Source organism: Salvelinus namaycush, chromosome 42, assembly GCF_016432855.1.
Source record: "Salvelinus namaycush isolate Seneca chromosome 42, SaNama_1.0, whole genome shotgun sequence".
In the NCBI taxonomy this organism is placed as follows: domain Eukaryota; kingdom Metazoa; phylum Chordata; class Actinopteri; order Salmoniformes; family Salmonidae; genus Salvelinus; species Salvelinus namaycush.
Window position 1 is genome coordinate 16,944,876 of NC_052348.1, and position 144,179 is coordinate 17,089,054.

Here is a 144,179-nt window from a genome sequence, read left to right on the forward strand (position 1 = left end):
TTCTTCTCTGAAGCCGATGTTACAGTAGATCAGACTGGCCGACAGTTACTACGCACAGTATTAATTGGTGATCCTTCACGTCACAGAGCCCAAGGCCCATGATGTCTGGGCTTGAGCATGGTCTTCTAGATGAGTTATTATGTAACTATTACATACTTGTTGCATGGCTCTGGGTATTTCCATTAGGCACTAATACAACTGTTTAATCATCGCTGGGGCAAAGTGACTGAGAAGTTGAGAATAGACAGAGAGCAGTGGTTGGACCAGGCAGGGGTCCAGCCAGGAATTGGAAGTTGGCAGTGAGGCTACGCAGCCAGTCTGTTTGGATCACCGCTGAAGTAAGAACGGCTCTTTTCTTGGACTCGGGGCATGCGTCATTTTAGGCTGATTGAAATGATTTGACAATTTGCAAGAGAAAAAATGGATTATGTAAAAAGTATGTTGCAACAACAAGAGGTAATGGAAAATGTGAGCTTTAGGATGATAAAGCCTTCAGTCTCAGCCAATCGTAGTGACTGCCATGCCCAATGAACAGACTGCCACTTAGCTGGTGTTGAGCAAAAGATTTAGCAATTTAGCAACGGAAAATAATAACTTTAGACATTAATATAATTAATTGTCTGCACCTTTGCTATAACAATGAGTCTATCAGGCTTTTCTAAAAATACTTTATGGACAAATTACTTTTTTCCCCACCTGGAAAATGACTTGATTTTCTATGTACAAAAACAAAGACCTTAGACAGAAGACACTGTGAAAAGGTGCTTGGTGTTTGTGAGTGTCCGACCACATATTCTTTGTGGTTACTGCTGACAAGTTATGACTGGAGACTCCAAATGAACAAGTGGAGAGAGTCACCGAGAGACACTGACACATCTTTGTTTAAGCTAACAATACGCTTTTCTATACAGGCGAGCACAGAAGTGACTATGTCAGCGGTCTGTAAAGTAATGTCAGGTGTATGAACACTGACACCAACCCCGTGGTCAGACCAACACATAAAGCATACTGTAATTCTTGAAATGCACCGTACACATTTTTATCACATGACTTACTCTGTAGAAGAAGCCTGTCATATATCCATTTATTTGTGAAGTCCTACGGAAGCAGAAAGGACAGCTGTCTTTTCAAACATTACTCTTACCAACACAGACATCCAACACAGACATCCAACACAGACATCCAACACAGGCCCCAAAAAAGACGACAATATCAGGATACGAATCATTCTGTAGTATGTCATTAGTCTGCTTCTCTCCCATTACCCTCATCAGTTGTATGTGAAGAGACAGATTTCTTACCAGTCCTAAGTGCTAAAGTCGGCCTGTCTAGGCCTTGGATGCCAATACGAGTGCCAAATAAAAGCATTCTATTAATCATCAAGCGTTTCAGTCTTCTGGAACCTACAATGGCAGCACTAGAACTTTCTACGAGGACGACTCGTTTGTTCCTCTTGCTGATACATTTGGAATCTGTGTACCCAGAGACTTGACGCTGCCTCATTAATCTTGGTGGGTACCGTGGAGTCTGTGGGTGGCCCTACCACTAAGCAAAAGTTGGATATTAGCATTCAGTATCCGACTGCTCTTTCCAGGGAGACCTGAAGTCTTCACACTGTCATGGTACTCCTGGTCTCATCTTCCCTGCGTCTATATGAGTATCACACTCTGTTCGGGTGGCCTATCTCTAAAGAAAAGCTCTACTCAGTATCCAACCGTTCTTTTCCAAGGCGCCCAAAAGTCTCCATACAATCTAATGGTTCTCGTCCCTGTATCTATCTGAGTGAGTAGTATTGAGTCTGAGTAGATGACAACCACTCCAAGGAACAGCCAATATTTCAGACTAGCCTCCAGAACTCTCTCCCAACATAGGTAGGGTAGGGTCATTATTTTGTATCAGAAACACATGTGGAATAACTAAATAACGTCTGGACAGTCAGTTAACGGAGAGAAAGCATAACTTTGTTAACCGCCGTGGAGTTAAGGGCTCGTTATTCTGTAATTATGCCAGATTGTCTCTTTGTACTGTCACGAGAAGTGAGAAAATGATTTATTGCATATCTCAGCACCTGAAACGAGGTGGTTGTAAAATATCCATAAAAGTAAAAGTGTAAATTATTGAAAATAGTACTTAGTGTGCTTTACTAATTGCCTCTTCACGGTATAACAATTCTAGTCCACTTAGAATGAAACGGTCATAGCATACCAGCGCTGGCCTGGATATTGAAAATGATATAAATCTTTTCATAAAGTGCAGTTTCCATGGAATGTGGCAACAAATTATTATATATTTATTTTTGCAAAGAGAGGTGTTTATAGTTTCAAGGTCCATGGCATCTAGAGAAACTTTGGAGAAACCCTGCTTCATTACCAAGCAGCATGCCTTCAGCGGCTAGCGGTTCATCTGATTTGCTGCTCTTAAGACATTTAAGTTGGGAACATATTCAAACTAAAACTGGACAGTTTTATCTCAATCTCTTCATTCAAAGACTCAATCATGGACACTACTTCTGATAGTTGAGGCTGCTTTGTGTGATTTATTGTTGTCTCTACCTTCTTGCCCTTTGTGCTGTTGCCTGTGCCCAATAATGTTTATACCATGTTTGTGTTGCTATCATGTTGTGTTGCTACCATGTTGTTGTTATGTTGTGTTGCTACAATGCTGTGTTGTTATGTGTTGCTGCCTTGCTATGTTGTTGTCTTAGGTCTCTCTTTATGTAGTGTTGTGTTGTCTCTCTTGTTGTGATATGTGTTTTGTCCTATATTTATATTGTGTTTATTTTTTATTTTTAATCCTGGGCCCCCGTCCACGCAGGAGGCCTTTTGCCTTTTGGTAGGCCATCATTGTAAATAAGAATTTGTTCTTAACTGACTTGCCTAGTTAAATAAAGGTTAAATAAATACAATTTAAAAAAAAAAATCCAATCCAATCTAATTTTATTTGTCACATGCGCTGAGTACAACAAGTGTAGACCTTACCATGAAATGCAAGCCCTTAACCAACAATGCAGTTCAAGAAATAGAGTTAAGAAAATATTTACTACATAAACTAAAGTAAAAAGTAACACAATAAAATGACATAACAATAACGAGGCTGTATACAGGGGGTACCGGTACTGAGTCAATGTGCGGCGGTACAGGTTAGTCGAGGTAATTTGTACATGTAGGTAGGGGTAAAGTGACTACGCATTGATAATAAACAGCGAGTAGCAGCAGTGTAAAAACAAGGGTTGGGGGGGGGGGGAATTTAAATAGTTTGGGTGGCCATTTGATTAATTGTTCAGCAGTCTTATAGCTTCGGGGTAGAAGCTTGGCGGTAGCAGAGAAAACAGTCCATGACTTGGGTGACTGGAGTCTCTGACAATTTTCTGGGCCTTTCGCTGACACGCCTAGTATATAGGTCCTGGATGGCAGGAAGCTTGGCCCCAGTGATATACTGGGCCGTACGCGCTACCCTCTGTAGTGCCTTACGGTCAGATGCCGAGCAGTTGCCACACCAGGCGGTGATGCAACCAGTCAGGATGCTCTCGATGGTGCAGCTGTAGAACTTTTTGATGATCTGGGGACCCATGCCAAATCTTTTCAGTCTCCTGAGGGGGGATAGGTTTTGTCGTGCCCTCTTCCTGACTGTCTTGGTGTGTTTTACCATGATAATTTGTTGGTGATGTGGACACCAAGGAACTTGAAACTCTCAACCTGCTCCACTACAGCTCCGTCGATGTTAATGGGGGCCTGTTCGGCCCTCCTTTTCCTGTAGTCCACGATCATCTCCTTTGTCTTGCTCACATTGAGGCAGAGGTTGTTGTCCTGGCACCACACGGCCAGGTCTCTGACCTCATCCCTATTGGATGTCTCATCGTAGTCTGTGATCAGACACTACCACTGTTGTGTCGTCATCAAACTTAATGATGGTGTTGGAGTCGTGCTTGGTCATGAGTGAACAGGAAGTACAAAAGAGGACAAAACACGCACCCCTGAGGGGCCCCAGTGTCGAAGGATCAGTGTGGCGGATGTGTAGTTGCCTACCCTTACCAACTGGGGGTGGCCCGTCAGGAAGTCCAGGATCCAGTTGCATTGTGTTTAGTCCCAGGGTCCTTAGCTTAGTAATGAGCTTTTTGGGCACTATGGTGTTGAACGCTGAGCTGTAGTCAATGAACAGCATCCTCACATAGGTGTTCCTTTTGTCCAGGTGAGAAAGGGTTGTGTGGAGTGCGATTGAGATTGATGTTGTACAGCTGATTCATCATAACCCAATAAAAATTTTCATGAACATTTGCAGATTCTCCAAATTAGCAAGACTCTCCAAAGACAGTGATAAAAGGTCAACTAAAATTACCCAACTAATTGAGGATTTTCTGTACTGCTAGTCTACACACCCAGACCTGCATTGCCGACAGGGCCTCATTTTAAAAGCGCCCATAGTGTATAGTAATAATCAATTTTAATACCAATATCAGTACTGACATTTCCATTGGAATATGCCCAGTCATATTACACAATATGTTGATCTGCCAAATTGAAAAAGAACAGATTTCACTTTGGCATGGAAATAGTGAAAAACAAGCTCATTCAAACATTTTCAGGAACCTATTGATGGTTTTTCAAGGTTATTGAACATCTGTCAAACACATTTCCAACAAAAGGTCACTTTCCGAAAAGTATAATTTTAGTCTGTAAAATAGTTTAATAACTGAGGAAAAAAATATATATGTAGAAAAATGTAAGGTTTCCAAGCGTGGAATGCCACAGAAAATAAGTGATACAATTAGGAGGCTACTGTATAGCTACTTTACAGTATATATTCAATTTAGGTTCTACACAGTGTGTATCATGTTAAAAACGTAGAAACATCTCCAAGAATATAAGCCCACTGTACACTATCAATGCAAATGTCGGTCTTTGACTGTTCAATGTGGCTGTGTAATCCCAGACTTTAATGGAAAAAAATCTGAATGTGGACGATAAATCTCAATGATTTGGCTGTAGACAAAACAGGACTCAATAAAGTCATATACAACCATTGAGAACAAACTTGATGGTTTTTAGAGTGATCTTTGGAGGGGCTTTGAGTAAAGCAATGAGGGATTGTTTGGTTTGTTCCAGCCTTCCAGGCCTTGTGAAGTGCTAAGTAAGAGTAATGATCCTACTGAAAGATGTCTTTGTTTGTTTGTTTTGGTTCATTTCAAAGACAAACCGAAGATTTGACAGTCGACAATGCCAATCATGCCACTCTCAATGAGCACATTTAGGCCACAGCTTCATGGTTGTTGCAAATGAGTGAAAAATGGAAGGCCTACTTGACTTGTTGGTGTTTTGTCATATTTATAGTCTTCAAATGAGAGAGTAAGTTAGTATTTGTGCATTCACTCCCTTGATAAAGTGCCAGATGCACCATAACTCATAGTTGTTTCGCCAACTTCCCAGCTGGACATTTCAGAGTTTCCTATTACCGACAAACACATGAACGTAGCATTTCTCCTTGCGTGCAAAACACACAATAACTCAGCACGGCTTTATATTCAGCATTAGGCAATTGATTATGATAAATCGTTGACTATTAACTGTAGAAAGGAAACTGGAGGCAAAATGCCTCTTGTTTTCAGCCTCACAAACATACAATTTCATGTAGCCAATATTTCAAGAACATTTTCTTGTCTTTGGCCGCCACAGCTTGTGCCTTGTCCAATGAGAGACCCATACGAAGGTTTCCACTGTCTCGTAAGCATGAGTGGAGAATTGTCAGTGGCCAGAAGACAGTGTCCTCTTACCTAGTCCATCTAGTTCTTTATTGTTGGACTCTGAAGATATGAACATCTACTGAAATGACTGGAGTAAACTGTAGCGAACTGTTTCCCAAACCTCTCCTCGATTACCCCCAGCCAACTAATGAAGAGCCTGGTGATAAGCTGAACTAATAATAATATATGCCATAAGCAGGCAGTTTTTATCCAAAGCGACTTACAGTCATGCTTGCATATACTGTATTTTACATGTATGGGTGGTCCTGGGAATCGAACCCACTATCGCAAGTGCCATGCTCTACCAAATGAGCTACAGCGGACCACTAATGAAGGGCCTGGTGATTAGTTGGACATTTGAATCAGGTGTGCTTGTATTGTATCAAATAAGGAACCAGATGGAGGTTTGGGAAACTGCAGTAACCTATAGAAATAAAGGTTCAAAAAATGTTATTCGGCTGTCCCCATAGGAGAACCCTTTTTGGTTCCAGGTAAAACCATTTTGGGTTCCATGTAGAACCCTCTGTGGAAAGGGTTCTACATTGAACCCAAAAGAGTTCTACCTGGAACCAAAAGCATTCTACCTGCAACCAAAAAGGGTTCTTCAAAGGGTTCTCATATGAGGGCAGCCAAAGAACCCTTTTAGGTTCTAGATAGCACCTTTTTGTAGGCCTACTAAACAGTGTTCAAAGTGTTCTGGTATCAACTATTGATAATAGTAAAGTAACAAGTCGTTTGTAATACAAAATACATTCTTTATTTATTCATCCATCACTGTAAATGCACAGAAAATATCTGCTGAAAACAGTAGGACAGTGACATTTGCCTCAATGCGGTCATATTCGTGGCTTTCAGTTACTTATTTTTGGCCACCCATCCCATGAAAGTGAATGTCATTCCAGTTCATATGAATGTCATTCCAGTGCACTGCTTGCTGTGAAGTCTATCTGATGGTGTTCGCATGTTTAGGTAAAAATACCAATAATGTCCCTTTTGGAACACTGACAAGTAGAGAGCCTATAAACACCGCACAATCTGATTGGGCCCAAGCCCACCCAGGGCCACCAGTGCCTACTCGACAGACTTGAACTAACCTTGCTGCAATGTCCCCTTTAAATCATCTCACCCAATCCTTTTTGTTGTTACCTTAATATCTTTCTAATGTTTATTATTATCTGTACATGATATACATTGATTCTTAAATACAATTTCAATCGTTTCCACATTATATACAATATAAGAGCTTATTGACGTTAGAAAACTGGTGGAAATGGTGCCTGGAAAACAAATGTAAAACAAAATGGAGGTACATATTATTGCATTGACTATGTACTGTAGTGAACAACTGGTTAAGTTTAACATTGAAAATCATCTAATATGAAAAACAATGAGCAGGTAGGTACACTGTACATCCAGTAAGACGTGTAAAAAGTAAGCATTTTCCCAGACTCATGAGAAATAAAAAAGATTAAAACATTCTAGAAGGTGCAGGTCACATTTCATAGGTATTGTATAGTGAATTATATTATCATTATCAATTGAATACAGATCGCAAATGTGGGGGAAAGAGCAAAGGTTATTGGGCATATTTGCAATTACGGTAATATTTTCAGAAATTGTAAGTAGTAGTAACAGATAAAACCATGTGTTCAATATGTCCTGATTGAATTCCTGGATTCCTGGTTGTGGTCTCAGCTCCAGTCATATGGATGTCATTTGGGGACTGGAGGCACTTTGGGGTCTGCTATCAGTTCTACACCACTGACCCTCCAGTCCTGTGGTTGAACCAATCAAACTGAATCTCTTTGGATTCTAGCCTGCAATCAAACTGAATATGTTTGGATTCTAGCCTGGATTCCATCAAAATCTAGAAAACTAAACATGTTTGGATTCCAGGCTCTTAATAATAGCCTTACTATGGCATACGTCTACACTTAGACTCAACTGAGACAAATCCAGGCTAGTTCTCAACCCAAATGAACACGAATGCGAGATTCCGGAGCGGTGCCTGAGACAGCATTTTCCACCACCATCAACAAAACACCAAATGATGGAAATTCTTGTGGAAGACTCATCTCTCATCCCTCCAATAGAGTTCCAGACACTTGTCAAATCTATGCCGAGGTGCACTGAAGCTGTTCTGGATCGCGGTGCCTCAACCACCTGGTGAAACACTTTATGTTGGTGTTTCCTTTATTTTGGCAGTTACCTGTATATCTATGTTCATAATCTATACAAAACATATATGCTTTTTGTTCTTTACTAGCATGGTTGAGCCTACATGTTGGTTTGAGAGTCATTGTTATTGTAGGCGGCTATTCGTTTGGAGATTCCCACATTGGTTACACTATTGGAGTGAACGCTACAAATATAATCAGAATAGTGAGATTACAATAGCGCTTGTATCGGTTAGCTGGGGTTCCCTTAGTGTGAAAATATCCTATGTGAAATATGTGCCAAAAACAAACATAACTAGTAAACGAAGGGTGCATCACAGCAGTCTTGCCTTCATAAGGATAGATAGGAAGAGGATGATGTTTCTATGCCGTTGGTTAATGATGGCTGTAATAAAGATATGTCTTTTCTTTTCATGATGTGAAAATATATGCAACATTTTAAGGAACTTGTACATAAACCACATCCAACTTTGTGGAGAGCCTTCGACATAAAGAAGTTATTTTGCATAAAGTCCTCGAGAACCCGCTGCACAACTTAACGATGAACGCAACATTCTCAGAACCGTGTGGGAATGTTCTGAGCTGGAACACAACCAAACAGGAAGGATCATACATGGAACGGTGCCAAATGTTCTCAGAAGAACCTTCGTCTTTGCTTTAGTTTGCTGGGTATCAACCAGCCCTTAGCATCTTCCATTCTCTCTCTTAATCTCTCTTTCCAAGTCTCTCCTCTCATGTCATCTCCTGGTTCTCCTCCCCCGAAAGCAGGTCGGAGGAAGACAAAGAGAAAGGCCTCGGCAGACAGCCCTGCCTCACCCTTCAGATCCTCTGGCACATGTGAAGCCTGGACTTGGAGGAGGAGGTGGCGTCCTTCCAGACCTTGCAGGATAGGCCCTTGGCACAGTCGCAGCGCTGGAAGATCTCCAGGCCGTGGGAGCCCTTCTTCCTCTGCTTGGTGCACACCTCGCCCTGCCGCAGCACCGGCTTGCAGATCTTGGTCCAGAAGTGGCGAGCGCAGCAGTAGCCCACGGAGCAGTCCGACGAGCGCAGGCACGGGTCGCCCTCGTGTCCTGGTCAAGGGAGGGAGAGAAAGGAGTCTTAACATGGACTAGTATGAGGGAATACGTAGGGTGCACATGCAAAACATAGACCTTTTCTTACTTCTCAGCATGTATTGATATACTCGGACCCTTTACTGCATGTACTAGTATAGAATACTATATAATCTACTGTGGATTCTATTACCATTCCTTATTTAGACCAGGGATGGGCAACTGGCGGTCTGCGTGGAAGGCCCTCGGACTCAGCTATACATCAAGGTCGAATTAGAGCCCAGGGGGCCCCCATTGATGGGTGGAGAAACTGCAGCCCCTCATGATGAACTCAGATTGTTTTGTGGCCCTCACCACCATCAAAGTTGCCAATCCCTGTTCTAGACTGTGGAATGTAAAAAATGTAATCTATGTGTGGTTTGGAGCAGGGTTTTCCAAACCCTAGCACTACACAGCTGATTCAAATAACCAACTCATCATCTAGCTTTGATGATTTGAATTAGCTGTGATGTGCTAGGGCAACAACCAAAACGTGCACCCAGGGGTGGTGGCAGGACCAAGTTTGGGAAACCCTGGTTTAGAACATGGACAATTCGTGGCCATTCATCAATATGTAGAGGGTAATCATGCTCTTACATGTGAAATGTACAGTACACTCTACAGGGAAGATCCCCAACTACTAAGCCACAGGAAATGCCCATTATCTTTGTTTTGACTTCCGTAGGAAAGAGCTCAAACATACATCTAGCTTTCTTTTCATCTCAATTCAAATTACATTACAGGGCTATTATATTAGTGGACTGGAAATGTCCTTAGATTTATCAACTAAATGAACCTATTTCGGGTAGAACTTGATGTTCTTGGCAGGAGGTTTATATTACAGGTTTATATAGTCTTTCAAAGGATGTAATTAGTACGACAAATATTTATGATCCATGTTATTTAGTCATGCAAGTTTTCTGTGAAACAACCCAGTTTCCCCTGTGCCAGACGGGTTTCTCGACACACACCAGCCGTCCTGTAACTCTAACAAAACCTCCGTTTCTTGTAAGGGGTTTGTTTTTCGAAATGAAGTTCCAATCAACAGCATGAAGTTCCCACTCAGTGTTCTGCCTGAATGGAATGTTTAATATGTCGTGTTGATCTCTCGACTCTCCCTCCAAAGTCACTGCAATTGAGTTGCAGAGGCGATGCAAGATGAGAGTCAGACGCAAATGAAAAAGTGAATAGGCCTAGCGTTTACTCAAAACGACCTCAAATACTGCACCCTTTTTATACTGGCATTTTAGCATTGCGGCTATTCATTTCTCCAGAGGGCATTTACTGCACCGCCATTAAGGTGTCTCATTAGAGGTAGAACTTTATTGACAACAACACTGCTTATACGAAGTGTAGGCCTATTCACTTGTTGAGTCCGGCTAAAACGAATGCCAAAAGGGGATTCAATAATAACTCCAGTTATTAATACCACTACGAACCTCGCCAACTCGACATTCTGTGGTTTCACAAATGTATATGAGACAGCGTGGTGCTGTCAGCGAGAGTGTTTGTATGCCTGGTTTATGTAGGTGCCGTGGGGAACAGCAAGGGGCCACTGTGGTTTGGTTTCTCTCAGCCAGGCCCCCATGCTGAGCCGTGGTCTCTGAGGTTCGCAGCTGATATACGAGCCAGCGGGTAATTATAGCGGTCGTTTGCGGACTGCCGTCTCTTTAACTTCGTGTGACTACAGACAAGGAACAGAGAACCGGGACAACAGAGATTCAGCGCCGTGGACCAGGATCAGCGAGAGATATTGCGATTGCAAAATCGGAAAAGGAAACAGAGATCCCTTCATATGACTGTATATCTTCTCCCAGGCCAGGCCGAGAGGCGGTCTTCAGACCTGGGTTCAACTGGTATCGAAGATCTTTCAAATACTATAGCTGTGCTTGACTAAGCTTGCCTGGTGCAATTGAACCAATGGAGTAGTTCCAAAAGTACAAACCCCACCCATCTCTCCAGGCAATCTCAATCGAACACTCAAAGCATTTTAAGCAGATGTCAAATACTATTTAAACCCTGGTCTGTTTACAGCTGTATAAGAAGTAGGTGAAATGGCTACCTTTAATAGAGTGTTTGGCCTGCGCTGCTTTCCCACTCTTCTTCCAGTCGACAGTGCTGTCCTTGGTGGAGAGCTTGTTGTGGTCGTCCAAGGCTGAGATGTGAGGTGAGAGGACGCTCTCCGAGATAGGGACACAGATATCTACATGGATACGGCCAGCGGAGAGAGAGAAGTTAGAGGTGAGCTCAACCACCACATAATAATGATTGATTGATATCATTACAGCTAAAGACAAGCCAGGGTTTGATAGATACAGTGTCATATTCCGTCTTCTATATGCATTTCTGTTCAGGTTGGTCAACGACAGTTGTTTAACTTGTGTTATTAGGGATCATATTGTCATTACAGCTACCCGGTGACTAGTACATGTGGTTATCATTCATGTCTATTGCAGTTCATCTCTCAGAGGACACAGAGCGGAGAGAGAGGAGCATTCAGTGCTGACCTATGGGTAGAAAGCATGTGTTCAATATGGTTTAAATGTAATTGCTCCCTCATTTTTATTTAACCTTTATTTAACTAGGCAAGTCAGTTAAGAACAAATTCTTATTTACAATGACAGCCTAGGAACACTGCCTTGTTCAGGGGCAGAAAGACAGATTTCTACTTTGTCAGCTCGGGGATTCGATCTAGCAACCTAGCCCAACGCTGGCCCAACGCTCTAACCACTAGGCTACCTGCCGCCCCATTTAAATTTCCTCTGTACTAGATAGATGTCCCTCTCTGTTGCATGACACCCATCCAGTATGTCTGTTAGGAATGTTCTTGTAATATGACAGAGACGTAGTGTTCTGACAAGTGTTCACTTCACACCGACTTTAGACATGCTGACTTAAGAAGTAAGAGAGGTCCGTCAAGACAACGTACAGTTGCTGCAGCGGTTGCTGGGGCAGCACATGGCGTCTCTATGGCAACGCTTCTTCCTCCGTCGGCAGGTGAGACAGCGGGAGGGTGCTTGCTGAGGGCTGTGGCAGTAGCTTCCTACAGTGCACTCCTTATCGCTGCTGCATGGGTACACCTGTAGATGTCAAAACAGACACATTCAGAATCATGAATAATGATCACATGTATGTATCAATTAGTGTCTTGTTAGCCCAATAAATCAACTCATAATATTGGTGGTTTATTAGGGTGGTGACCCCCGACCGGGACTCGAACCCTGGTCCCTGCATGTGACTGCTAGTCACACATCTAAGCGGTTATGCCAAGAGGTCTGAAACCTCTGGACGAGGTCACTAGGTATTGGACTAAGGTCACTAATACGGTTACGTACAGTCATTAGTTAGGGAACAGTGACACTGCGGTTCAACTCAGGCTAACTAGCAACAAACCTGTCACCAATAACGTTGCCCTTTTTTATAATTGCATCATAAAAAACATAATGTTTTGTCGGTAATGGTTACCAGACATGACGGAAAACGGTTTTGGTTCCACTTACAGTCATATAAACCCCACTCCTAGACTCCATTACTTCTCCTAACCGTCACTAATTTCCCTGTCTCCCATGGCATTTTTATGTGACGGCTTTAAAAAGTCCAACAGAAATTGCTCAAGACAGTAAGCAGATTAGCAGAGTGGGTTCTGTATGAATTCCTTCTGAAGAACCAGACCTTTTTCCAACGGTGGAAAACAGTCCGTAGACTAGAGAGAGAGAGAAGGGGGACTGCTGCCTCTCGCTCAGCTTCTACGTGCCAACCTACGGCCAGGAATATCTTCAGATATTTCAAACAATGGAGCCATGACCGGATCCCCACCCAAGAAAAACACAAGTCATGGTTCACTCTATATCGAGATGGCTTTTAGAAGCCTAAATAGTTCAATGAAGCAGTCATTGGATAATAGAAACACTTAGCTATGGAGTTAGTCCGTTCTGCGACCAACCATTTTTCTAATTGGGTACCTGGGGATTTGAAAAGCAAGTATTTGGCATCCGTGGTTCTTTTCTTACTTTTCCATCTCATAATTCCACCGATTGATTCTCTAAGATCACTGAGGGTACGTCTGAAATGGCACCCGGTCAAAAGTGTACTATTTAGGCAATAGGATGCCATTTCAGACAGTGCCTGAGACATAGGCCGTAGTCTGGAGAAGCTATGGCGACATGATAACAATTCAATGTGATTTCCTTCAGTCCTCAGCCACCAACCGGGTCTGCTGAACACATTGATTTAGGTGAGCCGAGATGACCGAGGTAGAACCGCAGTGTGTCCATAAACATAGCAACCATTCAACCACAGTCCACAGGGCAGCCATAATGAAAGGGCCCGGCTCACTTTTTCCACCACAAGTGCACACAGCAATGCACACAACCACGGGATTGTACTTTTTTTTTTTACACATGGCGTACCGTCTGGTAGCCCCCAGCGTCGCACGAGTATGAGGGCAAACGAGTTCAACTGAAATAATATCATAGTCAGATGATATAGTGTTGTGAGAGTATTTTGAACATGTCGAGTGAGAGGGGACACTGTACTGTACACAAGCAACTCCTCCTTGGACAAGGTCCAGAGTCGGTCGATGAGGCTGTTTCAGTCTTTTGCTGAGGTCTGGCCACTCCAACATCAGCCACCAGGCAACAGCCACCAGGCACCAGCCACCAGGCACCAGGCAACATGCCACCAGCCAGCATGCCACCAGGCACCAGGCACCAGCCACCAGGCACCAGCTACCAGGCACCAGCCACCAGGCACCAGCCACCAGGCACCAGCCACCAGGCACCAGGCAGCATGCCACCAGCTACCAGGCACCAGCCACCAGGCACCAGCCACCAGCCACCAGGCAACATGCCACCAGCCACCAGGCACCAGCCACCAGGCACCAGCCACCAGGCAACATGCCACCAGCCAGCATGCCACCAGCCAGCATGCCACCAGGCACCAGCCACCAGGCAACATGCCACCAGGCAACAGCCACCAGGCAACATGCCACCAGCCACCAGGCACTAGCTACCAGGCACCAGCCACCAGGCACCAGCCACCAGGCAACATGCCACCAGGCACAAGCCACCAGGCACCAGCCACCAGGCAACATGCCACCAGGCACAAGCCACCAGGCACCAGCCACCAGGCAACATGCCACCAGGCACAAGCCACCAGGCAACAGCCACCAGGCAACATGCCACCAGCTACCAGGCACCAGCCACCAGGCACCAGCCACCAGGCAACATGCCACCAGGCACAAGCCACCAGGCACCAGCCACCAGGCAACATGCCACCAGCCACTAGCTACCAGGCAACATGCCACCAGCCACCAGCCACCAGGCAACATGCCACCAGCTACCAGGCACCAGCCACCAGGCACCAGCCACCAGGCACCAGCCACCAGGCACCAGGTAGCATGCCACCAGCTACCAGGCACCAGCCACCAGGCACCAGCCACCAGGCACCAGCCACCAGCCACCAGGCAACATACCACCAGCCACCAGGCACCAGCCACCAGGCACCAGCCACCAGGCACCAGCCACCAGCCACCAGGCAACATACCACCAGCCACCAGGCAGCATGCCACAAGCCACCAGCCAGCATGCCACCAGGTAGCATGCCACCAGCCACCAGGCAACATGCCACCAGCCACCAGGCAACATGCCACCAGCCACCAGGCAACATGCCACCAGCCACCAGGCAACATGCCACCAGCCACCAGGCAGCATTCCACCAGCCACCAGCCACCAGCCACCAGGCAGCATGCCACCAGCCACCAGGCAACATGCCACCAGCCACCAGGCAGCATTCTACCAGCCACCAGCCACCAGCCACCAGGTAGCATGCCACCAGCCACCAGGCAACATGCCACCAGCCACCAGCCACCAGGCAACATGCCACAAGCCACCAGCCACCAGGCAACATGCCACCAGCCACCAGGCAACATGTCACCAGCCACCAGGCAAAATGCCACCAGCCACCAGGCAACATGCCAACAGCCACCAGGCAACATGCCACCAGGCAACATGCCAACAGCCACCAGGCAGCATGCCAACAGCCACCAGCCACCAGGCAGCATGCCACCAGCCACCAGGCAAAATGCCAACAGCCACCAGGCAACATGTCAACAGCCACCAGGCAACATGCCACCAGGCAACATGCCACCAAGCAACATGCCAACAGCCACCAGGCAGCATGCCAACAGCCACCAGCCACCAGGCACCAGCCACCAGGCAACATGCCACCAGCCACCAGGCAGCATGCCAACAGCCACCAGCCACCAGGCAACATGCCAACAGCCACCAGGCAGCATGCCACCAGCCACCAGGCAACATGCCACCAGCCACCAGGCAGCATGCCACCAGCCACTAGGTAGCATGCCACCAGCCACCAGGCAACATGCCACCAGCCACCAGGCAACCTGCCACAAGCCACCAGCCACCAGGCAACATGCCAACAGCCACCAGGCAACATGCCAACAGCCACCAGGCAGCATGCCAACAGCCACCAGCCATCAGGCAGCATGCCACCAGCCACCAGGCAACATGCCACCAGCCACCAGGCAGCATGCCACCAGCCACCAGCCACCAGCCACCAGGCAACATGCCACCAGCCACCAGCCACCAGGCAACCTGCCACAAGCCACCAGCCACCAGGCAACCTGCAACATGCCACCAGCCACCAGGCAACATGCCACCAGCCACCAGGCAACATGCCAACAGCCACCAGGCAACATGCCAACAGCCACCAGGCAACATGCCACCAGGCAACATGCCAACAGCCACCAGCCACCAGGCGGCATGCCACCAGCCACCAGGCGGCATGCCACCAGCCACCAGGCAACATGCCACCAGCCACCAGGCAGCATGCCAACAGCCACCAGCCACCAGGCAACATGCCACCAGCCACCAGGCAACATGCCACCAGCCACCAGGCAACATGCCACCAGCCACCAGGCAACATGCCACCAGGCAGCATGCCACTAGCTACCAGGCAACATGCCACAAGCCACCAGGCAGCATGCCACCAGCCACCAGGCAACATGCCACCAGCCACCAGTACCAGGCAACATGCCACCAGGCAGCATGCCACTAGCTACCAGGCACCATGCCACCAGCCACCAGCCACCAGGCAACATGCCACTAGCCACCGGCCACCAGGCACCATGCCACCAGCCACCAGCCACTAGCCACCAGCCACCAGCCACCAGCCACCAGCCACCAGCCACCAGCCACCAGCCACCAGCCACCAGCCACTAGCCACCAGCCACCAGCCACCAGCCACCAGCCACTAGGCACTAGGCACCAGGCACCCATCAACATGCATTAGTGTCCACTTTGTATGAGCTACACAATACCAACCCCAAAAATGCACAACAATGACAACAGACATTGCTACAAACAGCCTATTTAGGATTTCTCCGTCCAATGTTAGATTGAAGTAATAGCAACATGTTTGGGCTGCTCTACGTCGAGCTGGTGCTGTACTGACAGATCTGCATCAGAACTGACCACCATTGCAAAGCATTGAATAATAAACATGTGAATACTAGAACAGAAAATCATTACAGTCACGATAATGAACGTGGATTAGGATTCAGAAGGGTTACGTCACCATAAAAGGCCTTGTTGCTAAATCAAAATGTACACCACATGTTCGAGCGGGCTCTCAAAAACCGAATATCTCAATATCTTCAGATCAGATGTTATTTAATATCCATGTGCTTAAATAAACTGAACAGGCTTAGAGGTATTTGGACCTTGTGTGAGCAATGTCGAGTTTCTCACATTGAAAACACATGGAGGAACTAATAAACGTCCGTCCAGTAATACAATGAAAATAAGAGCAAACAGAAAAAGAATAAGTTGCAGTACGGTGATATCCTAAATGGTGCCACAGTTGTTATTGAAGCTCAGGTCAACCTTTTATGTTTGGAAGGACTTGCTTTTCCAAGACTTATCAAGACATTTCCAAGAAGGTATTATTGATTAATAACCATTAAGAAAAAATACGTTCTTGGAAGTGAAACCATTAAGCAATAATAATAATAATAATTGGAAATGTTTTGATAAGTCTTGAAAAAGCAAGTCCTTCCAAACATAAAAGGTTGACCTTAGCTTCATGTTTCTGAACTGGGCTTGTGCCCAAATTCTCCTGCAGTGAAGCGAGGCGAATGTAATGTAGAGCTAACAGGGTATTTTACATGCTAGCCTATGTCCACAATGACATCATCAGAGCCAAGAGTTTCAGATCATGTTCGTGTTCTCAAGTTCAATGGTATCAACTGAGGCCTGTGGCCGCCCATAACCTAATGTAGCAGGCATAAAAGAAAACGCCTGAGCAGAGTTCCCACATCGGGTCTTCAGCGGAAAAGGAAGCTAGGTTGTATCCCTATATCTATATATACCTATATCTATCCTACCCTGTCTTTCTAAGGTCTTCAAAAGCCAAGTTAACAGATTACCGACCATTTCGAATCCCACCGTACATTCTCCGCTATGCAATCTGGTTTCAGAGCTGGTCATGGGTGCATCTCAGCCACGCTCAAGGTCCTAAACGACATCATAACCGCTATCGATAAGAGACATTACTGTGCAGCCATATTCATCGACCTGGCTAAGGCTTTCGACTCTGTCAATCACCACATTCTTATTGGCAGACTCGACAGCCTTGGTTTCTCAAATGATTGCCTCGCCTGGTTTACCAACTACTTAGATAGAGTTCAGTGTGTCAAATCGGAGGGCCTGTTGTCCGGACCTCTGGCAGTCTCTATGGGGGTGCCACAGGGTTCAATCCTCGGGCCGACTCTCTTCTCTGTATACATCAATGATGTTGCTCTTGCTGCTGGTGATTCTCTGATACACCTCTACGCAGACGACACCATTCTGTATACTTCTGGCCCCTCTTTGGACACTGTGTTAACTAACCTCCAGACGAGCTTCAATGCCATACAACTCTCCTTCCGTGGCCTCCAACTGCTCTTAAACGCAAGTAAAACTAAATGCATGCTATTCAACCGTTCGCTGCCCGCACCTGCTCGCCCGTCCAGCATCACTACTCTGGATGGCTCTGACTTAGAATACGTGGACAACTACAAATACCTAGGTGTCTGGTTAGACTGTAAAGTCTCCTTCCAGACTCACATTAAGCATCTCCAATCTAAAATTAAATCTAGAATCGGCTTCCTATATCGCAACAAAGCATCCTTCACTCATGCTGCCAAACATACCCTCGTAAAACTGACCATCCTACCGATCCTCGACTTCGGTGATGTCATCTATAAAATAGCCTCCAACACTCTACTCAACAAACTTTATGCAGTCTATCACAGTGCCATCCATTTTGTTACCAAAGCCCCATACACTACCCACCATTGCGACCTGTACGCTCTCGTTGGTTGGCCCTCGCTTCATACTCGTCGCCAAACCCACTGGCTACAGGTCATCTACAAGTCTCTGCTAGGTAAAGCCCCGCCTTATCTCAGCTCACTGGTCACCATAGCAGCACCCACTCGTAGCACGCGCTCCAGCAGGTATATCTCACTGGTCATCCCCAAAGCCAATTCCTCCTTTGGTCATCTTTCCTTCCAGTTCTCTGCTGCCAATGACTGGAACAAACTGCAAACATCTCTGAAGCTGGAGACTCATATCTCCCTCAGTAGCTTTAAGCACCAGCTGTCAGAGCAGCTCACAGATCACTGCACCTGTACATAGCCCATCTGTAAACAGCCCATCTATCTACCTACCTCATCCCCATACTGTATTTATTTATTTATCTTGCTCCTTTGCACTCCAGTATCTCTACTTGCACATTCATCTTCTGCACATCTATCACTCCAGTGTTTAATTGCTATATTGTAATTACTTCGCCACCATGGCCTATTTTATTGCCTTACCTCCCTTATCTTACCTCATTTGCACTCACTGTATATAGACTTTTTGTTTTCTTTTGTTCTACTGTATTATTGACTGTATGTTTTGTTTATTCCATGTGTAACTCTGTGTTGTTGTATGTGTCGAATTGCTATGCTTTATCTTGGCCAGGTCACAGTTGCAAATGAGAACGTGTTCTCAACTAGCCTACCTGGTTAAATAAAGGTGAAATTAAAAAAAATTATAAAAAATAAATCCCTGAAAACTGGATGCATCCAGTCATTGGCAACTCTGCTGCCCATGAACAATTAACTAGAACTAAGAGAAGAAAAATAAGACTTGGTTAACCCCACAATGCTCTGAAGCATTGACCAATGAGATCAACACCACAGGAAAGTGTGTAGCTATGTTCTGATGTTGAAAAATAGCCTTTAATCTTGAAATGTGAAGATAGATATCTTGGCCCTACAGTACCCTATACTGTCTCTCAGATTTTTAGCAGGTGGTTCCTGGCTAAGCAGTCTAGGATTGATTACAGTGGAGCTGTACTGTACTCTGTTGTAGGAAGGGCCTCCTCCCTTCCCGCCCTCCCCTCACTATCCTCCCCTTCCTCCCTCACCTCTTCCATCAAGCCTCCATCATTTCACAGGAGCCCTTTGAAATCCAATGACCGATAATCTCACTTTATCTTGCCATGTTTCAAAACACCTCATTGACGCCACGGTCCTCTGAGGGGAGGCGGCGGTTTCGTTTGGATGCGTCTCATTTGATCACGACTCCACTAGCTCACTTTATTGGCCACTTTTTCTTTGCCGCCGCCACTCCCGATCCCCTATTTTCCCTACACGCACCATATCACATGAAAGCAAGAAGCTATCCCTGTTAGAGGAAGTGGGCTGTGTACCTCTCTGGGCATGCAGGCTAGACCATAAAGAGGGAGACAGACGCGGAGCGATGAGGGAAGGCCCCTGGCTCCCCAGTCCTGTCTCGTGCTGCTCTCGTGGTGTTATAAGTGGCCTGGGCTTTGAAGGTAAAGGGAGGGAGGGAGGGAGGGAGGGAGGGAGGGAGGGAGGGAGGGAGGGAGGGAGGGAGCATACACCAGTTTTACTCCAGGATACATGAGTCTTTGAACCTGTCCCTTACTCTGTATTTGCCCGTATTTACCCAGCATCAGTCATTCCTAAGGACTGATATCATAATATGATAGGAGTGTAACACATGTTCATAACACCACAACACAAAGTTAGTGGAGTGTTATTTACCTCAAGTCTAGTCACGGCAGATGAGGCAGCTACTGTACTTCAGGGCAACTGTGACACATAAGATTCCGTCATTTAGCCAACTGTCAAAATGTATATTCAAACCGTTCAAACATCAAAAGTCTGGTTAGAAAAGGCGAGCTGTGCTCACTATTCACTTAAGAAGATTAAAAGAATGGCGTTATAACAGTAATATACACACACACACACACACACACACACACACACACACACACACACACACACACACACACACACACACACACACACACACACACACACACACACACACACACACACACACACACACACACAGAGCCACACACAGAGCCACACACACTGTTAAGAGAACTTGGAGGGCAATTGAACTTGACCTTGGACAATCAAGCATGGAAACCTGAAACTGTGATTGGTAATCATGGTCAGCAGCACCGAGCCTCACTGAGTCTAATAAACTATGTCACCAAGTAAACAAACGTCCTCTGCCCTCTAAGGAGAGACGGTCTCACAGTATCAGATAACAAAGAGACAGCATCAAACACATACGCGTCATAAGAACCTTAAGAATACAACTTTGGCTCTTTCATCACTCAAAACACAGGTCTTTGATGGGTTAACTCCTGGATTGTATCGGTCTGTGACTCTGGTGACAGAGTCTCCGTATAGGCTACACCATGTGCTGAATGTGCTGAATTTAGAGAGTTGGGTCAACTTGGAACATGTTCTATCTTGTTCTAATTCCAGACATTCAGTTACATAAATGTGTTTAAATATTCCCCATGTAATGTTAATGGAGAGCGAACATGGCTGCCATACACTGACTATACAAAACATTAGGAACACCTTCTGCCTCAATTAGTCAGGGCATGGACTCTACAAGGTGTTGAAAGTGTTCCACAGGGATGCTGGCCCATGTTGACTCCAATGCTTCCCAAAGTTGTGTCAAGTTGGCTGGATGTCCATTGGGTGGTGGACCATTCTTGACACACACGGGAAACTGTTCTACATTAAAAACCCAGCAGCGTCACTGTTTTTGACTGAAACCGGCGCGCCTGGCACCTACTACTGTACCATACACCGTTCAAAGGCACTTCAATCTTTTATCTTCCCATTCACCCTCTGAACGCCACACATTCACAATCCATGTCTCAATTGTCTCAATGATTAAAAATCCTTCAAGAACCTGTCTCCTCCCCTTCATCTACACTGGTTGAAGTAGATTTAACAAGTGACATCAATAAGGGATCAAAGCTTCCACCTGGATTCACCTGGTCATGAAAAGAGCAGGTGTTCTTAATGTTTTGTACACTCAGCGTAGAATGTTAAAGTGTCATGGAAACGTATCATAATGTAGAAACCTCAATGTCCTAACTCTTTAAATACACTCAGAACCATATTGGCCCTACACCAGCGATCAAAAGAAGGGCACATGACTGAGCCGGAAACCCCAGTCAGAGCTGGGTGTAGCTCAGTGAGGTGTTAGCCTGTGGATAGAGAAGGGCTCTGTGTCTCCTGACTCTCATTAACAGGTCTAAGTACAGAGGTAAGTGAAATGAATTCCCCTCAGGATACTCTGCTGGCCTGCTAGGGCCCCTGATATCCATTATGGCCCATCTGGGGCCCACACTCGCCCCCCAGGGCCTGCTGACTGGAGGGGTGAGAGACAGCCAGGAGACCCGCTGGGCCCCCCTGACTGGAGGGGTGAGAGACAGCCAGGAGACCCGCTGGACCCCTGAGACGGAGGAGACGGAGCCTTGACGGCGGCTAGCCTAGCGCTAACAAGCACTCACACCTCGGCCTGCTTTGTTTCCCCCTCTCAGATCGTTAAGATCACTAAACAGTTACTTAACCCTGGAGGGGGTAGGGAGGGGTGCTGGCGGGGCAAGAGGGGGGAAGAGAGGGGAGAGAGGGGACCTAGCGCTCAACTTTTACTGGGGGAGCCTAAGCGATTCGGTCCTGGCTTGTTAAAATAATCTCTGTGTTGAATTAAATACAGTTTTAAGACTACTTAAAACTGTATGGATGTCCAGGCACTGGTAGGAACAGCCAACCACTGTTACTGTACGCATGACTCCACTTCCCCTTGTGGGTTCAGAGGTTAGGGTGGTGAACGTTCCCTGCCCATACCATCCATCTGTACTGGTTCTCTAACTTACTGGGAACCAGTGGCCACCCAGGAGCATCGGGTCTGAACATCTCCCAGTCAAGAGGGCCTTTTACTTTGCGTTACTTCGGTTTGGTTTCACGCAAGTCAATTCAATGTGAGGGGGAATAGGGGATGAAGCCACACACTCATGCAGCTTGTCTTAATTGTAATGATTGAATCACTTGGGACTGTCACAACCTGACCTTGAGGTTGCAGCGCAAAGTGATTCATGTGACATTTATAGTCAGCGAGAGCGGAGAGCGGCAAAGTCAGTGCAAAACTTTGTCAACCGCCGAGGGAAACAAAAACAAATGAGTCTGTCATGGTACTTCCTATATAGATCCACCAATAGCTTTGACATGTTGGATAGAGCCCAACTTTACTAATCTGACAATTTAAACACCAAATTACACCGCGGTTTCCTGCAGGCTTCTCTGGGTGGCCGCGGTGCTCCCCTCCCCGACTCCCCGTCTCTAATTTGTGACTTTTGAAAGTGAGCCAGTGGGGGTGATTTATTGAGAGCTTATGTTGCAATCCTTCGCATATCCTTTCATGTCGGAGAATTGGAGGCCCTGAAGGAATACATTTCAACAGCTTGAATAATGCTGTATAAAAATGAACACCCTTATTTTGAGGAGGTCTGCTGTTGAAGGAATCTGAGGGAGAAATGTGGGAAAGTGACTAAATGGATGTGATGGTGAATTATGGCGATAGTCTCTCAAACTGTGAAGTTTAGAAGTGTTATAAGCGGACTATCACTCATGTCCTGATCCACTGCCTCTATGAAGGAAGGTGTAATATTCTGCCAACGCTTCATCACGAATTATAACAACCTCAACATTACGCCAACGTCTTCATAAATCTACAGGGTAGAGAAGGCCAAGGTTCAGCCAGAAGAGATTGGTTCTAATATTTGAGGTTTCACAACACCGCTTTCCACTGATGCCCCCACGCAGCTCTAACCCATCGCATGTCTCTGACCCGCCGCATGTCTCTGACCCACCGCATGTCTCTGACCCACCGCATGTCTCTGCCCCACCGCATGTCTCTGACCCACCGCATGTCTCTGACCCATCGCATGTCTCTGACCCGCCGCATGTCTCTGACCCACCGCATATCTCTGACCCACTGCATGTCTCTGCCCCACCGCATGTCTCTGACCCACCGCATGTCTCTGACCCACCGCATGTCTCTGACCCACCGCATGTCTCTGCCCCACCGCATGTCTCTGACCCACCGCATGTCTCTGCCCCACCGCATGTCTCTGCCCCACCGCATGTCTCTGCCCCACCGCATGTCTCTGACCCACCGCATGTCTCTGACCCACCCCATGTCTCTGACCCACCCCATGTCTCTGACCCACCGCATGTCTCTGACCCACCGCATGTCTCTGACCCACCGCATGTCTCTGACCCACCCCATGTCTCTGACCCACCGCATGTCTCTGACCCACCGCATGTCTCTGACCCACCGCATGTCTCTGCCCCACCGCATGTCTCTGACCCACCGCATGTCTCTGACCCACCGCATGTCTCTGACCCACCCCATGTCTCTGACCCACCCCATGTCTCTGACCCACCGCATGTCTCTGACCCGCCGCATGTCTCTGACCCACCGCATGTCTCTGACCCACCGCATGTCTCTGATCCACCGCATGTCTCTGACCCACTGCATGTCTCTGATCCACCGCATGTCTCTGACCCACCCCATGTCTCTGATCCACCGCATGTCTCTGACCCACCGCATGTCTCTGCCCCACTGCATGTCTCTGACCCACCGCATGTCTCTGCCCCACCGCATGTCTCTGACCCGCAGCATGTCTCTGACCCACCGCATGTCTCTGCCCCACCGCATGTCTCTGCCCCACTGCATGTCTCTGACCCACCGCATGTCTCTGCCCCACCGCATGTCTCTGACCCGCAGCATGTCTCTGACCCACCGCATGTCTCTGACCCACCGCATGTCTCTGCCCCACTGCATGTCTCTGACCCACCGCATGTCTCTGCCCCACTGCATGTCTCTGACCCACTGCATGTCTCTGACCCGCAGCATGTCTCTGCCCCACTGCATGTCTCTGCCCCACCGCATGTCTCTGCCCGGCAGGCACCCTGATCACCGGACAAGTGTTGGTGCAAATCAAAAAAATCGAGGCAGGTTCACTTCAGAGTCAGGCCATTCTCTATAGAGTCAATTGTTCATTATGAGTATATAATCTAACATAAAAAGCTAGTGAGGACCTTTAGTCGCAAAAAAAGCAATCACCATGACCCACTATTTGCATGGTTGACTGCTCAGTATCATCCACACTATAACAAAAGCTCCTATAAGCCATCACAAATTGATGCCACACGTTGCCAATTAAAAGCCCGTGAAGACTTCAAGGTTCGTTATCTTTGATTTACATCATAAACAACCACTTCAGATGCCACACAGCAGGTCAATAGAGTTTGCCTGTGGCCCGTGATTCATGTCTGGCTGTTGTTGAGTGCTGGCTGTAACATTACAAGGCTGGAAACCATTCTAGCAGACAGGAGAGACGGGGAGACACACCACCTCCCATTGAAACCATTAGCCATCTAAATGTGCCGTGGCGTTTCACTCTTATAACAGTACGGTGGTGGTCTCCACACATACACACACTCATCCCCAGTGGTCCATTCTATCCAAACCACTCCAGTTTATTGCAATGGCAAAGTTGTAAGCAGACATTTAAACAGAGGTCTGGCACAGCTCTGGTGGCTGGAACGGTTCCCACTACACAGAAGAGACTGAAGCTAGTCCCTTTAATCCTCACTCATCTGAGTGGTAGGATCTCAGAACAGTGCTCTCAGCAGTAGGGAGCAGCTCCCACACTACAGTGTCCACACACACACACGCACGCACGCACACACACACACACACACACACACACACACACACACACACACACACACACACACACACACACACACACACACACACACACACACACACACACACACACACACACACACACACACAGGCTACAGACAGGCATATCCCCTTCATCCACTGGTATCATTACAAGTGACATTCTGGAGACCTGTATAAGCCTACAGCAGACACTAGTCCAAGCCAAAGCTAAACTGCAGCCAACCAGTAGTTACACTGGTATAAACACTTTGATTGTAAAAGACAAAGAGAATCAACTGTTTCTTCTCTGTTGAGTTGAAATTATGATTTTTTTTAAATGTGAAACGCTGGCTTAAATGTATAGCAGGGGAAAACAGAAATGTGGCGCCATCTACTGTTCAAGAAGATGCCAGAAATCACGTAAACAGTGTTGCCTTTTACATTTGATAACAAAGAAAAAAAAGAAAAGAAAAAAGATCTAAACTAATTTTGTCAACTTTCATATTAATTTACTTTAGGAAAAACTCCCTAGAAAGGCCAGAACATAGGAAGAAACCTAGAGAGGAACCACACCTCTTCTGGCTGTGCCAAGTGGAGATTATAAGAGTACATGGCCATTAAGGCCAGGTCGTTCTTCAAGATTTTCAAACGTTCAAAGATGACCAGCAGGGTCAAATAATAATCACAGTGGTTGTAGAGGGTGCAACAGGTCAGCACCTCAGGAGTAAATGTCAGTTGGCTTTTCATAGCCGAGCATTCAGAGGTCGAGACAGCAGGTGGGGTACAGAGGGAGGGAGGGAGGGAGGGAGGGAGGGAGGGAGGGAGGGAGGGAGGGAGGGAGGGAGGGAGGGAGGGAGGGAGGGAGGGAGGGAGGGAGGGAGGGAGGGAACTATTTATATATGTATCCTATTTTTTTTAACTTCACCTACAAAATATGAACACATTATATACCTAAACATACAGTATGAACACATTATATACCTAAACATACAGTATGAACACATTATATACCTATACATACGGTATGAACACATTATATACCTAAACATACAGTATGAACACATTATATACCTAAACATAAAGTATGAACACATTATATACCTAAACATACAGTATGAACACATTATATACCTAAACATACAGTATGAACACATTATATACCTAAACATACAGTATGAACACATTATATACCTAAACATACAGTATGAACACATTATATACCTAAACATACGGTATGAACACATTATATACCTAAACATACAGTATGAACACATTATATACCTAAACATACAGTATGAACACATTAAATACCTAAACATACAGTATGAACACATTATATACCTAAACATACAGTATGAACACATTATATACCTAAACATACAGTATGAACACATTATATACCTAAACATACAGTATGAACACATTAAATACCTAAACATACAGTATGAACACATTATATACCTAAACATACAGTATGAACACATTATATACCTAAACATACAGTATGAACACATTATATACCTATACATACGGTATGAACACATTATATACCTAAACATACAGTATGAATACATTATATACCTAAACATACAGTATGAACACATTATATACCTAAACATACAGTATGAACACATTATATACCTAAACATACAGTATGAACACATTATATACCTAAACATACAGTACGGCACCTGAGATCCAGTTTCAATAAAACAATTGGAGAACTAATTAGGTAGAATGCTTTTTTACAATTCACACATGAACCAAACTATAGCGTAGCTCCAGTGGTATAAAGTACTAAAGTAAAAATACTTTAAAGTACTATATAAGTATTTTTGGGGATATCTGTACGTTACTATTTATATTTTTGACAACTTTTATTTCACTACATTCCTAAAGAAAATAATGTACTTTGTACTCCATACCTTTTCTCGTTACATTTTGAATGCTTAGCAGGATAGGAAAATGATCCAATTCACGGACTTATCAAGAGAACATCCCTGGTCATCCCTATTGCCGCTGATCTGGCGGGCTCACTAAGCTCACATATGCTTACTTTGTAAATTATGTTGGGGTATTGGGATGTGCCCCTTGTTATCCATACTTTAAAAACATTTAAGTGGCACCGTCTGGTTTGCTTAATATAAGGAATTTGAAATGATTTATACTTGTACTTAAGCATATTTTTGCAATTACATTTACTTTTGATACTTAATTATATTTAAATTGAAATACTTTTAGACTTTTGCTCAAGTAGTATTTTACTGGGTGACTTTCACTTTTACTTTAGTCCTTTTCTATTAAGGTATCCTGACTTTTAGTCAAGTATGACAATTGGTTACTTTTTCCACCACTGTGTAGCTCTTTACCCCGAGGCACTAGGCCTATGCAGACAGCCAGGCTAATTCCCCACTGTGTTGAAACAGCAGGAACTGATAACACTTGGAGTGCATATTAAGTGGTCGGTAAGAGTATCCTTCACACTCAGCCCACAGTTCCGTCTAATAATTCCAGAACGCGTCTGGAGCGGTTTAATGACATTAAGAACCAGACAGAAAATAATCCCCGGTGTTAACTTACTTTCTCTCACATTTCTACTGATCATGTTAATGATTTGCCTTGGAAGCGTGTTGGACCCGACAGTGGCGTCAAGGTCTGAGATGCAATTAAGGTTTATGAGGGGTCCAATCCCTGTAATTTCCAATAACGATTCACACATGAGAGAAGTTTTCATGGTATAGGGGCTGATACCGCTATTTTAGTTCTCGTCAAAAAACTTCCATGGGCAGTTGGGCACCACGCGCAATGTTTGGGGGCTTGCGTAAAGCAAAAACGCATGTATTGGAACAGTTGTAACCAGCCATTTAAATGCAAAACGGAGACATCTAAAATACTTATACCAATACGATTATTCAAAACATGAAAAGGGATGTCAAAACAGTAAATTATTACCAATGTCCTCGCCAAAAGTTGTTACAATCAAATCATAACTACAGTAATATGTGTGTAAATCAAAAGAGAACGATGAGATTACCTGCGCAAGGATGTTGCCTTTCTTGGTGATCCCGGGTTGGAGGGTGGCTGAACGGTTCGTGGCCGGAGTGGGCTCTCCCATCAGAGCCGCTTTGATGGAGTTTGGCTTGGAGCGCTCTGCTCTCTGCGACTCTCCCATCCTCAAGGCCGCGACAAGCAGCGCGAAAACACACCAGAATCTATTCCGAGTCAGGCCGAGCATCCTTGGGAAACAATTGTTTAGAAATGTTGCCCAAAAAATAAAAACGGATTCGAATAGGATAAAGCGGGCGACCCGGACCTAGCCAATTACGCATAAAGATATCACAGAAACGCGCGCTCTGTTACACTGTGTCCATGTGTTAAGTTGACCACTTGCGAATAAAGTCAATAACGGTAAGTGTTCTCTTTTTAACGAATCAGAAAAGGAAACGGGTTATTGCCATCGACAGAAATGCCACTTTTATGACAACACCAATAGCTCAATCTAAAAATCAAATCAAAATGATGAGCCTCAATGAATAAAAAACCGCTGACGCTCACAAGGTCAGGGTGAAACTTGACAAGCGACTTCCAGTCTGTCTCTCTGGCAGTAAGTGAATGCTTAGTGCGGCAGCCTGATATTTTATGATCTCGGATACTTTCTTTTTATAGGATTCTAATGGGTTTACTTCCTCCGCCCCCATTCAGAACTGACAAAGACTGAAACCGATCTGTACGTGCGCGCTGCGCATTGTCGTCTCGAGCCCCCGTCCCAGACTGGTCCCAGACGCCTGCACCAGAAGCCCTGTTGGGGAAAAACCTATACAATTATACACTGTATATTTTAACTGTGTGTGCTGACCTTTTTTATAACGAGACGGTTGGGGGCAAAGGAAATGAAAGAGAGGGGTGAATACAACTTCAGATAGTTTGTCACTATTTTTCTTGGTCTATAACCGCCATCACACCTTCATGAAATATCTAAGTATCTAATTATTATTTAAAAAATAAAAACACAACAAAACACATTTATTTTCAATAGGCCTATAGTCATAATGTGCTTATGTACTTGTATTGAGGTATGACATTGGAATTTTAATCTAGGGTATGTGGATCTGGTTGGAATAAAAATGTTGCCTTCTATGACATGGTTCATGAGGTTCAGGTTGGCATACTAACTTATCTTTCCCACCTTAATTATATGGGGTGATGTGGCTTGGACTCATTGACACCACCAATTTAAATCGGTATTCACAAAAATAGCTTGTATAAGACAATCAGATAACCATTGTTTTGGCCGATGGGAAAGGCTTCCCTCATGATGCGAGGAATGTTCTCAGTGATATGGTTAGTGATATACCTAACATATAGAGACTCCTTTGTTCGATATCTGGGTGTATGGTCCCTGCATCAGAATAAGTTATGTTCATGATGGTTCGATAACATCACAACAGTATAATACCTTCTTGAAGTGGTAAGGTAAGGTGCCTATATGATTTTGGAGTGCTAAGGCACATTGTACTGTGGTGAAGGCCATCGGGAATACAAACTTATCTAGAATTATGCAATCGAGATTTGTGAGATCTGTAGAATGAAGAATCATTGTGCTGATCTAGCATCAGTTTTGCATTTTAGATGACAATTAATAGGATTATATTGACAGGGGAGACCTGATCCTAGATCAGCACTCCTACTCTGAGATGCTTTGTGAATACGGGCCCAGAAACCAAATATTCATAATCATTCCTGATAAGGGAATTTGTAGAAATCAGTCAAACGTCATCAACCAGACACTCCTATATCTATCAGTGACCTGGATGTTTTTCTGGCACTAAAGATAATTAATGGAACATAATATTCACCAGCAGAAACCATGTTAATCAAGAACTCCAGCTGCCTTATCAACATAAACGATGAAGAGCCTGTTACCGAAACCAGCATGCTGCACCCACAAAGTCTCTGACTCTATGGTGTGTGTAATGCTCTAGTACACACACACACACACACACACACACACACACACACACACACACACACACACACACACACACACACACACACACACACACACACACACACACACACACACACACACACACACACACACAGACTTCTGACCTTAAAAGTGATCCCTCACACGCCTCAAACCAGTGTGCCAACCTCTTTTGTTTGGGCAAGCAGCCAATCAGGGAAGTGTATTGTATTGTGCTTCTATTATGTATTACAATAGTGAATACTTCCTGTGATGGGCCTGTACTCTAGTTTGATTGAATGAACAAATGCATTTTTGTACACGCCTATCATAACAGTGACATTGAGGCCCTTGAATGGTGTGATGGTTACAGCACTATTCACAACTCTCTTTATACTCAGGGAAGTTGTAAAAGAAAAAGACATTGTTTGACAAGAGGCGTCAATACCATCAGCTTTTAATAGAGAACAGGAAGGGGAACCAACCAGAACGTAGACTTTTGCACTTTGAAGTAACACTATCCCTGCAGTGTAGATTTTATGAAGTTATTTTTGTGGTTTGAATTAAAGGCAGATCACACTCAAACATCCAAGTGAAGAACACAAAGCTTCACAACATCAACTGTCTGTAATACCAATATGATTTATCCCATAAATCCAAAGCACTGCTCAGCTGGAATCTGTCAGTTTCTCTAGGCTTTTGTTTTAAAAGCCCCAGCAATGTTTTGCATTGAAACAGTTTAAAAAGCTCCCGGGGACGAGAGACAAGTGGCCCAGAGCACCAGGAGGATTTCAATCACAAACATCACCATGAATGAATGACATACAGTGCATTTGAAAAGTATTCAGACCGCTTGACATGTTGTTCCATTACAGCCTTATTCTAAAATTGATAAAATCGTTTTTTCCCCCTCATCAATCTGCACACAATACTCCATAATGAGAAAGCCAAAACAGGTTTTTAGAAATGTTTGCAAACTTATTACAAATAAAAACCGGAAATTTCACATGAGTATTCAGACCCGTTACTCAGTACTTTTGTAGGGATTACAGCCTTGAGTCTTCTTGGGTATAACGGTATAAGCTTGGTACACCTGTATTTGGGGAGTTTCTCCCATTCTTCTCTGCAGATCCTCTCAAGCTCTGTCAGGTTGGATGGGGAGCATCGCTGCACAGCTATTTTCAGGACTCTCCAGAGATGATTGATCGGGTTCAAGTCCGGGCTCTGGCTGGGCCACTCAAGGACATGCAGAGACTTGTCCCGAAGCCACTCCTGTGTTGTCTTGGCTGTGTGCTTAGAGTTATTGTCCTATTCAAAGGTGAACCTTCACCTCAGTCAGAGGTCCTGAGCGCTCTGGAGCAGGTTTTCATCAAAGATCTCTCTGTACTTTGCTCCGTTCATCTTTCCCTCGATCTTGACTAGTCTCCCAGTCCCTACTGCTAAAAAAAATCGCCACAGCATAATGCTGCCACCACCATGCTTCACCATAGGGATGGTGCCAGGTTTCCTCCAGATGTGATGCTTCGCATTCAGGCCAAAGAGTTCAATCTTGGTTTCATCAGACCAAAAAATCTTGTTTCTCATGGTCTGCATCCTTTTAGGTGCCTTTTGGCAAACTTCCAGCTCTAGGGAGAGTCTTGGTGGTTCCAAACTTCTTCCATTTAAGAATGATGGAGCCCACCGTGTTCTTGGGGACCTTCAATGCTGCAGATATTTTTCGGGACCCTTTCCCAGATCTGTGCTTCGACACAATCCTGTCTCTGAGCTCTACGGACAATTCCTTCGACCTCATGGCTTGGTTTTTGCTCTGACATGCACTGTGGGACCTTATATAGACAGGTGTGTGCCTTTCCAAATCATGCCCAATCAATTGAATTTACCACAGTTGTAGAAACATCTCAAGGATGATCAATGGAAACAGGATGCACCTGAGCTCAATTTCAAGTATCATAGCAAAGCGTTGACAAATAAAACAAAAAATACCTTATTTACATAAATGTGCTAAAATTTCTAAAAACCTGTTTTTTTCTTTGGAGAGGGCTATCTGGAGGTTATTTAGAGGTTTTGGACAGGGCTATCTGGAGGTTATTTAGAGGTTTTGGAGAGGGCTATCTGGAGGTTATTTAGATGTTTTGGACAGGGCTATCTGGAGGTTATTTAGATGTTTTGGACAGGGCTATCTGGAGGTTATTTAGAGGTTTTGGACAGGGCTATCTGGAGGTTATTTAGAGGTTTTGGAGAGGGCTATCTGGAGGATATTTAGAGGTTTTGGAGAGGGCTATCTGGAGGTTATTTAGCGGTTTTGGACAGGGCTATCTGGAGGTTATTTAGAGGTTTTGGAGAGGGCTATCTGGAGGTTATTTAGCGGTTTTGGACAGGGCTATCTGGAGGTTATTTAGATGTTTTGGACAGGGCTATCTGGAGGTTATTTAGATGTTTTGGAGAGGGCTATCTGGAGGTTATTTAGAGGTTTTGGAGAGGGCTATCTGGAGGTTATTTAGAGGTTTTGGACAGGGCTATCTGGAGGTTATTTAGAGGTTTTGGACAGGGCTATCTGGAGGTTATTTAGATGTTTTGGACAGGTCTATCTGGAGATAATTTAGAGGTTTTGGACAGGGCTATCTGGAGGTTATTTAGAGGTTTTGGAGAGGGCTATCTGGAGGTTATTTAGATGTTTTGGACAGGGCTATCTGGAGGTTATTTAGAGGTTTTGGACAGGGCTATCTGGAGGTTATTTAGATGTTTTGGACAGGGCTATCTGGAGGTTATTTAGATGTTTTGGAGAGGGCTATCTGGAGGTTATTTAGAGGTTTTGGACAGGGCTATCTGGAGGTTATTTAGAGGTTTTGGAGAGGGCTATCTGGAGGTTATTTATAGGTTTTGGACAGGGCTATCTGGAGGATATTTAGATGTTTTGGAGAGGGCTATCTGGAGGTTATTTAGATGTTTTGGACAGGGCTATCTGGAGGTTATTTAGAGGTTTTGGACAGGGCTATCTGGAGGTTATTTAGAGGTTTTGGAGAGGGCTATCTGGAGGTTATTTAGAGGTTTTGGACAGGGCCACCTGGAGGTTATTTAGATGTTTTGGACAGGGCTATCTGGAGGTTATTTAGATGTTTTGGAGAGGGCTATCTGGAGGTTATTTAGATGTTTTGGACAGGGCTATCTGGAGGTTATTTAGATGTTTTGGACAGGTCTATCTGGAGGTTATTTAGAGGTTTTGGACAGGGCTATCTGGAGGTTATTTAGAGGTTTTGGACAGGGCTATCTGGAGGTTATTTAGAGGTTTTGGACAGGGCTATCTGGAGGTTATTTAGAGGTTTTGGAGGGGGCTATCTGGAGGTTATTTAGAGGTTTTGGACAGGGCTATCTGGAGGTTATTTAGAGGTTTTGGAGGGGGCTATCTGGAGGTTATTTATAGGATTTTGACAGAGCTATCTGGAGGTTATTTAGATGTTTTGGAGAGGGCCATCTGGAGGTTATTTAGAGGTTTTGGACAGGGCCACCTGGAGGTTATTTAGAGGTTTTGGACAGGGCTATCTGGAGGTTATTTAGAGGTTTTGGAGAGGGCTATCTGGAGGTTATTTAGATGTTTTGGAGAGGGCTATCTGGGGGTTATTTAGAGGTTTTGGACAGGGCTATCTGGAGGTTATTTAGAGGTTTGGGACAGGGATATCTGGAGGTTATTTAGAGGTTTTGGACAAGGCTATCTGGAGGATATTTAGATGTTTTGGAGAGGGCTATCTGGAGGTTATTTAGAGGTTTTGGACAGGGCTATCTGGAGTTATTTAGAGGTTTTGGAGAGGGCTATCTGGAGGTTATTTAGAGGTTTTGGACAGGGCTATCTGGAGGTTATTTAGAGGTTTTGGAGAGGGCTATCTGGAGGTTATTTAGAGGTTTTGGACAGGGCTATCTGGAGGCTATTTAGAGGTTTTGGACAGGGCTATCTGGAGGTTATTTAGAGGTTTTGGACAGGGCTATCTGGAGGTTATTTAGAGGTTTTGGACAAGGCTATCTGAAGGTTATTTGTAGGTTTTGGACAGGGCTATCTGGAGGTTATTTAGAGGTTTTGGAGAGGGCTATCTGGAGGTTATTTAGAGGTTTTGGACAGGGCTATCTGGAGGCTATTTAGAGGTTTTGGACAGGGCTATCTGGAGGTTATTTAGAGGTTTTGGACAAGGCTATCTGGAGGATATTTAGATGTTTTGGAGAGGGCTATCTGGAGGTTATTTAGATGTTTTGGACAGGGCTATCTGGAGGTTATTTAGAGGTTTTGGAGAGGGCTATCTGGAGGCTATTTAGAGGTTTTGGACAGGGCTATCTGGAGGTTATTTAGAGGTTTTGGACAGGGCTATCTGGAGGTTATTTAGAGGTTTTGGACAAGGCTATCTGGAGGATATTTAGATGTTTTGGAGAGGGCTATCTGGAGATTATTTAGAGGTTTTGGAGAGGGCTATCTGGAGATAATTTAGAGGTTTTGGACAGGGCTATCTGGAGATTATTTAGAGGTTTTGGAGAGGGCTATCTGGAGGTTATTTAGAGGTTTTGGACAGGGCTATCTGGAGGTTATTTAGATGTTTTGGACAGGGCTATCTGGAGGATATTTAGATGTTTTGGAGAGGGCTATCTGGAGGTTATTTAGATGTTTTGGACAGGGCTATCTGGAGGTTATTTAGAGGTTTTGGAGAGGGCTATCTGGAGGTTATTTAGAGGTTTTGGACAGGGCTATCTGGAGGTTATTTAGAGGTTTTGGAGAGGGCTATCTGGAGGTTATTTAGAGGTTTTGGACAGGGCTATCTGGAGGCTATTTAGATGTTTTGGACAGGGCTATCTGGAGGCTATTTAGAGGTTTTGGACAGGGCTATCTGGAGGTTATTTAGATGTTTTGGAGATAGCTGTGAGGTTGATCTGGTGCCCTGGCTCCTCTTCGACGCAATGCTGGGCAAGTCCCTAGGGAAAAAAAGATTTCATGAAGATTTCATGCCCCCAAAAATGGTATTTTAAGGAAACAGCAGGTTTGGGAGTGCTTCACAGCAGCGACGATTGACGAGTATGCAGTGTAAAAGCAGTTGGCCGGTGCTAACCGGGGTAATTGTTTTCTTGGCCTGTTGATTTGGCCAGACGGAATGTTTGGACCAGTGTTGGTGTTCTGAGATTCTATCATCACCCCAGCGATCATAAGGTCATTGAGTTTTGACCACCATGTTTATACTCTCACATAACGAAAAGTTATTTAGTCCTGGCGATTTATCGATTGAACAGCTTCAAACCATCTGTAAAACGATATGTGGAGACAAATTGACAACAGAGAAGGCAGGCCTCGTTGTTTTTGATTACAATTTGGAAGTCAAAGATTGAAGGAAGAATCCAATACCAGGTAGAGAGTCCCTCTCTCTCTATGCCAGACCATAACTGGACCAGCTCCAGCCCAATGGAGTCATGGCAACATGAGAAACATCGGCCTTACAGTCCATGACCAAGGTGGTCATATCTGCCAATTAATGAGGCAGGTGCAAACTTTCCCTCGGGGGTCACTAACAGTACAAATCACTTCTCTCAGCATTATTTTCCATCCTCATTTGAATCTGTCTGCTGAAGTCACAGGCTATACAGTAAAATCCATATATATTCCAAACAACAACATAAGGGTACGTACATAATGTATACCCAGAGACTGCCGGCCGGTGTGTTGACTTACAGAATTTACAGCAGGCTGCCTCTTCTCGTTCACAGCTGGTTGTCAGTCTGTGGTTCTAAACAAACAATATGTCTCCAATCTGTAATCATCATATGGAAATAAGCGTTACCATGTATGGGTGGGGGGAGGGGTTGAGGAAATGAATGACATGATGCTTTTATGTTTGCTTTTAAAGCATTCCACTGACTGGGAGATTCAAATACTGGGAACTTGGTTAAGTAATTGTGGTTAAGGTCTTGGATGCAATCCATGTTGTTGTAAACCTTCTCGACCCAGGACATCGGAACTGGTTCTTATTAATGGATCACACAGCATGTATTGCCTTGGGTTGGGTTGGGTTGGGTTTCGCCTCCCCCACCCTCCACGTCGGACACAATCACCCACGTATCAATCCCAAAAACGTCAGGGGGCAAGGGCAGGTCGACTGGCCCAGTATGCTGCCTGGAGTCCACCCTGACTATCTCTGACTTGGATTGAGGGGAGTTGAATCAGAAGGCTTGTGACCTGTGCAGTTGTAAAAGCAGCGTTCCCCATCCCCACAGTTGGGTCCAGACGAGACGTCTATAAATCAGGCGTGGTGACGCTGGGGTTGGTCGCTGGTGTGGTCAAAGTCAAACCCAGAGAAAATGTAGCTCTCTTTTTGATGTATGACTTTGATGTGAGTCATTGAGTTTCCTGCAGATGGGCTGGCCACACCCAGGCCAGCTAGACGATAAACAAATGATCCAAACGGTCTGTCTGTCTCCTGTAGTGTATACACCACCACCTCTGTGGTCCAAGCAGACGGGATGATGATGACGCGGTTTGAACCGTTTGATGGCCGAGTCGTTTCAGCAGGTGGCTAAACATTTGTAGCACAGTTGGCCATTAAAGGAAGGACAAACATGTTTGATTCCGGAACGTGAACCATAATGAGATCCTGGAAGAAGAAAGCCATTATCCCATGTAATTCCAATAGAGAATATTTTCTTAAGTTTAATTGCGGATAAAAATGTTGTTTTTTGTATTTCTATGAGTGGAGTCAAATCACTTATTCCGTTGTTGACGGCCTGTCTGGAAATGTCTTTCCATAAAAAGTAGGAAAAACCAAGCATGTGGTTTCCAGTATTATTTGACTGAGTTATTCATTTTTCTTGTGAAATCCAGATAAGAACTACATGATGTGAAATGGGTTTTGTTTCAACTCCTGCCAAATGAAAAACAATAAGCAACAACTACGTGCGTCAGCTGCAACATACATCCCTTACTAAATGTAGCCTATCAGGACCACAGAATAAGAAAAATTATTAATGAATCATTGAAATTGGCAATATTAAGAGGGGAAAGTCAAGTCCTCCGTTTTCTTCGCTAACCGGAGAAAAGGAGAGTGGGCAGATGGCAGTTACAGATGTAGGATCTTAAATTTGAGCCAGTTTTCTACAGCAGGAAAATAATCCTGTAGCGACAGTAAATGGGAACTATTATGTGGATTATAATTCATGGAGATTGTTGTAGAGGACAAAACATTTTCGGTAAGGGAAAAACAAGAGGAGATTACAAACTTCCGAAACCTTTTTAAACCTCTAATACACTACAAGTTTAAAGTGTCCTGTATTACAGGAAAGTTATCCTGCAACAGGGTGATCAAATTAAGATCCTACATCTGTAGTGAAGACGACATCCTGGAGAGAGCATCAAAAGGGTCTTGTTCATACTTGACTATTATCACCAAGAAGACAAAGACGTAGACGGATTAGACAGAAACACATTGTGTTTTTGGAGAGGCACCACCACTTCCTACTACATCTGCCAGCCATCTTGTTAAGGCTTGGCACTCAATTCCATTTAAAGCCCACAAGGACTGATAAACCATGACTCAAATGCTTTCTATTTCTAAGTGAATACTGTCTGTTTATCCATAGGCTACGTGGACGCTGCTACTGTACATGTGCTGCATGTTAGGCTAAGAAAGCTGTTATCTCATGCACTTCCAACGGAAAATTGTGTTTTGTTTAATTGTGGAAGATAGTGCTGTTATTTTTTGTATTTCTATGGCTGGTAACTGATATCATGTCCTATATGTTAGCCTATCCATAGGCTACGTGTTTACAGTAGCTGTACGTTCTAAGGCGATTGAGCATCTCAGTGGAACTACAGTACAATTCATTCAAACGGGTCATTGTTCCAGCCTCTGCATGGCTGTAACCCAGACTACATACATGTCCTGCCGCTCCTCTGATTTGCATCGTTAGCCTCCTCCACTCTAATCAAAAACCGGGCGACTTCTTGCGCAAGCTCCGACTTCTCACATTGTGGAGCACATTCCAGGAAGTTCAATTGGAGGCATTTTGAAAAGGAGTGTGTGTGTGTGTGTGGCTCTGTTTAAAGAGATGCTGCTGCCTACCTATCGGGGCTAATTCCTCTGATTTGCCAGGAAGATGGATTAGGTCTATTTGCGAAGAGTCAAGCCTTTCGGAAACAAGAATGCCGCCCTGTTTCTCCCGTTAAATGCCTCAGATTATTGAATTGATAACAGTGACCCCTCTTTAGCGAGAACGCTGACCACATGAAAGCTGGGCTCTGATAATCAAGTGTCCCGAAAGGCCGTCCCCTGACTCTAAATCAAACGGCTGTCTGATGATGCCCTCTCCTCTGCCTTGCCTGGGGCTGTGCAGACACACTGACATACCACCATTGTGGTCAGCAGTGTGACAGTAGTGAGTCGCAGGTCTCTGAAGAACACACCCCACTGCGCACAGACGTCAGTTCAACTTCTAGTTTTCATTTACATTTGGTTAAAATGATAACGTGAATTCAACAATGTTAGGTTAAAAGTTGGGTGAAAAAAAAGACGGAATGCCCTTATGTTGACTTTTTGCAAATCCAATCTGTTTCCACGTTGATTTTGCCTCAGTGGGAAAGATCTCCTCTTACTGATACACTCCTACAGACAATTGATATGAGAGATTAAAAGACGTTTGGAGACTGGTAGTATTCCATGATGATGTCTCATGCGTTAGATGAACAGTAAAGCCTTACAAGGACATGAAACCTAAAGCCTCATGGTATCTGTCTACAGATGGAGTATAGAGAGCAATGATAAATAGAGATACTAGTAAGACTTTTGTTCATCTCCACAACCAAAATAAGTCATACTGTTCCGCACCGTGGCTGTCTGACATATCTAAGCAGAGCATTTATGCACGCCTGTCTATTGACTACACTAGAGCGTGACTGAAAAGCGCTTGTAGCCAGGTATGTATAGTATTCCAAAATCCCAGCATGCATTGGGGGGGGGCAACGCTTTGGGAGAGATTTACGAAGTTCTTGACCAAAATAGCGTATAAATACCATGTTCTCATGGTAAACTGTGATTTTCCAAATATTCCATTGAATCAATGGTCAACCTCGAAAATGTGACAATACCGTGCTGTGGTATTGTTAATGGAAGACTTACAGGCAGGCAGTGTGTGGACAGCTGCAGATCAATGTAAGGGTAATTATTGTTGTGAAGAGTGTTGATTGGGTAAGAAAAAAATCGATCTATCTATCTGTGTGTGAGTGGGTGAGCGTGCATGCATGTGCGTGCATGCATGTGCGTGTATGCATGTACAGTATGTATGCATGTATGCACACATGGTGGTATAGTATAGATGCTGGTCCTGTGTTATTATACACACTCACAACCCTTTACTGTAGAGGGCTTCGGTAAAAATGTCCACAACAATTACCAAGGCATGCATTTTGTTACTCCCTGTAGGAGAAAATGTACAACTACTTCGTTTCCATCTGAGTCCAGAGACATTTTTCAAATCAGCAGGCAGAAATAATGCAGTATTTGTGCCATGAAACAAAACAAATAAACCATGAAGTAAATGATCGGCCTCTTTACAGTAAGCTTACTGAGGGACAGTAAAGATAGAGTACTCTGGGAGTGGTACTGTACATCAGAGGAGGCTGGTGGGAGGTGTTATAGGAGGACAGGCTCATTGTAATGGCTGGAATGGAATAAATGGAATGGAGTCAAACATGTGGTTTCCATATGTTTGATGTTTTTGATATCGTTATATAATATTCCATTCAAGCCATTACAATGAGCCTGTCCTCCTATAGCTCCTCCCACCAGCCTCCTCTGCTGTGCATGTCACATTGAGATACTAAATAAGCAGATGTCATCCCTCAGCTCAGAAGTATGTAAACTAAAGTCATTCTGGAGCATCTTGACATGAGGCGGCGAGGGGTCAAACCCCAGAAAGAGTCAACAAAATATCTTTGCCACTCCGTCACTCTAGAGGAGAAGTTGGAGTCCCTTATTGCTGTGTACGTTATTAGGGTTTCTTCCTAGTGATCCATACAGCTTTAATCTGACCACAGATCAGATTGTCTTTACTGTAGGTAGGTCTTTCTTCTTCCCAGTGATCTCTGGCTTTAATCTGACCACAGATCAGATTTGCCATGTCTTAAGTTAGGTAGGTCTTTGTTTTTCCCGAAGGCAGCCGCGGTGACATCATTTTTATGCCATCACTCAGTGTCAATGTTACGGCATGGCAGCGCTGGGATTGAATGACGACCACACAATGTGCCATTGTCCCCAAACCTGTGATGTTGACAGCAGACAGGAAAGTCACAGAGCGGGACCCATATACTGATTTCAAGTGTCGGTTTCGATAAGCTAAATTCCCCTTTAGATCTTCCCCCAACACATTAGTGACCCCTTAGCGTTACTTAAGTACTGTAGGTACACTATATGAAATAGTTGGCATTCTATGGCTGATTTTCAAAGAGGTGACTAAGTAGTACCATCACAATAAATCCATTAGTTATTTTAGACAGGTCTAAAGAAATATGATATGAAGAAAATGTAGTTTATTTCAGAAGAACAGAATAGCATACTCTGAGTTGTCCTTATGTTAGGCCCTGATGTCTGTGGGCTACACTAGTTCATTTAGCAGACAAGATTTGCTTAGAATTCCGTGACATTATTTTATATTATTTTATAGTATGAAGAATACAATTGAACAAAGATGAATCAAATAGAAAGGATATTTTCTCCAAACGATTTGAGGGAGTGCGCACATGGGGCGATTCTGTGTTGAGCGGTTAACAAAGAAGCAGGTCCAACTATATGCCTAATTTAGAGCTATTTATCCAACTTTAGTTGTGATACAAATGTTGGACTATATGTTTGGATTTTTAATACATTCTAAGGCTGCATGATGCAACTCTAATGATGATTTGAAAAAAGCTGCATGAAAGGGATGAGGTCTGGTCGTACAATGAGTCAATGCTTAACTTCATGATCACCCACTACTGAGAACATTAGCCTACATTATATCCACCAAAAGCGATTTACTGTCACGCATACATTTAGGGTGGTCCTGGGAATCGAACCCACATTCCTGGAATTGCAATCCCCATGCTCTACCAACCGAGCTACAGAGGTAATAATCATTCATTTCAATTAAGTAACATTCTCTCAATGAGTGAATGTTTGTACCCTAGCCTAACCGCCACTCAATGCCTGAAGCCAGGACAGTTAATATGGCAGAAGAAGCGACTGTGGGTTTATTGAGAGTCTTTCTTTGAGAGTGCTGACACTTTGTTGAGGCGACAATTGACTCCAGAAGACCTTCAGGGTGTCAGGGGAAGAATTGTGAGACACATTTCAAATGAAATATACCCACAATTCACTCGCTACCGCAAGAATCCGTGTGTGACTGTGAATACCCCCTCTGTTACTTCAATGTGTATTTTGATCCAGTTCAGTCATGGGTCACCGAAATATGTGAGTCGGTGTTGGGATATTTTGAGGTTTGGACAAAAAAATGTGAAAAACTTATACTTGGGGAAAAATGTCCTAGAAGATATGGACAATGATATATCTTGGTGAAGGGGAGGGGGAACAGTCAACTATGAGTAAGCATGCAATCAACACAGACCACCATTTAGCCAAAAGAGGAATTCCACACCCCATTTTGAGGCTTTGGCCACAGCCTCCTTAGGACCGAAGTCATACTGTTATCTCCAACACGCACACAAGACGGTCGTATCCCATGATGCACGCTATAGCCAGGCCAGAGAAGATAGATACCACTGCCTACCAAAGTCATTGAGGTCAGTTACAGACACTAGATACAGGAAGTGATGCGGTCGGGCGACTGGGAAAATGTGAGTCTTTGGGTGTGACCATGGTTAGGGACATACAGGAAACAGATGCAGCGGTAAACAACACATTTCAGCCACCTGTGACCACACACACACACACACACACACACACACACACACACACACACACACACACACACACACACACACACACACACACACACACACACACACACACACACACACACACACACACACACACACTAAAGACAAAAACATGTTGAGGAGGTACTGTAAAAGGTAGTGTGTTGGTGAGCTGAATCTCCTCACTGTGATTAATTAATATAGGCTGCAGTGCGTACAGGTAACTGCCAAAATAATGGAACACTTGAATAAATGAGGGATACAAAGTATATTGAAAGCAGGTGCTTCCACACAGGTGTGGTCCCTGAGTTAATTAAGCAATTAACATCCCATCATGCTGGGCAGGCCATTATTTTGGCTACCATGGCGATGCCCCCATAGGATGATAATGCCCCCATCCACAGGGCACGAGTGGTGACGTAATGGTTTGATGAGCATGAAAACGATGTAAACTATATGCCCTGGCCATCTCAGCCACCAGATCTCAAAACAATTAAACACTTATGGGAGATTCTGGAGCGGAGCCTGAGACAGCATTTTCCACCACCATCAACAAAATACCAAATGATGGAATTTCTCATGGAAGAATGGTGTTGCATCCCTCCAGTAGAGTTCCAGACACTTGTAGAATCTATGCCAAGATGCATTGAAGCTGTTCTAGATCGTGGTGCCCAACACCTTATTAAGAGTTTACGTTGCTGTTTCCTTTATTTTGGCTCTTACCTGTGTCTATATAATCATTTGAAGACGGCATCTAGTATGTCTAGTAGGAAAACATCCATACAAAGAGAAGTATACTGACACAAATGGACACTTCACTCTTCAAAAAAAAAAAAAAAAACACCTTTCAGTGAAATGCCCACTCTTACTGTTCGTTCTCTATTTTGTCTATATTCCATGGGTCACACACACACACACACACACACACACACACACACACACACACACACACACACACACACACACACACACACACACACACACACACACACACACACACACACACACACACACACACACACACTAATCCTCCTAACAGAGAGGTGGGATGTTTTTTACTACAGTCAGACTATAATCCCTCGTGGGCCTTGATGTTTTTATTGGTTGGATATGCTCTCTGTCCAGATGGTTCAAGGTGTTAACTTTGACCTGCGAACGCCTGTTATGTCTTCTCCCCTCGAAAGCCCACATTAAAAAGGAAGGAGGAACTTAAAAAGAAAGAGAGCGGCGTGCCCAGCGACTAGAGGTATGTTTCCAATTTCACCATCGTGAAGCCGAAACCTACGCAATTCTATGCTAACGGTGGTAATGGAAGATGAGGTAAAACTGGATGGTCTTTCAGAGGAGACTATTCCAAAAGATAACTTCCTGTTATGTGTCTTTGGTCCAACATCCATTACTGTACACAGAGACATCAAAGAAGTTTCCGGAACAAACGAGAGACTAAAGAAAGAGCAGTCCTTTCAGTTCTAAGCCCTTCCGTTCAATTAGCAAAGACTTTATCTTGGCCACAGCATGAGCTCATCTCAATCTTCTCTTCTTTACCATTGTGTGGTGACTGGTGAGGTAGTCTACGCCTCTCTCTCTCTCTCTCTCTATCACTCTCTCTCTCCCCTTCTCTCTCCCTCTCTCTCTCTCCCCTTCTCTCTCTCCCCTTCTCTCTCTCTCTCTCTCTCTCTCTCTCTCTCTCGCTCTTGCTCTCCCTCTCCCTCTCCCTATCCCCCGCTCTCTCTCTCCCCCTCTCTCTTTCTTTCACGCCACTTACATCTAATCAGTGGCTTCTTTGTGTCTCAACTGACCAATGATGCTGCTTGGGATGATTAACATTATAAATCACTCATCCTTTTCCCTCCGCTTTATGTATCATCCATCCATCCAATCTCCATCATCCATCCATCCATCCATCCATCCATCCATCCATCCATCCATCCATCCATCCATCCATCCATCCATCCATCCATCCATCCATCCATCCATCCATCCATCCATCCATCCATCCATCCATCCATCCATCCATCCATCCTCTGCAGCTCTGCAGAGTGATCACTAGCTGGAACAGGTTTCAAGTCATAAAATATTATGTTAAACCTAACCTTAACCACACTGCTAACCCTAATGCCTAACCTTAACCTTAAATGAAGACCTGAAAAGCACATTTTTGTTTTCATTAATATTTACAATATTTTGACTTTGCAACTGGGCCATCTAGTGAAAATCGCTCAGTTCTGCCTCCAGGCCAAGATTCAGGACAATAAACATCAACCTGTAAGCAATGCAGACACAGAAGCACAGTGGCTAGGAGAAACTCCCTAGAAGCCAGGAACCTATGAAGAAACCTATGACATCCAATGACAAGATAATCCACAGCATGAGGGCAGATATTGTCTTCGCTAAATCATTCAACTACAGTATGACTGCAGATTCTGCCTTTAATATTGTTTGAGGTAAACTTGGCATCGACCATCAACTGATTTATTTCTGACTTCCAACCTGAAATAATTGGCCTGAGATTGGGAGCTTCAGGACAGTAGAAAACTAAAACACGCCTCAGGAACAGGTAGAGGCTGAATATATTAGTTATAAAAGGGGATATACAAAGCACACGTGTTATTTTGCTGTTGTTCTTGTCTCTTGTTGTGGTGGAATTATGCTCCATATTGGTACAGTGATTCAAATACACTCACTCTCTAGAAAAGAGAAGAAGAACCCTCTCACTCTCTAGAAAAGAGAAGAAGAACCCTCTCACTCTCTAGAAAAGTGAAGAAGAACCCTCTCACTCTCTAGAAAAGAGAAGAACCCTCTCACTCTCTAGAAAATAGAAGAACCCTCTCACTCTCTAGAAAATTGAAGAACAAGAACCCTCTCACTCTCTAGAAAAAGAAGAACCCTCTCACTCTCTAGAAGAGAGAAGAAGAACCCTATCCATCTCTAGAAGAGAGAAGAAGAACCTGTTCACTCTCTAGAAGAGAGAAGAAGAAGAACCCTCTCGCACTCTAGAAAGAGAAGAACCCTCTCACTCTCTAGAAAAGAGAAGAAGAATCCTCTCACTCTCTAGAAAAGAGAAGAAGAACCCTCTCACTCTCTAGAAAAGAGAAGAAGAATCATCTCACTCTCTAGAAAAGAGAAGAAGAATTCTCTCACTCTAGAAAAGAGAAGAAGAACCCTCTCACTCTCTAGAAAGAGAAGAAGAACCCTCTCACTCTCTAGAACAGAGAAGAAGAACCCTCTCACTCTCTAGAAAAGAGAAGAAGAATCCTCTCACTCTCTAGGAAAGAGAATAAGATGAACCCTATCCATCTCTAGAAGAGAGAAGAAGATCCTGTTCACTCTCTAGAAAAGAGAAGAAGAACCCTCTCACTCTCTAGAAAAGAGAAGAATCCTCTCACTCGCTAGAAAAGAGAAGAAGAACCCTCTCACTCTCTAGAACAGAGAAGAAGAACCCTCTCACTCTCTAGAACAGAGAAGAAGAACCCTCCCTGAGAAACACACCAATCCCATATGGAGGTAAGATGTTTAGGTCAGTTGGCACCTACAGTATAGCCTACTTTTTCGGTCGTTTATTTGAACTAGATCCATCTCAGCACAGCAGCCATGCACATGCAGCGAGGTGTCTGTTTTTCTTGGTCTGACAGACACGGACAAAGTATTCATCAGCACCAACAACGGCACTGGTTTGGAGCGATGTGTCACTGACAACGAGACTGAAAATTATTCATAAGGAGATACAACTAGAGGGCCCTGTTGGCTCCAGCTTTACAAATAGGATCCATGTGCAAGCAGAGATCCCACTGTCACTCTGACAGGGTTATTTAACCACACACTGTGTCTACCTACGCTATAATAGTGTGTGTGTGTGTGTGTGTGTGTGTGTGTGTGTGTGTGTGTGTGTGTGTGTGTGTGTGTGTGTGTGTGTGTGTGTGTGTGTGTGTGTGTGTGTGTGTGTGTGTGTGTGTGTGTGTGTGTGTGTGTGTGTACTGTGCATGCATGTGTGTGTATGCAAGCATTTGGGTGTGTGTATGCAAGCGTATGTAAGCCAATGTTATAATGCATGCCAGCTGGGAAGTCCTGGGTATAACCCTCCACTATGAAGACTGATTAGGTGTGAAAGACTTGAGCTGTAGTAAATCTCTTAGTCCACTTGTACAAATGAGAGGCTATACTGATGGAGGATGGGCTGATGGTGTATTGACATATGGTTGGCTAGATACTGTGTGAGAGAAGATGGTTATCAGTGTTTCCCAAACTCTGTCCTCTGGGGTTCACACTTAATATTTTTCCGTAACACTACACAGCTGATTCAAATGATCAAAGCTTGATGATTAGTTGATTATCTCAATCAGCTGTGTAGTGCTAGGGCAAACACCAAAACGTGCCCCTCTTGGGGTCCCGAGGACCGAGTTTGGGAAACCCTGGGTTTAGGTGACTGAATGAGATGGCACCGATGAAGGGTGAGTGATGAGAAATGTAGGCCTGTATGGGACAAGTGTATTTGCATAACAGACTCCAATCCATTTAGTTTGCTGACAAGTACCTTGGTTCACGCACTTGCATAACTATTTCAACATTCACAAAGTAATCTAACGTTAACTATGTGAGACTAGAACAGTACCAGGTGCTAACATAGCTAGCTTTCAATGTCACTAGATGACTAGCTAACTAGATACTAAGAATGGCTAGCCAGCTCCACCACTAGTCTAGTTTTCAGACGGTCCTTGCTATCCGGGATCCTTTGGACGTCCCTACTCCATTTAGACTTCATGGAGGTCTATTGGTCTGTCAGCACACCCACGCTTAATGAACTCCAGTAGGTTAACCCGAATAAAAGTGGCAACAATCGGAGAGTCGTTTATTTAAGTGTAAGCCAAAGCCAAATCAGGATATGTCAATTCTAATTTAACAGAACGTAGAAGGCTCATGATGTCCTTCACAATTGCACTTCAAGTCTCCAGCCGCAATATTTAGTTGGAAATTGCAGTCTGAGGCCTAATTGTGGTACAGAGAAACACATTTGTTATGGCGTTTTGGGCTACACTCACAAGTTGAGAAGCTAAGACCAGGTCTGGAGAACGTCATCTCCAACTGACTCGCCAACATGCCGTCCCCATGGGAGTTGTTGGGGGCAGATGTGATGCATATTGGGCATGTTTTGATGCTCAGTCACTATGCGGAGGAGGCCTTGGCCGCTGGGCCTGGAATTCCGCCTTGAGAAAGTGAGCAAAGTGTCTGTGGTCAACGGGGGGAAACCACCGAAAACCATTGTACTGAGCCGCCACAAAGAGAAAACCATCTCCCCAAGCGACGGCGAAGAACAAAATGTCCCCTCCTTCCCATGTAAAGTGCAGCTCTAAATATTTCCCAGAAATGTTGACTCTGAAGAACATAAGAGCTACGGGCCATGTTAAAAACAAATCTGTGCACCTATAACATGGGAGTCCGACTAACAACAAATGGGCACGGAAATTGTTTTAATGAACTGTTACACAAGGGGAATATGAGATAAACAGGCAATCTAAGACAGTTTGATATTGACTTGAACAAACAGTCTCCGATTGAGTACACTGATACCGTTACAATACAGGCTGAAGCATGTCCTTTTACATAACCGTCTCCCACCAGGGGCGCAACTTTGGTTTTAGAAGTGGGGGGACATAATAATTTTTGTTCGTTTTTTTGTTATCCAGTCGGATAAATACTCCAAACAGCGTACCCGACCGCTCGGAGGCGTCCGCATGGTCCTAAAAACACACTGTTGTCTGGTTTTGTATCACATTCCAATGATAAAACTGGGGGGGACAAAAATGCAATTTCAGAATGTGGGACATGCCCCCCCCAGTGAAAGTTGCGCCCTTGACTTGAACAATATTGACTTGAATTGATACCGTTACAATACATGCTGAAGCATGTCGTCTTACATCGCCGTCCCCAAACAGTCCCATCGTGTTATCTGGTGTGGTTTCATCTAGTCAACAGACCCAACACACCCACATGTTACCTGAGCTTACCAAAGCCAACCAGCAGCAAGCAGATTATAGTGTTAACATAATTAAGCAACAACCTTTTCTCGATGACAGTAATTACACTTGTGTGGAGACGATGATGATCCGTCAGTGTTTTGAGAAAGAAGACCAGCTTCAGATCTCATGACGGTTCCAATGTACAGGTGTGCATTGTCACAGGAAGCCTGATCCTAGATCAGCGTACTACTAAATCCTTTAATTTAACCTAACTCCTGAGAAAGGTTGAGTTTCTGTACACCAGCCAGGGCTTTAGGCAGTCAGACTGTCTGCTTCGCTGTGATCGACAGTAGAAAAATCTCAGAGAAAGCTGGGAGCTGCAGCCAGACAATCGAACAGATAAACAGCTAAAGCAGACAGACAGGAGGAACAGGGTTCAGTAAGGATGAGCGGCAGATATAGAGGTTAATTAACAAGTTTAAAACGTACCATAAATCTTCCTATCTCAGCACTTTACGCTATTACAAGTACATTTGATTTGACTAATCGAAGGAGCTATTGCCTTTATATATGTCCGTTAGATACAATTTCTGATTATTGTTCATGGCCAACCAGTTGCATTTGATTATTCAAAATGTTTACAGTTAGCCTATCATTTCAAAGATAATTGTAGTGTCCAATTCCACCACAAAATTATGAAAATTCTCAGAGCTTTATGGTGGTGCTTTTGAGTTTCGTTGTATCAAATGTTTGTCTTCATGTGGTTTGGATTAAGATTATTTTTTAAATTGTCGTATGCCAATAAAAATACTTTTTACCCTCTTTATTTTTAAAATCATTATTCAAATAAATGTTTGTTATTGCAACATAAAAAGGTGAAAATACATAATAAAAGTCTGGAAATAAATGATTGTGGCTCTTTATGAGTCGCTTTAAAGTATTGCATCTAGGCAGAAAACAATAGTCATTATACTGTTGGGTTTTATATTTGACAGCTTAATAGCACAGGGAGCCAAAGGCTGAATTATACTGTACCCAGCTAGTCTCTTGGCAGTATGGTGTATTTCAGCAGTGTTGGAGGGAACGAAGCTGTTTGCACTTGTATTTCTCACTTTGGTGCCTCTCAACGCTGCAATTTTTCAAGAGTGGGAAAAAGTGGAGTAACACTACTCTAGCTAATGTTAGCACCATGTTGCCACAGGGGAGACAAACACCGCAGACCTGTCACATGCCAGATGACAGGTCACATGTAGGTTGGTGGCTGGACGTTTGTTGGCAAAAGTGGGTGTAAGGCAGTGTGTCTGTAAACAGCTTTTGGTATCCCAATCAACCTTTTACATAGTAAAAATAACAAATAACTTACGTATATGGGAGAGTGGGGTATATTGAACAATTCTTTACATTCAGCCTTATTATGTCAAGGAAAATATAGTATTCTTTCTAACAAAGATATCTACATATATTTCAATATGTTCTGTATCCCTGGAAATAATCTGAATAAATGTAAACATTACAGCTTTGAAACTTAGCTTGTCCAAAAAAAGGGTAATGGGGTAAATTTTGCTCATCCTTGAAATGTTTCTACAACTTGACTGGAGTCCCTGTGTTAAATTATATTGATTGGACATGATTTGGAAAGGCACACACCTGTCTATATAAGGTCCCACAGTTGACAGTGCATGTCAGAGCAAAAATTAAGCCATGAGGTGAAAGGAATTGTTCGTAGAGCTCTGAGACAGGATTGTGTCGAGGCACAGATCTGGGAAAGGGTCCCGAAACATTTCTGCAGCATTGTTGGTCCCCAATAATACACAGGCCGAACCACCAAGACTCTTCCTAGAGCTGGCCGCCCGGCCAAACTGAGCAATCAGGGGAGACGGGCCTTGGTCAGGGAGGTGACCAAGAACCCGATGGTCACTCTGACAGAGCTCCACAGTTCCTCTGTGGAAATATGAGAACCTTCCAGAAGGACAACCATATCTGCAGCACTCCACCAATCAGGTCTTTATGGTAGAGTGGCCACACAGAAGCCAATCCTCTGTAAAAGGCACATGACAGCCCACTTGGAGTTTGCCAAAAGGCACTTTAAGGACTCAGACCATGAGAAAAAAGATTCTCTGGTCTGATGAAACCAAGATTGAACTCTTTGGCCTGAATACCAAGCGTCACGTCTGGAGGAAACATGGCACCATCCCTACAGTGAAGCATAGTGGAGGCAGCATTATGCTGTGGGGATGTTTTTCAGTAGCAGGGACTGGAAGACTAGTCAGGATCGAGGGAAAGATGAACAGAGCAAAGTACAGAGAAATCCTTGATGAAAACCTGCTCCAGAGCGCTCAGGACCTCAGACTGGGGCGACCATAAGCACACAGCCAAGACAACACAGGAGTGGCTTCAGGACAAGTCTCTGAATGTCCTTGAGTGGCACAGCCAGAGGCCAGACTTAAACCTGATCAAACATCTCTTGAAAAACCTGAAAATAGCTGTGCAGCGACGCTCCCCATCCAACCTGAGAGAGCTTGAGAGGATCTGCAGAGAAGAATGGGAGAAACTCCCCAAATACAGGTGTGCCACGCTTGTAACGTCATACCCAAGAAGACTCAAGGCTGTAATCACTGCCAAAGGTGCTTCAACAAAGTACTGAGTAAAGGGTCTGAATACTTATGTAAATGTTATATTTTGGTTTTTATTTTGAATACATTTGCAAAAATGTCTAGAGACCTGTTTTGGCTTTGTCATTAAGGGGTATTGTGTGTAGATTGATGAGGGGAATAAGGTTGTAACGTAATAATAGAATAAGGCTGTAACGTAATAAAATGTGTAAAAAGTCACAGGGTCTGAATACTTTCCGAATGCACTGTACATGGTTTCCATTCAGTTCGCTTCAGCCATTATTATGAGCCGTCCTGCCCTCAGAAGCCTCCTGTGATATGTACCTAAAGCAAAGGGTTGACTGACTGACACAAGGCACCCAAGGAAGCGTCTTTGAGACTGGTGAATCGTTTGTGGATGGCATCTCATTCTGAACATACCACATCATAAAGTAATGACCTCCCGGAGGATGTACATCTGATACTGTTGACGGGTCTTTATTTTCATTACTGTTACCAAGACGATTCCCAAAAATAAATGTCACGGTAAAGAAACTGGAACCATGTTATTTAGCAATATGCACAATGTTCAAACTCCAAGACAGGGCATTCTACAAAGTAAAGAAACCAGCTGTTGCATTTCATAATTGTTGTGGGCGCCGAGGTCCCTTTTGAAATTACAGAAAGTCAGGTTTTCAATTAATATCAGTTATTTTTTGGACAAACTACTAGAGAACTTTCGTCCCCGGCAACCAGAATGCATTTTCAGAGAATTCTGCTTTTGTAAAAACGTATGAATCATTGTGCTGTGAAGTAAGGATGAATATTCTGCAGGCCTACAGGCCAGAAAAAAGCTGTTTCGTATTAGTCTTGGATATGAGAGATCATCCCTTCTGTTATTTTACTACCATATATCAAGAGAGGTCATACATTTGGACAAAAAAGTACAACTTCCTTTAATCCTATCCAACACATTCAACTGATGATAACTCTTACCATCTCAACATAATTACAGGCCCAGTCCAAGTCATATTTTTATACGAGATCAGGGCATGTCTCATAATATTGCCTTTTTCGGTAAGTGGCTGAGAATGAAAAGACTGAGAGAAAAATAATGTTGGAGATCAATTTGAGCCTGGGCCAGTGTTCCGTTCCAAACTGTGATTTTCACGTTCTTGTTGTCTATGTGCCACGCCACGTCTCTCCTTTTCTCAGATAGTCATCGGCGGTTTAAATCCTGCGGATCCAAATTGAATTGGCTTTTACACTTAACCTTGAAAATTGGCTTACGTTAACGGTGTTATAGGGCAAACAATGATTAGGTTTCAGAATTTCAGCTCAGCTCGGCTCGTCTGTGGGCTCCAGGCCTCGATGGAGACGAGTGATTAACTAACTGTGATGTGAGGATGAGGGAGTTTCTGGACAATGGAAACGAAAACATGCGTAACCCTTTGGAACGCGAAGGAGAAGCAGTATTCGGTTTCTCCTCTTAATTCTGACGGAAGTTATATGCGTTGATAGAGCCGAGAGACGTAGCCTGTGTATTGCTAAAGAGGAGGACGATGGTATAGGACTTTTGTTGATGATCAGTAATCAGCCAGTCAAGACAGCTAGGCTACTTCAGGAGCTGCTCAGACAGTCATTCAACCTGCAGCCACGAGTTCCAGTGGGGAGCAATCAGAATGGCTATACCACAGGGAGGCTACATGCACTGTCTCTCCAAGGAACAGTGAAAAGGGAATCCCATAATAATTCTCACAGCAATAAAATGTTTTATGGGCAAAAATAGAGAATCACTGAAAAATCATCAATTTTTCTCTCCATATTTCTGGATAACCACACTGACTGAACAGACCAAGTCTGAGTGCTTTAACGACTAGAAAACAATGACCAGAATAAGCCAGTAAGTGGTCTGCAATAAATGTCTGACAGAAATAAATGACTGTCTAATTGGGAAAATGTTTCAGCGACATGCAAATTATGAACATATCACTGATACTGTGAATTCTTACATGTTTGTTGCATTTAATAACAAGTTAAGAAAGGGTAACGCATCGTGCCAAACAACAGCTCTTCGCTGTGGTACATTCAGAATATACCATGCCCCCTTTGGGTCTCATTGCTTACATGTTTTTTACATTTTTATTTCACCTTTATTTAACCAGGTAGGCTAGTTGAGAACAAGTTCTCATTTACAACTGTGACCTGGCCAAGATAATGCAAAGCAGTGTGACGAAAACAACAACACAGAGTTACACATTAACAAACGTACAGCCAATAACACAATAGAAAAATCTATGTACAGTGTGTGCAAATGTAGAAGAGTAGGTAGGTAAGGCAATAAATAGGCCATGGAGGCGAAATAATGACAGTATAGCAATTAAACACTGGAGTGATAGATGGATGTTTGCATTGTGTACAGGTAGTGATAGGGGGAAAAGTTGCTACAGTTTCATAGTGTATTTTGGATGATATGAGCCTGAGGGGGCTGAAAGGGGGGCCGAAACTGTGGACATGTTTTAAAGAGATCTTAAAACACATATTTTTAGCGTTGCTTTTCCTCAGGGTGCTTTTTAGTGTTCGGTTTGTGTAATTCTTTTGTTTTTTATCTTTTGTTTGTCGTGTAGTAAATATTTCAGCTTTAATTTTCATTTTTTCCCCCTGTAAAGCACATTGCATTGCATTCCATGTCTGAAATGTGATGTATAAATAAAGCTTGATTTGACAATTTGACAATATTATTTTTACACAAGTTGGCTGTACCTGCAAACTCCAGTATTTTTCCTTCATAGCTTGTTCTCCATCTTCTTTTTAAATAAGGAGCCAATTTGTTTTCAGCACTTTTATTTCCATGACTGATCAAAACTTGATTTCTCATGGCCCTCTATTGTCCCTCTGCAATAGACATATGGTGAGCAATATGTTTGGAGCATCGAATCGCAGTAACATTTCAGTATCAAACCATAATACATATAGAATCGTGAGAATCGCAATACCTATCGTATCGGGACCAAAGTATCGTGATAATATCATGTCGTGAGGTCCTTGGCAATTCCCAGCCATATATACAAGAGGGTATAAGAAAGACAAGCAACACAGTAGCCTATGTGATTACGGTAAGGTGTGGGCTGTGGGCACTCTAGGGTTAAGTGTGTGTGTCACTATTAAAAGCCAAATGAGTCAGTCAAACACCCCCTGTTTAAGTCCTGATTTCTCCTGTTCTCCGGAACCCGCAAATGAACAATTCCCCGCATTCACCTCTCAGGTTCTCTTCATTTATTTATTTGTGTTTTGGAGATGAAAGAAAAATAGAAGGAGGATGGAGGGAGGGAGGAGGTGGAGAAAGAAAAGCTGGTTCAATTTCACCCTCGGTTCGTTTACACATCCGGACTCACTCGTGAAGAGCCTGAGAGACGAAGATGCACAATAGCAGCAGCAGCGAGAGCTGCAAAGTGCATTGCTGATGAAAAACATAAAAGACGCATTTAATTGGGCCCATTTATCCAGTCAGGTAGGCCACTCCCCTTTACCCCGCTGTGCTTGTGTACTGTACAACTACCACAGCACCGGCTTCTCCTGTTCCATGAATTGGGTTTCTTACGGGAAGTAGGCTGTAAAGTATAGGCCACCAGAATAATTACGGCAATTTATGATCAAAGCTAGAACAATGTCCAAGACAAGTACAAGGTGACATCGGATAGCAGCACATCTGATGATACGCGGGGAATCTGAGATTGCCAAAAGGTGCCCTGCCAAGGTAGAGGCTGCTGAGAGCTGAAACCGCATCACTACACTTTATTACTGAACAACAAGCGTCTGGAAGTCACTCACACAGGTACTAATGATCCCTTACGACGTGAGTTTTACCTTGTGAACTTGGAGTGAACTCAGGTGCCTGTGTTGTGTGATCTATGTCGCACAGGATATGATATGGGGTCAACACACAGATGTTGTATAGGGAGCTATTGTATAGCGGCTGTATGGCGGTAAAGTGGATTATTAAAAGCAGTAAAAACATGTGGTCGGGTTTGATTTATTTCCAGGTGCAAAGACGTAGTAGAGATCATGTCAAGAGACACACGTGTTATCTCAATACGGATAGATTGGATTGACATTCATTCATTATACTATAGCTTGATCACGTGACCTAGGCCTATACTTCAACATTCTTTCCCCCATATTCTATGCATCAAAATGACCCAGTCACTCTGTCTCTCTCCAAACCTTTTTCAACTTTGAGACATAACAGGCTGACTGCTGTAGCAACCCTATCTCTCCTGTACCCCTCAGGCATACGTATCTCCACTCTCTACAGTCTGACTACAGTTCTGAGATTGGTTTAGGAAAGATATATGTTCAGATCCTACACTGCTTATGCATTGGCTGTGGTTTCTTGAGAGAGAATAAGGAAGATATATATATACACACACATACATACAGTTGAAGTCGGAAGTTTACATACACTTAGGTTGGAGTCATTAAAACTCGTTTTTCAACCACTCCACAAATTTCTTGTTAACAAACTATTGTTTTAGCAAGTCGGTTAGGACATCTACTTTGTGCATGACAAGTAATTTTTCCAACAATTGTTTACAGACAGATTATTTCACTGTATCACAATTCCAGTGGGTCAGAAGTTTACATACACTAAGTTGACTGTGCCTTTAAACACCTTGGAAAATTCCAGAAAATTATGTCATGGCTTTAGAAGCTTCTAATAGGCTAATTGACATCATTTGAGTCAATTGGAGGTGTACCTGTGGATGTATTTCAAGGCCTACCTTCAAACTCAGTGTCTCTTTGCTTGACATCATGGGAAAATCAAAAGAAATCAGCCAAGACCTCAGAAAAAGAATTGTAGACCTCCACAAGTCTGATTCACGCTTGGGAGCAGTATCTATATCCACAGTATCTGTATCCACAGTAAAATGAGTCCTATGTTGACATAACCTGAAAGGCCGCTCAGCAAGGAAGAAGCCACTGCTCCAAAACCGCCATAAAAAAAAGCCAGACTACAGTTTGCAACTGCACATGGGGACAAAGATCGTACTTTTAGGAGAAATGTCCTCTGGTCTGATGAAACAAAAATAGATCTGTTAGGCCTTAATGACCATTGTTATGTTTGGAGGAAAAGGGAGGAGGCTTGCAAGCCGAAGAACACCATCCCAACCGTGAAGCACGGGGTCGGCAGCATCATGTTGTGGGGGTGCTTTGCTGCAGGAGGGACTGGTGCACTTCACAAAATAGATGGCATCATGAGGGAGGAAGATTATGTGGATATATTGAAGCAACATCTCACGACATCAGTCAGGAAGTTAAAGCTTGGTCGCAAATGGGTCTTCCAAATAGACAATGACCACAAGCAAACTTCCAAAGTTGTGGCAAAATGGCTTAAGGACAACAAAGTCAAGGTATTGGAGTCACAAAGCCCTGACCTCAATCCTATAGAAAATGTGTGGGCAGAACTGAAAAAGCGTGTGCGAGCAAAGAGGCCTACAAACCTGACTCAGTTACACCAGCTCTGTCAGGAGGAATGGGCCAAAATTCATCCAACTTATTGTGGGAAGCTTGTGGAAGGCTATCCGAAACGTTTGACCCAAGTTAAACAATTTAAAGGCAAGGCTACCAAATACTAATTGAGTGTATGTTAACTTCTGACCCACTGGGAATGTGATGAAAGAAATAAAAGCTGAAATAAATAATTCTCTCTACTATTATTCTGACATTTCACATTCTTAAAATAAAGTGGTGATCCTAACTGACCTAAGACAGGGCATTTTTACTAGGATTAAATGTCAGGAATTGTGAAAAACGGAGTTTAAATGTATTTGGCTAAGGGGTGTGTAAACTTCCGACTTCAACTTCAATATATATATATATAGAAAGTATGAGAAAGATAGGATAGAGATAGAGCATGAGACAGAGATGAGAGACAGAGAAAGAGAGACTAACTCTTCTTGGCATGTGGACAACAGTAGAGTAGTACACTACGTGTCAAGGTGTGAAGTTTTGGGGAACCCCAGCAGACAGGAGATATCATGCAGACAGAGGCACTGTGCAAGGGGGAACAATCCATGTGTTGTCGTCCTCATGTGTGTCCAGGTGCTTTAAGTCTATTCATTCATGCCATTCAAATGCACCTGCAAACAGTACAGTGGGTTGAATGGTTCTCTTGTTGGGGCTTGTTGTGTCGTTTCAGAGGCGTGGTACTATGGTGCAGGTGTGAAATATGCAGGAGGTCATTGGACATGGGCCTAGACTAGAGGCAAAGCTAAATTCTTCGATATTGAGAGCTAGGAGCCAATGACAATAGTTAGCAGTCACAGCTAGCCAAGTTTGCTTACTATTGAGCACGATAAACTATAGTTTTAAACATTCAGGTTTCTATTCTATTTCATTAGGATACTCACCTTTCAAAAGTCCTCTGTTGCTCGCCTTAGTAACATCCCTCCGTTGCACAACTTACAAGTATCAATAGTAACAGTAGTGAAATCAAGTTTACAACTCCAAGCCTTCATGAACAAATATACAGGTAAGTGCCAAAATAAAGGAAACGCCAACATAAAGTGTTTTAATAAGGTGTTGGGCACCACGATCTAGAACAGCTTCAATGCATCTTGACATAGATTCTACAAGTGTCTGGAATTCTACTGGAGGGATGCAACACCATTCTTACATGAGAAATTCCATCATTTGGTGTTTTGTTGATGGTGGAGGAAAACGCTGTCTCAGGCGCCGCTCCAGAATCTCCCATAAGTCTTCAATTTGGTTGATGTCTGGTGACTGAGACACACAGACACACACACACCCTTTAAACCCCCTATGGTCCTTTGAGACCCCTTTCAAAGTCACTGAGATCTCTTCTTCTAGACATGGTAGCCAAAAGAATGGGCCACTGGGCATTTTATACATGACCCTCAGCATGATGGGATGTTAAATGCTTATATAACATTTGTGCTTAACCTTTCAATATACTTTGTTTCCCTTATTTACTGAGGCCTTTCCTTTATTCTGGCGGTTACATGTAGTTTGTTGTTCAACATGAGGCGTGTGGGGAGATTGATAGAGATTATGAGCGCGAATTCTTCACAATGACTACCGGTGTGCCAGCCTATCACTTGAATGTCACGGTCATCCCCTCTGTGTGGCAGTGGCATAAACAGTGTCATGCTATCAAAGGCTACTATCAACGATTCATTCATCATATTTGAGTGTTTGTTAGTAGGCAGTTGACAACTTGCATTCAGCAAGGCTCATTGAAAACCTGGCATTATAAACAACCATGTGTGGCTGTCTTTGACAATTCCATAATGATGCCTGCAGTTGTTCTAGAGAGAGAGAGAGGGGGGGGGGGCTGACTGGTCTGGTGGAATTCGCAAATAAAACAAAGAAACATTTAGATATTATTGCCATGGCAATGTTGTTAGAACTAGGCCCAGCTTCTCCCACCTTGTTGTCCCCATATCATACGGTCTATGACATCACATGCTTGGGGACTGCACCCAGCAGTGACATCATGAAAATCCCTTGTCTCTTTCCTCCATGTAGGTGGTAGGCAGGCATACCAGGCAGGTGGAATGTTTCCATTGTCAGACAGCTAGTGCTCTGTAGGTGGGACTGTAGGGGGAAGGCGATGGGCTGGGTAGATACAGCGGGCTGGGCTGGACCTGGGCTGGAGCTAGGCTGGTCTCAAAGCCCACCTCAGTACGTGCCTGTCAGGCAGCTTACCCCTGTGTGGTAATTCACAAATAAAACAAAGAAACATTTAGATATTATTGCCATGGCAATGTTGTTAGAACTAGGCCCAGCTTCTCCCACCTTGTTGTCCCCATATCATACGGTCTATGACATCACATGCTTGGGGACTGCACCCAGCAGTGACATCATGAAAATCCCTTGTCTCTTTCCTCCAGGTAGGTGGTAGGCAGGCATACCAGGCAGGTGGAATATTTCCATTGTCAGACAGCTAGTGCTCTGTAGGTGGGACTGTAGGGGGAAGGCGATGGGCTGGGTAGATACAGCGGGCTGGGCTGGACCTGGGCTGGAGCTAGGCTGGTCTCAAAGCCCACCTCAGTACGTGCCTGTCAGGCAGCTTACCCCTGTGTGGTAATTCACAAATAAAACAAAGAAACATTTAGATATTATTGCCATGGCAATGTTGTTAGAACTAGTAGCCTGGAAGAATTCCTCCTTGGTCCTCCCCTCTCCCCTGCCTGAAACAGATGCTTAGCCGTTTGATGTGCGGCGGGCCAGAGCAGGATCATTTGATGAATGCTATCCTCCTCTTCATATGTTCTAGTCTTCCCCGTCTACTGAGGTAATGGTCTCCCGGCCTGTCCCGTCTCACTCTGACACGACGAACAGACAGGATAACATAATAATCCTTCATAGATTTATCCCAGCTGAGATGTTGTAGTAATAACATGTCTTCAGTATCATATATCAACAGCGAGTAGAAGAAGTAGCAAGGCTACACGATGTGTGTTTACGTGACAGCGGCCAATCATTTGTCATTAACCCCCAGGCTGATGTTATCAAGTCTTTTCATAGAGATTTATGTCCACTTTGGATGACATCACTACACTAATTCATGACGGGAGCCAAAAAAAGTCATAGGATCACATAGCTACAGTGTAAACACCGTGGTGACGATACTCCGATAAAGAGAAACGATCATTACGCAGCTACAGCTGTCTCCACAACACCCCTTAATGGTACGCCAAGCTCCAAGACTTAGTATACTGTATTTAGCCTGGTTCCTGATCGTTGTCATGCAAATGACCATAGGAGTTGGCTATACAGCAGGAACAGATCTGGAACCAGGCTAGCCTACTGGACTATGCTGTTATTATATAGTCATCTCTCAAGACTATGTGACCAGGATGCTATGGAGTCAGTATGGACTTGATCTGGGAAAAGAGACATAAGGATGGCAATCCCCCTGTCCTATTTATGACAGGTTGGAGTTGCCTTTGCTTTGATTCATCTGTCCAGAGTCCCCAGACATCCTGATGTATATACCATTGTATTGCATTTTGCAGAGAAGAAGAAGAAGAAGCCTGTTTTTATAATGGCTGGCTTTGAATGGGAACTAGAACCAGATGGGGGGAAATTGAAGTTAAATGCAGCTGGAATCCATGTAAGCGGCAGAACCTTTTGGCGATGGAGAGGGGGTGTGATGTCATCATATGTGCCACGCATGGGTCACTGTGCATCTCTATGGACTGGAGAATCTCTGGGATAGCAGAGATATTGGTGGATGTGCTAGAGGAGGAACAGAGCATGTCTCTTTTAACATCAATCACAAATGGCATTACAGTACATTAAGCTTGCTGTACTATGGCATCTTGTTGCATTGCCAATGAACACCTAGTTGATCCGCTGGCCACTGGTTATATGGAAGTCCTTAGATGTTACTTGATTTGCTTCTTTGCTTATTGCATTTGCCTCCATTCTAGTATATGCAATGCCATTTTCTAAACTGCTTTCAAAGTAGATATACCACAGTATAGCACCTCCAGTCAAGTCTAGCAATCTCAAACTGTACTGTACATAAAACTGTCTGGAAACAGTTTCAGCAAAGTTGTTCTACAGTTTTAGCCAAGATCACAAAAAGTAAATGGTGAGACTAATTCAAGTCAATATGAAAAAGTGATATAGGTGAGGTGAGTAGACAGACAGGTACATGGCACAGTAACATTAGTAGAAGCATTAACATCTTTCTAGTAGTATATTTTGGGCTGGCAGCCAGCCATGTTGTAAAGGAATACTCTTTGGCAAATTTGATGAAATCAGAGATGACAAAAGTTCAAAGTCACATCTGATTAAAGGTAGAGCCATCTGAAAAATTGTCTCGATTCTTCATACAGATGAAAAGGAGTGATAGATGGTATAATCACTTCTTTTACAATGTGTGTGATCCATCTAAAACATCACAAGGGTTGAAGGGAATCTGCAGTATAACTCTGCACACCTGAATCGCCCCCCCCCCAAAAGAGAACTACACCCCCTCATTCCCTCAGAGAAAGTTAAAAGGACAACCGAAATGTAAGGCAAGCTTCCCAATCCCTACAGCATTCCTTCTTTTACAGCTAAAAAAACAACAGCACTCCCTTTGAAGAGGTATCGAGGTCCGAGCTTGATTACCATTTGAGATTGAACAAGGTCTGGCAACGCGGTATAGAAAAATGACTGCTGGCAGGCAGGTCTTTTGGTTACGGAGGTCTCCATGAGGTGGATTAGATGGAATATCCAGGGTCCTCCTGTCTGAGAGGGGCGACTTAAGGCCATGCATTAACCCTGTGTGTTCCACTTTCACAGGGCCCACACATCTGGGCCACAGCTGGGAGCTGGGACGGCGTGTGTGACAGAAACAGAGAGAGGGAGAGACAGAAGGAGAGAGATGGAGCATGAGGGGGTTCTTTACCGTGATTGAGTAGTGAGCACAATGTACCGGGTCTGAGAATATTAAAAACGAATGGAAATTCCTATTTAAAACGTGTGGACGTGAGGCACTGAGACGTACAACAGGACCAGTTGAAACATTACAGGTTGTCACACATACGTCAGCACTATATGTGCCTGATGGGAGATGGCAGGGTATTTTAACGGTATACATTGGGAATGAGATCACCTACTCTGGTTTAAGTCAGTAAAAGCTCATCAATGGTAGTTCTTTTTTAAGCAAATTAGATTTTGTTCTGAGTTAAACATGAATTCTTTGATGACACAGTATATTTGAGAGTCTGGAACCATTTTATTTATATGTAGCTATCGTGGCCTGTGGCTAACCAATAAAAAATGAAAATACAAAATGTATCCATTTGCTAAAAATGGTTTATTGGAGAACATGGACAATAATATATAAACCGATATCTTTTCTTCCGGCCATACTGGCAGAGCAGACCCATGTTTGTACAGTAGTAACCAAATGGAAAATATTATAACTCAGTACAAAGAATATTAAAACTAGCAAACAAACTAAAAAATATATAGTGACAGACCACAGGGGGCTGCTGAGGGGAGGACAGCTCATAATAATGGCTGGAACAGAACAAATGGAATACCATTCCACCTATCCTGCTCCAGTCACTACCACCAGCCTGTCCTCCCCAAGTAAGATGCCACCAACCTCCTGTGTGATAAACATCAACTAAAAGCATAAATACAGATAGTTCCCTAAAACAGTCATAGGTGGTAAACACTTCACTACATGCTACATCAAAATAAAAAGATAACACATCATTTATCAGTATGGAGAAATAAAGCTGATGGTAAAACAGGAAGTATTTCTAAAGGTTTAGTCATTAGTTCCGGTCTCATCTGCTTTGCAGATCGGTTCCTGGATCTATTGGACCGCTTTAACCTAACAGAGGCAAGTGGGAGAATGAACAGGTGTGTGTGTGTGTGTGTGGGAATGCAATGTCTCTGTGTGAGAACGATTGACAAAGACAAGGCACTCAACTTGACCTCAAACTCCAATTCAAACCACAGTTCCAGGTCAACAACCTCAGATGACAGTGAACCCACATACTGCAGCTACACAGCGATGGCTTGTTTTAAGATCACTAAATTAGTCTAAGCTTTCCAGTAACTTATGTGAAGTGTGCATGGGGACAAAGGGACAAAGCCCAACTCAAAATAATCAATATGATCACGTTAGCCATGGACACGTCAGAGTGCTAGGAAACATCACCAAGAGGGGCATTGACTTCCTACATGTATTCATCCTCAACTAAACCACATCTTGTTACATAATGAGGAACCGTTTTGCATCATTCTCTAAAAAAGACAATCTTTGCCTCTTCACACCTTTTAAAATGAACATTTGAACCCACTTCCAGTTTAAAACACATTTAAAAATACTGATAGTTGCACAATTAGAGAAACCAATTTCTAATGGTGAGTTTAAATAAAGTACATACTCAGTGTGGTAAGACTGAAGCCCCGTGGCAGTAGCAGCAGAACGAGAGAGGAGAGGAGAGAGGAAAGTAGAGGAGAGAATACAGGAGAAGGGGAGAATAGAGGAGAGAATACAGGAGAAGGGGAGAATAGAGGAGAGGAGAGAGGAGAGGTGTGTGCGTTGGAGGTTGGAGAGGGACATCTGGAGACGAGCCACAGCGCAGGGAAGGAACGATAGCTATAGCTGTTGAGTGGTCCTCGTATTAATCTTTTAACTGTTTTAGAGGAGATAGCTGTGTCGTATTCATTAGGCACCAAACAGAGGGAAACAGACTGAAGCAGGGAGGGACTATCTGGACTTGTCCAATGACAACCGCTTGTTTTTGTTTTTCTTGGTGAGAAACTTTTGAAAAAGTTTTGCTATGGTGTCCCCTAATGAATACGACCCTGATGTTCCCCATTTTGGCCTTTGACCACATTTGACCTTAGGTAGCCTTCTCCAGGGACTGATAGTACTCCACCAGTACAGCCCAGGCTTTGGGGGCCATGAAGCCTTCCGGCGGGTTCTGTCCTTCGCGAGCCATCTTACGCATCCGTGTCCCTGAGATGAAGTCATAGTCTTGATGGCTGAAACAAAATGAAGGAAAACAAATGTAGAAGGTACCGTCTCATTTCAACAGCCTGACCCTGAAATGTTTTTTTGGTAAGTGAGGAACGATCTTCTAACTTAATGGCATGACCAACTAAATTCAAGGACACTTTAGGAAGAGTTCTTTGAGGGAACTTCACAAAATGCACTTCATATGCTTGAAAAAAAGGCCATGTATTTCAGTAATTGAAGTAAACACGCACTCGAGCCCCCTTACGCTAAGGGGCTTGGTATATCATAAGAGCCTCAGACACATGAAACAGCAGTACATAGAGAAGTTGCTTCAAGCCAACCTAAACGTCAGACCTTCACCATCAAATTCAAACCGTCTGTTAGACTTCTCAGTTTAAACAACTGGTTCAAAAATAAACACGGGCAAAAAAAATGTCTAAACACAGCTAATTAGTCTCAAATCAAAATGAGAAAATTCCTGTAAAAAACAGACTAGTCTAAATACAATCTTCCATGACTCCGCCACACACAAGTAGGAGCTAAATTACATTTGTCAATGATTAGATTCATTAGATACTACTGTAGATTCCTTCATTTAGACAAAGGGGGTAACATTCAAGCACATTCCTTCTCTCGCCACCGTTACAATGCACTTTCCTCATAATAATCACATTTGTCAAATGTGGTTTCGTTTCTCAGCGGTTTGCGGTCGTGTGGACTGATGTGCGCAGCGGAGCGTCTTGTACGGATTTGTACTGTTAGCGCCGCAGCAAGAGCCACGACGTTCCCACACATTAAACCTTATCATGGATTCCTGACCAGCAGAGTCCTAGTAGGATGTAAACTCCAGTTCCACATGTTCTGCAGTGTCCTCTCCCATCTACCTCACTCTATATACTCGTCTACCTCACTCCTGAAACTATATATTGAAGCCCGCAGACAATTATGGGTTGGTTTGGGGTTCTTTTTCATTCAGAAAATTTTACTTTTTACCCTCCATTCTTGAATTGGACTTTAAATTAGTCAATGAATCTCATTTTTTTATTTCACCTTTATTTAACCAGGTAAGCTAGTTGAGAACAAGTTCTCATTTACAACTGCGACCTGGCCAAGATAAAGCAAAGCAGTGCGACAGAAACAACAACAGAGTTACACATGGAATAAACAAGCGTACAGTCAATAACACAATAGAAAAAAAAGAAAGTCTATATACAGTGTGTGCAAATGGCATGAGGTGGTATGGCAATAAATAGGCCATAGTAGCAAAGTAATTACAATTTAGCAGATTAACACTGGAGTGATAGATGAGCAGATGATGATGAGCAGATGATGGTGTGTAAGTAGTGATACTGGTGTGCAAAAGAGCAGCAAAGTAAATAAAAACAATATGGGGATGAGGTAGGTAGATTGGGTGGGCTATTTACAGATGGACTATGTACAGCTGCAGCATTCTTAAGGACTCTGTGGGTTCTGGGTTATCTATTCATTGAACCCACTTGCAGATGTAAATCAGCTGTTTGCTAAATCTGGTACAATGTATCATTTCTCAAGTGTCCTGGTGTGTTTTTGTAGTACATGGTCCCTGTTCAAATCAACTGAATAGATCAATTAAATAAACTCCCTAATTCCTCCCCTAGTACTGCTGAGTTATCCTCATGTTATTGTCCTCTGCCCAACAGTGAGTCCTGAGCCTGCAGTACAATGCAGACCAGACTGACAGCCAGGGGGCAGTACCCAGATCGTGTATGTCTGACACTCCAGGTGTGCCAACGAGTCAGCTCCCGTTTCTCCATAGGCAGTAATGGGATCACCTTCCTGCTGACCTCCGTAATGCAAACCCACTGTTGAACACATCTACTACTGTATTCTCCCCATAAATTACTGTATTCTCCCCATACATTAGTGACTTTTGTACTGGATAATCACACCTTTTTATCGGATTGTCCTATTTTCTAATCAGATTTATAGCTCGGGCCATGGGGCTAACACTTGCAGTCTGGCTGGGAAGAAATAAACATTCTAGAATTGCCATCCAGTGAACCTGTTCTACTGTATACTACGCTCAATGTGTTCTGGTCCTAAAACTTTGATGAACTCTGATAGTGGAGGACTTGTATTCATTACAATAGGTGGAAATGACAGGGCAGAGAGAGAGAGACACACACACAGAGAGAGAGAGAGAGACACAGAGAAAGAGCGAGGGGGGGGAGAGAAAGAGCACAAACTCCAAACTCGGAGGAACACTTAATATGCGGTTAAATGAGAAACAGCTTGCGCTGATTTTAGCCATTACACTATAGAGGCAGACTTTAAGGGCGATCGTTGGCAATTAGGCCTAGCATCTATATTCCTCTCACATTTGGCAGCGCCGGCCGGCACAATGTGCACAAGGAGTGGTCGAGAACAGACGGAATGCCATAAATTTCAGAAGGCGCCAACCAGAGCCTTTGAAATTGTGATTTAGCGTTTACCCTCTTTCTCTCAGCTCTCCCTAGCTGCTAGCCTAGCACTGATACGGTCAGAAAGAGCTAGTCAGCGCGGCTTTGAAATTTTCTGGCGTAGCTCTTTTCGGGTCTTCAGGTTTCATATTAATAAAAACAACACAATTGAGCTGAAATGAAGTCGCCTGTTATATAATGTTATTATGACAGTCAGAAAACGGACAATTACTTTGCTGGAAGGAGTAGAATATAACGGGGTGAAGTTTCTTGACAAGCCAGACTGCTGACTCGGCAGTTCTTAAGGGGGCTTGTTGAGAAGGACACAAGGGGAATTCTAGTAGTGGTGACATAGTCACCACTATAGACCTTTGTCCCATTACTCTTACATTTCCACTGAGTCACACTGCAGAATTATCTCACGCTTTAGCAGGAAGATTTAGTGCTATCCAAACGGTCTTATCCAACTGTAAAACTAGTCCAAAAACACCGGGTAATGGATAGTTCAGCCACTCGAAGTAGAAGACAAGTTGATAGAGAAATACTCATTGATTGTTCCTTTATGACATACCAAATGGTTTTGGAGTGAGCCTTTATCAACATACTTGACTACTGGTATGGAAATCCAGATTATACATAGAATATAAACAGCCTTGTCAGTTGTGGCTCTTATTGTCAAGCAATTCTCCTGCTTTCAATCCAGGAAGGAAAACTCTGTGCTCCATTTCTGAATCCCATGCCTAGGTGAAACCTAACTAGGTGTGGGGTAATATTTCCTTTCAGACTAGTTCTCCTGGCGATTGTGGTATTCCCCCGCCGATATACAAATACTATATTTATCTTGTCAACTCAATTTATTCTGATATCAAAACATGCGCCATGGAAAAAAGGGTGTACTCCACCTTCTGATCAATCAGTTCCTACTTTTTAAGTAATCATATTCCTTTAATCAGTCAGATCAGTTTTCAGTCATGACATTCTAAGCCAAACATGGCTATAAAGTGATAGCGTGGACGGTATTAAAGCCCATAGCACACAGAGATTGCACGATCTGTGTTAGTCATCGGCTGCAGTATCCGTATACAGACTTTTTACAGACTTTAATTAATAGCAGTTCTCGGTGATTTCCGAGCGACTTCAAAAGCTCTGAGAAAGCCACAAAACTTTGTAAAGAGCATAAGAAAGCAAAGAAGTTCCTGTTATTCTTGGCTTTGCCATTTGCCGTAGATAAGGAAGAAAAACACATGGGAGGTTTCAGTGGAGAAGCTTAATGAATGATCAATTTGGGTTATTGGAGTTAGGCATGATAATGTTTACAGGCTGTGGAACAACATTCCTGCCACCGATGAAAAAAAAAAAAACGCTCATTTGTTTTCCGTTGCAAAACGTTTTTATGTTGTATGTCCTCATGAACACACCCTGCTTACCCACGTCCAGACTGTATGGCAGAATATACACGTTGCTAGTATTTTGATATCTAGGTAAAAGTGTGACTGAATGTTGACTAATTCTGATTGGTTGAGAAAGGTCACCATGACCTGTATGACCAGGACTCATCATCATGATGCTGACTTAGAAACATCTTAAAACCTCCAAGAAAGTAACATTTGGACTTCATTACATCCGTTGTTGAAGAACACTGGTATTACGAGTGACATCCACCGATTACATTCTTCGAACCTTAAGAATAGAGATTTGTTTATAAAGACACTCATTATGGGGCAGCAGGTAGCCTAGTGGTCAGAGCGTTGGGCCAGTAACCGAAAGGTTGCTAGAACCAATCCCTGAGCTGACAAGGTAAAACTCTATCGTTCTGCCCTTGAACAAGGCAGTTAACCCACTGTTTTTAGGCCGTCATTGTAAATAAGAATTTGTTCTTAACTGACTCCGCTAGTTCAGGTTAAATACAAAAATTCCACTGGGATTAATCATCCTGTCCTTCACGCAAACACAAAATGGCAGACAGTGTATCTATCTCCTTATTGTGTGTTGTCTTTCTACAATATAAAGCTGATCTACCCCCCCTAAAAAAAATACAATAAAGAGATAGGACGGAGACTGAAAAACAAACGATGAGTGACAGGGCTTACTTCTTGGGGTCGTAGAAGTCCATGGCCCTCTTGGCTTTGTTGTAGGCGGCCACCTTGAAGGGTACAATTTCCAGGGTGATGAGTCCAGGCGCCATGGTGAGGACTTTAGCCCCATGGGTTGGCTCGTACAGGTCCTTGCCCGTGGCTGGGTGGGGCATGCCCGCCGGGTCGCGACCCACGATGTAGAAGTTGGCGCCGGCCACCATTCGTGCTCGGCAGTGCCACTGCACCTGTGGTTTTATGGTAAAAAAAATAATAATTGCTTTAGTTACTCAAAACTAAATGTCAACGCTAAATGTTGGCATTTCCAATGGAAAAAAATACTAGCAGGTAATTCTAATTTAGCGCCAAATCTACCTGTTAGCATTTACAATGGGAAACCCCCCTCTGGTCACTCAGAGAATGAGAACGTTTAGAATGTTTTACTGGGAAGCCAGGAGAAGGGGGAGTGGTTGGGCAGCTCTTTCAGTGGGTTGGAGAAACAAGGAAGCCAGGAGAAGGGGGAGTGGTTGGGCAGCTCTTTCAGTGGGTTGGAGAAACAAGGAAGCCAGGAGAAGGGGGAGTGGTTGGGCAGCTCTTTCAGTGGGTTGGAGAAACAAGGAAGCCAGGAGAAGGGGGAGTGGTTGGGCAGCTCTTTCAGTGGGTTGGAGAAACAAGGAAGCCAGGAGAAGGGGGAGTGGTTGGGCAGCTCTTTCAGTGGGTTGGAGAAACAAGGAAGCCAGGAGAAGGGGGAGTGGTTGGGCAGCTCTTTCAGTGGGTTGGAGAAACAAGGAAGCCAGGAGAAGGGGGAGTGGTTGGGCAGCTCTTTCAGTGGGTTGGAGAAACAAGGAAGCCAGGAGAAGGGGGAGTGGTTGGGCAGCTCTTTCAGTGGGTTGGAGAAACAAGGAAGCCAGGAGAAGGGGGAGTGGTTGGGCAGCTCTTTCAGTGGGTTGGAGAAACAAGGAAGCCAGGAGAAGGGGGAGTGGTTGGGCAGCTCTTTCAGTGGGTTGGAGAAACAAGGAAGCCAGGAGAAGGGGAAGTGGTTGGGCAGCTCTTTCAGTGGGTTGGAGAAACAAGGAAGCCATGGCACAACAAGCACGTTGTGGTGAGACCGATGGGAAAAACAGCACTTGATTACCTTGACTGATTCGTAATCACGTACGGTGGAGCACAATTACCCTAAATACGAGTGGACATTGCTCTCGCTGCTACCGCCGATGGACATGTAATGTAATTATAGGGGGCTTGCTTCCAAAGCACTTTCTTCAATAATAAACAGCCAATTACGGTAATGACGTTTGGACAGGACTGCTCAAATCCCCCCGAACGGAGCGCCCACCGCCGACATGCGAGAATCCGGTTTTACAACACATTACAGAAACAACAATAAACTGAGCTCTTGAGTGGAAGTTTCAAATGACTAAAGAAAACAAGACTTCATTCTTTTGGCCTATCCTACTATTTAACCACCCATACGCTCCCATCCTACTTTTAAAGTTGGAAGTCTTCAACCTTAAAACGCTAGTCTTAAACTAAAAGGCCTTGATGAGAGAACAAAGGCAGTTAGGAGAAGAAAAAAAGGAAAGTTAAACTCTGTAGGCAGTCTGGAGAGGGAGGGATGGAGCGCATTGTTTTGTTAGCTGGTTGCCAGGTTGGAAGCGAGTCTTAAGATGGACACTCAGGGCCATGTGAACCCACTCCCTCCAACCTGGCAGCTATTCTATTTTTATGCCCCTCCCCGGCACATGTGTACATATCCTACTGTGCCTTCCCTGTATTTATATTCCTGCTAAATGTACTAAACGTTTTATTTTGTATTATTCTTAACTTGCTTCCTCTTAACCTCATCATGTGGCATCGTGGATAGGGAACCTGTAAGTACGCATGTCATTGTACTGCGTACCGTGTGTATCCTGTGCATTAAGTGCCTTCAGAAAGTATTCACACCCCTTGACTTTTTCCACATTTTGTTGTTATAACCTGAATTTAAAATGTATTAAATAGAGATTGTGTCACTGGCCTACACACAATAACCCATAATATCAAAGTCGAAATGTGTTTTTTTATTTTACTAACTAAAATGAAAAGCTGAAATGTCTTAGGTCAATAAGTATTCAACCCCTTTGTTACGGCAAGCCTAAATACGTTCAGGAGTGAAAATGTCACATAAGTTGCATAGACTCACTGTGTGAAAGTGTTTAACATGATTTTTAATGACTCATCTCTGTACCCCACACATAGAGATAATTGTAATGTCCCTGAGTCGAGCAGTGAATTTCAAACACAGATTCAACCACAAAGATCAGGGAGGTTTTTCAATGCCTCGCAAAGAAGGGCACCAATTGGTAGATGGGTAAAAATAGAAAAAGCAGACATTGAATATCCCTTTGAGCATGGTGAAGATATTAATGACACTTTGAATGGTGTATCAATACACTCAGTCACTACAAAGATAGAGGCGTCCTTCATAGCTCAGGAACCGCTCAGGGATTTCACCATGAGGCCAATGGGGACTCAGAGTTTAATGGCTGTGATAGAAGACTGAGGATGGTTCAACAACATTGTAGTTACTACACAATACTAACCTAATTGACAGTGAAAAGGAAGCTGTACAGAATAAAAATATTCCAAAACATGCATCCTGTTTGCAACAAGGCACTAAAGTAATACTGCAAAAAATGTGGCAAAGCAAATCATTTGTCCTGAATATGTTTGGAGCACATCCAAGACAACACATCGAGTGCCACACTCCATATTTTCAAGCATAGTAGTAGCTGCATCATGTTATGGTTACGCTTGTAATCGTTAAGGACTGGGGATAAACCTAATGGATCTAACTACAGAGGAAAACCTGGTTCAGTCTGCTTTCCACCAGACACTGGCTGATTAATTACCTTTCAGCAGGACAATAACCTAAAACACAAGGCCAAATCTACACTGGACTTGCTTACCAAGAAGACAGTGAATGTTCCGGAGTGGCCGAGTTACAGTTTTGAATTTAATCTGCTTGAAAATCTGTGGGAAGACTTGAAAACGGTTGTCAAGCAATGATCAACAACCAATTTGACAGAGCTTGAAGAATTTTGAACAAAATAAAATGGGCAAATATTGTACAATCCAGATGTGTAAAGCTCTTAGAGAATTACCCAGACTCACAGCTTTAATCACTGCCAAAGGTGATTCTAACATGTATTGACTCAGGGGTGCGAATACTTATGTTAATGAGGTATTTCTGCATTTAATTAATACATTTGCAAAAATGTCAAAAAACACGTTTTCGCTTTGTCATCATGGAGTATTGTGTGTAGATTGGTGAGAAAAAAATCTATTTAATCCATTTTGAATTCAGGCTGGAACATAAACATTTGGAATAAGTCAAGAGGTATGAAGACTTTCTGAAGGCCCTGTATGACAAATAAACTTGACTTATGATGGATGGGAATATAGCATATGTAGTCAAACGCACATAACATTTCATAGGGTGTTAGATGAGGCCGGAAAATCATTCATCTTCTCCTAAAATGTATGGACCTGGACTGATCTTAAGCCTGTTGTATTATTTCAGGGTGAAGAAGTATTTGATTATTTTATGGGTGAAGTCCATCTGAAGAGAAGGGATCACTACCTCGCTATCCAACAAAGGTGCAGAAATGACAGAGAACAAGCAGCAACTCTTGGAGGACAATGGAATTACATTAAAACCTTTATTCTCAGAAGGCTCCAAAAAAGCAGAAACGGGTTGGTTCTACTTTTAACAATGAGGATGCTTTTGTGGTGCATTTGATGTCAGGCTGTAAGATCACACAGACAGATGATGGGCCTTTTCAGGCTGCATCGTGTTCCCCAGAACAGAACAGAGCTCAGTCTGGTCCCAATGATCGTCTCCCCATAACCCTGACGACATGATTAAAGGACAGCAGGAGACTTCAAACAGCTAGACAGGCATCAAGTACAAAGTGACAGAGAGTATATTGAACTTTCTAATTCTGAACGTAAATTGCCATCCATGTTAGATTAAGCTGATTTCATAAGTCACGTGTGGACCGTCCCATCATATTACATCACAGTGACAGTCAGGCAATTTAAGTAGCTTCCAGTTCTTGAAGTGTACTCATTACTTTGCCTTGTGTTACAGACTTTGTCAGGTCCATAGAAATAGAATCCATAGAACGGACTTGGCTGCCAGTCCTCCCATTATTTCAACCATTGACTTGAATAGGGAAGCCCGTTCTATGGGTTCTATGGTCAGGTTACCGCTAAGCTTACCTCAGTGGGGCCGGCGTACATCATGGGCGACGGGAAGATGGCCACGATGGTGTTTTCGGGTTTCAGCACGCCCTCGTCCAGCACGGCGGCGTGCTGCTTCATGCGCCACTCCAACGGCACGTCGTCGTCCTTGGTCCAGCCGCCCAGCGGGTGCAGCAGTAGGACGGGCCGGCGGTAGCCCCGTTCGATCAGACGCTTGTGGGTGTCCTGCATGAGGAGGGCGTGGCCGTTGTGCACCGGGTTACGCAGCTGGAAGGCAAACACCGCGTCTGGAGGGAGAAAGAGGTCAGAGAAACACTGATTTAGATGCTGCATCTTTATTGAGACATCCTGGTTTTCTTAAACAGAGAGCGAGAAAGAGAGATGTAACTCTCTCTACCGTTACCTGCATTCATCTCCTTGAACTTGTGTTTGAGCTCAGTGGGGGTGAGTCTGTACTGGTCCAGGCCGTCGTTCCAGCTGATCTTGTCCAGGACCTGCAGGTCTCCTCCTACCAGCCAGTCTCCACTCTCCATTACCATCTGGACCAGACAGAGAGACAACACTCTGACTATTAGCATCATACAATACTGCACCCACTTCACCGTGACCCATATATTTTCCAGGGTTCCCACTTTTCTAAAAATATTTTCCCAGGACATTTCAATGACCTTTTTACCAGAACTTATTTCAACCCGGGTATTGTGCAGATCTGAAAAGACTGGATAGGTGTAAGCAATATGGTGAACATTTCAGCCTATCAAAGAAGAGAGAGGTGCAGTAATGACCATATTGTTTATAACTCTCCAATCCTGTCAGAGGTACATGAAGAGCCTGTGGCTATGGATTCATTTGAAATTGATGCTAAACAAGTGGCTTCTCTAACTCCTCTACCATGTTCATACTGCAGTTATGACAGCCATCAAGGACTGTTTCAAACAGTAAACCTCCCCAATCTGGCAACCGCTGAAAGAGGGGCGGGATTATGGATAAATCAGTAACAGCCCCCAGACAACTTTAAATACAACATCTAAAAAAGTTGACTCCTACAAATTGGAACCCAGTAAGAATGAAGAGTCCCCTTTATGCCTTTGACCACATCTCTCTCGACTTTAGCGAAAACAACACAAAATATGACGTGTAATGTAATCCACAATGAGACACCATCCATGATGAGCTCATGGACCGCATTGAAGCCATTTTTCCCCTTACAAGGTTGTTCTAATGTCCCCAAAGTACTGCTAAACCCAGGCACAGCCAGCTTTGTTTCAGGCTATAACTCTTGGTCTGCCTTTCTGGGCATTTACTACTGGTGCCTGTGCTGTAACCACTGGGCTCTTTATGGAGTACACTCTGCAGCGGAGGTACTAAAGCCATTAAAGCATCAGGACTATGGATAGACTATGGCAGGACCAGGGGGTCCAGAAGCATATACACTAATGTGTCTTATGGAGATGGCTATTCAATATTACTCAAGGAGTTGAAGTTAGAAAACAATAGCAGCCTACTAGTGAGCAGTTCTGATGTCCCATGTACCAATGGTCACAGTAGCATGTAATGGTTTGGATTTAAAGGGGGTGGGTTCCTATGGGTGTAACTATGGGGGTTGAGTCTTAGATTTCACAGACTATAATTTATATTCTGAGGAGGATTCCACAGTAGCACTGACTGTTTGACAGACGTTGGTGGTGCATTTGGCCCAAGTCTTTGTAAGTTGTAGTGGGACGTCTTTCACAACAGAGATGGAGTATGTATTATCCACAAGATTATATACACTGAACATATATCTTCAGTGTTCAATAAAACACAGAGAGAACCGAAGCTGCTAAAACTCTGCCCTCGTGTTGTTATCATCAATAAGCCAGAGAGGAAGGATGGATGGAGTTCAGTGTCACGGTGTGAAGAGGTGCCTTTCACTCCACTTGATCCAACTAGTCTGATCTACTGGCTCCAGATCAGTGGCAGACGAATAACCCTCACTTTGGAGGCATGAGACATGAAAGACCTATCTGAGGAAAACGGCTTCAATTCAAATCCCAAACACACAGTAGATCTTTTAAACATTAAGATGGAAAATGATAGTAGAATGCTAGCTCAGGGGTAACCCAAAGCTGCATTTACACGATAATACACACACTGTGTTTTAGATATAAGGGGACTCCTGCTAAATGAAACAATTCAGCATGCTGTAGTTTCCGTCTCCCTGGCGGCCCGGCCAGGAGTAAACAGGAAACGTGGATTGACCGCGACGTAATACGGAGCAGCTTATCCCTAGTCTCAGAGAGACGGAGACGGGATGAGGGGCTGCCGCCTGCGAGGGGTGTGTTGACGGATCGGCTACAGCGCAGGGAGTTAAAGTGTGTGTGTGTGTTAAACGAGTGACACCTTAATCATAGCAAGCTGGACACACACATAGCAGAGACAGGATAGCACCGCTGGAGAAACAGAGTGAGTGACAGGTCTGGGAGAACCCACTACCCAGCATGCATTGCCTGCAGCAGGGCCAGAGCCGCCAGACACAGACGCACTAGAGGATTATGGGTAGCTGATGGCCAGCCAACCACGCTGCTTTCTTGGTAAACTGACAGTGCCTACAACTGAACACCAACCCAGAATGGATAACAGAGACGCTGAAGATAGTGTTGACTGTTCAACGTTGTTGAATTGAAGGGCATTTTGAGTGAAACAGGAGATGCAAATTTCACAGCATCTCACCCAGCCAATGACTCAACAGGGCAGGGCTTTAGAATGAGCCACCGTGGTGTTAGTGTGTCTGTTCAGTGGCTTTAGAATGAGCCACCGTGGTGTTAGTGTGTCTGTTCAGTGGGTTTAAAATGAGCCACCGTGGTGTTAGTGTGTCTGTTCAGTGGCTTTAGAATGAGCCACCGTGGTGTTAGTGTGTCTGTTCAGTGGCTTTAGAATGAGCCACCGTGGTGTTAGTGTGTCTGTTCAGTGGGTTTAGAATGAGCCACCGTGGTGTTAGTGTGTCTGTTCAGTGGGTTTAGAATGAGCCACCGTGGTGTTAGTGTGTCTGTTCAGTGGGTTTAGAATGAGCCACCGTGGTGTTAGTGTGTCTGTTCAGTGGGTTTCGAATGAGCCACCGTGGTGTTAGTGTGTCTGTTCAGTGGGTTTAAAATGAGCCACCGTGGTGTTAGTGTGTCTGTTCAGTGGGTTTAAAATGAGCCACCGTGGTGTTAGTGTGTCTGTTCAGTGGGTTTCGAATGAGCCACCGTGGTGTTAGTGTGTCTGTTCAGTGGGTTTAGAATGAGCCACCGTGGTGTTAGTGTGTCTGTTCAGTGGGTTTAAAATGAGCCACCGTGGTGTTAGTGTGTCTGTTCAGTGGGTTTAAAATGAGCCACCGTGGTGTTAGTGTGTCTGTTCAGTGGGTTTAAAATGAGCCACCGTGGTGTTAGTGTGTCTGTTCAGTGGGTTTAAAATGAGCCACCGTGGTGTTAGTGTGTCTGTTCAGTGGGTTTAGAATGAGCCACCGTGGTGTTAGTGTGTCTGTTCAGTGGGTTTAAAATGAGCCACCGTGGTGTTAGTGTGTCTGTTCAGTGGGTTTAGAATGAGCCACCGTGGTGTTAGTGTGTCTGTTCAGTGGCTTTAGAATGAGCCACCGTGGTGTTAGTGTGTCTGTTCAGTGGGTTTAGAATGAGCCACCGTGGTGTTAGTGTGTCTGTTCAGTGGCTTTAAAATCATCAGACTGAGTTGGGCTGCAGACAGTATGGCACTACTCCAGCTCCCTGTGTGTGTGTGTGTGTGTGTGTGTGTGTGTGTGTGTAAACCCACACTAATCCATAATAACAATGGGTGCCCAAATTGTCCAGGGACAGAAAGCAAAAATAACCCTAGCCTGGCTCCTGCCACCATCAGTCTTGAAGATAGGGTTTCAAAAATGCAATTTCACAATTGTCCTCCCCAGTTATAGATCTCCAGTCCTGTGACGGCGTGTGTGTGACTGCACTTGTGTGTGCGATACAGCTTTCCCAGGTCTGAACTCTCGCCACGGCTGGCTGGCGCCTGTAGTTTTTTTAAAGCAGGGGGGTGGGATCATTTCAGGACGCCATGAAGTCTACCTGAGCGCCCACTGATATAATAACAGTCCAGATCAGACAGAAACCATTGTTGCCATCTTTGCTCAGGTATATTTGGAATGGATGAGGTGGGTGGCTGCTGGCGAGGGGTAACGTGTTCAGCAGGGCCAGCTCCAAGTCCAGGACAGCTTTACTAAAAGCCCTGTGTAAATAAAAGGCAGTTTGAAGGGGCCAGATGGAGAGAGGGGGCCGAGAGAGACTGCGCTCCAAATAAAACACATGTGCCAATTGAGGGCGGTCCGAGGGCGATGGAGCGATTACACAAGCACTTCTGACAGGGGAAGGAGAGCAGCAGCTCCTTCCTTTACAACACTACTCCACCTTATTGTCCTTCCATAAGCAGCACTGAGGAAAAGGGTCACCTAGGATCTGTCTTCTATTAGAACGAATGTGTGTGTGTGTGTGTGTGTGTGTGTGTGTGCAAGGCCAAGGGGAGAGTTGGTTGGATATGGGAAGGGTGTTTATCAAACAGCACGTTAAGGGTAACCATCTCAGGGGCCATGCCTGCATTGTTCAGCATTATCACCAGGGTTCCATTTCATCATAACTATCAGTGGGACATTCTAAACAGCTCTGGAGACTGTGTAGCCGTAACAGAAGGTATGGGTGTATGATAATAAACGTGGTGGAGGGAGGTGTGAGAACTCCAAGGCTCCTTCCTCCCTGTCACATCACATAAACTGTCACCTGAAGCCGTCACGAGCACCGGTTTGAGCCAAACAAAGATAAGAAACACTCATAGGAAAACAAACATCGTCGTTTTGACATGTTACATGACAGTTAAATAGTGTCAGTTTTCGTCGGATAGTCAAGACACCCCTTGCTGCGCAGTGTAACGGTCCGTAGCCCCCCTGCTCGTTTATGTGATAGGGTCTCTGGAACTAACCACTGACCTTGATGTAGGAGTGTTACGCAACAGTTTTCAACGTTGAGAGCTTTTGCGGGCACAACACCCCTCGCGGTGCAGTGGACCGGACCGTGGCTGCCCTGCCTGTCTATGTGGTAGGGGTCTCTGGAACTAACCACTGACCTTGATGTAGGGGTGGTCCTTGCAGGTAGTGCCCCACTGGCGGGCGCAGCGCTCCTCCTTGCGGTGCTCGTAGAACTCGGGGTTGCGGAGGATGGCCACACGGCGGCCCTCGTACACCAGGGCCATGGCCGTGACGCCGTCCAGACGCTCCTTGTCCGCCCCCGACACCGGCAACACCACCGGCACAGACAGGTTGATGACGCCACCTAGGGGACGGGAGGGGAACAGGTGGGTTCATTGAGGGGGTCAGAGGTTGAATAAAGGAAAGGAGAAATGGAAGGTGGCCATGTTAGTGCTTTGAGACACAGAATAAGTCAACGTCAGACTGCTGACAGAGGAAGTTGATAAGTCAGAAACCAGACAGCCCCATCAGCAAAACTGCAGCGTCACTTTAACGGTCTCTCTTACGATAACTTCAAGTACAGCCTATCTACTGCATACTATGCCAGGGAATATTTAGACATTTAAGATATACGAGGTGATTAGGGAACAAACACCATCCAGTCTTGTGCATTCAGGTGGTTTCTGACCCTCGCAGAAAGAAAGAAAAGAAAAAAAAGAGAAAAAGAAATGGAGAGAGAAAAGAGAGAGGCCCTGTGTTGACATGATGTTGGCAGATTCATTCAGCCCTACACCTTGATTAAACCAACATGACCAGCACGCTTTCACATCCTATTGGATCAGATGGTGTGTTGCTGGATGGGATGCCATTGCTGCCAACCACCCCGCCACCACTCCTTCGTCCTCTGTCACAGAGTTAGCACACACAGCTGCTTTCAATAAGACACGTGAACACACACATGCCTGCTGTCCCAGCCTGGCCCATGCCAAACAAGGAGCTGGCACAAACACATAACACAGTCATCTACCAGGGAAATGCTGGTGTCCTTGTCAATCCTACTAACTGGGACTCCAAATCAGGGACGGATTACAATGAAGTGAGTAGTGTTGCAAAATTCCGGTAACTTCCTCAAAATTCCCTGGTTTACCAGAAATCCTGGTTGGAGGATTCCCATATTTCCTGCTTATTTCCTCGTAATTCCAGGAATCTTCCCACCAGAATTTCTGGAAAACCAGGGAGTTTTGGGAAAGTTAGCAGAATTTTGCAACCTTAAGTGAAAGTGAGGGTAAAATGATCATTTAACTACAAAAGTTCTGTTATTTAAATGAACAAATGATCTGAATTCAAATCCAGTCACGTTTGGTTCAGTTGCGATTGTGTGGAACAGAAGCTCCTCCAGCTCTGCAAGGGTCATCCACTATAAAATCCCTAGAAGGAACTGGAAATAGACAAATTATAGTTTGTGGAGGCAATCAATATTGAGGCTTCATCCTTTTCCTCCGCTCACATTTCCCTCGCTAGGACAAACAAGAGAAACCCGAGTGAGGGCACATGGTAGAGAACGCTGAATGACGTGTCCAAGTACACAGGCCCAGTTCCGTTTATTTGCCGCAGCATAGAGTCACCATTAGCTCTGGTTCAAAACATATTGGAATTATATCTAAAAAAAAAAAAAAAAAACAAGACCTGATCCAAAAATGACTCGTTGGTGCTGTGAAGAAGAGAGAGTTGTTGCTGTAAGGAACACCTGTGATATCAGACAGCTAATGAAACACTGGCTTGGTTATCATTTCTGTTGTTTAACACATTTTTATGCTGCGCGTGTGTGTGTGTGTGTGTGTGTGTGTGTGTGTGTGTGTGTGCCAGTATGTATTGGCAACACATCACACACGTCGCCTTAAGGGTCAGTGTTATGTCGGCAATAAAAGCAAATTGACTCTTTTTTGGAAATTCAAACGCTGTGTAGGAAATTGGTGTAATTACACAATTTCACCAATACCAAGACTGGGCCCCGCAGCGTTCCTTCAGCCCAACTCAAAAGGTACCGGTTCTATTTGTTTCCAGAGAATTAAAAGTCTTGAGCCTGAAGTGTAGAAGGATCACGATGACTCAACACAATAGCATGGTAAGATTATCCCTCTGATTCTTTCATCTAAAAATCAGACTTTTGATGAACTATAATAACTCATATATTCGATCATGTTGAGGTAATGATGAGCTAATCAAGACCACTTGTAAAGTTCCAACTACCTGCATGTACATATTACCTCAATCACCTCGACACCGGTGCCCCCGCACATTGACTCTGTACCAGTACCCCCTGTATAAAGCCTCGCTACTGTTATTTTACTGCTGCTCTTTAACTATTTGTTATTTTTAACTTAACACTTATTTTTCTTAAAACTGCATTGTTGGTTAAGGGCTTGTAAGTCATTTCACTGTTGTATTCGGCCATGTGACAAATAACATTTGATTTGATCTGAACATGTCCTTTTGAGAGCTTTCCTCTCCCTCTAGTGGTCATTATAGAGCATAACATCCATCAATTTATTTGACCTCACAGAGAAATACACCTGTATTTATCACTGCACCTCCTTCTCAAAATGTCAGTGGGAAGTGAGGAGAGGATTAAGGCAGGCAGACATTTTGAGGAGAGGACAAGAGGAAAACATCAGGGATCAAGGAAAGATTATTGAGAAAGGGCCATGATGCCGCCTTACCGTCCAGCAGACAGTCAAAGTGGAGACACTGCAGGAACTCCCTCTCCCTCATGAAGCCGTTCAGAGGGGTGGCCCAGCCCTCAGCAAGCACCTGAACCCACTGCATGTCCACCTGTGGTCAAACAGCGGTCAATCAGCACGCAAATAACGATTCAACAGCATTCAAAGTGTGGTCGAACATGGATCACACTTTCAGAAATGTTCCCTTATCACTTTCACATAGGCCTTGAATCTATCCAACCCCCGTAGACTCTCAGAAAATACCAGTAGGTATTTGATGAGAACGGTTACCTTTCCAATCTGCACAGCAGGTAGTGTTTCAGCATCCGTCTTGGCCAGGTCCAACTTGTTCTCCACTACGTACAGCTCCTTCACTTCATAGGAAGCATCCACCGGCACTATATCCTACAAATATTCATTCATTATACCAGTGAAAATGCACAAAACATTATGGCAAAACGAGACCATCCAAGAGGTTGATCGCGTTGGATAAGAATTCAGGGGTGTGAAAGTGGGGGTTATACAGCTGTGAGGCGTTAGTATTTTGGAAATGTGAATCCCAATCTGAAAGTGTGACGACACTGCCCTCTAGTGGTGGAAATTAAATGTGACAGCATGATTCCATGTTACAGGTTTCAATTAATCTGTTTATATCAAACGTCATCAATGGATGGATGAATGGATGGATGAAAGAGGAGGTTGTTTCTCTCACCTTCTCATGTAGCAGGTCAATGAGCTGCTGTATAGACTCGTTGACACTGCAGGTGTCAGTCTTCAGCACCAGCTCTGGGGCCTCTGGTTTCTCATACTCCGAGTCTATCCCAGTGAAACCTGACACATGGAGAAAACAGTCACAATTCATTCATAGAATAGCTAAATCAGTCCCTCAATTGGCACGAATAACAATAGCTGAATATGAAACAATATGTAATTTGCAGAAAGGTTGTGACTTCATTAAAGTTGCAGGGAAGGTAATATCTATCCACTGAGTCAGTGGCTCACAAACGTTATCAGTTATTGTACCACCAACTTAATTGTGCTCTTCCCAGAGTACCCCTGAGAGTCTTCTCAAGTACCCCTATGGATAGACCAAGTAACCCCAGGGGCCCCAGTACCTCCGGTTGGAACCACTGCACAAGTCACACAAATTAACTGAAATCTAGACAGGCTTTTTTAAAACATGGTTCACACAGCTTATTATCCAGCTTGGCGTGACTTGAAGAGACAAGATTCTAAATATTGTGGTCTGAGGACACACTGGAACAGGGCTGAATCACACCCCATCCCCCCATTCAATTAGTCACTCTACTACCTGACATATGACACCTGGTAGATCATGTCTTGACCAGTTGGACAGCTTAACTAGGCTTCACAGTATATCGTCTCATGCCTACAGCTCAGAGCTTAGCATGAAGGAACCTGCAAGTAAGCATTTCATTGGACTGTGCACACCATGTGGATGATACTGTGCACACCCCATGTGGATGATACTGTGCACACCCCATGTGGATGATACTGTGCACACCCCATGTGGATGATACTGTGCACACCCCATGTGGATGATACTGTGCACACCCCATGTGGATGATACTGTGCACACCCCATGTGGATGATACTGTGCACACCCCATGTGGATGATACTGTGCACACACCATGTGGATGATACTGTGCACACACCATGTGGATGATACTGTGCACACACCATGTGGATGATACTGTGCACACACCATGTGGATGATACTGTGCACACACCATGTGGATGATACTGTGCACACACCATGTGGATGATACTGTGCATATGACAAATGAACTTGAACTCCGAGCTCAGCATGGTGCACTAGACTAGATGAAGATCTTGTCCCAGCAGCTTCCTTAGCTTGTGACTCACTATTTCACTAAGCGATAAACGACACAGCACTTCCTCTGGTAACAACAGCCAAAGACATGAGATCTCATGTTCCTGCTGGTCAAAACCAATACACTTCACATACTTTCTCTAGAGACTTCTCTCTTCTACTTTTTCATACTTACTAATGCTATAAGAGTTATGGTAAAATGCCTATATGTATAAGCATGTGTTATTTATCTTGCCTTACCTCTGATCTCTCCAGCCCTGGCTCTCTTGTAGAGGCCCTTGACGTCTCTCTGTTCACACACGTCAAGCGGCGCGTCCACAAACACCTCGAAGAAGGGCAAGCCTGCAGCCTCGTGGATCTTCCTGGCGTTCACACGATCCTGGACGATGGGGAGACAAACAACGGGATAGTTAACTCCTGACAATGGTATGATGATGATAGTGTATTTGAAATCGTCAACTGGGAATTACAGGCAAAACACAAGTAGCAGCATATTAACTCTCTCCATCTTTCTTTTTGCTCTCTTTCATCTTCCCTTTCTCATGGCTTGTCACCTCTTCCCCTCTGTCTTCCTCTATCCCCTTCTATTCTGTCTCTACCTTCCTCTTTTTCTCATGACTTGTCACCTCTTCCCCCGTCTTCCTATATCCCCTTCTATTCTGTCTCTTCCTCCCTCTCCTCTTTCTCTCACTTGTTCCCCCCATCCCCCCTCACTCACCCGTCCGTAGGGAGAGATGAAGCTGGCGATGCAAACGAGCCCTGCGTCGGCGAACAGGCGGGCCACCTCGGCTATACGCCTGACGTTCTCCTCGCGGTCCTCAGGGCTGAAGCCCAGGTTCTTGTTTAAGCCCTGGCGGATGTTGTCTCCATCCAGCGAGTAGCAGGGGATGCCGTGGCACACCAGGTACTCCTCCAGGGCCATGCTCACCGTGGTCTTCCCAGCCCCAGACAGACCTGGGTGGGAGAGAGTGGCAAGGAATAGGTGTTGATGGTGGTTGGTCAATATTAGTATTGAGTGTAGCCAACTAGCTATACCCCATTTTAGCATTGCGTCAATATTAGCATTGAATGAATGAGAAATGGTGGCCGTCAATATTAGCTTTGAAGCCATGATAACAAATGGTGTTTGACAATATTAGAATTGAAGGCAGAGCGTGGATGAATGTGATGCATTCTTTAGAAACGCTACTGTTGATTGAATGCTAATACTGTCTTTTGGTAGTACTTAAAACCTAAATACATCAGTAAATCTTGTTCAATGGTGAGTGAATATAAAGTGACTGAAAGAAAGGCTTAATAAAACATTTGTATTTCTTTGAAGACTGTAACTGACGATAGCCTGGTCCCAGATCTGTTTGTGTGGTCTTGCCAACTCCTATGGTCAGTCTCACAACAACCAATGACCCTAGGAGTTGACAACACAGCCCAAACAGATCTGGGACCAGGCGAACTGAACTTTAGTTCTTCTGTATACCTGTGAGCCAGACAGTGCATCCACGGAAGCCCCCTCTCGTCCCCACCACCTGACCACGCTTGTTCCTGCTGACATGGTGAGCCTGGTAGGTCACATTAGTCGCCCTCTGCATTCCCTGCAATCACAATATTCTTCTGTCCTTTAGTTTCATATCAAATTACACTGACTTAGTCCCATTTGTATTTGCAGCTAACACTGACTGTGACTTTGCAACATACAGAAGTCACACTGACTTGCACAGAGTCCAGGACAGGCACATTTCTTACTCATGAAGCAAAAGGTCATCAGCAATATTATGACAAAAACGTTGAAGGACTGGTTTGCACCTAATGTACAGTAAGGTGACATAGGCCTACATTCCAATGCATGTGCTCGGTCACTAGGCTCCTGCTGAGTAGATTAGCAAGAAACATTTTGAGTCACACAAAAATGTACATCAAGGGACACGGGTCATCATGATGACGACAGATCATTTTGCAGCAGATACAGGATCTTATAGTTAGCTAGCTAACTGCAGTTACTATATAGGCAGAACAGCTTGCTCCTGGAATGTCGTGCAAGCTATAGCTTGCTACAAATGGCTGTCTGTCTGGCATTTGGTGGCAAGACTAAGAAGCTAACTAGTTGCATTTCTCCAATCATAGGAACACGGCCACTCCGCGCAGCTAAGAAAGTATTGCATCATTTAATTATAGCAGTAAATGTTTTACTGGGAACAGAAATTGCAGTAACAAGAGACAACATTGATAGTTCAGCAGCATATTGTTGACGTGGCAGCGGTCGTCGGGGTAGGAATGTATACAACAACCCACCCAATTCTCGCTGGACGCGTTGCTCAGCTTCGGTTTCTTGTGAGAGTTTCCGGAAGTCTCCATAACGGTCTATAATGAAAGCTTTCGTCACCGGTTACGGTATATGCGACCTACTAAATCAATTACTAACGCCTTATCTTTTTACGGACAGTTATCTCTTTGAATGGAGGAACCTCAAACAGGAACCGAGGAGGACGACCAGCGTCATCAGAATCGGAAGTGATGTATATCGGCTGGTGAACTGTCTGTTCTTTGAAAACTGATTTGGAATCAGTTTTATCCGCGCAAGTCTCAAACGACACCGTGATGACATCTATGGATGACATAGCTAGATTACATAACATATCCTGGACCAGTTATTAATTACCTGTGGTGTGCATCGCGGAGATAAATACGGAATGCACATTGGATAAAACACATATTCATATTAGACATTTTAGTTTGTTGGCTCCAGTTCGATTTTTTCCCAATTCAATTATATGATTGGAAATAACTTATTTAAATAACTATATCACGTACTGTGGCAAATCCTACTCATGAAAAAATACATACAAAATATTATCCAACATTTAAAACAATTATCGTAAAGACAGACTTGATTACAAAACATTAAAAGCAATCTATGAAGAATTGCACTGTAATCTAAAACTTGTAGCCGACTAAATGTTGCATATGGTTGGAACTGTAGTTTGCTTTTTTGGAAGACGCCTAACCCCACATCAAATAAAAAAGTGTGATGATAGGCTATGTACTTATCCAATGTCTTCATTACAGGACAGGCCTGGGAATAAATAGCCTATTTTTCTTAATCATCATGTAGGCCTAGTTGGCTAAGACTAGGCTTTACCTCTTTTGAAGCGTGAACCACCTGGCTTAAATAGAGCATGTTTATTTTGTAGATGTTTTGTATGAGAGTTAAAAATATTTATTTATTTATTTATTTTTTAAATTGCAATCAAATATCAAATATCTTTTCCCCCCCTAATTCATTATTGAAAGTTAGAAAAAGATTGAAATATCTTGCATATCTTGCATTTCAAAATGCTATGCAAGATATCTTTGAATGGGTGGGTATTGGAAGGTTGCTTTATCATGTCTATTACCTCTGGTCAGGGGAAACTATTAAATAATCTTTCTACAAAGGAGTGGGCAGGTACGTAAATAAGTGATGTTTTTGGCGACAGTTTCTGCAACTGACTGTAGGCTAGGCTGTACAGTAATAAAGAGAGGGGGGTTGGACCACTGTATGTTTGCGTATGGGAGGAGCGCACGCTCAAAGGCAGAGTTCATTCCAGCCATGTAAACATTAGGAGTTTGAACGCTGAAAGAACAAGGCGCACAACTGGAGAGGATCCCAAGCAAGACAGGTAGGTTGATAAACGATTTGCTCTATATAAAATGAATTATAACCAAATGCACGTATGCTAGGCTACTAAATAGCCTAGAGTGAATTGCATTATATGGAATGAATATTACAACCTGTGAAGATAATTATTGTGATCTAGGTTGGTATCGCCAATTTATGTTATGTTGCCAGTAGGTCACGTCATTGTAGTTCGACAACAAAATACGTTTTTCTTTCATTCACTGTGTAGCCTATAGTCATGGACAGTTCCAAATAGCCTAGTTTCCAAATTCAAACATGATCTTTCCCAATATTAAATAAGCAAGCAAAGATGCCTCAGTGGGGAAAGAATACTAGCCTAATATTGTGCACGAAATGATGATGTCATGTGAAGATACTTTATTAGGGCCAAGAGAACAGGTTCGTTATCATTCATTGGCAGCATGACGTGGGACAGGAAATACTGTAGATAAGGCACACTTCTACAGGTGATATGTTCTTTTTGAACGTCTAAACTATGCTAACTATACAGTATTTGAATAGAATACGTGTAATGTACAAGCCAATGATGTAGGCTACAGTAGATGTTCAAATGTTTCTTCGTCTAATTACATTACATGAATCCAATACCGGCCCATTTCCAATTGCAGCAGGTCTATGAAAGTCTGGAAATGGCCTTCCATTGAGTTACATTAGACAGAACAGCTCATGGAACCCTTAAAATTAAAATTACTATTTCCATGGCAGAACCCTCACCTCACCCTGGTGCCCCTTTTAGAACATGGTGGTAAATGAAGGTGGGGGGGAGGGGGCTGTGTCCTACTAACTACCCAGGGCTGTTCCTGAAAAGTAATGTTAAATGTGGAGACCTGCTACTCAGCACACAGACACACCCCCGCCGCGGCGCCCGCCCTGTAATCCTGGAGCCCAGGCAGTCTCCATACCCTGAAATTATCCACCAGGCACCCACCCATGTGTGGCTAAGCCACCAGGGTGTAACAGAGTGGTTTCAGCCGACCAGAGACCTGCCCATGTTGGTCTTCTAAAGGTTAAAGTTACTGCTATGTGCTGTTGGTGAATTATTTTTCCATGTAAAAGAGTAGGAACATGCACATGTTATTTGGTCCTATGTCTTGATGGAAGACAGGCTTGAACTTGTTTACAATGCTAATCAAATCAAACTTTATTTGTCACATGCGCCGAATACAGCGTAGACCTTACCATGAAATGCTTCCTTACAAGCCCTTAACTGACAGTGCAGTTGAAGAAGAGTTAAGAAAATATTTACCAAATAGACTAAAGTAAATAATCATAATAAAAAGTAACACAATAACAATAACGAGGCTATATACAGGTGGTACCGGTTAGTTGAAGTAATTTGTACATGTAGGTAGGGGTGAAGTGACTATGCATAGATAATAAACAACGAGTTGCAGCAGTGTACAGAGGGGTGGTCAATAAAAATAGTCTGGTGGCCATTTTAATAATTGTTCAGCAGTCTTATGGCTTGGGGGTAGAAGCTGTTGAGGACCCTTTTGGACCTAGACTTGGCACTCCGGTACAGCTTGCTGTGCGGTAACAGAGAAAACAGTCTAACTTTGGTGACTGGAGTCTCTGACAATTTTATGGGCTTTCCTCTGACACCGCCTAGTATATAGGTCCTGGACAGTAGGAATCTTGGCTCCAGTGATGTACTGGGCCGTATGCATTACCCTCTGTAGCGCCTTACGTTCAGATAACGAGCAGTTGCCATACCAGACGGTGATGCAACCGGTCAGGATGCTCTCGATGGTGCAGCTGTAGAACCTTTAGAGGATCTGGGGACCCATGCCAAATCTTTTCTGTCTCCTGAGGGCGAAAAGGTTTTGTCGTGCCCTCTTCACGACTGTCTTGGTATGTTTGGACCATGATAGTTCGTTGGTGATGTGGACACCAAGGAACTTGAAACTCTCGACCTGCTCCACTTCTGCCCCGTCAATATTAATGGGGGCCTGTTCGGCCCGCCTTTTCCTGTAGTCCACGATCAGCTCCTTTGTTTTGCTCACATTGAGGGAGAGGTTGTTGTCCTGGCACCACACTGCCAGTTCTCTGACGTCCTCCCTATAGGCCGTCTCATCATTGTCTGTGATCAGGCCTACCGCTGTTGTGTCGTCAGCAAACTTAATGGTGTTGGAGTTGTGTTTGGCCATGCAGTCACGGGTAAACAGGGAGTACAGAAGGGGACTAAGTACACACCCCTGAGGGGCCCCAGTCTTAAGGATCAGCGTGGCATGCGTGTTGTTACCTACTCTTACCACCCAGGGGCGGCCCATCAGGAAGTCCAGGATCCAGTTGCAAAGGGAGGTGTTTAGTCCCAGAGTCCTTAGCTTAGTGATGAACTTCATGGGAACTATGGTGTTGAACGCTGAGATGTAGTCGATGAACCGCATTCTCACGTAGGTGTTCCTTTTGTCCAGGTGGGAAAGGGCAGTGTGGAGTGCAATTGAGATTGCATCATCTGTGGATCTGTTGGGGCGGTATGCGAATTGGAGTGGGTCTAGGGTGCCCGTGAGGATGCTGTTGATGTGAGCCATGATCAGCCTTTCAAAGCACTTCATGGCTACGGACGTGATTGCCACGGGGAGGTAATCATTTAGGCAGGTTACCTTTGCTCCCTTGGGCACAGGGACTATGGTGGTCTGCTTAAAACATGTTTGGTTTTCTTATGTACAGTCACTGTGGGAACAACGTTATCAATGGACGTATTGATGAAGCCGATGACTGAGGTGGGGAACTCCTCAATGCCATTGGATGAATCCTGGAACATATTCCAGTCTGTGCTAGCAAAACAGTCCTGTAGTGTAGCATCCTCGTCATCTGACCCTTTCCGTATTGAGTGAGTCACTGGTATTTCCTGCTTTAGTTTTTGCCGGTAAGCAGGAATCATAAGGATAGAATTATGGTAAGATTTGCCAAATGGAGGGCGGGGGAGAGCTTTGCATGCGTCTCTATTTGTGGAGTAAAGGTGGTCTAGGATTTGTTTCCTCTGGTTGCACATGTGACATGCTGGTAAAAATTTGGTAAACGGATTTAAATCGGCCGACCTTCCAATGCTGTTGCCCCTCTTGTTGAGTGAGAAGGAGAGGTATCGGAGAAAGAGAGCGATCACTGCAATAAGAAGAAGACTCAAAGATAAAGAGCTAAAATCTAAGAAATTTGAAGAAAGCAAAGTAAATGTGCCTCTAAAAAGGTCTTATTAGCAGACAACGATATGTCAATATTCCTCTGTTAGGCAGTACCTCATATTGATTACTGTGCGTTTATCTATTCACTGACTGAACTTTATTTAAATCAACTGCATTGATTGGACAGTGGGAAAGGACATACACTGAATCCTGACCTATGTGATGGGACTTGCCATCATTCATTCCACCAGTGTGTGCTGTGCCATAAAGCCTTCACAGTGTATGTAAACCACTGTCTAAAAATGCATAATTAACTGCTCTCACATAAACATACATCCATATTTTCAAAGCTGCATTTAGCATCATAGTCCACTTAGGGCTCCCCATAAAATGTCTCCTCAAATATGATGTGATTGCTTTCCAAACATTTCTAAACTAAACTGCAAAGCTCTTGAATAGTGTATGTTTTTTCTCTGTGGGAGCAGAAGCAGTAGCTGTGTGTGTGTGTGTGTTTAACTATCCTCAAGTCGAGACATTTTGCCACTCCCCACAAGGAAAAATGCTATTTTAGGGGTGGTTAGGGTTACAATTAGGGTTAGAATTAAGGTTAGTGTTCAAATCAAATGTTATTTGTCACATACACATGGTGTTAGGGGTTACGTTGAGGGTTAGGTATAGTTTTAGGGTTAAGGTTAGGGGTTAAGGTTAGGGAAAATAGGATTTTGGATGAGCTCTGATCGCCACAGGGCTGAGTCACTTCTGGTAGTGACTCTGCTTTATTTTTAACCCTCCCTTTGATGGTGAATCTGACAAAATAACTGGACAGCTATCATGTAACATGTCATTATGTGGGGCCCAAAATGGTGGCCGCAGTTTCACGACTCCTCTAGAGTAAAATACAGCTTTCATGGCAACTGGGGTGACTCCTCTAGAAATAGCTAGTATAGCTAACACAGGGAGAGTGGAGTGCCATCCATTACTCAGTCTGTGAGCATGTGGGATAGGTTTGGCTGCCAGTTTTCCCATCACCACCCATCCCTGTAGACTCAGAGAGAGAACTGGGTGCAGAAGTAGGGACTGGTGGAAAAACAGGCTGTGCTGTGCACACAGCTGGGAGGACCAGTGGAACACTAGCCTGGTGGAGAGGCTATCTGTTGAGCTGCAGGTCATTACACAGTACAGTCATGCGGAGGACACCATTGGAAATAAATATCTCCAATCTCATCTGAAAAATATTAGTTACAGTAAATACGAATAGAAAGAAATTATAGACTTAAATTATCCACACCTTTACTTACTCATAGAAGCCCTGTAGCATATTTTAGCCCGTATGATGCTCTCTGCACTGTCTGTAACCTTGAGAGAGCATTGAGGGACCTGCCATTGATTGATAGCCTTGAGTGAAGCATCAAAACATTGAGTGTTGGCCTCAGCGCTACAGAAGGAGAGGAGACAGAGAAGGCTTCTTGATAAGGACATGTTGCCTTTGATGTGCTTGCTTGTCTAAATAATTTACTGATATAGTTCCTAATAGAGCTTTGTTCAGAGAGCAACAGTCAGGACCGTAGTTATTGGTTTACAGACATCCTCTCAGAAGTTTGTTACATAAGAGAAAGCGAAACATCTGTGAGTCAGGAAGGTGGTGTTCCATCCGAAACGAGCTGATTGTGGTGACCCGTGGAATGTCGTCCTACTCCTCGTCAATGGCTGTGCGAAGTTGCTGGATATTGGCAGGAAGTGGAACACGTTGTCGTACACGTCAATCCAGAGCATCCCAAACATGCTCAATGGGTGACATGTCTGGTGAGTAGACAGGCCATGGAAGAACAGGGACATTTTCGGCTTCCAGGAATTGTGTACAGATTCTTGCGACATGGGGCCATGCATTATCATGCTGAAACGTGAGGTGATGGCGGCGGATGAATGGCACGACAATGGGCCTCAGGATCTCGTCACGGTATCTCTGTGCATTCAAATTGCCATCTATAAAACACAATTGTGTTCGTTGTCCGTAGCTTATGCCTGTCCATACCGTAACCCCACCGCCACTTTGTTCACAATGTTGACATCAGCAAACTGCTCGCCTATACGACGCCATACACATGGTCTGTGGTTGTGAGGCCGGTTGGACATACTGCCAAATTCTCTAAAATGGCATTGGAGGCGGCGACTTATGGTACAGAAATGAACATTAAATTATCTGGCAACAGCTCTGGTAGACATTCTTGCAGTCAGCATGCCAATTGCACACTCCCTCAAACCTTGATACATGTGTTGTGTGACAAAACTGCACATTTTAGAGTGACATTGTATTGTCCCCAGCACAAGGTGCACCTGTGTAATGTTTAATCAGCTTTATGATATGCCACACCTGTCAGGTGGATGGATTATCTTTGCAAATAAGAAATGCTCACTAAGAACAGGGTTGAAATACAAATTTGTAGAAACATTTTTGAGAGAAGTAAGCTTTTTGTGCGCATGGAACATTTCTGGGATCTCGGGGCGACAGGTAGCCTAGTAGTTAGAGCATTGGACTAGTAATCGAAAGGTTGCAAGATCAAATCCCTGAGCTGACAAGGTAAAAATCTGTTGTTCTGCTCCTGAACAAGGCAGTTAACCCACTGTTCCCCGGTAGGCTGTCATTGAAAATAAGAATTTGATCTTAACTGACTTGACTAGTTAAATAAAGGTTCAAAATAATTCTGCTCAACACTTCACGTGTTGCATTTATATTTTTGTTCAGTATAAGATGCATTTTGGAAGCTGGAGATGCACTTGCACCTTTTAAAAGGCGGCAGAAGCTTTTGAAGTGCAGGAGAATAGAAAAAGGCCATTCCTGAAGTGCCCTCACATCATTAACTGAAGAGAGGTAGAGAGCAAGAACAGGCAGAGATTAGCCCCATTTAAAGTGCATTTTACTGGCATCCTTTTTGGTTCATGTCTCCTGTATTGGAATAGTGGAATACTATACCATGCTGTGTTGTGTTCTCTTTCTTTTTACTATACCACTCTGTGTTGCGTCGTGCCTAAGAACAGCTCTTAGCCGTGGTATATTGCTCATATACCACTCCCCCCTCGGGCCTTATTACTTAATTATTTTCTCCTTCAGTGTTGCTGTTGGGGTGATTTTCCCCAGTGAATGAAACCATGTTTTGTACTGTTGGGTCAATCTGCTTAAGGCAAAATTTTGACACCACCGTACAGTTGTTTAAACAGTACACTAGAAAACCAGGATGCACCCTATTTTAGGTCAGGTGCAAAGTACTCTACTTTGCTATTCAAATTCCGTGAGTAGCCCTCTCTTCTGAGGGACCTGTTCATATCAGTTTGGAAATTGTATCTAGGGTGGGTAGATAGGCAGCATGTGGACTGTGTTGGCCTAACCATTTGGTATTTTATTAGGATCCCCATTAGCCATTGCAAAAGTATCAGCTACTCTTCGTGGGGTACACATGAAACATGACATAATACAGAACATTTAATAGACAAGAACAGTTCAAGGACAGAAATAGTGAAATAGTGCAGTGCTTCCACCTAGTGGGTAAAATACCTCTAAGAATATGGTCCACCTAAGGAAATATAACATGCCTCCACAGTATCTGAAACAACACAATCTATTCCTTTAATTTAAGAATAAACACAAGGTAAAGTTCTGAATTATTATTCCTCTATTTCCTGTATCTCCTAACATCCATGCAAGGTGGACGACACAAGCCAAGTGACATGGTGTACAGTGAGCAGCTTCTACACTGTAACTACTTGAGGCAGTATTGCAGAACATATAGTCTATACATGTGAAGCCTGCATTTAAATTCAGTTTTAACATGTAGTCTATACAGGTGAAGCCTGCATTTAAATTCAGTTTTAACATGTAGTCTATACAGGTGAAGCCTGCATTTAAATTCAGTTTTAACATATAGTCTATACATGTGAAGCCTGCATTTAAATTCAGTTTCAACATGTAGTCTATACAGGTGAAGCCTGCATTTAAATTCAGTTTCAACATGTAGTCTATACATGTGAAGCCTGCATTTAAATTCAGTTTTAACATGTAGTCTATACATGTGAAGCCTGCATTTAAATTCAGTTTCAACATGTAGTCTATACATGTGAAGCCTGCATTTAAATTCAGTTTTAACATGTAGTCTATACAGGTGAAGCCTGCATTTAAATTCAGTTTGAACATATAGTCTATACATGTGAAGCCTGCATTTAAATTCAGTTTTAACATGTAGTCTATACATGTGAAGCCTGCATTTAAATTCAGTTTCAACATGTAGTCTATACATGTGAAGCCTGCATTTAAATTCAGTTTTAACATGTAGTCTATACATGTGAAGCCTGCATTTAAATTCAGTTTTAACATGTAGTCTATACATGTGAAGCCTGCATTTAAATTCAGTTTTAACATGTAGTCTATACATGTGAAGCCTGCATTTAAATTCAGTTTTAACATGTAGTCTATACATGTGAAGCCTGCATTTAAATTCAGTTTTAACATGTAGTCTATACATGTGAAGCCTGCATTTAAATTCAGTTTTAACATGTAGTCTATACATGTGAAGCCTGCATTTAAATTCAGTTTCAACATGTAGTCTATACATGTGAAGCCTGCATTTAAATTCAGTTTCAACATGTAGTATATACATGTGAAGCCTGCATTTAAATTCAGTTTCAACATGTAGTCTATACATGTGAAGCCTGCATTTAAATTCAGTTTCAACATGTAGTCTATACATGTGAAGCCTGCATTTAAATTCAGTTTCAACATGTAGTCTATACATGTGAAGCCTGCATTTAAATTCAGTTTCAACATGTAGTCTATACATGTGAAGCCTGCATTTAAATTCAGTTTCAACATGTAGTCTATACATGTGAAGCCTGCATTTAAATTCAGTTTCAACATGTAGTCTATACATGTGAAGCCTGCATTTAAATTCAGTTTCAACATGTAGTCTATACATGTGAAGCCTGCATTTAAATTCAGTTTCAATAAACAACTCAACTTGGAAACATGTTATAAACCAACCATTATAATCACCCCATTTGAGTCACTAAATCAATCCCAGGTATATACACACTAGTTAGTAAGGACCTGGCACCAGGGTTTAACTCCTCAAACCTCATGTCCCCTTCAACACAAAACAAACAAGAGAAAAGGCTCAGTCCCAAATAAACTCATGGTCCTGTGTCCAAGAATCTGTGCTTTATTCTGGCGCGCTAATGGAAACCGCTAGTCAACGGACCTGTGGCTTTAGGTAAGTCATGGTCCTTTGTTTTGGCTAGTTTGTCCACCTCTGGAAAGTTGACAGTAAACTATCTATTACTCCCACATCAAATGAACAATTCTTTATTTTTGTAGCTACAGTTGTTCACTTTTTGAGAGTTTAAGCATGTGGTTGCAATAACACTTTCTCTAATAATTAAAGACAACAGAGAAAAATGTACTTTGAATTTCAGAAGGCGACCCCTTGCTCTCAGTGTGTGTGTGTTTGTGCACCTGGAGGAATGTGACGCAGGAGAGGTGTGTCTGTCGACAGGTTTCAGTCAGTCTCAGGTTACACACACACACACACACTTTGCTCTTTGGCCGTGTGAATCTCGCCGGTACACTGGAGCCTCCCTATACTAAGACTGTCATCTGTATCTGTGATAGAGGATACCAACTCTGTGGTCTCAGTCATCCATCCACCCCCTGGCTGAAGATTTCATTTGTAGTAGGCCTTGGAGTCAGAGGTTATACTTAGCTTAGGACTCTTCAATCAAGCCAGATGCCCTCGCTTTGAAAGCTGGGTAAGCAATGGGCTGGGCTCTCTTTTCTTAGCTCAAAGAAACCTCAAAGTACAGTGCAGTCGGTGTAATGTGTCTATGCATTGTGTGTGTTTGAACATGTGTGCATGCATGGTGTAGAGTGTGTGTGTGTCTTTTACCTGGATTGGCAGCTGGTACAATGGGATTGTGTGTTCTTGTGTATCGGGACAAAGCCCCTCTGATTGGTGTCCTCCCTTTATGAGAGAGTCCATAGGTTCTACGGCATTCCACAGACACCCCTCTCTCTCTCTCTCTCTCTCTCTCTCTCCTCCCATCTGTCTACCTCTCTCTACCTATTCTCTTTCCCTCTCTCTCTCTACCCATCTATGTCTACCTCCCTCTGTCTCTCCTTCCCTCTTCTCTCTCTTTGTTTACCTCCTCCTCCTCTCTACCTATTATCTCTCTCTACCTCTCCTCTCTTGCTCTTTTTTCCCTCTTCCTCTCTAATTCTTCCCTCTATCTCTCTCGCTCTACCTATTCTCTCTCTCTCTCTCTCTGCTCTCTCAAGTCTCAGACCTAGCCTACAGTACAGTGACAGTCTGTCCAGCCAGCACACTTCATACAGCAACTACATACAGATGTACTACATGCATCTCCCAAACAATCGCCATTTCCTGTATCTCCTAACATCCATGCAAGGTGGACGACACAAGCCAAGTGACATGGTGTACAGTGAGCAGCTTCTACACTGTAACTACTTGAGGAAGTCTTGCAGAACATATAGTCTATACATGTGAAGCCTGCATTTGGACCGCCCCTGGCGGCTGGGGATATAGAGAGGAGAGGAGGCTGGGGATATAGAGAGGAGAGGAGGCTGGGGATATAGAGAGGAGAGGAGGCTGGGGATATAATCTCAGGCAGGGGAGGACAGAAAGAGAAAGAAAGCTGTCTGGTGCAATTGTCAGAGTCCCCAAAATAAGAGCCTTCAAAGAGTAAATGAGCCAGTGCTTCTGGGAAATATCCAACTGCAAAAGGTTCAAATAAACACTCCCGTCAACACCCTAGAGTAGCCTGCAGTTGTAAACACCACAAAGAGCATTTTGATCAAAGGAACATTTAAGCTGATACAGCCAGGAATGACTAGTACAGTAAACTCTATCTCCTTCATTTGCTAATCCTAAATATAAAGAGTAGTGGAATCAAAGTCACCATCTTGAAGTTTCCACCACCTCCCTGCTCATCATCATCCCAATCCTAAATATAAAGAGTAGTGGAATTAAAGTCACCATCTTGAAGTTTCCACCACCTCCCTGCTCATCATCATCCTAATCCTAAATCATCATTATGGAGCCATGGCTTTTCATGTGTTCTGTTGCATTAAAGCAAACCAGCAGCCTTGCTTAGGCTACATTCCCGAAACTTTTGGGGAAGTGATTACTATTTTGGTTCTGGCATCATCCCTGGACTATTTTGAGAAACGACAATTCGTTTTTTTTTGCCTGGAAGGTTGGCAGGTTTTTTGGGCAAGAAATTTGGTATTTAAATCACAGGACAGGAGCTGATAGTTGAAGAGTTAGCAATGAAAGGAACATACAGATATAGGATTTGATATTTTATTTTATTTCATCTTTATTTAACCAGGTAGGCTAGTTGAGAACAAGTTCTCATTTACAACTGCGACCTGGCCAAGATAAAGCAAAGCAGTGCGACAGAAACAACAACACAGAGTTACACATGGAATAAACAAGTGTGCAGTCAATAACACAATAGAAAAAAAAGAAAGTCTATATACAGTGTGTGCAAATGGCATGAGGAGGTATGGCAATAAATAGGCCATGGTAGCAAAGTAATTACAATTTAGCAGATTAACACTGGAGTGATAGATGAGCAGATGATGGTGTGTAAGTAGTGATACTGGTGTGCAAAAGAGCAGCAAAGTAAATAAAAACAATATGGGGATGAGGTAGGTAGATTGGGTGGGTGGGCTATTTACAGATGGACTATGTACAGCTGCAGCGATCGGTTAGCTGCTCAGATAGCTGATGTTTAAAGTTAGTGAGGGAAATGTAAGTCTCCAGCTTCAGCGATTTTTGCAATTCGTTCCAGTCACTGGCAGCAGAGAACTGGAAGGAAAGGCGGCCAAAAGAGGTGTTGGCTTTGGGGATGACCAGTGAGATATACCTGCTGGAGCGCGTGCTACGGGTGGGTGTTGTTATCGTGACCAGTGAGCTGAGATAAGGCGGAGCTTAACCTAGCATAGACTTGTAGATGACCTGGAGCCAGTGGGTCTGGCGACGAATATGTATCGAGGTCCAGCCGACTAGAGCATACAGGTCGCAGTGGTGGGTGGTATACAGGTCGCAGTGGTAAACGGATGGCACTGTGATAGACTGCATCCAGAGTAGAGTATTGGAAGCTGTTTTGTAGATGACATCGCCGAAGTCGAGGATTGGTAGGATAGTCAGTTTTACTAGGGTAAGTTTGGCGGCGTGAGTGAAGGAGGCTTTGTTGCGAAATTGAAAGCCGATTTTGGATTGGTGATGTTTAATATGAGTCTGGAAGGAGAGTTTACAGTCTAGCCAGACACCTAGGTATTTGTAGTTGTCCACGTATTCTAGGTCAGAACCGTCCAGAGTAGTGATGCTAGTCGGGTGGGTGGGTGCGGGCAGCGAACGGTTGAAGCATGCATTTGGTTTTGCTAGCGTTTAAGAGCAGTTGGAGGTCACGGAAGGAGTGTTGTATGGCATTGAAGCTCGTTTGGAGGTTATTTAACAGTGTCCAAAGAAGGGTCAGATGTATACAGAATGGTGTCGTCTGCGTAGAGGTGGATCAGGGAGTCACCAGCAGCAAGAGCGACATCGTTGATATATACAGAGTAAAGAGTCGGCCCGAGAATTGAACCCTGTGGTACCCCCATAGAGACTGCCAGAGGTCCGGACAACAGTCCCTCTGATTTTACACACTTAACTCTATCTGCGAAGTAGTTGGTGAACCAGGTGAGGCAGTCATTTGAGAAGCCACGGCTATTGAGTCTGCCAATAAGAATACGGTGATTGACAGAGTCGAAATCCTTGGCCAGGTCGATGAAGACGGCTGCACAGTACTGTCTTTTATCGATGGCTGTTATGATATCGTTTAGTACCTTGAGCGTGGCTGAGGTGCACCCGTGACCAGCTCGGAAACCGGATTGCACAACGGAGAAGGTACGGTGGGATTCGAAATGGTCAGTGATCTGTTTATTAACTTGGCTTTCAAAGACTTTGGAAAGGCAGGGCAGGATGGATGTAGATCTGTAACAGTTTGGGTCTAGAGTGTCACCCCCTGTGAAGAGGGGGATGACCGCGGCAGCTTTCCAATCTTTAGGGATCTCGGACGAAATGAGAGGTTGAACAGACTGGTAATAGGGGTTGCAACAATGGCGGCGGATAGTTTTAGAAAGAGAGGGTCCAGATTGTCTAGCCCAGCTGATTTGTACGGGTCCAGGTTTTGCAGCTATTTCAGAACATCTGCGATTTGGGTGAAGGAGAAGCTGGGGAGGCTCGGGCAAGTAGCTGCGAGGCGTGCGGAGCTGTTGGTCTGTTCTTAGTTCTACATTTTTTGAAAGGGGCATGCTTATTTAAGATGGCGAGGAAATTACTTTTAATATATAGCAGGATATAGCAGGAAGATAATCCTGCACCAACAGGAAATTTGAATTATTATGTGGATTATATTTAATGGAAATGTTTGTAGGTTTTGATACATTTTTTTGATGGGGAGAATCAAGTCTGAAATTTCAAATGGGAAATTACAAATTTCAGAAGCCATTTTAAACCTCAAATACACTACACATTTTAAATGTCCTGCATTGCAGGAACGTTCTCCTGCAACAGAGTGATCAGATTAAGATCCTACATCTGTAGCCTACTAGCATTTCGCAATGATGACTTCCTTGACATCTGGTATTATTAATTAGTATCTCAGTTTACAACTGTTCTTTTGCTAATGTAATGGTGGTGGATATTAGTTTACTGTACGGCATCTTGTTAACTGAAGAATGAGAAGAGGTTGTCATGAGTTTCCAACAGACATGTCTGTCTCCAGCCAAATTGAAGACAATGAGGGAACATTAGCCAGTGATTACCCACAGATAGGCATTCCATCCTTCCATTACGGCTCAAGTCTCTCCAGTGTCTCCTTTCTGCTTTCTCCTGCAGGAAACAAGCACACAGTAAACACCTTTTGAACCAAAATGAAACTGAAATCCTAACCTCTTGTTCTTCTTCAGGGGGAAGACATCTTTGCCTCAGTCAAACCAAATACAGTAGGCCCAACAACAAGGACTAATTCCTATTTATCCAGGGCCCTCAGAGGCACTAGCTGACTTTGGGTGAACCAGAGAGCTCTTCATTGGTGTGTGGACAGTAGACAGTGTTGGACCATGGCGCTCGTGGACCCGACTGCATCCCATCTGGACCCGGGCATGGATGGTGAGAGCGGGGTCCTCGCCAGTGTCTTTGGGGCCCTCCCCAACGCCAACTGCCCCAAACACGGGCAAAACACTCCGGAGGACACGAAACGATGCCTACGCAAGGTCATCGGGCACCACAGGGACTACGTCAAAATCTCGCTGCCTGACGCCAAGGGCAACCGGTTGCCCACGGAGTGGTGGAAGACAGCCATCGCGTTCTTCTACGCCATCTTCAACCTGGTCCTGACCACCGTGGTCATCACGGTCGTCCACGAGAGGGTCCCGGAGAAGGAGAACAGCCCGCCACTGCCCGATAAGTTCTTTGACTACATCGACCGGGTGAAGTGGGCGTTCACGGTCACCGAGATCAACGGCATGCTCCTGGTGGGAATCTGGGTTATACAGTGGCTTTTCCTCAGATACAAGTAAGAGAACGGTTATCTTGGGATATCTGTGTCAAAGGCTATCCCCATGTATGTGAAATTCTAACCAGACTATACAACATTCAGGTTTAACAGTATAAGACCGTGATTGTAGGCTATATGAAGTGCTACGGTATGCTGAACATGACATTTTCATTATTATTATGTCACAGGAGGTTGGTGGCACGTTAATTGGGGAGGACGGGCTCGTGGTAATGGCTGGAGCGGAATAGGTGGAATGGTATCATATACATCGAACACATGGTTGGAAGCCATTCCATTGGCTCCGTTCCAGACATTATTATGAGCCGTCCTCCCCTCAGCAGCCTCCACTGTTCTATGTCCAAGAGAAATGTTCCACAGCCCTTTTAACAGTGGCCTGTTTGATGACATCATTTATTTTCCCTTTGTGTGTTTGTTTCCAGGTCGATTGCAGGTCGGAGGTTCTTCTTCCTGATTGGCACCCTCTACCTGTACCGCTGCGTCACCATGTACATCACAACCCTTCCTGTACCCGGCAATCACTTCACTTGTGCCCCCAAGGTGTGTGTGTGTGTGTGTGTGTGTGTGTCAGCTGTGGCATGTGAACCACGTCCTGCAGTGTTCTCATCCTGGCTCCCTCCAGAACTCATATCGATCTGCCAGCCATGCTCAATAGCTGCTCATAAAAAAGCCATTTTGGATTCGAACCCTGGAGACATAAACGTTATCGCATCCGGTCTTGAGTTCGATCGGAAATATATGCCCCAGGGAATCGAGGTTTTCTGGGTATTGTGGTACAGTGATCTGATGGGAGAAAGATGACGACACTGGCGAGTTTAAATGCAATTTCATTGGATAGGTACAATTCTATCCATTAACACAGGCTCATATTAACACTTCCAAACATTTACAATTGAAGTCGGAAGTTTACATACACCTTAGCCAAATACATTTAAACTCAGTTTTTCACAATTCCTGACATTTAATCCTAATAACAATTCCCTGTCTTAGGTTAGTTAGGATAACCACTTTATTTTAAGAATGTGAAATGTCAGAATAATAGTAGAGAGAATGATTTATTTCAGCTTTTATTTCTTTCATCACATTCCCAGTGGGTCAGAAGTTTACATACACTCAATTAGTATTTGATAGCATTGCCTTTTAAATTGTTTAACTTGGGTCAAACATTTCGGGTAGCCTTCCACAAGCTTCCCACAATAAGTTGGGTGAATTTTGACCCATTCCTCCTGACAGAGCTGGTGTAACTGAGTCAGGTTTGTAGGCCTCCTTGCTCGCACACGCTTTTTCAGTTCTGCCCACACATTTTCTATAGGATTGAGGTCAGGGCTTTGTGATGGCCACTACAATATCTTGACTTTGTTGTCCTTAAGCGATTTTGCCACAACTTTGGAAGTTTGCTTGTGATCATTGTCCATTTGGAATACCCATTTGCAACCAAGTTTTAACTTCCTGACTGATGTCTTGAGATGTTGCTTCAATATATCCACATAATTTTCCTCCCTCATGATGCCATCTATTTTGTGAAGTGCACCAGTCCCTCCTGCAGCAAAGCACCCCCACAACATGATGCTGCCACCCCCATGCTTTAACATTGGGATGGTGTTCTTCGGCTTGCAAGCATCCCCCTTTTCCCTCCAAACATAACGATGGTCAATATGGCCAAACAGTTCTATTTTTGTTTCATCAGACCAGAGGACATTTCTCCATAAAGTACGATCTTTGTCCCTATGTGCAGTTGCAAACCGCAGTCTGGCTTTTTTTACGGCAGTTTTGGAGCAGTTGCTTCCTCCTTGCTGAGCGGCCTTTCAGGTTATGTCGATATAGGACTGGTTTTACTGTGGATATAGATACTTTTGTACTGGTGTCCTCCAGCATCTTCACAAGGTCCTTTGCTGTTGTTCTGGGATTGATTTGCACTTTTCACACAAAAGTACGTTCATCTTTAGGAGACAGAACACGTCTCCTTCATGAACGGTATGACAGCTGCGTGATCCCATGGTGTTTAAACTTGCGTACTATTGTTTGTACAGATGAACGTGGTACCTTGAGGCGTTTGGAAATTTCTCCCAAGGATTAACCAGACTTGTGGAGGTCTACCATTTTTTTCTGAGGTCTTGGCTGATTTCTTTTGACTTTCGCATGATGTCAAGCAAAAAGGCACTGAGTTCGAAGGTAGGCCTTGAAATACATCCACAGGTACACCTCCAATTGACTCAAATTATGTCAATTAGCCTATCAGACTCTTCTAAAGCCATGACATCATTTTCTGGAATTTTCCAAGCTGTTTAAAGTAGATGTTCTAACTGTTTTAATGACAAACCTAAGTGTATGTAAACTTCCGACTTCAACTGTACGTAATTTAGCAGATGCACTTGTCCAGAGCGATTTACGGTAGCGAGTTCATACTGTTTAATATTTTGTTTGTACTGGTCCCCCGTGGGAATCAAACCCACAACCCTGGCATTGCAAGTGCCATGCTCTACCAACTGAGCCACACGGGAACATTGTTTGTGTTACAATGACGTTTTGTATAATGTTCTTTATTCCTGTAACTGAAGCTGCTTGTATTGTCTGTCAAGCTAATCTCTCTCTCCTACCTCTTTCTCTCTCACCCCCCCTCTTTCTCTCTCTCTCCCTCCTATCTCTCCCTCCATCTCTCTCTCAGCTGTATGGAGACTCTCACGCTAAGATGCAGCGTGTGCTGACGTTGATCTCCGGCGGCGGTCTGTCCATCACCGGCTCCCACCTCATGTGTGGTGACTTCCTCTACAGCGGACACACCGTCATGCTCACCCTCACCTACCTGTTTATTAAAGAGTGTGAGTACTGGATAAAATATCACACACACATCTAAATACTGTTAATTATTGATAACTAACAAGTATATCATATTCTCATCTAGGTTAGATTATCTGTTAGGTCAAACAAGGTCCCATAGCTACGGCATCATGATCTCTGAACATTTCCTGGATTATGTAGTAATGTTACCGGGCAGATATACATCTTGTTGATGGAGGGACATTTTCCAGGTGTGGCCTGATCCTCTATTACAGTGTTTCCCAAACCCTGCCCTGCCCCCCCCCCCCCCCCCCCCCTTCAATAACCAACTCATCATCAAGCTTAGATCATTTGAACCAGCTGTGTAGTGCTAGGGAAAAAAACAAAACGGTCCCCCAAGCGGGGCCCAGGACCGAGTTTGGGAAACCCTGCACTATTACACGTGTCAAACTCATTCTAAGGGGCTGTCTGTGGGTTTTCACTTCTCTCTTGTCACTAATTAGTAAGGAACACCCCCCTCACCTGGTTGTCTAGGTCTTAATTGGAAGAAGGCCCTCCATGGAATGAGTTTGACAGCCCTGATCTATTACCTTCCCTCCTGTGTGGGACTTGTTCAAGAGGATGCAACGTCTGACCTTACTGACGACATACACAACCCCCTGTGTGTGTCTGTCTCCCCCCCCCCCCCCCCCCTCTCCTCCAGACTCATATGTTTATATTGCCATCCACTTAACATTGACCATTTAACATTGACCAGGTTAATGAAATGAAAGAACCTCCTGTGTGTGTTTTGTCTCGTCCAGACTCCCCGCGGACGTTCTGGTGGTACCACCTGATGTGCTGGCTGCTGGCTGCTGTGGGAGTGGTGTGTATTCTGGTGGCCCACGAACACTACAGTGTGGATGTGGTGGTAGCCTACTTCATCACCTCACGCCTCTTCTGGTGGTACCACACCATGGCCAACGTCCAGGTGACATGCTGATACTGTACAATCTACAATGATGCTGATACTAGATATAGTACTGGGGTTGCAGGTAGCCTAGGGGTTAAGAGGGGTTGGCCGGTAACTGAAAGGTTGCTGGTTGGAATAGCCAATGTGAAAATCTGTCTGTGTCCTTAAACAAGCCATTTAACCCTAATTTGCTCCAGTGGCGCTGTACTACTTTGGCTGACCCTGTAAAACAACACATTTCACTGCACCTATCTGGTGTGTATGACCATGAAACATCTTCAAAATAAATGACACGTCCTCTTCTGGTCATCCAGGTGAGATATTGATCAGTGGAGGCTGCTGAGGGGAGGACGGCTCATAATAATGGCTGGAACGGAACAAATGGAATCCCCTATTCTAGATCACCTATTCCGCTAAAGCCATTACCACGAGCCCGTCCTCCCCAATTAAGGTGCCACCGACCTCTGTGATCTAGATAGAGTAATCGTTTCTGTTCTGGTGGTACCACACCATGGCCAACATCCAGGTGACATGATACTGTCATGTAGTAGAAGCAGATAGATAATACAGCAGATGGACAGAGATGATAAAGTAGATTCTTGATGATACTGCAGATGGACTGATACTATCCAGCAGAAACTGCTTACCAGTCTTCAGAACCTTCAAACTCAACTGGACCTCAAAGCCAGCTCCACTGCATTTTTTTCATTGTTCCCCAAAAATCAGGGGCTGATTTAGACCTGGGACACCGGGTGTGTGCAATTAATTATCAGGTGGAACAGAAAACCAGCAGGCTCTGGATCTCGTCAGGTCAGAGCAGAAAACTGCTGCTTTAGAATCTTCTTTACAAGATGAATTGAATTACACCCACCAGTGAGAATGAGACAAAGTACAAAAAGTGTCCCTTTTTGACAAGCAGCTTGTTCAATCTCTCCTGCTTTCTCTGCAACCTCTTGGTGGATGTGCAAGAACATACTGACAATACAGCAGTTTAAAAGGCCCAGTGCAGTCTCAAACTTGATTTATCTGTGTTTTAAATATATTGTGCCACAGAGGTTGGAATAATATGTGAAATTATGATAATGCCATTGTAATGTAAGAGCTGTTTGAAAAGGCAGGCTGAAATTGTTGTGGGGTGTAGTTTTGGCCTGCCTGGTGCAATCACCAGGTGGTAAATTAGTTAATAGACCGATAAGAAATAGTTACAAACCAAAAGTCCTCACAAGAATAGTAAAAAACAATAATTTGACCAACTGGGGACATGTTGTTAGTCCCCACGAGGTCAAATGCTATTTCTAGGGGGTTTAGGGTTAAGGTTTGAATTAGTGTTAGGGTTAGAATTTCATTAAGGGTTTGGGTTAGGAGCTAGGGTAGTTTTAGGGTTATGAGCTAGGTTTAGGGTAAGAGTACGGGTTAGGGAAAATAGGATTTCGAATGGGACTGAATTGTGTGTCCCCACAAGGTTAGCTGTACGTGTGTTTGTGTGTGCGCGTGCAATGCCAGAAGCACTCACACACTCTTCTGAACCACCTACCACAGTGTTTACACGAATCAGAGTACACCCTCATCCTCATCCATTAGGCCTGGCTAGGATCATGATGATAGATGGCTCTACCCACCCTGTGAGATTCACCTCAAAAGACGACCGCTTTCTGCATGTTTACATAATGATTAACCTAATGTTAACGTAATGACCTTAATGTTTCAGGGAAATGTTGTGTAAACCTCCCATAGTTCTGTGAATTACAAGTGTGAACGTTTGTTTGATAGCAGTGTCATCACAATGTAGAGGTTATAGAAGTGCTATAATGTGTTGGCATGGTGTTCCTCCCTCTGCTGGACAAAACTAAGACTGACATCATAATAGGGCCTGACATTTACTATTACAGCTCCTTCCCTTGTAGTTGTGTCAATTGCGTGACTGTCTACAATTTCATTGATTATTGAATTGCACAAAATGAGATGTTCTACATATCCATATTACTACTATTGATAGATGTTTATGCAAAAGTTTACAATTGTTTTTGGCTGGGTAGTACCCTAGCGGTTAAGAGGTTGGGCCAGTAACTGAAAGGTTGGTGGTTCCATTCCCTAGCTGACTAGGTGAAATCTGTTGATGTGCCCTTTGTGCAAGGCACTTAACCCTAAATGCTCCTGTAAGTCGCTCTTGATAAGAGCATCTGCTAAAAGACAAAAAAATTAAAAAGAGGACTATTTATTCTTCAGTAAGGCTCTTCCTTGTCTTTGTTTGTTGTGCTAATGCTCCCGAGTGGTGCAGCGGTCTAAGGCACTGCATTTCAGTGCAAGAGGCGGCACTACAGTCCCTGGTTCGATTCCAGGCTGTATCACATCCGGCCGTGATTTGGAGTCCCATAGGGCGGCGCACAATTGGCCCAACATCGTCTGGGTTTAGCTGGGGTAGGCCGTCATAGTAAATAAGAATTTGTTCTTAACTGACCACCACAGTCAACCTCTGCACCTCCAGGATGGTGGCCTCCGTGAACGGCAGGCTGCCTTTATCAGTGAGAGACGGAACCCTGTCTGGGCCCACCACTGCATTGATCTCCAACTGCACCCTCTCTGTGGTGTGAACGGGTACAAATGACATGGAAAACATTATTACAAAGCAACGAGCATTGGGAAACAGGACACTGGATATGTTACACATAGCATTATGATTGGGTACTGTACTACATCATGCTACAACAAGGAGTTCTCTTTAGGTTCCATTGAACTGGTCCTCCACACTCCTCTTCCTGATGTAGTACCTTGGATATCTGGACACACGACCATGTGTTGGTGGTGGTATCAGTACCAGCGATGAAGAGGACTTCTATGATGTAATGCTCACGTTTAAGTTGTCTGTTGTTTTTGTTGACAGGCCCTGCGGTGCTCGCCCAACAACTACCTCACCAACACCTGGTGGAACCCCGTGTTCAACTTCTTTGAGAGGAACGTGCAGACCCAGGTGCCCTGCTCCTTCTGCTGGCCAATCACCTGGCCCCCTGCCTGCCTTAAGAATTCCTGTAAGAAGTACAGTGCAGTGCAGAGCCTGCGGGAGGAGTAGAGAGTAGGGGCTCCACCCCAGTTCAGGATCTTGTTCACCAGGCATTCACCACCAGTGTTGCTTTGAACACCCCAACCTATTTTGTATTCATGCAGTATTTATGGTCTATTATGTGATTTTAAAGTATTATGTGAAGGATAGTTGAAGTTTGTGAGGAAATGGTCATATAGGGAAAGTATGTGAGAAGAATAACATAATCCACATACATTGGGTCCTTGTGTACTTCACCACTACAATGTATCTTATTTATGAGGTCAGTTTATTTGAAAATGTTCTTTATTCTTGTGAATGTTACTGTAACAAACTCAACTGAAGTCAACATGTTGCGATGTCATGCAGCGCTTTGCCACTGGCTTGCAGCTTTACACAAAACTCCAATAGAAAAATTGCATTTTATAGAGCTATACCTTATTACGTTTACATCAATTTGATTTAATGAATATTAAGTACTTTAAAAATATATATTTTCCAAAATGTGCCTTTAAATACAAATGCATGCAATTTTAAATTGCAAACTTGAAGATGTTTGTTTTCAATGTTTTATATTAATTTGCATTCAATGTGCATTTAGTCTTTAGTCTCATATGATTGTGTGTCCTAATGTACCATAATTTATACCTTCATAATAAAAAAAGAACACGTTGACTTCAGTTTTGTCCAATCAAAGTGCAGATACAACCCCTTTGCCGTCGTCATCTATCAACGCACCAATCACACCACCCGTTCTCTCACCCACCAATAGGAAGCTAGGAATCACCATGCGTCGTTTGCTTACACAAATAACATGGCAGACCCTTCTGAAAACCATCTTTAAACTTATACTTAGAATATTTTGACGAGTCTAAATATTCAACTCGTTTCCAAGGATTACGAGGTGTTTTTTTGTGCTTTGCAGCCGATATAAACCCCATGGTTATGGAATTATGGCACGAGCTCCTGGGCACTTCTGCGCTGTCCCATGTCTGCATTCTGGCCTTGACAGTATTCGTGGCCGTCTATTATCTAATGCACACATTTCGCAAACACCAGGATTTCTCCAATATTCCTCCTGGTCCTAAACCATGGCCAATAGTTGGAAATTTTGGCGGGTTTCTGGTTCCCAATTTCATCTGGAGGAGGTTTGGAGGCTGGGGAGGGAAGGACGTTCCAAAGTCAAAGACACGAGCTCTAATTTCGCCTCAAGTTATTATCACGGAACAAGCTAAAGTTTACGGTAACATCTACAGCATGTGGGTAGGGAGTCAGCTGGTAGTAGTACTGAACGGATATGAAGTGGTCAGGGATGCCCTCTCAAACCGGGCAGATGTGTTCTCCGACAGACCAGAGATTCCCACCGTTACCATCATGACAAAGCGGAAAGGTAAGTGCTGCTTCTAGACTCAACCTGTGCGTAATAACGCATGAAAGCACAATAGTCAATAGATTTTTGCTGAGGTCGATTTTACTCATCGTATGAGCGGTCTTGGATGAGCGTTTTGCCCGGTGAATATTGTATTGTTCTATAAAACAAAAATAAGTTGATGCTGGATAGTAAACAATGCCAGAAAAGCCTTTGTGCAAACGAGTAATCAAGGCACTCTCATGTAACAGAAAAATGTAAACGCCTTCGTTGTGGCTTACACCGACGTGTTGCGGCTATATCAGCCTTCATCAGGGTGACAAAGAATAGTGGTGTACACACAGGTGTATATCCCAACTCTCACAGGAAGTGACTCACTTTATTACCATATGTAATTGATAAAGTAAAAAAAAAATGGGTGGGAAAAACACATTCAAGATACAAAGATGAACAAAATAAACATGGCATAACAAGAGAAAGAAATGCAATATCATAAAAGTAAAAAACGAACTGTGTACACATGAGCTCATGTTACCAAACTTAAGAATGGAGAACCAAAAAATAAACCCCATCTTTTACAGGAAAGGAGAATAATCCATTTCCTCATTTAGACCTGGCAATACAGTGGCCTTTAGTTTAAAAATCCAGAGCGTTTCGCATTTTAGGAGGTGTTTGAGACGATCGCCCCCACCTGCGAGAAATGGGAACCACTTCAATGGCCATGGCTTTAAGATAGTTTGGGCTGGCATGGCCAATCTGTCTGTAATGTTTAGCCAAAGGATACTTGTCGTTAGCAGTCCTTATAGCATAGGCATGTTCAGACACCCTGTCCTTGAGCCTTCTCTTAGTACGTCCTATGTAAAAGCACCCACCTGGGCAGCCTGTACACCACATAGGCAGCCCAAACACTCTGAAAGCCATTGCCATTGAAGAGGTCCCCAGTACTCGCAGGGGTCTCAAACACCTACAACGCAAAACGTTCTGGATGTTTAAACTAAAGGCCACTGTATTGCCAGGTCTAAATGAGGAAATGGATTATTCTCCTTTCCTGTAAAATACGTGGTTTATTTTTTGGTTCTCCATTCTTAAGTTTGGTAAATGAGGTCACGTGTACATAGTTAGTTTTTTCCTTTTATGATATTGCATTTCTTTTGTGGTGTTGCATTCTTGTTATTCCATGTTCATTTTGTTCATCTTCATATCTTGAATGTGTTTTCTTTCTCCAAGTTTCTTTACTTCATCAATTACATACAGTATGGTAATGAAGTGAGTCACTTCCTGTGAGAGTTGGAATATTCACCTGTTTGTTCACCACTATTATTTGTCACCTTGATAAAGGCTGTAGCCACAACACGTCTGTTTAAAAAAAATAATCTTGCCACGCATAAGCTGTAAAACATAAATGCTTTAAAAAGATTCCACTACATGAGAGTGCCTTGATTGGAAGTTTGTTTGAACAAAGGCTGTTCTGGCATTGTTTACTATCCAGCATCAACTTCTTTTTGTTTTATAGTATTTCATCCCATGATCAAAGAGCACCTCATGGATTAACTATAAACCAAAGAAGCCCTCCTCTCCTTTGTCTCTATTCTATTGTTATATTATATTATTGTATTCAATTGTTCTATTCGATTGGTATGTTATATTAGATTGTTCTGTTATTCTATTGTTCTGTTCCATTCTAGTGTTATATTCTATTGTTCTATTATATCGGTCTGTTCTCTTCTATTGCTCTATTCTATTGTTCTATTCTATTGTTATATTCTATTGTTATATTATATCGGTCTGTTCTCTTCTATTGCTCTATTCTATTGTTCTATGCTATTGGTCTATTATATTGTTCTATTCTATTGTTCTATTCTATTGTTCTATTCTATTGTTCTATTCTATTGGTCTATTCTATTGTTCTATTATATTGTTCTATTCTATTGTTCTATTCTATTGCTCTATTCTATTGTTCTATTATATTGTTATATTCTATTGGTCTATTCTATTGCTCTATTCTATTGTTCTATTATATTGCTCTATTCTATTGGCCGGTTCTATTCTATTGCTCTATTCTATTGGTCTATTCTATTGGCCGGTTCTATTCTATTGCTCTATTATATTGTTCTATTCTATTGCTCTATTATATTATATTGCTCTATTCTATTGCTCTATTATATTATATTGCTCTATTCTATTGCTCTATTATATTATATTGCTCTATTCTATTGCTCTATTCTATTCTATTCTATTGCTCTATTCTATTATATTGCTCTATTATATTGTTCTATTCTATTGCTCTATTATATTCTATTGCTCTATTCTATTGCTCTATTATATTGTTCTATTCTATTGCTCTATTATATTATATTGCTCTATTCTATTGGTCTATTCTTTTGGCCTGTTCTCTTCTATTGCTCTATTCTCTTGCTCTATTATATTCTCTTACATCGGTCTGTTCTCTTCTATTGGTCTATTCTATTGTTCTATTCTATTGCTCTATTCTATTGGTCTATTCTATTATATTGCTCTATTCTATTGGTCTATTCTATTGTTCTATTCTATTGCTCTATTCTATTGGTCTATTATATTGCTCTATTCTATTGGTCTATTCTATTGTTCTATTCTATTGCTCTATTCTATTGGTCTATTCTATTCTATTGCTCTATTCTATTGGTCTATTCTATTGTTCTATTCTATTGCTCTATTCTATTGGTCTATTCTATTATATTGCTCTATTCTATTGGTCTATTCTATTGTTCTATTCTATTGCTCTATTCTATTGGTCTATTCTATTGTCCTATTCTATTGCTCTATTCTATTGGTCTGTTCTCTTCTATTGGTCTATTCTATTGCTCTATTCTATTGGTCTATTCTATTGCTCTATTCTATTGTTCTATGCTATTGGTCTGTTCTCTTCTATTGCTCTATTCTATTGGTCTGTTCTCTTCTATTGCTCTATTCTATTGGTCTATTCTATTGCACTATTCTATTGCTCTATTCTATTGCTCTATTCTCTTCTATTGCTCTATTCTATTGCTCTATTCTATTGCTCTATTCTATTGCTCTATTCTATTGGTCTATTCTATTGGTCTGTTCTATTGGTCTATTCTATTGGTCTATTCTATTGGTCTATTCTATTGCTCTATTCTATTGGTCTGTTCTATTGCTCTATTCTATTGGTCTATTCTATTGCACTATTCTATTGGTCTATTCTATTGCTCTATTCTATTGGTCTATTCTATTGGTCTGTTCTATTGGTCTATTCTATTGTTCTATTCTATTGCACTATTCTATTGGTCTATTCTATTGGTCTATTCTATTGGTATATTCTATTGTTCTATTCTATTGGTCTATTCTATTGGTCTATTCTATTGGTCTATTCTATTGTTCTATTCTATTGCACTATTCTATTGGTCTATTCTATTGGTCTATTCTATTGTTCTATTCTATTGGTCTATTCTATTGTTCTATTATATTGGTCTATTCTATTGGTCTATTCTATTGCTCTATTCTATTGCTCTATGCTATTGTTCTATTATATTGCTATATTCTATTACTCTATTATATTGTTCTATTCTATTATTCTATTCTATTGGTCTATTCTATTGTTCTATTATATTGTTCTATTATATTGCTATATTCTATTGCTCTATTCTGTTGTTCTATTCTATTATTCTATTCTATCCGTCTGTTCTCTTCTATTGCTCTATTGTATTGTTCTATTCTATTATTCTATTCTATCGGTCTGTTCTCTTCTATTGCTCTATTCTATTGCTCTATTCTATTGTTATATTCTATTATTCTATTCTATCGGTCTGTTCTCTTCTATTGCTCTATTCTATTGCTCTATTCTATTGTTATATTCTATTATTCTATTCTATCGGTCTGTTCTCTTCTATTGCTCTATTCTATTGTTATATTCTATTATTCTATTCTATCGGTCTGTTCTCTTCTATTGTTCTATTCTATTGTTATATTCTATTGTTCTATTATATTGCTCCATTCTATTGTTCTGTTCTATCGGTTTGTTCTCTTCTATTGGTCTATTCTATTGGTCTATTATATTGGTCTGTTCTCTTCTATTGCTCTATTCTATTGGTCTATTATATTGGTCTGTTCGCTTCTATTGCTCTATTCTATTGGTCTATTATATTGGTCTGTTCTCTTCTATTGCTCTATTCTATTGGTATATTATATTGTTCTATTCTATTGCTCTATTCTAGTGGTCTATTCTATTGGTCTATTCTATTGTTCTATTATATCGGTCTGTTATCTTCTATTGGTCTGTTCTATTCTATTGTTCTATTATATTGGTGTGTTCTATTCTATTGTTATATTGTTCTGTTATATTGTTCTATTCTATTGGTCTGTTATATTCTATTGTTCTATTATTTTGGTCTGTTCTATTCTATTATTCTATTCTATTCTATTGTTATATTATATTGGTCTGTTCTATTGTTATATTATATTATTCTCATCAAAAGTCTTCCAAGCAGAAAAGGAAAGAGAAATGTAATTTTGCTCTTTAAATAATGACATATGTGTACTAGTGCATAGTGACAGCACTATTAACCGCCCTCGCCTCTTATCATTTCTCTGAACCTTAGGCATAGTTTTTGCACCTTATGGACCAGTATGGAGAAGGCAGCGCAAGTTCTGCCACACCACGCTGCGGAACTTTGGCCTGGGCAAGTTGAGCCTGGAGCCCTGTATCCTTGAGGGACTGGCTGTGGTCAAATCTGAGCTTCTGCGTCTCAGCGAGGAAGATACTGAGGGTTCAGGAGTGGACCTGACCCCTCTGATAACTAACTCTGTGTCCAACGTAATCTCCTACATCGCCCTGGGCCAGCGCTTCCACCACGCTGACCGGGAGTTTGGCGCCCTGCTGGACCTGATGGCCCGCGGCCTAGAGATCATCGCCAACAGGTAGCCTAGAGGTTAGAGATGTGGATCAGTAGCCGGAAGGTTGACTAGTTCAAAGACGTGGGAACTGAACTGGTAACTGGAGGGCTGCTGGTCTCTGATCTCAAGTAGAATTTCCTGCTGTGTGCCCTTAAGCGCTTAACACATTTCAGTTTCTCCCAGAAAACAGGCAGTAACGTATCTATTCTACTCTATTCTATTCTAACAGCGCGGCGGTCCTCATCAATGTCTTCCCCCTACTCTACTACCTGCCCTTCGGTGTCTTCAGAGAGGTACGGCAAGTGGAAAGGGACATCACTGCCTTCCTGAAGCAGATCATCACCAGACATAGGGAGACGTTAGACCCAGCCAACCCCAGAGATCTCATAGACATGTACCTGGTAGAGATGCTGGCCCAGGAGGCCGCTGGGGAGACGGACAGTAGCTTCTCAGAGGACTATCTATTCTACATCATAGGAGACCTCTTCATCGCTGGTACTGATACCACCACCAACACAGTGCTGTGGATGATGCTCTACATGGTCGTGTATCCAGATATCCAAGGTACTACATCAGGAAGAGGGGTGTAGAGGACCAGTTCAATGTAACGGAAAGAGAACTCCTTGTTGTAGCATGATGTAGTACAGTACCCAATCATAATGCTATGTGTAACATATCCAGTGTCCTGTTTCCCAATGCTCGTTGCTTTGTAATAATGTTTTCCATGTCATTTGTACCCGTTCACACCACAGAGAGGGTGCAGGCGGAGATCGATGCAGTGGTGGGCCCAGACAGGGTCCCGTCTCTCACTGATAAAGGCAGCCTGCCGTTCACGGAGGCCACCATCATGGAGGTGCAGAGGATGACTGTGGTGGTCCCCCTGGCTATCCCTCACATGGCCTCAGAGACCACAGGTGAGGAGAGAGAAACCCATACTAGTCATTCTAATTCTATGGTAGAACCTGACTCTTCCGTTATGCACAGTCAGATCAATAAAGTTGTATTGAATTGCTTTCTCAACAACTTGGTCAGTCAGTTCCACCAGACCAACACTACAACAGGGACTAGGCTGCTGCAGCAGAAACAGGAAAGTACAACCCTTTCGCTATGGTTCGTCTGTTGTTGTCTTGCAGAGTTCCGTGGCTATACGATCCCTAAGGGCACAGTGATCATCCCCAACCTGTGGTCTGTCCATAGGGATCCCACTGTGTGGGAGGAGCCAGACGACTTCAACCCCTCTCGTTTCCTAGACGACCAGGGGAATCTCCTGAGGAAAGAGTGCTTCATACCGTTTGGAATAGGTAGGTCGTAAGGCAGTCTCTCTCGACAGACGTATGTGTGTGTCCCATTAGCGACTTGCTCTACGATTGGCAAACGGGAGTGTAGTCACACGGTATACACTGAGAATGAAGCCTTTCTACTGTGGACATTTACAGTTAGGCTCCTGTAAAATCCACTGAAACTAGGTTCAAAAGGTTAGTTCACAATCTCACTGGATTGTTAAAGTCCCATAGTATCCCTACATGAGTAGGAAGCAGTTAGGCCACGACTGAACATTTCAATCATTTGATTTCACAGTCTTACTGGATTATTATTATTATTATTGGAATGCACTTAGTATGACCATGACTTAATGTGCATCTTTACAGTGTTCTCTCCCTCTCTTTCCCAGGACGCAGGGTGTGTATGGGCGAGCAGCTGGCTAAGATGGAGCTGTTCCTGATGTTCACCAGCCTGCTGCAGGCCTTCAGTTTCAGACTGCCCGAGGGGCTGGCCCCTCCTCCCATGCACGGGCGCTTTGGCCTCACCCTGGCCCCCTGCTCATACACTGTGACTGTGAGGCCCCGGCGGTGAGGCCACCAGACGAACAACAACCGCTGACACCGTAATTAAGCCATAAGGCACAAGAGGAAGTGGTGTATCATGAATACAGTCATAGGTAAACGGCGTTAGTTGGCCTGATGCGACAGCAGAGGGCCAGTCAACCCATTTGTCTGTGACTGTATTCATGATACTGCCTCGTGCCTTATTGCTTTTATAAAACTGTTACTAAAATAACAATGAATTACATATTTTAATTAAAACATTATTTTGATAAGTCAATTCATACTATTTAATTCTTCCACCAGAAGATATAGTCCAGACAAAAATCAGGTTTTTAGTTATTTTTGTCATGATGCTACCGACGCCACCCAGTCTTAAATATTTTTTGCATAGTTGCTATGCAAAAGTACAGGGAGTCCATTCTAAACAAAATGGGTGCAATGCAGGGGGACCATGTCTGTTCCCAGGGCCCTATGTTCCCTCGGCCCATGTTCCCAGGGCCCTATGTTCCCTCAGCCTATGTTCCCAGGGCCCTATGTTCCCTCAGCCTATGTTCCCTCAGCCTATGTTCCCAGGGCCCTATGTTCCCTCGGCCCATGTTCCCAGGGCCCTATGTTCCCTCGGCCCATGTTCCCAGGGCCCTATGTTCCCTCAGCCTATGTTCCCAGGGCCCTATGTTCCCTCAGCCTATGTTCCCAGGGCCCTATGTTCCCTCAGCCTATGTTCCCAGGGCCCTATGTTCCCTCAACCAGTTTTTTCCTTCAGCTCTATCTTCTAAACAAGGCAACAGTAAATATTAAAGACAAAAACCTTCTGTTATGTGATCAAATATTTTACATAGCTTATATTTTTCAAACCCTTTGGTATTTTGGTGCGTTAATCCACTGTTACTGATGGCCAGTATTCTGTTACATGTTTTTGAAATATGTATTTCAATTACTTGAGTATTTTGTAATTTGTATTTCACTGGACTGAAATAAGTTTAAAAATCAAAAGTTATTTTGATTGTCTATTGCATTATGGCAATAAAATAAATCAAATGATGATCTTGATGTGCTTTAATGCAACTGTTGCACACACTATTCTTGTCTTGTCAGTAGAAAGTGCTATTGCATCCTATCAAACTACAATGGTATACTGTTGTTCATATTTTGCTGTGTTCTAGTGTACTATGGAATATATTGCTTTCTTATTCTTGACACTTCTCCCAGTCATATTTAAGGTTAGAACTACCTTTCTAAGTGTCCTGATACTTCTAGCTTGGAGTTGTATTTTTATGATAACATAGCTACAGTATTTCACTTTTTAATGTGTATAGTATTGCTTACTATGTGTGTCCAATCAATTTTTTAACCACTCCCTCTTCTAATTGGGGCTAATTGGAAAAGCTGTTCAAAAGAGGACATTGTATTATTTTTTTGTACTCCCCGACGAAGGCCATGCAGCCGAAACGCGTCGGATTTTTAAAACGTTGTTTCTATTGAACATGCCATACTAATAAAGGCATTTTAATTAATTACATGAAGAGTGCCTTGGTCCTCCTTTCTTCTTGATGACCAATTTACCCCTTTTACCAAAGAGCACCTTCTATCTACCAAAATGTTACTATTGTGTACCTTAGTAGCGCTTCCCTTCCTCCTCTTTCTACAATGGTTTTATTGACTCATTCCTATATAAGAGCAATAGTAGGAATCTAATAAAACACACCACATCAGAACATGTGTGAAAGGTCATGGAACGGGCTAAAAAGTCACGTGACCACTGCCACACAACGACCTTCCTACTTTCCATGGTGTCTGAGTGTCAGTCTGCCTGTACGTTCAGCCACAGCCAGCTCCTTCATTCTGGTGCGGTCCTCTCCGCCTTGCAAACCATGGCTTTCTTCACTCACCAAGTCATCAGAGGTCTCTCCTCTTCTGCAGTCCGAAATGCAGCGATCAAACACGTTACGATCATCGGGGGTGGTCAGATGGGTGCAGGTATCGCACAGGTAACGTTAACTGTTAATGACAGAAGTTTGTTTGCTGACATTAGCGTGCTAGCTAGCTTGCTACAGAGGCTGGCTAGCTATCTTGTAAGCTAACCAGCTGTGTAGTTAACGCTGCAAGACAAGCTAACAAGCCAGTTAAATATAGCAATGAAGTGCACGAACTTACCGAATACTGTTGGTTAGTTAACCGCTAGCTTGCTATTAGCTAGCTTGTTAGATACCCACTTGAGAAGCCAACCAAGGCAATTCCCCTGATGCAGGGGATGAGTTTTGCAGGCTAATCAGTAACACAACTCTGTATTATAAGCAATGGTTGTTCATCTCTGGGTAAGAAGTACAGTATGCCTCACAAGCTGTCTCAGGTTGATCAGTGCAAAACACAGATGGTGAAGATAGCTGCATGAGGTGGCCTTTGACCTATATCTACTTTAGCTAGCTAGTTATATACGGGGTTTTGTTACCTACCTGAAATGTCCTTCATTTCAGGAGTTATATTACTAAAGTTACTTTTTGACAGTCAAACCTGGTGAACACCTGTCCCACCCACTCACGACTTGCACTTGTGTTCCCCCTTTCTAATAGGTTGCTGCTACAACGGGCCATTCGGTGGTGCTAGTTGACACAAATGAGGAAATCCTGAAGAAATCCGCCAAGGGAATAGAAGGCAGTCTAAAGAGGGTGGTCAAGAAGAAGTTTGCTGACAAGCCAGATGTTGGTCACTAATATGTTAATGTTGCTGTTTCCAATGAGGAAATGTTGGCAGAACTTCATTTTATTAACACCATTGAGTCAAACAGGGGTTTGACAGTCATCATGTATGTTACAGGCAGGAGCAGAGTTTATTGCCAAGGTGATGGCCAACGTGTCGATATCGACAGACGCAGCGTCTGTGGTGGGGAGTACAGACTTGGTGCTGGAGGCCATTGTGGAGAACCTCAAGATCAAACAGGGCCTCTTTGGTGCTCTGGACAAAGTGGCACCAGCGTAAGTATGACCGACTAGGGCTTGAACCTGTGTCTCCTACACCACAAGACTGTCTTATCCCACTGAGCTGAATTCTAGGCATTAGCTTGTGGGTCCAACCCATGTCTTTGGTCTGAAGGTTACTCGCCAAGCGAGTGTGAATCCAAACCACATAAGCACTGTCCTGTCTCCGCTGCCTGCGACTTTGTCAATAACCATAGGAGTTAGCTATCGATGATCAGTGTTGAAATGAACATCAAGCCAGAACAAGTGCTGTTTGATTAGAAAACATTTTTTGTTGCCATTTTGAATGTGTAGCCTAAATATCAAAATTCCTTTATCTGCATTTGAGCTTTTTTTCTAATCTTACTATAAAGCTATGCTGGTATCCTTGAAATGTGCTTAAAATAGACTATTTTAAAACTATTCTAATTAATATAAAATATTTCAAAAGGAAAGGCATTGTGTGTCCCACATAATTGATGTTACTAATTGGGATGTACCTCATGGGGGTTGCTTGCTGCTTGTTGCCTGATGTTTTTGCTTCCTCTATTTTAAGACACACCATTTTCGCCAGCAACACATCCTCTCTGCCCATCACCGACATAGCCAGCTCCACCAGCAGGCTGGACAGATTTGGAGGGCTGCATTTCTTCAACCCCGTCCCCATGATGAAGCTGGTAGAGGTAAGGATCAATAGTGCGGCGTACATTTTAGGACATCTCTCCCTATGATAAGTCTCTATATAGTCTCCCGCAGAGCAGTTATTTTTTATGTCATGATGGCGATGTTTAAATTAGAAACATGTGTAAGTTGCTTTAAATATGACACTGGGCTTCCTCTCCTTATCAACAAGATTCAATTGAAAGATGTTAAGATGTTTACGTGTCCTCTTCAGGTGATTGGAACATCAGCCACAAGCCAGGAGACCTTCGATTCCCTCCTCACTTTCAGCAAAGCACTGGGAAAGACGCCAGTGTCCTGCAAAGTAAGACCCTCGCTTATTTTAACAAATATAAAGTATTTCGCTGGTATTGTACACCTTTAAAGATAATGCAGTGACATACCATATTACACCATACATTATCTTCATCATATGCAGTTCAGATACATTATAAACGGTTCACTAACATCAGTACGTTATGTTCATCTTCAGGACACTCCTGGGTTCATTGTGAACCGCCTGCTGGTGCCCTACATGATGGAAGCCATCAGGCTACATGAGAGAGGTACACCACCCCTGCATGACTGAAAGATAGTCAAACGTTTTGCCTGTATATGAATGAAAATAGCATCCGAGTCAAGAGGGATGTGACAAATGGTTGTGTATAAACATCTATGGTTAACAAAACATAGTTGTCTGTATACGAAACCGTTGTCACCCTTCATTCAAAGTCAATGGCTGCGTGTGTGTGTGCTCTTTTCGTCAGGCCACGGGTCAAAGGAGGACATTGATATTGCCATGAAGCTGGGCGCTGGGTATCCCATGGGGCCCTTTGAGCTGCTGGACTACGTAGGACTGGACACGGCTAAGTTCATCATGGACGGTGAGTGTTGGGCTGCTTCACAAGTGTGTTCCTATTACAGAGTGATTTCAGTACCAGTTAAGAGGTCTATATTAGCAGCTAGGAACAGGCCCAATAGCTGCATGTCATATGGCACAGGGGAGGAGCACTGTTTTGGTTATAGAATGGTGAGATGGACGAGAGGTGCCGGGGGTCTTTTGAAAATGGGGATGAATATTTGAAGAAGCAAAAACATGAAATGAAGTAGGTGCAGGCAGTGTAAAACCAATGCAGAAGCAGTTAGTTAAAATGAACCGTTTGTGTTGATGACTTGATTCCAGGCTGGGTTGAGAAGGATCCTGACAACCCACTGATGCAGCCCAGTGAGATGCTCAACAAGCTGGTGGCCGAGGGCAAGTTCGGCAAGAAGACCGGAGAGGGCTTCTACAAGTACAAGTAACCCCGCCCCAGCATCAACACTAGCTGGAGCCTGTTCATTAAGGCACATCGTGACAAAACGGAAAATGAAAATAAGCGCTTCCGATTGGACAAGATCATGTAGTCCCTCCCAGTACTGATAAGGGCATGAATGTGGGTAATAATAATAATAGAAAAAACCGTCTGGTTAATTTTGACAACGGTAGAACAGAGATGCAGCCGGTACGACCCTCAGTGCCTTCCTGAAGAATGGTAGACCGGTGTTATCAATTCAAATCTGTCTTTTGACTGTATATTCTGAACGTCATCTTTGTGTGGTTTGTAAGTAACTGAGTTTGTGGCATTAAACGGACTTTTCCAAATGCTCCCCATAGATTGTTCTGAGATTTCTATTCATCCAGTTCTTTTCTAGGGATGGATTTGCCTCTGGACCTTTGAGCCAACACACCCTGCCATTAATGATACCCAGTGATACAGTGCGTTCGGAAAGTATTCAGACCCCTTGACTTTTTCCACATTTTGTTACATTACAGCCTTATTCTAAAATGTATTAGATTGTTTTTTTTGTCCTCATCAATCTACACACAATACCCAATAACGACAAAGCAAACACAGGTTTTTATACATTTTTGCAAATGTATTAAATAAATGAAAATATCACATTTAAATAAGTATTCAGACCCTTTACTCAGTACTGTAAGCACCTTTGGCAGCGATTACAGCCGATGTATTCTTTGGCATCATGCTACAAGCTTGGCACACCTGTGAGTTTCACCCATTCTTCTCTGCAGATCCTCAAGCTCTGTCAGGTTGGATGGGGAGCATCGCTGCACAGCTATTTTCAGGTCTCTCCAGAGATGTTAGATCGGGTTCAAGTCCAGGTTTTGCTGGGCCAAACAAGGACATTCAGGGACTTGTCCTGAAGCCACTCCTGTGTTGTCTTGGCTGTGTGCTTAGGGTCATTGTCCTGTTGGAAGGTAAACCATGGCTACAGTCTGAGGTCCTGAGCACTCTGGAGCAGGTTTTCATCAAGGATCTCTCTGTTTCTCATGGCCTGAGAGTCCTTTAGGTGCCTTTTAGCAAACGCCAAGCGGGCTGTCATGTCATCTCCTGTCATGCCTTTTACTAAGGAGTGGCTTCCGTCGGGCCACTCTACCATAAATGCCTGATTGGGGGAGTGCTGCAGAGATGGTTGTCCTTCCTCCACAGAGGAACTCTAAAGCTCTGTCTGAGTGACCATCGGGTTCTTGGTCACCTCCCTGACCAGGGCACTTCTACCCTGATTGCTCAGTTTGGCCAGGCAGCCAGCTCTTGGAAGAGTCTTGGTTGTTCCAAACTTCTTCCATTTAAGAGTGATGGAGGCCACTGTGTTCTTGGGGACCTTTAATGCTGCAGAAATGTTTTGGTAACCTTCCCCAGATCTGTGCCTCGGCACAATCCTGTCTCGGAGCTCTACGGACAAATCCTTCAACGTTTTGGCTTGGTTTTTGCTCTGACATGCAGTCAACTGTGGGACCTTATATAGACAGGTGTGTGCCTTTCCAAATCATGTCCAATCAATTGAATTTACCACAGGTGGACTCCAAGTTGTCCAAACATCTCAAGGATGATCAATGGAAACAGGATGCACCTGAGCTCAATTTCGATTATCATAGCAAAGGGTCTGAATACTTATGTAAATAATGTGTTATATATATATTTTTTAAATCAAAAATGTATAACCTGTTTTCGCTTTATCATGGGGTATTGTGTGTAGATCGATTAGGGATATTTTTTTAAATCCATTTTAGAATAAGGCTGTAATGTAACAATGTGGAAAAAGGGAAGGGGTCTGAGTACTTTCCGAATGCACTGTATGTCAACAACCCCTGCGTGTTCAACCCCACTGTTCATTTCCAATATTGTTTCAAGAGTTCCTTTGACTACTCAATTTGAAAATCAAAAATATTACCCTCTTTATATCCCGGCATTAAATTGATCATCTTGGATACATGAGACATCACATCTCACCTTTTTCCATGGATTTCACAGTTTAAGAGCAGCTTCATTACTCAAGATGTAGATTTTCCCATTTGTCAGCATAGCTGTAGGACTGTATGAAAGTAACCTCAGTCTCGGCATGCTGTTGGAGTTTTAATTGGTCGGTTTTAGAGCCTTTTGAAGTTTCCCCTCGAGATTTGAATGATTTATAGTCAATAATTCCGCTTGGTAGTTCTATTTAAGACCACTAAGTGGCAGTGTTGTCAAATGCAGAATTTCTGGATATGAATCATATGATGGGCCTACTAATGATCACAAACTACAAGATTATTGGGCTGGTTTCCTGGACATAGATTTAGGCCTAGACTAAAATCAATGCTCAAAGAAGAATCCCCATTTAAATAGGTTTTTAGACTAGACTAAGACTAGGCTTAATCTCTGTCCCGGAAACCAGCCCTGTAAGTAAGGTATACCTTCTATCGCATAAATCTGGTCGGGAGATCAAATGAGCCAATGCCTTTTTATTTTTCTTTAAAAAAACAAAACATGTTGAAAGTGTTAAAATGTGACCACTTGGGAAGCAAAGTGCTTATACCAAGATGACAGTGATTCAAAATACGACAATGAATAAAAAAAATGCGTCAAGTAATACTAAAAATAGAGCATAAAATCAATAAAATGTTACAGAAATGCATGAAATAAACAACATGGGCAAAAAGACCACAGTTACCAGATAGAGAAGAGAAAAGTCCATCGCAATCAAGCTTGGTGTCAATTCAGGAAGTACACTGAAATTCCAACTCCAACTTCTCTTCAATGCTTTCCAATGAGGAAAATGTCGAATTGCAAATGGAATTTGGTTAACTTTCTGAATTTACTGGAATTGACCCCAACCCTGATCGCAATAAAACGAACACTGCCAAGTGCTGGGGTAAATATATATCTGCTTCATTTGTCAGTTTAGAACAATAAAATATAGGCCTCTGAGCAACCACTTGCCTTTGTCCTAACGTTGCCTGCAAAAATACCAAGAAAAGTGACATATCCTGACAGTTTCTTTAAAAAGTACACATACTGAGCTTTATTTTACATCTGAGCAAGACTCGAGTCAAGGTCACTATTTGTTACAAATAGTATCAAAAGAAGCCTTAATTTTCATTTTTCTGCAAGACGCTTTAACAAGAAAACAAATGGCTTTCCTGTGTTCAAAGCTTATTTTCATATATACCAGTATATATATTCTAAAAAAAGAACAAAACAAAAAATTCACTGAAAATATACACCGAGAAATTTAAACCAAGTTCAAAATACAAAAAAGCATTCAATTAATTCCAACTCAAAGGTAAAAGCTATAATCATAAAACGTTGATATTTTTTGCACCAACTGGCCGTTAATAAAAACAAAATGGAGGATAGGAGCCTTGAGAGGATGTTTCCTTGACAACATGTGATTGACATCCCTCCATCTTCCTTGTGATAGTGCAGTCAGTCTAAAGAGGTCAGGCCGCAACCCAAACACGTGGTCTGAAATCCAGTGAGAGAGGGGACAGGGGAGTGTTGAGGGTCGAACATAGTGGGCTGTACAAAGGAAAGGAACGGAGGTGGCAAATAACTTAGGAATAACTTAGAAACAGGTGTTGGGGTATGTGTGGGGAGGTGTTAATTGTGTTTGACAAAGTGAAATCGCTGAACTGTTTTCAGTGCAGTGCCTTGGATTGAGATAGAGCTGCTTGTAAGGAGAAAAAAAGGCGTGAGGGGGCTGGTGAGTGAGGGGGCTGGGGAGTTGCATGCGGTTGGATGATGGTCTTTAGTAGTGATTGTCTTGTTCAGTTCAGAGTTTCTACAGCAGATAGGAGAGTCACTGCAGGAGAGGAGTATAAAGTCAAGTTCGGGGGGTGTATTCCTCTGAGAACGGGAGTTGAGGCTTGGGGGTCGGAGATAAGGTGGAGGAGGGTTCATGGAATCTAGCAGGCCTCCATCTCTAACAGAGGGGCCATAGCTGCTGCCTTCGCTTTGCACGACGTGGAGAAAGCGTTCCGTTTTCCTCCTGAAGTAGAGAGAGAGAAACATTGTCAGTTCAATCGGCAACAACAGAGGGCCTAAACGTGTCCATAGTGATTGCTGTCTTAGGTCATTTGCGAGTGCTGGCTGTCTTTCATACTGGTCAGAAACAGAGATGCAATGCACTTTTAACCCGTTCAGTCTGAGGGAAAATCCCTCACTAACTAAAAAGGAGCTCAAACACATGAAACCATAACAACACATTGCTGTCAACGTCGTCTGAAACCAGACAGTCTCACGCATCCCACATACAGTGAATGAGTGCTGCATCCTCACAATGCTACACACACACACACACACACACTACAGAGGACCTGGGCGAGTGAAGGAGCTCTACAGTTCTGCCGTCTTCAGAGAGCAGTAATGGCGTTGCCGACTGAACATTAGGTCGTAGGTTAGTGACAGGATGTGGCTTGGCATTAGCTTTGATCTCGCTCTGACATCAGGTCACTGTGACCCAAGCTGGCTCCATCTGCTCTGCCCCCTCTCTTACTGACACCCTGATGTCATCTACCTACTGCTACCGCTCTCTCTCTCTGAACGCAACCAGCCATCTAGTTAGGATACAGCCTCTTGTTGACATTTATGCTGCCACCGCTGTGTGTGGGCTGTGGGGAGGTAGAGAGAGTCTCCTCAAGCTGGGAAGGCACTTTACAGGGCCTTCAAAAAAGCCCCGCCGGCCACCATCCACCCATCCATGCAAGGGAAATTGTTTGTCAAACCACAAAAGTGGTTTTGCTCAAAATACTGGTCTGTGGCGAACGTAGCTAAAAGAGTTAGCTTCAGTTATTGACGGACGGGCGGTGTTGGTTATTTTCCAGCATCAAATAGAATCAGTGATCAAAGAGAGAGGGGGAAGAGATTCAGAGGTAGATGTCTGACCGGGTAGGGAGTGAAAGATGTGAGGAGAGAAAAGAGAGAGAAGGTGTATTAGTGGAAGGACCACTCCCTTGTGGTGAGGTCAGAGAAGAAGTGTGTTTTTGTGGGTTGAGAAGTCAGCTGAGCCCTGCAACTCCACCCTGGCACCACACACACACACACACACACACACACACACACACACACACACACACACACACACACACACACACACACACACACACACACACACACACACACACACACACACACACACACACACACACACTCTCCCCTCCCTCCAGATTGCTATACCACATGTGGATGAAAGGGAGTGGGACGGAGGCCGCCTTTCCCAGGGATGGCTGACCCTGAGCCTCCCGGGCGAAGGAGAGGAGGTACTGTTGTGAGGGCCGCAGAGAGAGACAGAGCCTCTGTCGCTGTTTATTTACCTCCACTGCCCCCTTTTTATCCCAGGATCTGAGAGCCCAGCCCTCAGCCCCAGCGCCCCCTTCCCGTCCTGGGGAGCTTTTTCCTTCCCTCCCGGCCACAAGATGAAAAGCCCTGGCTTAGTCCTTCCTGTCTTGGGAAAAAGGCTGGGGGGTGGAGGGGGCGATGGAGGGGTGTGGTGGTGGTGGGTCAGGAGGGGGCATCAGGCCAGGGCTTCACAGTAGACCCACCCGACACCAACACACAAACGCCGGGATTCAGGAGCAACTTGACCCCTTCCCTGCCCCCTCTCCCTCTGCCCACCTCCCCTCCCCTCAGTTAGCACTCAGGAATGCCGGCTGGACTTCTTTGCAGGAAATGAAACGCTCCTCTGTTCCAGTGGAGGCCGGGTCCTGGCTCTGGCTCTCTCTCTCCTTGGCCCAGGGAGGGGATGGGAGGTGGGGGGAGCGATTGAGACCAACGGGGCCCAGCCTCTGGGTCTTTGAAGCGTGGGAGGTTAAGATAACTGGCACGGCCCCGCGTCTCTCAATCGCCGCCTCCACCTTCCCGGGGCAAATCAAAGAGCCCGCAGCTGGGCCCGTCCCGCCTGCCTTCCACTACTCCTCCCCTTCTCCTTTCCCCCCTCCCTCCCCCCTCCTTCCCTTCGCTGCAGCGGCGCTCTGGGATTTCTTTTGGTTCCATGAAAAAGGAAAACACAACCGACAAATTACTGAAAATAAGCCAAATGGAGCGAGGTGCCTCCAACACAGGCAGGAGTGTAGACTTTACCAAGGCAGAGGGAGAGAGGGAGGAGGAGGAGGAGGAAAAAGAGAAAGAGAAAGGAAGAGTTCTGGGAGAGAAAGGAGAGGAGGAAATGCCAAATCAGCTGACTGTTTGTTGCCATGTCTGTCTCGACCACAAAGTCAGCAACCTAGACAGACAATGTTCTTATTTTATGAAATATGGGTTCAGAGATCAACTCCAAATCACAGAAACCCAGGAATTTGTACATCTCGACTGAAATTTACTCCAAGATGGCATTCAAATCTGGAAATAAACCTGATTCTTGTAATTTTCTCTGCCAAGTTTTCTAAATGGTCAGAATCAGGTTTTAACACAGCATTGGCTAGATGGAAAGGTAAATGGTGGCTATTCATATCCAACCAGTGATTGAGACAACGCATTAAGTTCAGGAAACAAAGTCAGACGACCAGAAAAAAACGGAGATGGCCAAACTTTGCACTGACTGTGCTCCGTCTTGCAGAGATAATCACCCTGCTGTGAAGAGTTTAAACTATGCTTTTGTTTAGCGACTCCCTCTCGGCTCAGGAAGTCTCACTTTCTCTATTAAATTGTGACACTGCCACAACCGGCAACCATCAGCTTGAGAAGGAAGAGGTAAAACGGAAGAAGAAAACTGATGTTATTAACAACTGGCTTCGTCCTGTCAGCACTTTCTCTGGCCGGGAGACAGAACATTAAAAGGAAAACCTAGAATAGCTCTGTCTGTCATTTCTAACCTCCAACCAAAAGTCAGGGTGGTTTGGTGGGAGAAACGTTGTTGTTCTTGTCTGGGCTGGGAACACCGACAATGGTATTGTTGATAACGGTGGGATGTTTCGGGGGGGTTCAGTTAAAACAGAACGAGGGAGAGGGGGATGAGAAGAAAAGAGAAAGGGAAGTGGATAAAGGAGGTTTCTGTCTATACGAGGCTAGAGGAAGGGAGAGGGGAGGGTTTTTGATTGTGGGGAGAGGAACGGTAGGGGGTAAGGCTCCCGCCCACCGAGCCACCAAAAGCCCAAACCTCAGGCATGTGCTGGTGAGACTGAGGTAGAGTTGGGGGTCTGGGGGTAGGAGCCCTGTCTCCTTACCCCTCTACCCACATCTGATGCGCCGTCGCTGGGGGCCTGAGCTGCTGAAGTCTGGCCAAGCGCGGCGTAGTGTGGTGTGCCCCCGCAGTACTGCACAGCTACAAAGCTGGAGCTGGGGGCTGGAGGCCAGGGCGGCACTATCAAAGGGCTCGTACAATGACTGCTCCCTCTGCTGCGGCGCACTTCAAAGGAGCCCCACCGCCACTCAGACTCACCATCGGATGGGAGGGAGGGAGGGAAAAGAGGGGAGAACGGGGAGGAAAGACGGGACAGAGAGAGAAAGAGAGTAGGAGGAAAGAGAGGGAGAGAAACCCCCCTACAATAGGAGCCACATTTTGTTCAGCAGAAGTAGAAACTCAGCCACATCTCAAAACAGAGTTTCGTGTTTATAAAGAATTAAATAGAGAAAGAAAAAAACATCTTCCTGCGACCCCTCTCCCCTTCCCATCTCTCCCCTCTGTTACCTGCGGGCCTTTTATGATCCAGAGATAACGACTCAGAAGGGGGGACGTTTTACAAGGCAGCACACCCCCACCACCCCCTCAATCTGCAGAGTCTCAAGGAGCCACCGGGGAGAGACAGAGAAGGGGGGAGGGAAGGAGAAGGAGAGGAAGTAGAGAAGACATGACAAAACCCAGCAGGGAGGGAGAGGCTCTACCCTCATACGGTCACTCCCTGCAGCTGGCCAGACATCGGCACAATAGGCCAGTGACTCAACCAAAACAAACCCACAGACCCAGTCTAAACAGAAAGCCCCACTTTAGGTGATTCGCTGTGTCCTAAATGGCACCCATCCCAAATGGCACCCTATTCCCTTTATAGTGCACTACTTTTGGCCAGGACCCATAGGGCTCTGGTCAAAAGTAGTGCACTATAAAGGGAATAGGGTGCTATTGGGGATGCACAACTCAGTCGCACACATGTAAACTAGAGGTCCCCAAGTGCCCCTAAGAAGTATCAAAGAGAGCCCTTTTCTCTGAAGGAGGAGAGGCAAGAGATTAAGTCCAGGGTTTGATTAAAACCTGCGCGATAGACTCGGGCGGGCACACCTGCATAGTTTAGACATTCCACTACAGCTGCTACACCCCTGGAAGGCCACAAGTGCTGAGGTTGTCTTTTTCTCCTTCACAGGGCTCTGCTGTGTGTGTGTGTGTGTGTGTGTGTGTGTGTGTGTGTGTGTGTGTGTGTGTGTGTGTGTGTGTGTGTGTGTGTGTGTGTGTGTGTGTGTGTGTGTGTGTGTGCGAGCGAGCGAGCGCGAGAGGGGACATTTCCGTTTCTACTTCCTAACCCACAGTAACATTAGCCGGTGGCTGTCGCCCTGATTTATGCCAAGGCCACTCTTTTTTTTCCTTCTTTGTGAAGTCTAGTTTTAAAGAGGAGGCAGGAGATCCCTCTCCTCTACTCTGCTGAGCTGAGACGCTCAGAGCAAGACCCTGAGTGTTTCACAGCCCCCCGAAACCATTCCAATTATCCCAGGTCACTAATAACGCTGTGGTGGTGGGGTGTGTGTGTCCTCCACTGTGGCCTTAAGGCAACCAGCACCAAATCAAACCAGCTCTGGAACTGAAGGTAAGACTCTGAACCCTGCCTGACTGCAGCCGGAGAGTGCGGCTGGCTGTTTGAGAGAGGGGGTGAAAGTGAGGAGAGAGAGGGGGAGAAAGTGAGGAGAGAGAGGGGGAGAAAGGGAGGAGAGAGAGGGATGAGGGGCAGAGAGAGAGTGGAATGACAGTTGGGAGAAGGAGAACTCTCGAGCACAAGAGGAATTTTATTTTTTGCCCTCTCCCTCCCTCCCCCTTGCTCCCCCCCCACACCCTCCCACCCCCACCCCTTGCTCATCAAAGCCTGACAGCTGACTTCTGCCTCCACACATCACAGGCAAACACACGGGGCTAGAGAGAGAGAGAGAGAGAGAGAGAGAGAGAGAGAGAGAGAGACCACTACAGTCAACGCTCTGTACCGCACTAGTTCACCAGCTACCGACACAAACACACCATCTGTGGCCTCCAAACCATTTTTAGTTAGGGCAGTTGAAAAAAAGACATTCAAACAGCCAAGATGAATCCCCCCCCCAAAAAACTAAATGCAAAACGTAGAGCTACAGATTTACTGACTCGCACGAAAAAACTGGGGAAATTCAAGTTTGCTCTCACAGAGCTATCCGGTTACCGGGTGGAAACAAAAGAGCACGTTCATAAGAGTTGGACTGAGATGACTCCGTCAGTTACAACACTGGGGAGTTTTTGTGAACCTTTGTGACTCATGGCCCACGCTCTTCATCAGATTGAAAAGGCCACCTTAGTTAGTAGTCGTCTCCCTTTGTGACAAATGCGCAGTGGCTGAAAAGTAGATAGCCTTAAGGACATGTGTGTTTCCCGACCAGATACACATCTCCCTGTGAATCAGACAGGCTGAGTCAGACAATGAGACTAACAGGGAGAGAGAGAGAATGAGTCAAGAGAGACAGAGTGACAAGTTATGAGTGTCAGAACGAAAGTGTCAGAGAGAGAGGAAGAGAGAGAGAAAGTGTCAGAGTGAGAGGAAGAGAGAGAGAAAGTGTCAGAGTGAGGAAGAGAGAGAGAAAGAAAGTGTCAGAGAGAGAGGAAGAGAGAGGGAGGAAATACACATTTCACAATGTCAAACTAATAGCTGGATTCCCAGAGAGCTGTTTAACTGCGAGGTAAGATAACCAGCTGTTTGCTGGGTCTGGGGTCTGACCCACTGGGGATAACAAACAATTCACTCCAAGAAATGAAACACTGTTGAACTGCTGCACTCATTGGTGTGGCCTTTTCAGCCAGACATTTAAATCTGTACAGCAGAAGAGAAAACACGGAGGTTGTATTGATCCTTACCCTCCTTTAAAGGGGTATTCTGATTAATCATGCCCTGCAAATTAATGTGCAGACAATATCAACAAAAATAAACAAGAACATCCGCCGTGTCCTTTCAGAGTGAATAGATAGACACACTCCATTACAAAACCATTGCAATCGAGGCGAGGGCGGATATAAAAAGAAATAGACAAGTAAGTTCATTTAAAGACGTTCGCTGCCTGAAGTCTGCCGTGCCAAACGCTAACCTCAATCCAGGCTCTTTGGGATCTACATAAATTGAGGAGTCGTGGCAGTCCTCTCTGGTATTATGCATATGAGTTTAAGGTTGTCACAATGAATCAGCCGTGGTGTCCATCCTGCCTCGGAGAGACACAGCTAATTATTGGATCACGGATAAAGTCTCTCCGCCTTTGAAAAGAGGAAGAGGCGAAGTGTGGCCGGCGAATAAGAGAAAAATGGTCCAATTTAGGTACAGAGGGGGGAGCCACCGGTCAAGAATCAAACAAGTGGAAAACCTTTGTCTGGTTCTGATTTCGTTGTAAGATTTACCCTACAGAGAGAGAGAGAGAGAGAGAGAGAGAGAGAGAGAAAGAGAGAGATAAGAGAGTGAGAGAGAAAGAGAGAGTGAGAGAGAAAGAGAGAGAAAGTGAGAAAGAGAGGGATAAAAGAGAGTGAGAGAGAAAGAGAAAGAGATAAAATAGAGAGAGAAAGAGATAAAGAGAGATAAGAGAGAGAGAGAGAAAGAGAGAGAAAGCGAGAAAGAGAAAGAGAGAGAAAGAGTTGAAAGAGAGAGGATGCCATAAAAATGCAGACAGCAGGATGTTATAAGATTAACCTCAGAGAGAGAGAGAGAGAGAGAGAGAGAGAGAGAGAGAGAGAGAGAGAGAGAGAGAGAGAGAGAGAGAGAGAGAGAGAGAAATCTAATGGTAGAAAGGAGGGCATGCATTTATTTCACCCCGTTTAAAGCCTGGTGACACTTTGGTCCAAAAGCTCTACATGTTTGTGTCTGTTACTGGCGCTGGTCACAACTTACCCAATGACAAACTGACGCTTTTCACAAAGAACAACCCCAACCAAATAAACCCCACAACATTTGACTGTTTACGTAGTGCTTTATGTGTTATAGTGCTCGTACAGCACAGCAGCACCCTCCACACTTCACACCAAACCGACAACAAATCTCTATCAAACAATGTGATTTGACAGTATTCTCGTGGAGCGTGGTGTTTCATAGCTTTCCTGAGCCCAGATGTAGTCTGGAAGGTCTAGTCTCCATTCAGGGTCGGGTAGAACAGAAAACATGCAAACCATCTGGGCCTAGGCTGCATGCCTCCCAAATGGCACCCTATTCCATATAGTGCACTAGGTCCATAGGGGTATGGTAGTGCACTATGTAGGGAATAGGGTTCCATTTGGGACGGAACCTCCCACTCCTCCAGGAATATCTGCTGCTATGAAGAGGCCAGACTAGAAAAAGGTCTGTTCTGTAACATCTTTCGGGTCATGCAGAGCACTTTGTCCATTTTCGTGATGGAGTTACGTCTAATAAGGACATCAGTTTGGATTTAAGACAGGACTCATCAACAACAGTTTCTCAGCCACGCACTGCAACGTTCACACAGAGGAGTCAGATGGTCATCTCACTAGCCAGACACAAGACTGTCAATGGAGTGGCCAGGTCAATATACACCCAGAACACAATCACACACACACACCCAGAACACAATCACACACACACACCCAGAACACAATCACACACACACACCCAGAACACAATCACACACACACACCCAGAACACAATCACACACACACACCCAGAACACAATCACACACAGAACACAATCACACACACACCCAGAACACAATCACACACACACACCCAGAACACAATCACACCCAGAACACAATCACACACACACACAGAACACAATCACACACACACACACACCCAGAACACAATCACACACACACACCCAGAACACAATCACACCCAGAACACAATCACACACACACACCCAGAACACAATCACACCCAGAACACAATCACACACACACACAGAACACAATCACACACACACACACACCCAGAACACAATCACACACACACACCCAGAACACAATCACACACACACACACCCAGAACACAATCACACCCAGAACACAATCACACACACACACCCAGAACACAATCACACACACACACCCAGAACACAATCACACACACACCCAGAACACAATCACACCCAGAACACAATCACACACACACACACAGAACACAATCACACACACACACCCAGAACACAATCACACACACACACACACCCAGAACACAATCACACACACACACCCAGAACACAATCACACCCAGAACACAATCACACACACACACCCAGAACACAATCACACACAGAACACAATCACACACACACACCCAGAACACAATCACACACACACACACACCCAGAACACAATCACACACACACACCCAGAACACAATCACACACAGAACACAATCACACACACACCCAGAACACAATCACACCCAGAACACAATCACACACACACCCAGAACACAATCACACACACACACACACCCAGAACACAATCACACACACACCCAGAACACAATCACACACACACCCAGAACACAATCACACCCAGAACACAATCACACACACACCCAGAACACAATCACACACACACACCCAGAACACAATCACACCCAGAACACAATCACACACACACCCAGAACACAATCACACACAGAACACAATCACACACACACACCCAGAACACAATCACACACACACCCAGAACACAATCACACACACACACCCAGAACACAATCACACACACACACACCCAGAACACAATCACACACACACACCCAGAACACAATCACACACACACCCAGAACACAATCACACACAGAACACAATCACACACACACACCCAGAACACAATCACACACACACACCCAGAACACAATCACACACACACACCCAGAACACAATCACACACACACACCCAGAACACAATCACACACACACCCAGAACACAATCACACACACACACCCAGAACACAATCACACACACACCCAGAACACAATCACACACACACACCCAGAACACAATCACACACACACCCAGAACACAATCACACACACACACCCAGAACACAATCACACACACACACCCAGAACACAATCACACACACACACACAGAACACAATCACACAATCACACACACACACACAGAACACAATCACACACACACATACACACACATACACACACACACACACACACACACACACACACACACACACACACACACACACACACACACACACACACACACACACACACACACCTCACTCCTTGAAACTTAACACCATTGACACCACAGGAGGTTGGTGGCACCTTAATTGGGGAGGACGGCCTGGTGGTAATGGCTGGAGCAGAATAAGCAGAATGCTATCAAACACGTGGCTTGATGCCATTCCATTGGCTCCATTCCAGACCTTATTATGAGCCGTCCTCCCCTCAGCAGCCTCCACTGAGTGACACAATGACCATGGTGAGTGTAGGGTGGACCCTGTAGGATTAGTCTGTAAACAGTATACAAGGCTTGACACATACTACCAGACCAGACGGGCATGACTGGAGGGGGGGTCTTACCATTTCTGCTCAGATGTACGCCGTTTTCATTCTCTGGCCTGTACCTGCAGAAAATGGCATCTTTTAACATGTTTGTCTTCACATAAGGCATGTCCAGGTGAGGAAAAGAAAGCCAATTGGGTTAATGGAACGTCTCACCACAAACTAAAGCAGAAATTCAATCAATCTAATGTTTTTATAAAGCCCTTTTTACATCAGCAGATGTGCTATACAGAAACCCAGCCTTAAACCCCAAACAGCAAGCAATGCAGATGTAGAAGCCACTTGATAATAGGTATGGAAATGGTAATATAGCACGCGGTCTACATTATAGCTGGACCGATAGTGATTCGATTTTGAAATATATATTTTTCCCCCAATAGGTTCCTACACAACAGTGCAGTGTTTACATAGAGCTTTAAACTAAGAGCACAGTGGCAGAGACATACAGCAGGTAAACCAATAGAGTGCAAAGCCCAGCGAGTAGTTAAGAAGCCAACCAGCATTTACAGACTAATCCCAAAGTAGGTGGAGTGGAGCGGGGGGTGAGAGAGAGGGGGATGGATGGAGAAAGGAGAGAGGGAGGGAGTACAAAGGAGAGGTGCAGGTTGAGTGACACTGGTACCTGCATGGTGGTTCTGAAAGCCCACTCTAGTGAGGGCGGAGGGGTCGAATGGAGTTCTATGGGGGTCTGGAGAGGGAGGAGGAGGAGAGGGGTGGTTATGGGTGGATGGGGCTGAAACCTTTCATGCATAATCCAGGTGAAACTACCCACATGGTCAAAGTGGGGCCTCTTGATTGGTTATTTCTAGGGAAATGCAGCTTCCCCAATACTGTGTGACAAGCATGGCACAACACCTGGCTATGATTATCTCAGCATTACAGGGGCCTGTTTCACAGTGACAAGACCTTTTATTGCTTGTGGTGCATGTAAGTGTTAAAATGACTTAGGCTAGTGTGAGAGACGAACACAAAAGAGACTGCATGGAGAGTTTGTAAAGGACAAACTGAACACTCATCACCTCATAGAACTACAATCGAGAGGAAAAAGGGAGAGGGGGAAAAGACAGGGAGAGAAAGAGAGGGAGAGAAAGAGAGGAAAAGAGAGGGAGAGAAAGAGAGGAAAAGAGAGGGAGAGAATTAGAGGGAGAGAAAGAGAGGAAAAGAGGGAGAGAGAGTGAGGAAAAGAGGGAGAAAAAGAGAGGGAGAAAAAGAGAGGCAAAGAGAGGGAGAGAAAGAGAGGAAAAGAGAGGGAGAGAAAGAGAGGGAGAGAGGAAAATAGGGAGGAAAAGGAAGGGCGCGAGAGGGAGGAAAAGAGAGGGAGAGAGAGACGGAGAGCGAGAGAGAGGGATGAAAAGAGAGAGAAAGATGGAGAAAGGGAGGGAGAGAAAGGAAAAGAGAGGGAAAGAGAGAGGGAGACACAGAGAGGGAGAGACAGTGGTAGGAAAAGAGAGGGAGAGAAAGAGAGGGACAGAAAGAGAGGGAGGAAAAGAAAGAGAAAGAGGGAGAGAAAGGGAGGGCAAGAGAGGGAGAGACAGAGGGAGAGACAGAGGGAGGAAAAGAGAGAGAAAGAGGGAGAGAAAGGCAGGGAGATAAATGGTTGAGGGAGAGGGAGGAAAAGAGAGAGGGAGAGAAAGAGAGGGAAGAAAAGAGAGGGAGAGAAAGAGAGAGAGAGGGGAGAGAGGGAAAGAAAGATAGGAAGAGAAAGAGAGGGAGAAAGAGAGAGAGGGAGAAAGAGGGAAAGAGAGAGAAAAAGCAAAATTGGGAAAAAGAGAGAGAGAGAGAAAGGGAAAAAGAGAGGAAGAGAGGGAGGAAAAGGGGGAGAGGTTGGTTACCTGCAGCCGGTTCCTGGATCTTCTCCCTCTTCCGCTTCTTCTTCTTTCCCTAGAAAATATAGAGGTGAACGCTTAAAGTGTGGCTCCAGCACTCACCCTCACTCCACCACGCTTAGTCCTGCTGCCGTTTGCCCTGTTCACTCATCCCCCGCCGGGCAGCCAACCAGCACTCCTCGCTCTCTGGGCCTGCAGCCAATCACCACGCTGGGATTGTTCAGAGGGGCTGACCATCTCTACTCCCTGCCTATGAGAGCTGGCTGTCTCCATCCTCTCCACACCTGACTTTAGAATAGTGTGCTCTCTAACAAACACAGACATGTTTGGTAGGATCCATTCCAGAATGTTAGGTTTTGAACCCCACCCTTGCCTACCAATCGGAACAAGTAGAAAACATGTCTGTCCTCTCCTCGCCTGTATCAGTGTGTGCTCTCTAACAACCTATAATGAACAAAACGTCCATCACCATTCTTATATAAAGACTTAAAGTGTAGCAGCAGCAGCGTATGTAGTCTTTTTCAGTCTCCTAACACCAAACATCAATATGTAATTAAAACATAAACATGTGGCTATATATTACTTGGGAGAGCTGGTCCTCGACTGATTACCATGGAGCGCATCAGTCAACCCCCCTCCAGCGAGCGCTGATCACTGAGCTCCACTGTGAGTAAGTGTGTGTGGATTTATAGCTTATACCCAAATCCCCCAGGGAGGGGGACTATAGGTGGAGATAGCAGCAGAACAGTCATTCTAGTCAAATATGAGCAGCACTTTGGTTTCCTGCTGCAAAGTCTACTAATCCACTTATTTATGATGAGCTAATCTGGGTTCCTCTCACACCGCTGTGGCAGACAGAGAGAGGAGAGAGGGAGGGAGGGGGGGAGGGGGGGGCAGGTGATGTGTACAGTAGTCTATGACAGTGAGGATGTGTGTGTGTGTGTGTGTGTGTGTGTGTGTGTGTGTGTGTGTGTGTGTGTGTGTGTGTGTGTGTGTGTGTGTGTGTGTGTGTGTGTGTGTGTGTGTGTGTGTGTGTGTGTGTGTGTGTGTGTGTGTGTGTGGTACAGTACTATGAAGGGCTTAGTTTATGTCGGAGGGGTGCTTGGTGTTAAGTGTCTATGAGACTCATAAGCTGTGTTCGAATACCCATAAAAACATACAGCATACTACATACTTAATGAGTATGTATATACTACAGTATAGGGCAGAGCCCTATACTACTATACTACTAGTTCATTTTAGTATACCGTAAACGAGCGGTGTGCTTTCAGTTGAGCGTACTAGCGCTTCGCCTGTCTACCGGAAGTTGGCGCTGTTGCTATGCAACCTCTTGCTAGCTTGTTAGCATAACAAATGACTAGCTAGACATCTTACGATGTGTGTTCGTAAATTCAATCTGGAGTGCCAGAGAGCGCTCTGGGCGTTCGTAAACTCAGAGCTTTGTCAGATTGTCCGTTCGTTAATTCACGTTCGTTTCGCACTCTGAGTGTTCAGATCTCACGCTGGACGCTCTGGCCGAGGAGTAGGGTTGATCTGAGTGTTCTGACCTCACAACGGCAGTCAAGCAACCAAGCTAACTGGCTAACCTGCTAGCTACTTCCAGACAAAAATGAGAGAACAGCTCACTCTGACCATTTTACTCACCCTAGCAGAGCTGTTTAGGCAGTTTTCATGTTATCCAGAGAGTTGGTGACTAACTGTACTGCTGACAACAATTGAATTATGCTTTTTTGCCGACGACGTTTACTGACACCGGCCATATTCAACGGGTGTTGAGCGTTCATAAATTCATCATTTATTCTACACTCTGGCACACTCAGACGAGAGTGCTCTGAAATCGGAATAGATAGCCAGTCCATTGAGAACGCACACCAACTATACCACTTAGCTAAGCTAAGAATGCTGTGAATAAGTTGGGTAGTACCCAATAAGTTGGGTAGTTGATTAGATAGCATATAGTTAATATACTGGCAAGTTCAACAATGTATTAGTGGCCAACTAACGTTAGGTAGCTAGCTAACATGCCGGTACATACTGCTGTAATGATATGCTATGTGGTTCGTAAGGACAGCGTAGCTAACAAATTGTCAGCCAACATAACGTGCAACATAACTTATTTGAAAAGTCATTACTTTATTACATTGCTCAACATTTTCTTAACATTTGTCATAATTAGTTAAAGCAACGAATATGTATCCGCTCTCGTCAGACTTCGGCATATTAACCACCATTTTCTTCAAATCTGAAAATGTTGTGAAGCCACGCCTATTTTCTGAAGAATTTCATTATGGGTCCTAAAAGCACAGAAATAGTTTCCACTGCTTTCGTATTTTGGTGAATTTAGTACGACATCCGGGAACTTTTGGCATACTAACCTCCATACTATGACCAATAAGCATACTACATACTCAATTTACGTCACAATAGTACGGTTAGTATAAGTATTCGAAAGCAGGTATACGGTAGTAGAGGCCATCAGACACCATGAGGTCATCCTCTACTTCCTGGCTTATTGCTTTAGCCTATCAGATCAGTCCTTTCAGATCTGTCAACACCAATGGGGTCAGGGCAAAAGACTAAAGTCTGTACTGCAATGTATTGTCCTGCTCTATGCCGTCCTGTCCTCTACTCCCTGTCCTGCAGTGTTTCCCCCAGCGTGGTGTGGTGGCGGCGGGGCGGCGGAGGCAGAAGGTGAGAGGTGCTGAGGGGGCTGTCCAAAGAGAAGGCAGGTGAACACTACAAAGAGCCCCTGTCGTGGTGGAGTGAAAGTGAGTGCTGGAGCCACACTTTTTAACAACGGCAGGCGCTAGCATACAGTCACATACACACACACGGAACAGTCTCACACACACATATATGGAACAGACACACACACCTAGATGAACATGACATATTACTAACATAACAGGTGCCCTGACACACACACACACCTCTTGTTGCTGTGCCATCTGAAATCACACAGTAATCTACTCATCACTAAGTGCCTACGCTCTTGGTAGGGGCATCAACTCTGTTTACATATCCAAGGCTTCCATGTTGATACGGAACATCAAAGACTGGCAGCACCATCACAGGCCACTATTCTCAGTGTCGCATAATACTGAGTCTGTTACTAGAATCCATTATGGTGGTAATAATAGCATGGAAGTAGAGTGCTATGAATTACACATTAGGCTGTAGCATAGCAGCTAAAAATGGACACCATTATCATGGAAAAGGCTAATGTTTATTAGAATGTTGTAGCTAGCATTGTCTTTAGAAATCTAACACAGAATACTAGCTACTGTTCTGAAATTCATAAACAACATATAGCCTACATCAAAACTGAACAGGCCTGGGTTCAAAGAGCATTTTAAATCTTTTAAATACTTTAGCGGTGTTTGATCAACCTTGCCTGGATAAATATGACCAATGGAATAGCCCCAAAAGTGCAAACCCTGCTCATCTGGCACTCCAGGCAGACTCAAACACTCAAAAGTAATTGAAAGATTTCAAATACTAGTTGAACCCCGGTCAGAAAAATACAATCCCAGTTGACAAAATCACACACACAACACACCTCTCCGCTGCCAATCCGTTTCTATATGATACTTACATAATTATCTCTGGCGGACCATCCTGGGTAGAGCTGCATGTGGAGCTGCCGTTCCTTGCGGGCTAATTCGTAATACTTAGCTTGCTCTTCTCTGGATAAAGCATGCCACTGATTCAGTACGAGGAGAGAGACAAAAGGAAAAACAGCACACAGTCAATTACTGGTCTGCACTTTCAAGTTCCCTCCAAAGATCCCTCCAAAGTTCCCTCCAAAGACACGGGTGCTAGTGTTTTGCTACAGAAAAAAATCCTTTACAAAAATGTACAAACGTTTGGTAAAAAGAAATAGGGAATATATTTTTTTTTAAAGGGGGCGAACATGATGAAGAGATTAGCATAGAGAGAGAAAGAGAGAGAGAAAAAAAATACTTTGATTTCATATCAAAACACTGGTTCCAATTTAGCGGCGCTTTTGCTTCAAACTATGTCAGCGGGCAATTACCGAACACAGGCCGCAAACAGAGCTTTGCTGTGGCTGGCTGGCTGGCCCAAACACCAGGGCTTTCTGTTAAGGCTTTAAACACGTTCTATCGGTCTCTTTCTCATTCACTTTCTTTCTTCTACTCCCAGTCTCAAAAGGAACACATTTTGTCATTTCCAAACCACACTATTATTATCTATGGTAAGTTTTAAGAAAAAGACAATTTGGTTGAATGTCCGCCAGTCAGTCAGGTCGAAAGTGGATCTGTCTGATGAGGGGAAGTAACAGGTTAGGACAAGGAGAATGGTCATCGTGATTAGTCACTTGAAGGACCTTGATGTAGAAGAGTTGAAGGAACATCTCAAACATAGAAAGAGAATCCAGAGAAAGGAACCTCTAGCCAGTCCATCCATTATGACATCATTTGTATTTTGTATTTATTAGGGATCCTCATTAGCTGTTGCCAAGGCAGCAGCTACTCTTCCTGGGGTCCAAACACACTAAGGCACTTACGTTACATACGAAACAAAAGATAAAACAGTACATCGTATAACATTATTACACTCTCTCCATGATTTGCATGGGGAGGCCCGTTCTATGGATTCTATTTCTATGATCTGGAAGCCCTCTAGCTGAACGAGAGATGCTGTCAGGTGGTTATGGTTAACACAAGAACACAAATGGTGTCTTATGGACGTTTCCCTAGCACACATCATCACATTGTCACGGTTTCAGACCCTTGATTACAGAACAGGGGGTGGTTAACCGTTCTCCACCCCAGTCAGGGTGCTCTATCCTGGGTTCTCACATACGTACCCTCCGTCCCAGGATCTGGTTGATGGCGGCGCTCTCCTTAAGCGTGCACTCTGCCACAACGTTGGCCCTCATCTCCTTCATGTACAGCATGAAGGCATTCAGCGGCTTCTTGATGTGGGGTCTCTTGGGCTCCTGCTCCTTCCTCTGATCCTGGTGCTGAGGCTTCCTGGCAAAACAATTGGCGAGAAAAGAACAAGGGAGCGAGGTAAAGAAGAAGAAGGGAAAGGAGGCGGTACTAAAAAAAAAGAGAGGGGGACGGAGGAGGGAGGGTTGCGACGGAGAAACTGGGCGCCTCCGGAGTGTGAGAACAAACGGCAAGGGGTCTGTTTCGCCTCAGCCAATTGGGAGCGAGTGTGTGTGCGTGCGTGCGAGACGTTGCCACCACGCCAGGAGTCTTTAATCATGTACAGTCATACAGTCTTGGAGCTTTCAAGCGGAGAGAGAGATTACTTCACCAGTAATGGCAACTAAACCTTCCCCCCCAGCACACACACTGCCAATCGCTTAGTAGTCCCAGCGCCACAGTACCTTGATGTGTGTCTGTGTGTAGTGTGTGTGTCTCTGTCTCTGTGTGTCTCTGTGTCTGTCTGTCTGTCTGTCTGTCTGTCTGTCTGTCTGTCTGTGTGTGTGTGTGTGTGTGTGTGTGTGTGTGTGTGTGTGTGTGTGTGTGTGTGTGTGTGTGTGTGTGTGTGTGTGTGTGTGTGTGTGTGTGTCTCTCTCTGTTGGTATGCATGTTGTGATGCCAGGGGCCAAATGAAGCGTGGTGGGGCCCTTATCAGCTCTGTGAGGCCCTTGTTGCTTATCTCCTCACATCAAGGTGATAGGAGAGAAGGGAGGCTGGACTGCTGTGTTGTTGGGACATGTGGTTGAGTGGCCAAATACCTGGAAGTATCCTGAACTCAATGTGCTGCTAATACCATGAGGAGTAGAATAGTGAGGTGTGTTTTGGTAGGAATGTGTGTTTTCAGCGTAACAGTAGAGAGGGACATATGATGGGTTGTTTGAGCCCCCACACTCTACTCACGGCTGGCCCTGTGTGAAGTGGACCCAGACAGGGCCACTGTTTGGGGGACTCACATGTGCATCAGGTCGTTGTCGTGCTGGGGCTCGTGTTTGACCTGGGCGTTGACGATGGCCGGGTGGGGGATCCCTGTGGCGTGGGGGCCGGGGGGACCCGGGACCATGTGGTGGGAGAACCTGGAACAAGAACCCATGCATTAACTTTAGGAACTCGTCCTCTCTCTCTCCCCAACATACTCACACTAAGTGAAATAAGAGTTAAAAGATGTTAAAAGAAAACACAGGAGAGATGTTTGAGAAAAGTACAGTCGGGAAGCATCTGGGTCCAAAGCCTCTCCTGTCTATACCAGGACTGTCCTGGCATGTACCAACCAGAGAAGGGGTAGAGAGAAATGAGAAGGAAAGAGAGATATGGGAATAAAGAATCCAGGGGAGAGAGAGAGAGAGGCCTCATATGAGAGCTACTAACATAGTGCAGCTCAGAGGCAGCCGCTGACACAGGGAGTCTTTTGAGCAGCTAAATAGACAGCTGAATATGCGGGAGCACGTATGGGGCAGTCTGTTGGACTGGTCTGTTGGACATGTGCTGGGCACAGGGAGAACCAGTGTGGTGAGGTCACATCACTGACGAGACAGAGTCCATGGTCTGGATTTCCCGTCTGTCTGTCTGTCTGCCTGCCTGCCTGCCTGCCTGCCTGCCTGCCTGCCTGCCTGCCTGCCTGCCTGCCTGCCTGCCTGCCTGCCTGCCTGCCTGCCTGTCTGTCTGTCTGTCTGTCTGTCTGTCTGTCTGTCTGTCTGTCTGTCTGTCTGTCTGTCTGTCTGTCTGTCTGTCTGTCTGTCTGTCTGTCTGTCTGTCTGTCTGTCTGTCTGTAGGGTCACCTTTCTCAATGGATCCACATGTACAGTACTGTATATAGTTGGTCTCAATCTTCCCTTGTTGATTGGGTGGTTGTCTGTGTGTGTGTGCGTGTGCGTGTGTGCGTGTGCGTGTGCGTGTGCGTGTGCGTGTGCGTGTGTGTGTGTGTGTGTCATCCTAAACGTACCATCCCAGTGGGGGCGTGATCTGTCCCACTCCTCCAGGGGAGAGGGGGTAGAAGTTGGTCATGTCCGGCCCGGGGTGATGCCGCTGCATGCCTGTAGAGAGACAGGATGAGTGGTACTGTCCTGTATGAAAAGGAACAGAACATGCATTCAATGACCCGACCATGAAGATGACGCGTTGTCCCAACGTTGTTGAAACGTTGCTGTAATAGACACCATATTGTAAGTGTTTGATGCTTGTTATTGATACTGTACATTATTGTTAGAACATTTAATGACCGTGAATGAGGGGTAACCACACAGTAATATTTGGGTGTGCATGGACTCTCCCATCTTTTGAATGGTTTCTCCAGCATCTTTGAATGGTTTGATCCTGCATGTCACTGACATGACAAGGACATCTGTGCCATGCAGAGTTGGAATTCAGTGTATGAACTGTACGTGTGTGTTGCTGTGTGCCAAGTGTGTATTATTATAATAGATACAGAAAGGTTCACGTTTGCCCAATGTAGCCCTCCAGTCCCTCTAGTCCATCTAGTCCCCCCATGTGGCCCTCCAGTCCCTCTAGTCCCCCATGTAGCCCTCCAGTCCCTCTAGTCCATCTAGTCCCCCCATGTAGCCCTCCAGTCCCTCTAGTCCCCCATGTAGCCCTCCAGTCCCTTAGTCCCTCTAGTCCCCCTATGTAGACCCACCAGTCCCTCTAGTCCCCCATGTAGCCCTCCAGTCCCTTAGTCCCTCTAGTCCCCCTATGTAGCCCTCCAGTCCCTCTAGTCCCTCTATGTAGCCCTCCAGTCCCCCTAGTCCCCCCATGTAGCCCTCCAGTCCCTCTAGTCCCCCCATGTAGACCCACCAGTCCATCTAGTCCCCCTATGTAGCCCTCCAGTCCCTCTAGTCCCTCTATGTAGCTCTCCAGTCCCCCTAGTCCCCCCATGTAGCCCTCCAGTCCCTCTAGTCCCCCCATGTAGCCCTCCAGTCCCTCTAGTCCCCCTATGTAGCCCTCCAGTCCCTCTAGTCCCTCTATGTAGCCCTCCAGTCCCTCTAGTCCCCCCATGTAGCCCTCCAGTCCCTTAGTCCCTCTAGTCCCCCTATGTAGCCCTCCAGTCCCTCTAGTCCCTCTATGTAGCCCTCCAGTCCCCCTAGTCCCCCCATGTAGCCCTCTAGTCCCCCTAGTCCCCCCATGTAGCCCTCCAGTCCCTCTAGTCCTCCCATGTAGCCCTCCGGTCCCTCTAGTCCCCCCCATGTAGCCCTCCAGTCCCTCTAGTCCCCCCATGTAGCCCTCCAGTCCCTCTAGTCCCTCTATGTAGCCCTCCAGTCCCCCTAGTCCCCCCATGTAGCCCTCTGGTCCCTCTAGTCCCCCCCATGTAGACCCACCAGTCCCTCTAGCCCACCCCTCATGTAGCCCTCCAGTCCCCCCCATGTAGCCCTCCAGTCTCTCTAGTCCCCCCATGTAGCCCTCCGGTCCCTCTAGTCCCCCCCATGTAGCCCTCCAGTCCCTCTAGTCCCCCCATGTAGCCCTCCAGTCCCTCTTAGTCCCCCCATGTAGCCCTCCAGCCCCTCTAGTCCCCCCATGTAGCCCTCCAGTCCCTCTTAGTCCCCCCATGTAGCCCTCCAGTCCCTCTTAGTCCCCCCATGTAGCCCTCCAGTCCCTCTAGTCCCCCCCATGTAGCCCTCCAGTCCCTCTTAGTCCCCCCATGTAGCCCTCCAGTCCCTCTTAGTCCCCCCATGTAGCCCTCCAGTCCCTCTTAGTCCCCCCATGTAGCCCTCCAGTCCCTCTAGTCCCCCCCATGTAGCCCTCCAGTCCCTCTTAGTCCCCCCCATGTAGCCCTCCAGTCCCTCTAGTCCCCCCATGTAGCCCTCCAGTCCCTCTTAGTCCCCCCATGTAGCCCTCCAGTCCCTCTTAGTCCCCCCATGTAGCCCTCCAGTCCCTCTAGTCCCCCCATGTAGCCCTCCAGTCCCTCTTAGTCCCCCCATGTAGCCCTCCAGTCCCTCTAGTCCCCCCATGTAGCCCTCCAGTCCCTCCAGTCAGTGTTCATTAAGGCCCGTATCTCTCTCTGTGCTTCCTGTAATGCTCCCTACAGAGAGCATTCACTGGGGCCCTACCCTGTCACTGGCTCCTCAACACAGCTAAGCTCTCCCTCTCTTCATCCACGCTAGGCCTCTTGGGCTTCAAGGTCAAGGGCTCTCAGCCTCCCTCCGCTTGTTGTAGAGGCTGGCGAGAAGTTAAACTGGGATGGAAGGAGGGAGAGAGGTAGGAGGGGGAGGGTGAAGGAAATTAAGGACCCTAGTAAATGGATATGTCAGACTGGGAGCTATGGTCAATGGAGTGCTGTGTAGGCCTGTGTAGAAGGCCTGCAGTGGCACACACACACACACACACACACATAGAAGAGGAAGAAGGCAAACGCCTCCAGATTAACACCATCTCCTAATCCCAGATGGATCCTTCTCTCCACCCCCCTCTTTCTTCTCAGGCTGCAGTCTGAAGGGGTCTAACTCCCTCGGAGCGGCAGAGAGAGGAGGCTTATCTCCAAAGCCACTGTAGCAACGCTGGATTCCAGCACCCCCAGCCCACTTATTCACCACCCCAGTCTCAGGGTGCTCTGTAGGGCACTAGGGAGGGAGGGAAGGAAGGGGAGGGAGCGAAAGGAGGGGGAGCGTGAGAGAGAGGAGTGGAGGATGTAAGGAAGGGTAAGGAGCAAGGGGCGGAGGGAAAGTGAGAAGGTAGTGAAGGATAGGAAAGTCAGGAGGGAAGGGAGAGAGTGGGGGAGAGATAGAGATGGAGTGAGGGGAGCTCAGTGTTAACACTGTCACTCAAGGCACTAAAAAGGTGCGTAATTACTCGCTCACGTTCACATCAACATCCTTCCCACCGTTTTGCCCTGCTAGCCTTGCTTCTGAAACATTTTCATAACCTTATCCACGTGTAGACATAACTTGTATTTCAAAATATGATCTCGTTTTAAAATATCATATTTTAACTGTTACATTTTTTCATTGTAAATTTCAATGTGAAGTCTGAAGTCTGTTCAAAGGGCTCCGGAGTTTGACCTTCGATCCGACGTTACCACCCGGCACATATTAGAGCTTATTAGGACCCATAATGAGAACATCCATGATTTCTTAAATAATTAACGAGAAGATCAAAGTCCTGATCCCGCTATGGAGTGCAGCGAGCCGATTGGCTGATGAAAATGAGAGCGAGAGAGCGAGTGAGCAAGAGAACGAGAAG

General features: G+C 44.3%; 6 protein-coding genes across 7 annotated transcripts in view; 3 read left to right on the forward strand and 3 right to left on the reverse strand.

The window, feature by feature from the left end:
- Positions 1 to 6,505: 6,505 nt before the first annotated feature.
- Positions 6,506 to 28,722, reverse strand: LOC120035184 (dickkopf-related protein 2-like). The gene is made up of 4 exons (XM_038982010.1): positions 28,170 to 28,722; positions 11,935 to 12,085; positions 11,068 to 11,208; positions 6,506 to 8,984 (listed from the first exon to the last, which is right to left on the reverse strand). The coding sequence occupies exons 1-4, from the start codon at positions 28,368 to 28,370 to the stop codon at positions 8,734 to 8,736; spliced, it is 744 nt and encodes a 247-aa protein (XP_038837938.1). The 5' UTR covers positions 28,371 to 28,722; the 3' UTR covers positions 6,506 to 8,733.
- A 33,379-nt stretch (positions 28,723 to 62,101) lies between these two features.
- LOC120034669 (bifunctional 3'-phosphoadenosine 5'-phosphosulfate synthase 1) lies at positions 62,102 to 83,883 on the reverse strand. Its single transcript, XM_038981268.1, has 12 exons — positions 83,655 to 83,883; positions 82,843 to 82,957; positions 82,087 to 82,322; positions 81,609 to 81,747; positions 80,225 to 80,343; positions 79,804 to 79,917; positions 79,513 to 79,624; positions 76,951 to 77,156; positions 72,233 to 72,368; positions 71,848 to 72,116; positions 67,603 to 67,832; positions 62,102 to 63,100 (listed from the first exon to the last, which is right to left on the reverse strand). Exons 1-12 carry the CDS (start codon positions 83,715 to 83,717, stop codon positions 62,959 to 62,961), a joined length of 1,881 nt encoding a protein of 626 aa, XP_038837196.1. The 5' UTR covers positions 83,718 to 83,883; the 3' UTR covers positions 62,102 to 62,958.
- Positions 83,884 to 84,963: 1,080 nt separating this feature from the next.
- LOC120034670 (phosphatidylcholine:ceramide cholinephosphotransferase 2-like) lies at positions 84,964 to 106,236 on the forward strand. The gene is made up of 6 exons (XM_038981269.1): positions 84,964 to 85,021; positions 98,182 to 98,789; positions 99,212 to 99,329; positions 101,455 to 101,608; positions 102,371 to 102,537; positions 105,401 to 106,236. The coding sequence occupies exons 2-6, from the start codon at positions 98,335 to 98,337 to the stop codon at positions 105,584 to 105,586; spliced, it is 1,080 nt and encodes a 359-aa protein (XP_038837197.1). The 5' UTR covers positions 84,964 to 85,021; positions 98,182 to 98,334; the 3' UTR covers positions 105,587 to 106,236.
- A 102-nt stretch (positions 106,237 to 106,338) lies between these two features.
- LOC120034968 (cytochrome P450 2U1-like) lies at positions 106,339 to 114,685 on the forward strand. Of its 2 annotated transcripts, XR_005474091.1 has the most exons (7): positions 106,339 to 106,946; positions 111,521 to 111,839; positions 112,045 to 112,379; positions 112,568 to 112,729; positions 112,949 to 113,116; positions 113,488 to 113,732; positions 113,817 to 114,685. XR_005474091.1 is itself a non-coding variant. In XM_038981692.1 (6 exons), exons 1-6 carry the CDS (start codon positions 106,496 to 106,498, stop codon positions 113,667 to 113,669), a joined length of 1,617 nt encoding a protein of 538 aa, XP_038837620.1. In that variant the 5' UTR covers positions 106,339 to 106,495; the 3' UTR covers positions 113,670 to 114,685. The 2 variants fall into 2 exon arrangements, 1 of the variants encoding a protein (XP_038837620.1); XM_038981692.1 differs by having other exon boundaries at positions 113,488 to 114,685.
- A 721-nt stretch (positions 114,686 to 115,406) lies between these two features.
- On the forward strand, positions 115,407 to 118,901 carry LOC120034900 (hydroxyacyl-coenzyme A dehydrogenase, mitochondrial-like). The gene is made up of 8 exons (XM_038981558.1): positions 115,407 to 115,629; positions 116,212 to 116,340; positions 116,456 to 116,613; positions 117,152 to 117,278; positions 117,491 to 117,580; positions 117,749 to 117,821; positions 118,023 to 118,139; positions 118,439 to 118,901. Exons 1-8 carry the CDS (start codon positions 115,429 to 115,431, stop codon positions 118,555 to 118,557), a joined length of 1,014 nt encoding a protein of 337 aa, XP_038837486.1. The 5' UTR covers positions 115,407 to 115,428; the 3' UTR covers positions 118,558 to 118,901.
- A 2,127-nt stretch (positions 118,902 to 121,028) lies between these two features.
- lef1 (lymphoid enhancer-binding factor 1) overlaps positions 121,029 to 144,179 on the reverse strand; it is a 60,522-nt gene continuing 37,371 nt past the window's right edge. Inside the window, exons 5-10 of the mRNA XM_038981776.1 lie at positions 140,953 to 141,073; positions 139,967 to 140,086; positions 138,890 to 139,055; positions 137,654 to 137,761; positions 134,065 to 134,113; positions 121,029 to 122,562 (exon numbers count right to left, since the gene is read on the reverse strand). Of these exons, the coding sequence (XP_038837704.1) occupies positions 122,480 to 122,562; positions 134,065 to 134,113; positions 137,654 to 137,761; positions 138,890 to 139,055; positions 139,967 to 140,086; positions 140,953 to 141,073 (647 nt within the window). The 3' untranslated portion in view covers positions 121,029 to 122,479. The remainder of the gene's footprint in view (positions 122,563 to 134,064; positions 134,114 to 137,653; positions 137,762 to 138,889; positions 139,056 to 139,966; positions 140,087 to 140,952; positions 141,074 to 144,179) is intronic.

Bases quoted from the DNA above. Each gene is read 5' to 3' on its own strand.
- LOC120034670 (XM_038981269.1), top strand. From the start codon at position 98,335: ATGGCGCTCGTGGACCCGACTGCATCCCATCTGGACCCGGGCATGGAT. The intron at 98,790-99,211 runs GTAAGAGAACGG...GTTTGTTTCCAG, and splicing joins TGGCTTTTCCTCAGATACAA to GTCGATTGCAGGTCGGAGGT. The intron at 101,609-102,370 runs GTGAGTACTGGA...TGTCTCGTCCAG, and splicing joins CTACCTGTTTATTAAAGAGT to ACTCCCCGCGGACGTTCTGG.
- LOC120034669 (XM_038981268.1), bottom strand. From the start codon at position 83,717: ATGGAGACTTCCGGAAACTCTCACAAGAAACCGAAGCTGAGCAACGCG. The intron at 82,958-83,654 runs GTGGGTTGTTGT...TTGTGATTGCAG, and splicing joins ACGCGTCCAGCGAGAATTGG to GGAATGCAGAGGGCGACTAA. The intron at 79,625-79,803 runs GTAACCGTTCTC...GTTTGACCACAG, and splicing joins CTGCTGTGCAGATTGGAAAG to GTGGACATGCAGTGGGTTCA.
- LOC120034900 (XM_038981558.1), top strand. From the start codon at position 115,429: ATGGTGTCTGAGTGTCAGTCTGCCTGTACGTTCAGCCACAGCCAGCTC. The intron at 116,614-117,151 runs GTAAGTATGACC...CTCTATTTTAAG, and splicing joins CTGGACAAAGTGGCACCAGC to ACACACCATTTTCGCCAGCA. The intron at 118,140-118,438 runs GTGAGTGTTGGG...ACTTGATTCCAG, and splicing joins GGCTAAGTTCATCATGGACG to GCTGGGTTGAGAAGGATCCT.
- LOC120034968 (XM_038981692.1), top strand. From the start codon at position 106,496: ATGGTTATGGAATTATGGCACGAGCTCCTGGGCACTTCTGCGCTGTCC. The intron at 112,380-112,567 runs GTACTACATCAG...TTCACACCACAG, and splicing joins CGTGTATCCAGATATCCAAG to AGAGGGTGCAGGCGGAGATC. The intron at 112,730-112,948 runs GTGAGGAGAGAG...GTTGTCTTGCAG, and splicing joins CATGGCCTCAGAGACCACAG to AGTTCCGTGGCTATACGATC.
- LOC120035184 (XM_038982010.1), bottom strand. From the start codon at position 28,370: ATGCTCGGCCTGACTCGGAATAGATTCTGGTGTGTTTTCGCGCTGCTT. The intron at 12,086-28,169 runs GTAATCTCATCG...TGACATCTACAG, and splicing joins AAGGCAACATCCTTGCGCAG to GTGTACCCATGCAGCAGCGA. The intron at 11,209-11,934 runs GTACGTTGTCTT...GTATCCATGTAG, and splicing joins CAGCAACCGCTGCAGCAACT to ATATCTGTGTCCCTATCTCG.